This window comes from Haemorhous mexicanus, chromosome 5 (genome assembly GCF_027477595.1).
Source record: "Haemorhous mexicanus isolate bHaeMex1 chromosome 5, bHaeMex1.pri, whole genome shotgun sequence".
Lineage (NCBI taxonomy): Eukaryota > Metazoa > Chordata > Aves > Passeriformes > Fringillidae > Haemorhous > Haemorhous mexicanus.
In genome coordinates, this window is record NC_082345.1 from 22897555 (window position 1) to 23026466 (window position 128912).

The following is a 128912-nucleotide window of genomic DNA, read 5'->3' on the forward strand; positions in this document are numbered from 1 at the left end:
TTTGATCTCGGTCTGTAATGAGCCAAAGACCTTGGGTGGGGGTTGGGGGAAGGAAAGGAGGAGTGGAAAGACCGCTGGAACTTTAAATAAGAAAAACGTTTCTAATGCTCTAATAGAAGAGGGAAGTCGAAGTGTTGGGATTGCGTAGATCTAAGGCCCCCCTTTTTGGAGGAAAGCTTTTCTTATTCAAAACAGCATCACAATGGGCTTCACATTGAGCCTTGCCACATCCCCATCTGAGTAGCAGCCATTCATCAGGCTGGCTGGCCTATCAATGACATTTCTCCCATCAGGGCTTCTATAAAATGATGCTTTTTCCCATGAAACATCCGCAAACATTTTGACGGGTCTGGCTTTGCCCCGCTGGATTACGGAGTGTCCCTCTCTCCCGCTCTACACCCCCCCTCCCCAAGTATCTGCCTCTGTCCTCTCTCCCCACCCCCTCGCCGCCTCCCTGCTCCCTCTCCCCCGTGTATCTCTGAGATAGGGGCTCTGCACACCCCGGGACCTTGGGGCTCCCGTCCGTCCATGGGAAGAGCATGCATTGCGGGTTGCTGGAGGAACCCGATATGGACTCCACAGGTAAGTCCCCCCCGCAGGCAGCGGGCTCCTTTCGCCCGTCAGGGAAAACTTTTCAACTTGACCGTGGCGGCGGGGACAGCGCGGGTGGCAGCGGGAGGAGCCGCCCGCCGCACCGGCCTCGCAGGCAAATGAGCCCGGGCGTGTGCGGAGGAGCGGGGTGCGGGGCCGCGGAGGGGGAGATCTCGCTCCCGGGCTGGAGGAGCCCTATGGCTCCTGTTTATTTCAGTTCTACATGCAGATAAGATGGAGCAGAGGGTGGGGTTTTTTGTTTGTTTGTTTTTTGTTTGTTTGATTTGGTTTGGGGTTTTTTTTTCGCCCTTCATCATAGGCTGTCGGCCAGCAAACTAATTGCCTCTCCGCTTTTAGTTTTAGGCGCTCACTTAGGTTAGTGCAGCAACGAGGCGAGAAAACAGTTTGGGCAAGTAAACTGGGTTTACTAGGGAAGATGGTTGGTGGATTAGGGCAAACCCAGCACCGAGGTCATCCTGTCCCGCGGGCAAAGTCGGGGCTGGGCCGATTCGGAGGGAAGAAGTTTGGAGAAAGGCAGGACTGTGTCTCTTCTCCCGCACCTCCAAAAGATGCTCTGGCCGGTCCTGTAACCGGGCGGGAGAACGGCGGCCGAATTACGACCAGCGGGCGCCGCCAGCGGGGAGAAGCAGAAGCGAGGCCGCCCGCCCCGAGGGCCGCGGCCCGCGCTCCGCCGCCCGACGGCCGCCTCTGCCGTCCGGCCCGGCCCGGCGACGGCGGCAGGGGACGTCAGTCAGGCCCCAGGCCTAGGTCTTCCTGCTGTCAGCCGGCAGCCTCCCGAAACGACGGCCCCTGCTCTCCCGCTCCCTCGCGCCTCATTGCCCGCACCTCCGCGGTTTCCACCGCAGCCCCTGCGGTCTGAGCAGAGCGCAGCCCCCGGGCTTCCGCGTGCCGAGGAGGGCGGCCGCCCGCCACAGTCACCTCTGAAAATTTATTTTATTAGCACGGGAGAAAACTCCTCCCTCCCTGCCTTCCCGCCCAGGCGCTCCCCAGGCGGACAGCTTGCAGATTAGGTAGGGCTCAGCCCGGGGATGGCCCTCCCGCCGCCCGCTACCGATCTATCCCGTCCCGCAGCCGCTACTCCGGCTGTGACCGCCGTGCCTGGCGGCGAGGTGGCCGCGGAGCTGAGTTGCCCCAGCCCCGCAGAGGGATCGGGTCCCCTCCGCGCTTCCCCGGCGGCCTCGGCGGGCCGCGTTCCGCCGCTCCGTAGGGGCCCCGCCGCTCCGTCCCGGCTCCTCCGGTGTTGCCGGTGCTGTGCCGGTGAAACTGGTGCGGGTGGAGACGGGGCAAGGGTCGACAGGAAGATGCAGTCCCGCTTCGGAACCGCTTCTCTCTGTGCCGTCACAAACCTGCGAAGGTCTTTCTCATCCCTAGTTCCCAAGGCGGCGGATGGGCGCTTTGTAAAATTTAAATATTGATTAACTACAAGGAGGGAAAGAGAGAAGGGGAGGGGTGTTGCCCGACCCGGCTCGGCTGTTCCTGCAGCGGTCCGGCCGCGGGGCGCTCGATGCACCGGGTAGGCTTGGCCCCTCGCTGGCCACCGGCGACACCAGCCGGGTTTGGGCCACATCTGCTGCGGGGTCCCCGGGACATAACCCAGGCGAGCTGTTCCGGGGAGAAGGTGTTCGGCAGGGAAAGAATCGTTGAGTTCGGGTCAGAGTGTGTGCAGGAGCTAAGAGGGTGTTAGATAAAGTTCGCTTGCTGCCCGGCGGCGCTGCTAGGCGGGGTTAAGGAGACTGCAGGCAACATCTCGTTGTCGAGAGGAACGGGTGTTTAGGAAAAGAAAAAAAACGAAACCTAACAAAAAAAGCCCCGCATTTTCTGTCTCTCCTTTAAGAATAGTCCGTTCTCGGGCTTAGCCTCCCTACTATTCGTTTCCTAATTTCAGTAAGCTTGTAATAAGTGGCAGCATGATTGATTAAGATAGTATTAATCAGAAAACACTTTAGTCTTGCTAAGCAGATGGGAAGAAAAGTGGAGCTTTGCAGTTGTCTTATTCAGACACCTTAACCTCCCTTTCACAGGACTTAATCCAATTAGCTTTTCTCCTGAGTTTCAGTTGTTATGTAAAGATCCTTTTGCATTGTGGAGAAATATGGCTTCATTGAAAAAAATCAGTCATGTTTTAATTCATATTCAACAGATTTTCCCTAAACCACCGGGATTAAAAAAAAAAAAAAAAAAATCACCCGCGATTGTAATTTTAAGGTAGGGGAACAGTTTGGTTCCTTTACCTTCCCTTAACAGTGCCGTGTGCTTCCATCGAGTTAAGTTCCCGTTCCTCTAACCTGTAGAGTGACCCGTGGGGGCTGTCACCAAGGCCAAAGGGTTTTCTGGCCGGAGAGCCCCGAACCTCAGGTGTCCGGCAGGACAGCGGCAGCGCACCCGCAGCAGCGGCCGGCCCCGACGGCCCAGCCCGAGCGGCGGGACTTGGCCAGGAGCTGCCCTCGGGGCTCTCCCGCGGCCGCGGAGTGGGGCACCCACACAGTAGGGGCACGCGCCCTTCTCGCTGGGTCTGTTATATGTTTCATCGTATGTTTTTTCCGCCGCCTTTAACCCCATCAGGCGGCGCCTGTCTCCGGGTATAGTTTCTCAAGCTCGTAATTCCCCCGAACCGGGCCAGGAGCCGTCGAGCCGCCGCCGGATTTACCCGCTCCTTCGCTGTGGGGCACTAAGGGGTCATTCCATGGGGCTGTATCCGGCTTTTGGGGCTTGCCCTGCGCTCGGCCCTGCCCTCACCTCGCAGCCCCGTCGGCACCCGACAGCTCCGTGCCCGCAAGCTGCCTTGGGACAGCGGCACCGCGCCCCGTCTGACCCCGGAGGAGTCGGGGCTGGCAGGAGGGCGGTGGCGGGCTGGGTTCTCCTGGCCAGCACCCGGGGCTCCTCGAGGGGCGGCTGGGGGAAGCTTTGCGGGCGATCCAGAGCGCTTATAGCGGCTTTCCTCAGCCGCAGCCCCCCCTAGTGACATCGGCAAGGTGAGTGCGAGGCGCTGTCGGCGGGGCATAGCCCTCGCCCCGCTGCCCGGCTTCCGCGTCGCCCCGCAGGAGCTGTCCCGCGCAGGAGGATGCCGCCCGCTCGGGAGCAGCGTGCGGGAACGCGGAGCGCCGTGGATTTCCCGGGGGGCTGCCAAACTCCCTGCCCCGCGGCACCCCCGGGAAGGCCCCGCCGCGCCGCTCAGGGAGCAGGAGCCCAAGGAAGCAGAGGCGTGTTCTTGAAGCGCAGCTTTCCTGCACAGCTCAATACATAGCCCTCCTTATTTCTGTGTTGGAGCCAGGCAAAATCTCCTCTGGTTTTCAGGCGCTAGATGGATGAGATCCTTGGGACTTGAAGCTGAGACTTAGGAGCTGATCCAAAGCCCATTAAAATGAGCAGAAAGCCTTTCAGTGCTGTCAAGGACGTCGAGATAAGGCCCTTAAGGCAGTTTGAACCACGAAAACTGCTTCCACTGCCTGGGTTGAAAACTTTGTGGCAGTGGCCAGATTTCAGTCTGTCTTCTTAACAACATAGACAGGTGTTGAGGCAGTGGTGGGTGACCTTTGCTATGAGCTTGCCATTTAAAATGGATCTAGCATATTAAGCATTGTTTGAAGAGAATTAATGGCTTTCATATCCTGGTTCACTTAATGAAGTCACCAGTATTGATACTAAATACTTGAATGCTAGTTGTGAGTGGAGCTGTGACATTTCAGAATGTATGTATGATGCTAAAGTGTGTGATCCTAGGTCTTGATTTGCTTAATCCAAACAAATGGTTGATTTTGCTTCTGAAAACTGTTTGCTTTGGTTATTGCAACACAGTAAAGAGTAAACTTGCTATTTACTTTATTTCCTTTCCTTTTTTTCATACTTTTTTCATACTTTTTTTTTTTCCCAATAAGGAAAAAATCGTTCTTTATTATTTTAGAATTTGTGTTTATAAAGGCTCTAACCTGCTGAGCAGTTAGGATGATCCAATGATTCTTTCGAATCCTAAATTTGATACGATATGGAGATGCAGAAGAAACACCACTGGTCTTTTATATAGTTGAACCTGAGTATTTCTCCTGTGTGATTTTGTATCTTATAATATTTTGTAAATTAAAGAAATGGAGCACGGAAACAAAAAACAACAATAAAAAAGTGTTTTCTGTGAGCTGCAGAGTTTGTGTGGGCAATGTTTGCATGGCAGGGCCCAGTTCCTGGCATCTCCCTCTACCTTCAGCAGTGGCAGCAGAACGAGGATCTAAACCCAGGTCCTGTCAATGGATCAGGTCTTAATTTCTGAGGGGGTTTTAAAAACTTTGTAAAATCTGTTGGGATTTTTTAGAGGTTTTGAAATGTCATGAAAATTACCTTGACCTAAGAAGTTCATCTTTTAAGTTCGACTGAGAGAAAATAATGATTTTATTATTTCCTTGTCTGCTAATGAATTAATTCTAAAATTTTTAGAGAGAGGCAGTTGTGGTATTTTTCACTGCTCTGTAGTATTTACCTGCAGTAAAGTTCTTTGAAAAGATGGAAAGGAAAAAGAACTAAACCAAGGTTTTGCATAAGAGTAGCCATAGAACTGTAGGAAACTTTCATTTATTTAAGTTGCAGTTTACAGTTTACAGTCCTTACGATTTTATTTGAGTGTAATACTCATTACAAAAGAGGCTCTGGATTCTGACAGATAGAACTTTTGGGTGTGGACTGTAAAGAAAGCTGTAGCCTCAACTGGTCTATTTAAGGTGCACCTTTACTATAGTAAACATATATTGAGCAAAGACCTTCTCAAATGTAGAAAGGACCATTTTGTGCTAAGATGCTTGTGAAGCTGCTACAGATGTCCCGCAGAAAGTCATCAGAAGAGTATCCTGCTTCCATCAGGGTTGTTGGCTTGCTTGCCTTTAGAAAATAAGGCTGATTTTCAGCTGGCAATGCAGAGAGCATGCAGGCAAGGAAGAAGGTTAGTGTAGTAGTAAAATCTGCAGTGTCTCTGAATGTAAACACCTTTGCATTTTGCTAGCTTAATTTTCAGCTGGTTTGCAAGTTCAGACAGTCATAAAGAAGTGCATCCTCTGGAGTACTATTTCCAAACATAGGATTTCAGTATAGCAAACTAAAGATCAAACCATGGGATCACTGAAATCTGCTTGGTGATGAAATGTTAGTACCTCTTCAGATCAGGATTTTTGAAGAGGTGGCCTTATATACAGCTGGGGCTTGATTGTTCATAACAATGCCTTGAGAGCAGTGGTGGGCTGTCATGTACAAATTAATACAAATAATACAAATTAATTAATACAAATATAAGGTTGGGCCTTTGGGGATACTTGATGTGACTCTGGAGTTCAAATAATTAGCTCAAAATTTTGTGAGTGCTGAGGTTTGTGAATTTCCTGAGTTTTGCTCTTGTCTGTTTCCCTGCATCTGTGCTGGATTTTCTATTTGTTTCATTGTGTGTGAAAATGAATACCCGGTACGATCCCACCCTGCTGGAGCCCAGCATCCTGGCAGCTGAGGGGCTTTGGTTGCTGACATACTGATGAGGAAGATGGATAGCATAAAGGATATTCGATGGCGGAGCGATCCTGCAGATAACAAGTGTAGGCAGGAAAAGTCTGTGGTGATGATTAAGCCAGTGGAGGCCTTTGTGGGTTTTTTAGGATATCTGCACCACTGGCACGTTTGCTCGCCTCTTTAAGATCCTGTAGAATTGTATATATTTGCCAGGGACTTTCTGGGAACTTTTGAAGCTAATACAATTTGCTGTTAAAGATGGGTCCTGATCCTACAGCAGCTCTACAAGGGAAACACCTGTTGAAGTCCATGTGTGTGCCTGAGAGAGGGCAGATGCCAGGGTTAACATGTAATGATCCCTCCCCACAGCTGGGAATGTGTAATAACTTAATTGTAGCTATTTTACATGCATAACTAGCAGTACTGGCCTGTCTTCATTTACGTTTAGTTTTCTCTCAAGAGATTTGCAGCTAGAGTAGTTTATTAGCTATGAAATACTAGCTAGTGTTAGAAATGGTGCGTAAAATCAGCATCAGAGTCTTTTTTGCTTGCTGCAAGAGCTGTCTGCTTATAAACACATGTTGAATTAAATGCTTTTGACCATTCTTCCCTTTTTGATAAATTTGAAATCAGGAAAAAGTGGAGAGGGCTAACCAGAGCCTTGGTTCTCACTGCACGCAGTAAGAGAAAGCTCATTTGCAGTTTAATTTGCCGCAAGTCTGAAATGTGAAATGCGGGGCTCAGTGCTGTCTTGTTTCCTTCCTTTCAGCTACAGTTAAGCACTTTGTTTTCTTTTATTGGTAATTGAACTTAATTTCTCTGAGATCTAAGTTGTTACAGGAACCAAGGAGCTGATTAAAAGCTGTGAATGATGTGTTCACAATTAATTAGCAGCTTATGCTGACCATTTTTGTGCAGTATACCAAATATTATCATAAGAGCAAACAATATATTTCAGATAGCCAGAATATTCTCTGAATGACTGATTCCCTGAAACTTACAGCCCTGGGAATTAGAGGCATTCATTTCAGAGTAGTAGGCTGAGGACAAATGCTGGGGTTTCCTCTGTTCTCTAGACTGGCTGTAGTCACAGTCTGATGCTGCAATCATCACTCTGGCAGACTTTGGGCGTTCATGAACCCCATGGGAGAGACTGAAACAATTAAAACCACAAAATCCTCTTCTCTAGGGGCTTTCATTTCCTTGCTGAGATTGTATCTAGAAAAAAAGTGATATTTGCCTGGAAGAAAGGACTCCAAGTTTCAAGTGTTAGAAATTACCGCTTTTTTTTTTTTTTTTAAATTAAAGAATACTGTAAGTAGAAATACTTTAGAAATACTTCTTGTCATTCACCTTCTCTTTCCTCTCGTTTTAACTTCCACTCCATAGAATTATAACTGTCAGACTCCTGTTTCTTCAGCTGGTTTGGCTGCTTGGGGAAAGACTAACAGATGTTCATATTAAGGCAGGTAAAATTCATTAAATGAAAAATGTCTTATAAACAAATATAAGTTTGCAAATGAGATCTACAGGTCAACAAAGAAAAAGAAAAGACAGGAGTTAAGTTAATTTCTGTTCTTATGGAGGTCTGTATGTTGAAATCTAGCTTGTGCTATACTTGTAACGCAATAAAATACCAGAAATGCAGTGACAAAGGAAATTTAGATGTAGTGAAAAGAGCAAAAAGTAGAGGTACCACTAAATACAATGTTAGAACCACTAACACACCTTTTTTTTTTTTTTTTTTTTTTTTTTTTTTTTTTTTTTTTTTTTTTCCGTCCCTTCTAGAACCATTTTAACTGCTAAACTATTTCAGGAGTGTTTGAACTACCTCAGCTGCAGCTGAGGAAGGGAAATTTGGAGGGAGAGCCCAGTTAGTTAGTGGGGTCTCATGACTGGTCATCTGGTGCTGGGTGGAATCACCTGTGTTTCATAACTGGCTCTCCCATGGTGACACCCGATTCAAAAGACCCCACAGAACATCCTTTTTACTACTAAGGACACTTCAGCACCCTATGATAAAGGTGCAATCTGCTGCAAAAAACCAGCAGCTGTTTTAGAGGCCAAGCAGGAAAGGCTGTATGTTTTCCTAATACTCTAGGATCTTGCTGAAACAGACCATTTGTTGAATAAAATGAATGGATGGTTGTAGAAAGTAGACAAAACCTTAACCTTCAAAGGGGAAAAAATCTTCAACAACCTGACATGTGTGGTTCCCACACTCATCTGGCATTCAGTTTAAACACGAGCTTGTGGCAGAATGTCCTAATTAAGTAGATGACTGCTTAATACCATTAGCTTCTAGGTACTCCTACTCCTGGCTATTGCTATCTCTGATGCACAGAGGAAAGTAAAATCCTTTCTGCTCCTTTACTCCTTAAAAAGGGAAACAAAAATTCTTGGCTGATCCTTAAGGTGACAGTAGCCTGATAGACACCATAAAAAAAAATACAGAGCAGAGTATATGAAAGTGGAGTCCTGGTCCCCAGGTGTTGTGTGGCAGGGCACGACAGACCTGTGCTGCTCTGTGATGAGAGATGCCTGCTCCTGCAGTGGGTGTTCTGAGTCCACAGGTTTATGTAGTGGTGGAGGGACTCACCCACCCATCAGCACAGCCCTTCAGCTCCAGCTCTCTGTCTGCCAGACCAGGCTAAGTAGCAGGATAGAGATTTGCTGGCTAACAAGCTTGGCACCCCAGGGCCATCACGAAAGGTGGTGGCCCTGGGGTGCCAAGCTTGTTAGCCCCGTGCTGTGAGACAGACATCTCACTGGGGACAATGTGATCAAAGAACGGGAAAAGGAGTTCTCGGCAGAACAGGTCTGAAATGTGGACCTTGTGTAAGTAAAAGGCTGCTTCTTTTGGACCTCTTGGTGTTAAGAGTAGAATGAGCTATATTTTTGTTATCAAGGGAAATTTGGCCCTATGAGAGGCATAGTGCAAATGACATGTTTGCTAAACGGTGTTGTGTTTGCACACCAACCTCTGTCACAGCTTGGCCTCCTGGGTGTTCACTGTATGACACCAAAATGTCTTAACTCAGAGGAGGAGCACTGAAGAGATTTCCAACGTCCATGGCAGAACAAGGCACCTGCTAGGTGGGATTCAGTCCATGCCCTGTGCAGGCTGAAAGCAGAGACTATCCCTGCTCTGCTCCTCTGTAAACTGTGCCTGTGCTTCCTGTTTCCCAAGCAGTGGCAGTAGCACATCGTGCTGGTTGGACTGCCTGGCTAGTGCAGGTTTTCCCAAGCTGGGACTCACATTCCTATCTTAAATGTAGAGTCATGGGGACAATACTGGTGCAGGGGCCCCTCTAACGCAAATATTTTTTTTTAAATGAGTTGTGGTAGGGGCAGCAAATGGCCTCCATTGTAATGAGGTGGGGAGAAGTGGGGAGGACTGCGTTTACAGAGCAGTTTAATCACATGGATGGAGCAGTGTGTTCACCTCTCCTCCTTGCTGGGTCATTTCCACTTTGAGCTCTGCAAACAGACCATCTATTGAGCAGTTAGTATTCAGTGCTGAATATTCAATACTAGACTCTTGTTTTGGTGAGTCTTGGGCAAAAAAAAGAAGGAGGAAAGAAGACTTCTCTTTTTTCTCATGTTCCTTCCCTGAGTTTGCTTTGCATATTGTTCAGAGGAGACTGGAGTCTTCTCAGAAGAGCCAGGCTCCTAGTTTTACAAGCACTGGTCTACTTTCACAGTACTTTGTAAAGGAAGGGAAGACAGTTTGGAAGGGATTAAATTCATACAAGGTTTACAAATCTGTAAGTGTAGGTACATCAGGACTTAGCAAAGACTTTTTGTCAGCCATATTAAGACTGTAAAGCTAACAGCATGAAAATAGTTCTGAGGGGTACCAATCTTTGTGGGGGGATGTTATGATGATTTATTAATGTCCTCTCTGCTAGTTTTGGTAGGCAGATACTCTCTGTGTTCATTCTGAGAGCAGCAGCGTTCATTTGTTTCTGTCTGGTGTGTCATATTTACCCACCAAATGGTTGTGAATGATGTGATGGCAGCGTCCTTTGACAGTAATGAGAAACAGATAGATTTGGAGTAGATATCCATAATAGGAGGAAAAGGGGTCACCATTTGTAGCCACTTTCTCCTTTAGTTTGCACTCTTTTTCAGTCAAATGATTGTCTCTTTCCTACTGCTGTGATTATGTCCTAACACCTGAGTCATGTATTCTGTGCACACTTCGGTCTGTCTTCTCATGTTCTTTCAGTATGCTCAACTGGATGCTGTTTCTAATGAGAAATATTTACTGTAGCCTCATTCCTTTAGGACCTGACCTCTTTTCTCCTGATTAAAAAAAAAAAAAAAAAGAGAAAGTCTCTATAGTTACTTTCTTTTTTCCTAGCCTTTATTTCTGACCATGCCTTTTTCTTTCTCATTCATTCTTTTGTTTCCTTTCCCTTTTCTTCTCACCTCCTTTCCAACAACCAGCCTTGCCCCTCCTCTCTCTCTCCCCCAAGCCCCACAACTAGTGTTTTGTGTATCCCCCACCCATATCTCACATCTTTTCATTTTGTCATCTTTGTGGGGCTGTCTTACTGATGTACTACCATCTCTGTGCCAAATTGGCCTGTCTGCTGGATTCATCAGCTCCTGAGGCAGAGGGAAGCATTTCATGGGTACTTGATGCAAATTCAGTTTCTTGAGCCACAACTCTCCTGCTCAGCCAAATGATTCCAGCCCTGTGTAATAATGAAGCAGAGCTGAATTAAGGATTTGAGAACTCCATGTCTTCTCATGCACACTAGTGAGCTGAGAGACCATGGCAGCAGCTGGCAATGTCTAACCCAGAAGCTTGGGAGAAGAGACTGCTGCAGGGTGTAAGAGATGGGAGAGGTACCTAGAATTTAAGGCTCTATGAGCTCACTTGTGTGACTCACATTAATAGCATAAGAAGTTAATGGAATCTGGGGCAAAAAGGGGTGTCAGTTGACTCTGAGCTTTTGTTCTGGGGAAAAATAGGTCTGGCAATGATCAAGAGACGTGTGTGCATTTCCTTGGAAGGAAGCATTGCAGTTAAATTGAAGACACTGATAGGCTTTCCACTGAGTCATGCAGCAGACCTTGAAGGACCGAGGAGCCGTAAATCGTTCTGCTGGGGAAGCATGAGGGCGCATTTTGCTGCCTGCAGGGTTGGTGCTTGGAAGGCACGTGATGTGTGTGATGATCTTACTGATGAAAAGTTTGGCTGCATGTTGCACAACCATGTAAGTTAAAGTTCAGCACTGGGAGAGCTGAATTGGTCAGTTGCCGGCTCACTAAGGGAATGTGAGGAAATGTCACTGCACTGAGATCGGACCAAGTGAGGTTTGCTTTTCCCCTAAATGAGGAATGGCCTTGATGGAGCAAGAACCAAGCAGCCATTACTGGTCTGGTGAAACTTACTCTTCAAAATTGAACAATAGATAGCACCTGTGTGTGACTGGGAGCGGGACAGAGCTACTTCTAATTAACATGCATATTGAGTTGGAAATGCAATAGCATTATGCTATGTGATTCCAGAGAAGGGGGCAGATAGGAGACCCTTATTTGATCCAGGGTGGAGGCTGCCCTGAACACCAGAATCGCTATGCAGAAACATCTTGTATTATAGGGCTTCTGGAGATGTTTTATCTGCATTTGGGATGCACCTTCTTAACAAGGAATATTGTTGACAGAATACTTAAATGAAAGAATCACATTCAGATGAACTTCTGCACAGAAGAATAGCACATCTCATAAATTCCAGCTTTTCTGCCCAAGTATTCTGGAGGAATTAAAAAATTATTAACTGTGGTGCGTTTTGTTATTAGTTTAAGTATGGCATGTTGATTTTTAATATATTTTATCAAATAGTTTAGCAGAAAGTCAATACTGGGAGTGAAGATCTGGCTAAACAAAACAAAAGAGCTCTCTCACACTCAAGATAATTATTCTTTGCATGCTTATGATATCATGGTGAATCTTCACAATGCTTTTTCAGAATCATAAGTCAAAGGGAACAAAAACATTCCTGCCAACATCTACAAAGTGCACTGGATCAGTGTCCATTAACTCTGAAATAGATGCAATAGAATTGTATGCCAAGAAATGAGAACAAAAGGACTGCAACAAGAGTGCCTGACATTTTCCCCTGTTGGAAATGAAATAAAAAGTTAGATTAGCAGACAGAACACCGAGGTATCTGGCAGCTTGTCAGTGTAGCAGCTCTGCCATCTACACCAAGGCCATGTGTCACTGTCATCCCTGAGGAGCAGGTCTCTTGGAAGAACAGAAGATGGCTGTGCAGCACCAAGGAGGACACTGGCATGATTTCCTGTGGAGCTTGAAGATGTTTCTGACAGCTAGCACGCGCTGACTGAAGGGTGTGTGCCTTGCCAGCTGATGGCACTGAATGAGGCAGCAAGGAGCTGAACCAGGCTCTGTGTGGCAGGTCCCCCTTGATGGTTAGAGAAGAGCTGGTTTGTGGACTAGGAGTGTCTATGTGCTGAGGTGGTCACAGGGAACAGCAGCTGGATAGTGACCCTTGTATGGTCTCACAAACCTTTCATTTGGCAGTGGAGAAGAGGAACATTTTGATTACATCACCTGTGAAAACTTAAATCTTAGAAAATTACTGTGTGGTTGGCTGTCCCTAGTAACTTGTTCTGTTTGATTTTAGTAGATTTTGGTAAGTTCAATGCCCTCAATGGGAGCCAGTGGCTGCCAAGCCCTGTCATGTCACAGACACGCTTGTTCGTAACAATGTGCTGAGGCTAAGCAAGATCTTGTTTAGGTCTTGCTCTTTCGCAGTACATTGAGGCTTTCTAGATAAAGTGATTTTTGTTTGCTTACTTTCAAGCAGTGTGTTGCTTGAAATGCACTGCTGTAACCAACCTGCACAGCACTCCAGCAGCACTTCTCAGGTGGCAGATGTGCCTGTAACCAGTGGTGCTGTGCTGCAAGGTGTGAGAGAGATACAGAACATGAATCCTGCTTCTACTCAGGCCAGATGTTGTATACAGCAGGTACTAGAATAGGTGTTTAGTAGTTTTAGGGTCAGACTTCAGGTTTATCTCCTAATCGTTACTCCTGAGAGAAAGGGATCATCTCTTTTGCCTTTAAGGGACTGTTTTAAACTAGTGATTTGTCTTATAAGCTATGGCAAATTTCTCCAAGACATTGAAGTGTTACAAGGTGAAGTCTTCACTTGCATTTGTCCAAATATTACATGCACTGTCTCATTTTTCCTTACTTGCATTCAGATAGCATTTAGAAATTAGATTTGCAGCACAGTAATGGATGGCCAAAGCAGGCAGGCTGCTCAGACATTATGAATTTTACAGCTGTAGAGGTTTTTAGAAGTTCTCTGTCCACAGCAGTGATGCAACATGGAGAGCATGAACAGAGTTTTTGGGATGCTGGCATGTCTCAGGCCATGTTCAGCAAGATCAGCTCTGGAGAGAAAAGCTCAATAGTTCTTGCAAACCTCAGCACTTTCTCTGAAACAGACAGCAGAAGATGCTGTCAGGGCAGTGATGGTTTCCCTAATAAGAGAAGATATAGAATATCATCCCATCAACTCTCCTGTTGATACCATGAGCTATCAAAATGGAAATGGGAGGTTCCATGACCTTCAGTCATGAGCTTTTGAGTTACTGTGTTTACCCGCTAAATCTGCAGTTAGCAACCACTTTCTCTTGTGGTTACAGATCAGATGAGCAGCTAGACAGTGCTGCTGTCCTCTTTGATACTGAGACACTTGACAAAGAGATGCTGCACGAAGAGATGAGTAACCCTTCCCTCTGAGAACATCAAACAGCTAACTCAGAGGGGTGCTAAGACTCCATATGCATGAGAGAAGTTCCTCTTCTGTCACTGGAACTGGAAAATTGAGTCTGTCCTCACTGCTAAATATATCATTTTTCCAGCAGGTCCTCGTATACATGCACTAAAATCTTTTATATTTACTTTATTTACTTTTAGATATATTTTCTCACAGTTACTTACAACTTTTTTTTTTTTTTTTTTAAATTAAATTTGCCTCGAGAAACTGGGGCAAAAAATTAAAAGAGCAATCAGGGATAAAGATAAGGAGCTGGACTGTTGCAGCTGTGCCATCCAAGTTAGTATATAGCTCAAGCAGTGGTTTGGGTCCTAGCAAATCTTATATTCTTATTCCAGTGACAACTCTATTTCAGTGACAAGCGAACTCATGTGGAAGAAGAACTGGTCTGTGTTCAGCTCCCTAAGTAAATTGCCATGATTTTTGGTGACTTTAAAATTTCGAGTATGAGAGCCAATCTAGAGCTGAAAGCACAGAAGAGGGCTTTTCATGCAATTGCTATGTCTTTGGTGAAATAAATGGTTGTGTAAATTTTGTCATTATCAAAGCCTTGGTTGTCTCTCTAGGACATGGGGATTCTCATCTCATACACTTTCAAAAAACAAGTGATTCCCAATTATGCCAGTGCTGTGACCATACGTGGATCAGAGAATATGAGATAACTGTGGAAAACCAGTATATTGTATATACTGCTGTAGGGAATGAGGTGAGCAAAATGCAGCTCAGATTAGGTGGCCACAGAGCTTTGTTCTGCCCGTAAACCCTCCTGTGGGCATGTGTGTGTGCCTTCAGGGCACACACACATGCCCACAGGGCTGTAGCCAGCAGCTCTGAGTACGCTCAGTTCCAAGCTGTGTGGCACAGCCCCCCAGCACCTGTGGCCACAGTGGCTCACAAAGGCCAGAAGAGGCTGTGATTACAGATGGTGCTGATACTGCAGCTACTCCTGACCCTCCTGGCAGGACAGCGGGAGCAGAAGCCACTGTTGCTGTGATAAGACTCATCTCCTCTTCTCTGCAGAGAGGAGCCTGAGTGGCTCTTGCCCCGCTCTTGCTATGGCATGCCCATGTGGGAGTAACGAGTGCTGTGGGCTGCAAATATAGGTAGCTAATAACCATTTCACAAACAGGGAGTAATTTTCTCATTAAATGTATTGGCAGTACATAGGCTCCTCTGCTGCATCACCTCAACTCAGGCTCTGGAGGAGAAGACTTTCAAAGATGTGTTCAGAAGCAAGCTTTTACTTCTGAAAGAGATAACATGTCAAAATAATTTGTCAAAGATAAATTTCAAGAACATTTCTGCCTCTTATTTCTGATAGTTCATGCAAGCTCCTGCCCCTAAACACCTCTTGTGTGTTTCTGTCTCAGAGCTCTCAAGCCTGCCTCCCCAGCTCAATCTTTGAAACACCATACAAATGAAAATATGCTGTTTGTTGAAAAGAAGTGGCTCGGTAGGGATATGGTGAAGGTACACACCTTCTGCTCTGCTCGCTTTTGAAAACAATCAGTTTAAGCTTCTCTTGGTAAAAGTGTGGCACATGGAATGGAAGTGAAATAGTCTGGTGCTTGAGTCTCAGTGGATGTGTCAGCTGTAGAAAGATTTGTATCAAAAAGAGCAGAGGCAAAATTAGGGGCAGAAATAGTTCCATAGTTATTTTAAATTCATCTTTCAGTATTTAATTTTGAAGGATTTCTAATTTTTTTGTTGGTATAATAGTAACTTACTCTCTCAGAAAATTCACACTGGGAAAATTATTGTAATTTGAATAATGTTCTCCTTTCCCTCATGTAGGAATCCCACCTCAGATACGGTGTATTTGTATTTAGTGGTATGCAAAATGATATAACAAAAAATTTAAGGCTGAGGAACGCAGTTCTGTGTTCGCACAGTTCACTCTTGACCTGTGCAAAATTAAACAGTTGCTATGATATTTGAAGATGGATCCTCAAAATGCCATTAAAAACATTATTTTCTTTCTTTGCTAGTAAGATTGTGATAGTTTCCATACTGTGTCACAGTTATGAGCAAGTGACTATACTACATTCTACCACCAGCTATTCCTAATCTGGTTTGTTGGTTCTTCACTAGTGCTGATCCTTGTTTCAGTACAGTTGAGGGTACAGTGTGCTGGGACTCCTGATGGGAAGGAGTCCTAGAGGGGGAGAGGAAATTCCTTAAGGCTGGATGCACTAAAAACACAGTGAGTAAAAATACAGCCTGTATTAGGATGTAGTTTCTTTTGTTCTCACAAGCACTTCCCATTGGAAATTTGGGAGTTCTCATCTTGTGTTAATGACTCATCATTGTTGTCAGGTCTGATACGCACTTCTGCTTAGTTGCTGCCTGAACTCTCCATCATTCTGTGAGTATTCCTGCTGTGAAATCCTGCCTATGAAAACCAAGGTTCAAGTGCAATAATTAAGCTTTAATCACAAAAAAAATTCCATCCCACAAGACTCAATGCATATTTAGAACACTGGTGTGATGTGGTTGGTGCCAGCCTTGGGATGGAACCACAGCCTGGAGACACCAGAGGTTCCCCATGGGCCTTTTCTTGCTGGGACAGGCACGCCCATGTGTTATGAGGACAAGCACATTAAACATGTAGAGGGAACCCAGTGTGTTCCTTAGGCCTGGAACAAGATCTAATGTTATTAACTCTGAAAGTCCTTATAAAAGTCAAACCTAATTTTGACTTTTGATTTTGTTCGCCCTGCCTCTTTCTCCTTTTGTCTTATTTTGGGCAGGTGTTACTGTGCCTGGGATCTGTGGGCTGATGGGAATATTTAAATTTTCTCAAAACTGTAATTGTGTTTTCTTCTAATACCTGAAGACACTGTTATTAATACTGGGAGTTAAAAGCCTTGTAAAAATGTTTTTCTTTATACAAACAGTAGACAAATAGCTACTTTAAATGAAATTAGATATTATAATGTTTATTTATTTATACTTGCATAATTTGGTCTATGAGATAATACAGCTTTTAAATAGTTACCTGGTTTTGACACATTTTGTCATCTGCCAAATAATTTGACAAATTTGCCATAAACTCCCTGACATTTTTGCTCAAAATAGTTAGTTTTCTTCATTCTTTGCTGCCAGACAGGTCGTGTATCTTTTCAGGCCTGAAGAATTTCTGTCAGCTATTTAAATGCAAAGCCACAAAGAGAAAGCCAGACTTAGGCTGCAGCAGGCTGAACTGGGGTGATTCAGGACCAAAGGAGCTGCAGCACATAATTAAACTGTAACTGCACTGTGCTCCAGGCTTTATACATGGCAGTATAAACTGGCTGCTTTTCCCGTCAAAAAGGGGAATGTGCGCAGCTATCACAGACACTGCGTGAGCAAGGATTGTGAAAATGGTTATGGAGTAACACTTAAAAAGTTGGGGTTTTTTCCTACTACTTAGGCAGGGAATTTGACTAAAGATGGCTGCTGACAGTTCCCTGCTGCTGAGGGAAGAGGATGCATCCCAGCTTCCCAGCTCTCAGTGCCGGCAGGAAAAGAAAGGGCAGAGCTGGGCATTGGTCTCCCCTTGGCGCTAATGGCAGCCGCTTTTGCTTTTACTCCCTGCAGCTGGGCTCGGAGCCAAGGGAATTATATACAGCCATGGCTGTGTGCTGAAAGGAGGAGGAGGAGGTAGGGTAATCTTTCCCAAGGCTTCTTGCACCTGTCTCTGATGTTGCCCCCAGCAGCAAGTTTCTCTTCACCTGTGAGACAGCTCACAGTACTAAAATGGGATTGGGAAGATGCTGTGAGCTCATTTTTAGGGCAGCAAAAGAAATCTGGCAGAAAGCAGCCATATCCTTGTGTTGGCCCTCAGACAAGGAGGTGATACATCCCCACCCTATGCAGCTGAGCAGCACAAGCAGGAAAAGCCTCCAAGTTGGAGTCACTGCCGGCTTGTGGGTTTGTAACTGAGCAGAGGCTGATTTCACAGCACAGGCCTTGCTGGCAGGTTTTATGTCGTGGTGTCAGCAGCCTTCCAGTGATTTTTAAACAAGGCTGTGTTGAATTTGATGGGAGAAGAAATATCCTTTAAAAATCTATTGCCAACAAGTGGGTTTTTTAATGGTTTTCAGAGAAGTACCTTAAGGGAGCAGCCTTTGAGACTTCTTAGGAACAAATGTGATGGTGAATGAGGAAGATGCACACAGGGACGTGCTTATATTGGTGAAGGCAGCACTGCAGCATGTTCCTACTATGAATAAGGGGGGGGGGGGGGATGTGCAAATAGCCTGGAGCTGCCACAACAATGCCTGAAAACCACAAGCACACAAAGCAACAGTACCTGGAATCCCATGGCAGGGCCTGGAAATCAGCTCTGAAGGGTTCTCAGCACACCCTTTCTGAGGTTCTGCACAGGTGCCATTGCCCTTTTGTTTACATGGCAGTGGTGGGGATGTGTACAGAGGAATATGCACCGGTTTATACAACTGCCTGGGTTTAAAAAGCATTTTTTCATGCAGGATGTATTTGGCCATGACCATTTATTTGTTTAGTGTCATCTAGTGCTGAAATTAGGTCATACCAACTTTTATCTTCTATAAACCAGATGGGCAGCTTTCCCAAGATGCTGGGTTCCTGCTTTCCCTTCAGGCCTGCTGTTGTGATGGGCTTTTGCTGGCTGGCAGACTACTGCCTGTGCTGTGCAGGTAGCTTGGTGGCTGGTGGGGGGGTTATGGAAAGGAATCTGGAGCCGTTTCCATGTCTTTGAAGGTGTTTCTGGCTCTAGCAATTTGCTGACAGCGAGGCCTGTTTCCCCTGGTTTCCTGTGCATCTCTTCACTCAGTAGGGTTGTTTTCTGTCATAACTTGCAGGCTTGCCTTGCAGACTTCCATCTATCCCTTCTTTTTCTTGCTTTGACCACCACTCTGAGCATAAACTCGTTTCTGCCCACGTTCACACCCTTGAAAAATAATCTTACGAGGGAGGTAAATTTATTGTAGCAATACCTAGGGATTTAGACAAACTCAAGATCTCATAGCTCATACTTTGTCTAAGGAAACACATAAGAAGGTGTAACTTTTGCCCTGAAGATCTGTAACAGTATATTCTGCTGAGCCTGGTGCATCCTCTAGAGTCATCAGTGGACATAAGTTATAGCTTCCAGGAAGAAGAGTGGATTCAAATCAATGTAATGCTGTAGGCAACTCAGCTGACTGGTATTGAAAAACAGGGAGGAACAAGAGTGGTTTCATTTGCACTGTGGGATGACAAAGGTTTGAGCATTGCAGTGGCTGCTAACTTGCTACATTGAACTTGTACCAGTGAGGAAAAGATCTCAGTGCCTGGGACTCTACCAATGTGAATGAGGTTGTAGGACTGGGCTTCACAGAGCACCATTTGATCCTTGATTTAACCAAAATTCACATGAATGATTGATTTTATACCCAGTAAGATTTCTTCCTAAACCAGCAGGAATACTTGAGGATATAAGCCTTTGCTAGACTAATACTTGAAAACTAGTGTGATTTCCGTGTTTCATTTGATTTTTATTTTTTAACGTATCATGTGATGGGGGACAGAATATCCCGAGGACCTTTGTTTTGTACAAAGAAGTGTTTCAGCCTCTGTAGCTTAAAAGCAAAAAACCCACCAAAAACAAAAACAAAAAAACACCCAAAAAATTAAGCTAGAAAGCAACAGCTAAGTTTAAAAGCAAGATTGATTTTCTTGCTAAATATCCTCAGACCAAGCATATTTTAATACAAATGTTCAAGATCATCATCTGTTGAATGCTGACATTTTATTTAGATTTATCTGTTGCAAGTTTATATTTTATGCAAAGACAAACAAAAACAAAAGAGTGGGGGTTTTTTGTTGTGTTTTTTTTTTTTTTTCAGAGAGTTGGATTGAACGATGTCTCAATGAAAGTGAAAACAAACGTTATTCCAGTCATACCTCTCTGGGGAATGTTTCTAATGATGAAAGTAAGTAACTTGTCATTCATTTAAAGTGAATGTGAACATATCTGAGTGCTCATTTCCTGTTATATAAGTTGCTACAGCTCTATTAAATTTTTATTACTGTTTATTTTAAGGAGTCAACTCACTTGACATACTCAATAGTTTTATTAATTTTTTTTTCTGTGATATTTACATTTTTTGAAAGGAAATAGTACTGTTTATTGGTTAAAACAATATGAAGAATCTGTGTGTCACTGAATAGAGGTTGAAATGTGCTGTTAGGACCAGCTTAGAAGAAAGACCACCTGTTTGCTTTTGACCACCATGTGGTCAAAATAGGAGGAAAAAATGTGCTGTTTTCCAAGACTACTATATCAAAACATAAATTAAAAAAATCTTTCCGTTAATAATTAAACAATTGTGAGATTAAAATCACTTACTAAAACATGATATTGTTTTCTTTTTAGACAGAGAGGGAGAAAATTTATCAATTTATCTGATTTTAAATCAACTAGTTTTTTTTCTTTTCTAGTGATAGTAATTTTAGATCTTGATTTTTAACAATAGCAGGTAATCAAAATGATTTCAAAGTAATTTAGAACAACCAATTTTTTTTGTTTTTAAAATTGCAAGACAATTTCTAGCCTACCATTTAGTTTTCCCTGTTTATGTAATTTCTATTCTGCTTAATTTGCCTAAAGCAAAATATTCTTCATGCTACTTTTCATCTCCAGAATTCATATATTCACATTATAAGATATTAATGCAGATGGAATTCTTAATCCAGTAACTATTAATTTACATTTCATAAATATGTGTTTTAAAAGTGTATTTTAAATAACTTCATTGCTGCAGTTCCCTTTTACTTTTTTTTTTTTTTTTTTTTTTTAATTTTAAGAGAATTATTTATTTTGACAATATGGTAAAACTACATGCCCTGTAGCACAATATTGTAATGGATCATGAAACTTGCTGTATTGTGCCTTACTCTCATTTGTCTGGGGATATCTTTTGAGGGAATATTTCTGAAGGAGAAGGAAGATGTTAGTAGAAGAAAGGTATTTATTCATGACTTGCAAGCTAAGAACTGTGCACAAGAATCTTTAAAAATTGACAATGAAACTGGGAGAGGTTTGGGGTTTTCTGTTTTTAAAAATTAAGGAATAGAAATTAATTTATCTTTAAAAATTATAGTGGACTATAGTGAAAATAAAAACAGCAGCTTGTAATTTTGAATCTTATGAGAACCTGTGAGATACTCCAAGTTCATTTCACTCTGATGCTACTGAGAAAGTGATGGAAGGAATCTGTAATGAATGAGATGTGTCTTCAGACTCTTTGTAGGGTCAGAATTCAGGACTGTTAAATGTGCTTAAATTATGAGCATGAGAAACTTCCACATAGCTGGGGCTAGTAAAATGAGGACCTGTGATTAACAAGAGCAGGTGTTTCAGACAGTGGCATTGAGAAGATGGCATGGTGGCTCGTTCTGTTTTCTGGTTCTGGAAATAAGGGGCAAGCAATGATGATGAAAGGCAGTGAATTTAGAACTGGTAAAACAAATACATAAATTAATTTGTTCCTCTATTTGTGTGCAGAAGACATTGTCACAGCATATAATGGAAACCCAAATGAGAGGCAGAGTTGATTTTTATCTAGCTTCCTTCTTAATAGCCAGTTCTTCCAGATGCTTCCTTTGCACTGATTACCAGCATATCTGCAGTGCAGATAAGAGAATTAATCCACCTGAAAAGTCATCCTTGTTTTGAGGGGGAGGTGAGGGAGGGGAGAAGGTGAAGAGGAAGAAGTAGGAAAGCAATATAAGCCACAGCAATAATCTGTGAAATCCAGAACAAACTAGAAGTTTCACTGTAGAAATCATTGTCCTATGTGCTCCTTTTTAGCCATCGAGGTCTTTCTAACATTTTTCTAACACCACCCAAAAACCAACCAGAAATTTCCAAATCGTCATGTCATTCTTTGTCCAGCCTCTGTCATATATTTCACAAACAAAAGCAGGAGGCAAAATGTTTTGAGAAAACCCACATAACCCTATTTGAATTCTTCAGAATGGTGGCCGAATTGCTGTTGTCAGTGTGGGTCCAGTTTTCATCTGCAACCAAAAGAAAGTTTAAACCACCTTTCTCTTGACCAGTTTTTTGTCTCTACATACATGACATACATGAGGCAGCTGTTGGCTGAACTACCAAGGAAAATGTGGGTTCGGTTTTCAGTTGGGGTGGGTTTTGTTTTTTTTTTTTTTTTTTTTTTTTGGCCTTGGCTTCTCTGAAGATTGAGAACTTGTGCTGTGAACCATTAATATTCTTCCTGGGCATAATGCTTGCTCTTGTGACTCTTTTTTTCCTGGATAATTTTAGAGTTCATAGGGGTTTAGAACAGGAGTAATAGTTTTGCTGGTCTCCTTTTCTACAGCTGAAGTATGCTACAGAACCATACTTCAAGCCACAGGGATTCTTTGCAATCTTCCATTCTTATCCAGATACCCCCAGGCCTCCTGAACCTGCATTACACTGGGAAAGGAAGTGATGACTCATAGCCATGGATTCACATAATCTCTGTGCTTCTTGGAGTGCTTCTTACCCTTTTGGAATGTTTTATGACGTCTTCCAAACCACAGTTTTTACATTCTAATGTAAAAATTATCACTACATTTTATTTCACTTTCCAGCTTTTAAAACATTTTTCCTGCTGCCACTTCCATATTCCATATTAGTCAAAAATTTACAGGAAAAGGGAACAGTACAATCTTGTAGCCAATAACTGAAAAAAACCAACTCAATAACATTTTCTGTGTACTGTGCATTAAACCAGATTATCCAAATTGAAATAGAGATCTGGAAGAACACAAATAAAGGCTTACAAAAGTTTCAACTTGAGTTCTGTGGGGAAGGAATTATGATGTTTCTTGATGAAGTGGGAGGGTTGCTTGTCCAAATTGTCTTGCTAATTTGGAAATGTGAATGTGTAAACTTCCTATGAGATAAAAGAAAATATTCAGACTACTTTTTGTGCTTCAAAAGTGGTGTTCAAAACCCATATTCATACTGGCTGTAATGACTTACCCAGCAGCTTTGTTTTTTGTTTGAAGTAAACCTCTTATTCTTCTATTAAAAAAAAAAAAAGTTTAAAAAAGAGCTACTTGCTTTCACTAAAATTTTCCTTGGAGAAAATTCCTTCTTTTTCAATTATACCTACTCAGTGAAAACTATGCTCCCATATTTCTCAGCGGTTTTTAAAATCTCCCACTTTTCTAAGAGCATGGAATACATGCTAATGAGCCTGAATCTCATTTATGGCTACATGTAAATAGGAGACAAAATAGCTTACTACTCTAATTTATTTTTGGCTAAGGCCAAATCACTTCTGAGAACAGTCAGAATCTGGCCTGCAGGCGGTACAGAGGAAGAGGATATTCCTCTGAACAATGTGCAACTACCTGAACTAAGGGAAGGATTTTATCTATATAAAGATAGTAACAGCATGTTAGTTTCTTTCTTGGTTTTGAGACACATGCAGGCAGCTCTGGAAAGTACAGGGCTTTCCAATTACTTCCACAGTGGAAAGAAGAACTTAGCTCCATTTTAGTTACGATAAACAGACTAACACCAACACATTACAAAAAAGCTGTGTCTTCGCTTCAGGTTGTTCCACTCCCTGTGTTTAATGCAGCAGGCTCAAAGCTGCTGAGCACAGCTTCTGTTGTCTCCATGTCTTGCAGTAAGAAGAAAGAAATCCCTTGAGCTGTGCCTAGAATCAGACAGCAAAAGTTAAGAGGAACCCACTGAGAGCTTTGGGAAAGCCATAAAGATACAAACACGCACAAGATAAAACCAGGACTCTACTTGAGTGGCTTTGAAACAGAATTTTGGAAGTAAGATGGAGCAGTTAGCAAAAGAACTTCCATGGAGTTTGGGACAAAGGGATCCTCTGGTATCTCTGTGAGCCAACAAATACTGTTTTTCTAAAACATCATTGATTCCTAGTTTTCTTATGTTTGAAGGCCCCTTCTATGCTGAGACTTTTACTTGCAGTTGTCTAAGCTGTTATCTGCATTCAGTTTGGGATGAGTACCAGGTTTTCCACCTTATCAAGTACCTTGAAGACACTTTTCCTTGGGATGCTGGTAGTCCTCCTATTGGCAGTGGCATGAGTACACTACATGGGTTTCTCCCTGGGGTGCTTTGTGTGAATCCCTGCAACTGTGAATTGAACAAGATTTTTCCTTGTGACTTCAAGACCTTTTGGATTTGTCACAGAAGAATTGTGATGTCTCTTCTTTGACTGTACCTTGAAGCAGGACTTCTTTTCAGTGACTTTATTTCCTTTTCTACAAAATAGGTTAGATTTTAAAAGTATTGCATTTTAAAAGGTATGCTTTTATTTTAATCTACAGTGTTGTTTTGATGTGAATTGATAAAATGACAGGCCAAAAAGTAAGAAATGCTGTTTTCCCTTCCCTCTTTCATGCTAGACAAAGTGATCTGGTGTCAGACCTGAGTCAAAAGTTATACGTTCTCTGCTTGATATGGACACCATTAGGTGCCCTGCTGACAGCTAAAATATAAAGTATAAAGCTATTTATTATTTTCTGCTAGTCCATTATCTGATGAGATTATATTGTTAAACTACACAAGGTAGAATTAAGAGCTTTTATATGTAATACTGAAAGTTTGTATTTCTAGGTCCCATCTATTCCTGTACCATCTGCAACCCTTTCCATCTTTTTAATAGAGAAGTGAAAGTTTGGCTGGCAGCTGGTTCATTGACAGAAAAAAAAAAAAAGTTGCACTATTTTCTTGTACAGAGAATTAACTATGGGGTGACAGGCACTAACTCTGTGAAAAATTTAGCTTTGTTGAAAATCCAATTGTTCAATGGAAATTAATGCTTAAAGAAATTTTCTGAGTTACAGTTGAAATCCATCTTTTTCTTCTTGGTTTTAAGGGGCAGTTGTGGGGGGATGCTGAGGGGTCTTTAAGAAGGATCCCCAGGAGGCAGACATAGGTGAGGAAGGAGACATAAATTGAAGTTTATGACCTAATTGTTATTCTGTGTCGTTAAAAGAAATCCTTAGGGAGGATTTGAGTGGGAGGAGCTGAGTATAGCTGGCTTGAAGCATGTCTGAGGGCAGGTTAGGTAAAGCACCTGCTCGCAGCAGGTCACTCTTAGTGCAAGTGAAAAACAGCTGGGGGGGGTGGGGCATGGAAAGGGTGTAAAGATATTGTGTAACTTAGGTATTGACTTGAAGTTTGATGTCTGCCACGTATCCAGAGGGGAATTCAGCTCCCTTAGCACAGGGGGAAGCCATCCCATGACAGGTCCTTGGGCGTGCGGGGCGGCAGCCACGGCCCCTCGGCATCCAGGCCCCGTGTGCCCGCGTTTGCTGCACGCCGACCGCCTGGTTAGGAAAAACAAACGAAACCCGCAACATAAAAAGTGATTTGAGATGTGTATGTTGGTCCTGTGCACTGAATAAAAGCGGACCCTGAAAGGCAGGGAGGGAGTGTGCGGCCCAATAATTAGGGGCTCATTGTCATACAGATGCGGGGGGGGCTGCGGAATGGGATCTGCTGGCGCTCAGGGGAGCGGCTGCGGGATAAAGGATATTCGGCTGGCACAGCTTCCCCTGGGTAAGGCAAGAAATCCTGGGGGACGAGGGCTGCATGCAGAGCCTTCCAAGCCGGGATGTTACTTGTTCCCCGCGCAACTCAAAAGGCCTCCCAAGAGGGTCCAATGTGCAGAGGAGATAGCCCTGCTCCCGTAAGATCCCGCATCCTAAAGGCTCGCTTAAATTACTTCTAAAAGTTAATTTTATGAAGAAATGCGACTTGCAGCATGGTGTACAGGTTTACCCTATTGTTTAGGTATCAAAGCCATCTATGCTGAATGCTTTCATCGGGGACAAAGCTGTTAAAATCTCAAAATGTGTTTGATACAACACTGTTTCCCAAATAATAACATTCTGGAGCTGTTGATTGTGCTCCACTCAGCTTTCACCCAGGAACGTTTTATATGTTTAATAAAACATGATTTAGTCAGTATTATTCTATACATATATCTAAATTGTTTTAAAAGAACAAATGCCTCCTAGGAAGAATCCAATATTTGAAGTTTTATTTTAATTACCTTTTTCTTTATTCATCTTTTATCTGAATTTTTGGAAAGTCGGCAAACCAGAGTTTCCTTGGAAACAGTTAATGGGGAAAATTGTCAGAGAAATCACCTGAAAAGGAATAAAGTATATTACAGAATATACACTTATTCTCTTTCAGAATTAGTCCCTGTAAATGTATAAACATCTAATAATTATCTTATGCAGGGTCAAACAATGGGTGTACCCCATTAGTTTAAATGCCTTATCTAATACAAAACTTATCTAAGGCAACAGTGAGTGAAACTGTTTGCATGTTCTCACATGCTGGTAGAGATCTAAGAGTTGCTTTTTTTCCATATAAATTTATCCTTTTCAATGTCAATATTCCTAGGCACCACTCTGCTCCTGCTATCAGTGATATTTGCAGTGTTTACTGCCTTAACCAGTATCTACAGATGGTAGTTTAGGGAACATCATTATTTACATTTCTGAATTTTAGAGAATTTGAGAAAGCTTTGGCACTTGAGCACATTTTAATTATTTTAAAATTTATTTTAATTGCTTAAAAAAATTCTTTCCATTCAAAAATTATTCCTTTTAAAAAAACATTTCATGAATTCCTGATAAATTCCTGATTAAATCACACAGGTTTTTTTTGTTTGTTTCTTAACAGATGAGGAAAAAGAAAATAATAGAGCATCAAAACCGCATTCAACTCCAGCTACACTGCAATGGTAAGATGCCTTTTAAAATGATCAAGAAAATCTATTAGTGCTTTTTCTAATGCATTTTCCAGATGACGGACTAGAGCTCTTGGCCATCTTAGAGTTCTATAGATCCTTTCACTGTAAGTGTTTCATGTGCCCGTTTTTAACCTGTACAGCATTTCTCAACAAATGTCTTACAGGATTTGTTTGGACAGAGGAAACTTCTGATACAGTTTAGAAAATCTACTTAATGTATTTATTTGTCACCCTACCAGCTGATTATTTGTGGTTTGTCATCGTTGCTACATCTATTGTAAAAAGAAAGTACAGTACTGAGTAGTAGTCCTGAGATTTTTTTTCAAGACACATTTGTTTCACTGTCTGATGAAGCCCACCCTTACCAGCTGTTTTACTGACATGAGATCTCTGTAATTAAACGTAGAAGACAACAAAAGGAAAGAGTTTGAGGTTTGATTAATTTGTCAAAATCTCCTTGCAAAGTTAGTGAGGAGAAAAAAGGGTAATCAGGAAGAGAGAGATGATAGTTTGAGAGTTAGTCTACAGTGCTATAAAAATAAATAAATGCTGTTCCCTGTGATTTGCAGCAGTATTTTAGTCTGCATGTTCTGTGATGTGTACCTCTAATTCTGACATCCCTTGCTATAGGGCTTTCTCTTAGACTTTTGCTGACTTTTGCCTTGATTTAGATATTTAATTCTTGTTTAGATTTCTTAATATTGTAAGTCATCAAGTATCTTTCGAGAGGTTCCATATATCTGGCAAAGCAGAGCTCTCTTACAGAGAAGCCTCTGAGCATGCTTATCTGAAAGCCCATGGTCTTTAGCTTGTTTTAAGCCTTTTTAGAGAAAGGCCTTTACTTTATCCATAAGTACCTGAAGTACTTCTTGTACTTTCTGGATGAAAAGATAAGATTATTGGTAAAAAAAATGTGCATTTTTTAAAGCAAAATGTTAGCAAACTTCTTTCTCTGCTTCTGTCAGTCTCTTGGGAGATTTCACTGAAAAAACCAGAAAAGAATAATTCATTCAGTGTATTTTACTCCGTTTTTTCTGCCTGCGAAATTACATGACTGTGAAACATGCAAAAATGATTTCCATTATTTCTTAAATAATTTAGATTATTTGCTTTTTAAAGTTGATTGGTGAGGATTTTTAGACTAAAAAATCTCAAGACTTGTGGGTTGATTTTGAATAGGTTGCTGCCAGTATTCAGAAATTTATAGACACTTTCAATGCAAATAATGAGGTGAGCAAATATAAATAAAGGCATTTAGTTTGGAGCTATTGTTTCTTTGTACCTATTTGTATCACAAAAGTCCTGTTTTTCAGCAGTTCAAGAAAAGTGAAGGACTTTTCTTTAACAGACACTCAAGAAAGGTAACTACAGACAGAGAGAAAATTATTAATATAATAATGAAATGTCATAGTGGTAATTTATTATTTTTCATTATTCACTCTCACAGCTTCAACACAGTTCAAACAGGATAATAAAGAACTATCTAGCTAAAATAAAATAGTAATCAGGTCTTACCAGTCCCAGATTCAGAGCAGTGTTTATTTTGCAGTGAGGTCAGTTAAGAGCCTTTTCCACAGGAGCAAATAATGTCGTAGCCAAGAAGTTGGCATTAATTAGAACATCCAGTGATACTGTTCCCAACAGAAAACATGCAAATACTGTAAACAGTCTTTTGCCAAATGCTTTCAAACTTTGTCAGTCATAAAGGTTAGTAAATCCCTAAACTCCTGGGATATTGAGCCCTGCTGGAATGTAATGTGCACACTAATGCTCATTCAGCTGTGTTTGCAGTAGAATTCTAGAATTTTGGTTCTGAAAAGGCTGCTTGCATCTTCTTCCCTTCTCTCTTGCTAGTGTACTGGCTTACTACCTGTCTGTTCAACATGTTTCTTACATGTTGAAGTAGGTCACATATTCTCCCCTTTGAGTCTTCTGGAGTATCTGCAATTTCTTCCATTCATCTTCAATCCAAAATTCCATGAGTTAACAGAAAGCAAAGAAGTTTCATGTTTAAAATCTTCAGCTGCTGTCAAACTGAATTATACAATTGGCTGAATTTATTAACAGGCACGTAGGTTAAAAGTTTCCCAGCTTATGAGCCATACCTACAGAACAGTTTTCTGGTAGTTTCCATATGCTTTTCAACATATGTACTGCAGCTTTGAATTGGTATTTCCTGGAGAAATTGATATACTAAATAAAATGAGAAGCTCAAAAGTTAGGGTCAAACTGCTAAAGAAGCAAGCTTATTTTGGGTGAAGATGTGCAGTTTCCACTGTTCTAGGAAGTCAGACACATTAGCACTGCTTTATTTGTACTGCAGTAGAACCCAGCACCCAGTTTACCCAGGTTGGTAAACTGTTGTGATCAGCACTGTAGAATTGCTGCACAGAGCGCTTCCTGGAGGTGTAGCTTTACATGCTGGACAATTTTGCTTGCTCAGGTGTGGTAGTTAAACCTCAGCCAACAAGTAAGTAACACACAGCTGCTCATTCACTCCTTCCCTGCTCTCACTGGGATGGGGAGGAGAAAAGGTAAAGGTAAAACCCATAGGCTGAGGTAAGAATAGATGAATAATTAAAGTAAAATATAACAACAACAATAATAATAATAGTGTTAATGAAAATGAAAAAGAATAATCAAATCCAAGAAAAAACATTATGTGCAATGCAGTTGCTCACCCCCCACTGACCAAGGCCCAGCTTGTCCTTGAGCAGTGATCAGCACCTCACAGCCAGCTACCCCCAAATTATTTACTGGGTGTGACGTTCTGTGGTATGGAACATTCCTTTGGCCTCTTCAGGTTAGCTGGTCTTGTTGTGGGCACCCCCAGCTTCTTATGCTGCTCTTCTCTGGCTCAGTGTGGGAGACTGGAGAGTTCTTGACTTGGGGTAAGCACAATTTAACAACACCTGAATGTGTTACCGACATTATTCTCATACTAAACCCGAATCACAGCACAGTACCAGCCACTCGGAAAAGAAATAACCCTTTCCCAGCCAAAAGCAGAATATCAGCCCTCACAACAAGTATTTGCACACTCAGGGAAGACTAAAAAATGTATCTGTGTATTCCTTGGGCAAGCATGTGTCCTGTTTTCTAATGAACTCTCGGCTGGATCAAGAGGTGGAATTGGTGGGGTAAATTATTGTTTTCAGGATTCAGTGCCAAACTGCCCTTGTTCTGGCAAATGGAAACCTCACAATTGTCTGCAGCATCTGGTGTCTGCCAAGCAAAACTGGTCGTTTTTACTGTTAGATGCTACTACCAGTTGGAGCTAGTGAAGGCAATGGAGTGTCAAAAAACAGAAAGTGAGGAAATGTCAGGTGGAAAAAAAAAAGAGGAAGAAAGGAGTAGAGAAAGCACAGCAAAGACATAAGCAAAATAAGTGCATTTACTCACTGGTTCATATTGCCATCAGCTTTATTAGTTATTCCTTGTCTGGAATAGTGCTGTAAAGAGCAAATTGTATCAATCCCATGGGGAGATATCCTTAATGTCTGTGCCTCTCCAAAGGTGAAATATGTTGAACATTTTAAATGTGGAGGATGAAGAATAGCTGAAGAAGCCAAGAATCATGTCTGGATGGCTGTCAGCCTGGCTAAATGGTCTTTTCCTGGAAACAGGAATGATGCTTTTGTTTTGTTTCATTGATGACACAAAACGAAGAGAAAGGCCTGGTAAATATAGCATTACTGCCAAATACATCATAATTGAGGAAACTGCCAAATACATCATAATTTGGGAAACTACACAAGCTTGACTTGAACTGTTAAGGCATGAATATAGCAATACTTAGTATTCTGTGCTTATTCCGTGTTCTTTATCATATGTATATCATTATCATCTGTAAAGCTATAGCTTGGCTCTAAAATGTTCATGTTTATTTCAGTGGTGAACTGGTTGCCCAAGGTCTAAGTGTGAAACTTTATTTTACTTCATTTTGGTGTGTGTGTGTGTTTACTTCCCCAAACCCAGAATTATTCAAAGTACAGACAACCTAACCCCCCCAGTTTCCTGGCTTACGGTGTAGGTACTCTGAATAATAACAGTATTTTGAAGCTAAAGTCAACAAAACTATTCTATTTGCTGCAACATTTATAAAAATAATTTTAAAAGAGCAAGGTAAAGCATAGCGATGGAATAGATTCTCCCCAGATTCTCACTTCCTTATATGTTGTTATACTCCATAAAAATTAATCTGTTCTAGAATCTATGTGATTAACAGTGATTAACATCACAGTTGTTCTGTGGTCTTGAAATATAAAAATAAATCTGTAACAACACTACAGATGTGACTCTGACATAGAATAATCTCATTTAATCTAGAACTATGTAAGTGTATTTTGGAGGGAAGCAGTAATAGGGACAGATAAAATTGTCATTCCTGTGCAAGGATTAGGGGCTTTACTCCTATACTGTAGTGGCACAAAAGGTCTCATTGTGAGCTACTGGATTTCACATTGCTTTATTACAGCACTAAATAAAATGTTTATATATATATATATATGTAAGTATATTTTATAACTGGTAATGGTTTGTTAGGTAGGAGATTGCATTCATTATTTTTCTGCAATACTGTAGAATGAAGCTGGATTCAAAATATGATAAAGTTGTTAAATAAAAGGCAGGAAAATAAAAGAAGTGGAGCAAGATGGGGTTTTGATCATTAAAAAAAAAAGATCAGGTATAATGGGGCATTTCATTGTTCAGTGTCAGACTAATGACTCTCTGTGAAAGAGAGGAGAAAAAGAGAAAAATTCATCAGATATGAAGAGAAATAATTAACTGCTTTTCTTTCTCTCCTGTCTTGGTCATGGAAGCTGACATTCCAATTAGCAGCTATAGTATACAAACGAACTCTCCAGGTTTTGAAAGGAGGTTTTGTTAGACCACTATGAAACTGAGGAAAGATGCCATGATGATATTTCTGTAGAAACCAGGGAAGAATAGATGTTGCCCATACAAACTGATTCCATTCATCTAGCCGGATATCTTATTAAAATAGTTTGCAGTCACAAATGATCATGATAACTAAAATGGAAGGTAGGTAGGTCCTGAAAAAGGCAGTGAAGGAGAGAAACAAGATATTTGGAAGGTGTTCTGCAGCTAACAAATGGCAGGGGATTATTTAATGTAAAACTGGATTTTTTTTTTGAGAATACGTATTTATTTTTTAATACAATTAAGAGGAAGTTGCACCTAACCTTTTCCCTTACCCAGCAAGGCAGACAAGCACAGTTGTGACTGTAGATGCCTATGACTGATGCCATCAATGACAAGATTAATTATGGTTTAATGTTAAGTGTGTATGTAAATATCTCTTGAAGATTTTTTTGGGTCAGCCATCAAAAAAATGGCATTTCAAAGGAATGTTTCTTTGAATCTATAGATCTGTACTGAGACCAGTTTGAAGCTTTAAAGATGAAACATATGCCCGCTCATATATTTGACATATAATCTAAAATTTTGTGGTTATATTTTCATGTATGAAAAAATAAGGATAGTTTCTAAAAGGTAGAAAAGAATGTTAATTCACTGGGGTTTTTCCAGCATTGTATCCAGATTGTGGTTTCTTTTTGTTTTTTCACTTTGCCCGTAAACAATACCAAGAAAATATTACACAATAAGATCTTGTGGACACTCTTGAGTAGCAGCAAATTATTTGCTTTAGCTATACCTGCTTCCTCAAGGTAAGCAATTTTGCAGCTGGACAAGAGTGAGAAGAGTGTCATGAAACAAAGGTGATGTGTTCTGTAAAGGAGAGAATGCTTCCCCTCAGTGAGTATTTATTGTTTCATAGTTGTACATATATTTATTTACTGAAGGATGCTTTTAGGGTATAACAGATTGCTGGGAACTCCCAGCCTATGGTTTTGATAACAAGTGTGAACCAAATGAAGCAACTATGTATTATGGGAATGAATTGGAAAGAGTACTTAGGATCAAAGCCAACAAAATTCAATAGACAAGAGGAAGTCAGAATGTTTGGTCTTAAAAGTTGAAGCTCTGTATATTATTTACCATACAGGACATCCTATGTACTTGCAGTTCTCTCTGTTTGATATTTTGCATTTTAAGGCTGGAAGAGAACTATGAGATTGCAGAAGGTGTTTGCATTCCTCGAAGTGCTCTCTACATGCATTACTTGGACTTCTGTGAGAAAAACGACACCCAACCTGTTAATGCTGCCAGCTTTGGGAAGGTAAGTCTAAACTGCTGTATGACACCTTAAAATCTCACCTGGTTCAGGTGAATTTGTACTACTGAAAATAACTAAATCTTTTACTGTTAGAGACAGAGGTGTATGAATGAAATCTCTTTGTGTATTCAAGTTCTTGGACAAAGGCTAAGTTTGTAAGTATTTTGATGGTTGGAGTAACTTCTAACCATGGCTAGGCTCCAGAGTACATCAGTCCTCAGCCTAGCTGATGGTGATATGGTACAAAAAATTGGCAGTTAAAATTGAATTGGAATTTGAATACAAGCCAGTGTAAATGCATCTGCATTATGACTTGCACTGCTTAAACAAATGTATAATTTTTAAAAGCAGAAGGGTAAAATTGAATTCTGGAGCATGTCTGTGCTGTTCTTGTAAGCATAATATGGAGATACTTGAATTAATGATCTCAAATGATGTGGCAAATTCACGTGGTAGAGTACAATGCCTCCAGATGTGAAAGTCCAGAAAACATCTCACTGCTTTTTGTGTGCACTGCAGGTACAGGCTGCCAAGCTATCCAAGTTATCTTCTCACTGTGATTCCTTGTGCTTCCCTTTCCAATCCTGCTCTAGTAAGAGCCACTCTGGTTAACTTCAGATTCACAGTGGAGATGCCCTCCTAGCACAGACATAGCTGTGCATCATCTGGGTGTGAGGAGTTAAGCTCTACACTGGTAGCAGATGTTAATAGCTTTCTAGAAGGTTACATAAAGTTTGTATTTTGGATTTGCTGGTCAGATATTTTCCTCTCAGTGAAAAATAGGATAATATTTAAAACTGAAATTCTACCATAGATTGTGCCACAGGCCTTTAAAACCTGTATACTGTGAAAAAAAAATGAAGTGTAGAGTTTACCACTGGTTTTGAAATGCTTGCAAGCATGAATCTGAAGTCCATTGTCCTGTAAGCTGTTCTCTTTTAGCGTTTGCAACATTTGTTCTATAGAATTTCTGGGTATTCAAATAAAGAAAAATGTTTCTAGGGTAAGTGCCTGTGTAAAGAGTGGGTGAAGGATGTATTTAATGAGGTGACATTTTCTATAGTGCATCTTTAGGTCAGACAGTTTGGAAAGGAAAAAAAAGTGTACCATGTTGTAACATTACCATGTTTGTTGTGTCTTGAAGACCTGCATAAGTCAGTAGATTCTGTGTCAGGTTTCTGTTCAAATACTTTGCAGAACTGTGAATGAAGTTGTTTGTTGTACACATTATTGCTACCAAGTGATAAGTATAGTGGCAATATGTAATTTAGGAACAGTGAAAATAAGAAAGATTTCATGCAGGCTCGCACATTTGGAACATGGCTTAAGTTTACACAATGCTACTTCTGCTGCTGCTAAAAACTTCTGTAAATTGTAAGGTGTAAATATTCCAGAATTTTTCCATCAGAACATAAATGTATCACGATTTTCACCATTTATCAGTATGTGGCAGTTCTGTTACCCTGTTTAATACTTCATCCCCCTTCTCTCCTGCCTCTCATACATAGACCTGTTAATTGGCAGGAGTCTCTTGACCTAGCAGGACATGTACTGTGGTTTCCATCCAAAAATCACGCTATTCCAATGAGTTTTTCATGTGCTGTGGTCCAAGTGTTTTCCTCTCTGTTGCAAAAGACTTCTGTACTACTGGTACATCCAGGAACTTCAGACAACAGAGGGGAAATATTGAAGTGAAACCAGCTTCTCCATCTGCAGAACCTGAGCAGACCCCACTGATTCTTTCCAGCCTGTTCCTGCTAACAAAATGTACTGCATAGGTATAAAGATCTGCAAGGCACATCTGCCTTCTCTCATTAGCTTGCAGTGAGCTTCTCCTTTGGAGCATGTACATATATGAAGTTTTAGCTGACATTGGTTATCTCGTGACTTAAATACCATATTGGCAAGGTGAGTTGCATAAATGCCTGGGAAGCAGTTGAAGCAGTGCAGTGAAATAGGTGCTATTTAAGGCATTCTGCACTTAGCTGCTGCAACAGAGACCCTGGACATGTTTGTCCTCATTGGGAAACATCAAGAGCCCTGCAGCTGTCATTTCCTCCAGAGAAAGGAGCTAGTTGTTCCGTGAAATTGTAGACAGTTCGCCTTTCAGTAGATCACATTGAATTTATAATTCATCTCCAAACTTTAGCTCTGCAAGCAATGTAAAATATTAAGGCTTTTTCTTTAATAAACTGGTAGTTTTTAGAAAGAGACATAGAGTTAAGCACATTAAAAGAAACTGTAATAAGTAACAGTGTTTTCTGTTAAACCTCTAGACATGGGCTGGACCTCAGACATTTGGTAATGTTGTGCTAATGAAACCAAAATTGGTCTGGGGAGTAGAGAGATTAACAGAGAGACAGTAATACAGACTGTTTTCTGAGGAAACCAAGCAAATAGCAATTAAAGGAACAAGAAGAACAAAGAATACAAATACTGTATAAATAATTACCTTTAAAAAAACAACCTGTACTCTTAAGCCACATAAGAATATAAAAAATCAGGAATACTCTACTGTGTCTATTTATGGGATATTAATATCATATTTCTCATATGAAAAAGGGAGCTGTAACTTTGTAAGTCAAGATTTTAGTGTTTTACTCACTCATTTAACATGCAAAAATTACAGGCAGTTTTTTCTATACCAGCGTTTGCCAATCTGCTCTGCTACCTAGTCTGTCATTACAGTACTTTTTATTGTGTGCTAACAACAGGACCTAGTATTCTCTTATATACCTTGACAAAATAGTAATTAGGGAGGGCCCTGTAATTTGGTAGTTACAGCTCAGCATCAAGTGCAGAGTCCAGTGTTAAACCCCTGCTCTTACTGCTTAGACAGCCAAGCACATTATATTTTGATTTCATGCAAAAGTGAGGCAGAAAAAATAAAAATGTTCCATGGAATCAGTGAGGAGACAGGGCGGTACAGTGAGGCAGGGCAGGTGTGTCACTGAGTTATTAACAATTAAATGTTGCTTATAAGAACAAGCTCTCTCACAGTGAACGTGTTCAGGCTATGAATTAGTCTGCAGGCAGAAGGAGTGGAAGCCCTGTAGCCGAGGTCACTTAAAAACGATGGCAGCTTTGTGCCCCTCAGCCCTGTGCTGCCAGTGCCTTGGTCTCTGCTCCGGGACCTTGGGGCTCTGGAGAGCAGTTCAAGGTGTTTCCAGCTGAAAGTTTTGCCCCTGCCTGCTGCAGGGGAAGTTGTGTAGATGTATGTTTGGTTTTGGTTTTATCTGAGCAACGTGTTAATATAAAAATGCTGGTGATTGTTAACACACTATGTGCAAAGAATTATTACTGGGTTTAATTGTAAAAACTAAATCATTCTTAATAAGGGCCTTCACTGAATCAAAAAAAGCAGGAATGTTTTGAGCATTTCCAAAGCCCTCAGCAGCTATTGTGTAGGGGTGGGTGCCATAGGGCTTCTCCTGGCTCTACCATTCCTCCCAGCTGTTAGCTGCATTGGCAATTCTTTGAGCTTCTCTTTCACTTTTATTTCCAACACTGATTTTTGCTCTTGTTTCTTTTGTGACCCTGTATGTACACTGTATTTTAGTCAGGACCCTCGAAGATGTAATATTCCTCAACTGCAGCGATCTGTCCCATCCTCCGTGTCCTCAGTTCATTGCTTTAAATTTACTGGGCAGTGCTAATTCCCCTGCCGTGCCCTGCCACGTCTCTCCCCCAGAAGACTGAGAGACTTGTGGTGAAATCGCTTTGCATCCTCATGAAGCTGACATATTCCCAATTCCCATGTGCCCCCTGGAGGAGGATAAATACTTTCCTCTTCAGGTTTCATTTTTTTTTTTTCTTTTTTCTTTTCTTTTGTGGCTTTCCTGCCGTGTCTTTTGACAAGCAGTAACAAACAAATATTTGAAAAGGAAAACTAAGGTTGATGACACTTCTCAGGGTGATTTTCCCCCATCTGAGGTCCCTTAACATAATTTTGGCATCTTAAAGAGGTTTAACATGGATGCATGCTCTCACAAATTTTGTTGCTCCAACTGGCTTTGCTGTAAGTGAAAATTACATTCCAGTGAATGCATTTCACTAGATAACAGGCAAAGTCCACAACAGACTTGTAATATTGGTTAGGAAAGAATCTTTTTTTCCCAATAGTTTACTTTGCTCCAGGGGGGTACAAGCTGTACCAGCCAGACTCCTTTTACATCATGGTGCACTCACTGTCTCTATGCCCAGAAGTTTTGCTTTCAGGACTGTTCCTCCAAGCATTACTAGGATAAATAAAATTTACTGTTTCTTGCTGTTATACTGTGTGATTTTAAAGTTTGAAAAGGGCAGAAAATACCTTTATTGAGTCCTCTTTGGTAATGACATTGTGATGTGATTGCATTCTGATTTGTCTTTTCATTGAAATGCACATATCAGAAAATTGCCTGCTGTTGTTCATAAGGAGATACTTCTTCTGAAAATGTGTTTTTTATTTCTTTACTTTCAATTTGCTCTTAAGTAACCTCAATAGTAGCTGGTGTAGCAAAGTTGAATTTACTTTTAGTGCTCTCTTCTGATGGATTAAAACAGCACTTGCTTTGTTATGAACAATTTCTACAACACCGAATACAAAAATAGAACTGGGGGAAAAAATCAATTCAAATGTGAGGATGTAGTTTCTCTTATTGCACTGAATAAGTCTGTCAGTGCTACCTGAGCAGTCCCCGGTTTCCCTTCATCCCTTTTGAACAGCTAGGATTCCTGACTGAAGAGGAGTTATCACCAGTACGAGTTTTCTTCCCAACTCTGAATCTTCTAGGCCAAGATCCTCTGATGAGATCATAATAACACAAGGCCTGCAGAAGCAAGCAGTCATGCTGGTGTGGTGAATGGTGATCCTGCAGTACAGGAATCATTCTGGAAAGGTCTTTGCTCCCTTGGCTCTACTTAGCTGATTCTTGCACTGTTGCAGGTTGCTGACTACTGCCTTTTTCTTCTTGAGCTTGGAGAGTAAGAAAACCAGTGAGGACACCTCAGTTTCTCTGGAGTGACTTTTCCTTTCTCAATGCTCTAAAGCAATGGGATTTTTAGTGTCTTTGCCACTTCAAGCATCTGGCTTTCAGTTGGCCCTTAAGCATGGAGTGGCCCCAGGGTTGCTTTACCTCGTGCCTTGTCAACACGTCCCAATGGCTGTGCTTACAGCTCAGGGTCTGCCAGAGTACAGGGATCCTGGCACTCAGCCTTTTCCCACTGATAGGCTGGGTGATGGCAGGCAGTGTGCTGGCACTAGTACAGAGCAGGGTGAGTTGTGCAGGGTTTTAGATCTGCTTGGCTTCAGTGAGTCAGCACCGAAAGTGGCTGCAGCTCAGCTAAGGATCTGAGGCAGAGCACTCAGTGTTTGCAGCTTTGTTGCATGCAGTAATCTGTTTGATCATGCCTTGGGCTGAATTCTATCTGGCCAGAAGAACTGCTGAAGGAGGATATTGTTTTACATAGATGAATTTTAGAAGCGGTCTTGCAAGCTTCATTGCATTGTCCAGTTCAGTTTGAGTTCCTCTCAGAATCTAATCTCCATAAGACAAGCAGAATTGGGCACGGACATCAGAGAAAAGGCCAGCAGGTTTTTCTGCCTTGCTTTGCAGTATCAGTTGAGCCATATCAGTGCTAGAAACAAGTTCTTATCCTAGAGCTAGACCATGCCCTATTCCAAAACTTAGGAAAGTAAGTGGAGAGAAATGGGAAGGTTATTGAGTCTTAACAGACAACAGATATGCGGCCAAGAATATTGAGCCTGTACGCTGCAGCCTTCCCTCCTGGCCATGCAGGTAAACAAGCAAAGGGGTATTGACACAGTCATGCCTGTTCTCCTTTTGTTTACACAGTTTGGTGGATTTGAGAGACAGAAATGGTGTTTTGGGCTACTTTTTGATTATGCTCTTTCCTAACAATGGATGTTTCTAGGTGCAAATTTTCTTGACCATTTCCTCAAGACAATATGATGCTGATTCAGCCCCAAGCCATTTTGAGCCAAAAGGAACCTCTTAACATGGGTGTTAATAATAACACCTGTCTCAGAGGAGGATTTTGAAAAGCACTAAAGCTGATGGGGAAACCCTGGAAAGACCCAGTCGGAACAGTACTGGGTCAAAGACAAATGAACCAAAGACCCTTTCACTTAAAAGATTGAGGACATCAATATTGCTTGTGTTTCATAGCAGTGAGAATAAGGAAAGCGTAGCTCTGTGAGAATTTAGCTATAGCTAGTTATCACTGACTTCTTTGCTGATGCCATGGCAAAGAATATTAAGACTGAAACACCACTATAGAAGTTGGTAAATAAACACACATCTTCTGTGCCTCACTTCACAAAAGAAAAGCATGCTGTCCAGATATGGGACCTGAAACCTGAATTGAGAGAAGCAGAACCAGGCCCTGTTAGGAAGAGTTGTTGTGGGAGGAAAGAGAATTTATTCCACGTTATGTAGAATCTCTCTAGAATCTCACAGTGCAAGGGAGTGCAGAGCCTGGAATCCACTTCTCATTCTGGCAGTGTGCAATTGCTGGGTTGCAAGTTAATTTGATCTTATTTCTCTACTTTGTAAAGTTCTAGAAGCAAGGCTAGAATTATGTCAAATAGAAAAGAACATGAATAATGAAGAATAACATTCCTCTAGATCAGGTGCATCATGCCTTTTGAAAAGCAGAAATTTAAAACATTCTAGCAAAAAAGACTTTTAAAAGCCATCCTCTATCTGTTGCCCCAAAGTAAAATTTAATATTTTGACAATGGAGGGAGGAAAAGAATTATTTTAGAAGTTTCCAGACATCTCTGGTTTCTTCCATCCTTGCTTGTATGAAAACAGACACATAAGATGCTTTATAAGATTTCTTTTCCCTGATTTGTTTTGACATATCATAGATGATTTTAGATGCAATAATTTGGAAACATGGAGTTCACAGTTTGGTAGTGAATGCAATGAGGAGTGATGAGTGACAGCGTAGTGGTGAAAGCAGAATGTCCATGCCCATGGCAGAGTGTTTGGAATAAGAAGATCTTTAAGGTCCCTCTCAACTCAAGACATTCTGCGATTCTGTAATTCCTCATTTAAATGCTGAGAGCCTGGATCTGCTTGTGTTGTAATGTTACAGTACTGGAGATGTGGGCAGAGAGGCAATGGCAGAAATGACAGCTGGCAGTAATGAGGTTGAAGGAATGCACCCTTGCAGCCATTTGTGGGTAACAGAACAGCTCCTGCCATTAGCAGTGGCTAAAGTGAATAGATTATGCAGTCTTTAATACAGACCCTTACAGAGGAACTTTTCTGGTTGTTGCTCATAAAGTTTTCTGTGTTTTACATGGATGCTCAAGAAACCCATTTAATTTTATTGCCTTAAGAATAACCAAAAATACAAGTAACTAGATGTTTAATTCAAGTTTATTCAGACACCTCTGCTAGGTTTAAAAAGCTGAAGTGGGATAAAAATTCCATTACCTTCCCATGTGATTGACTTGCACAGACATTCCAAAAACCATTTGTCAGTATTGTCTGAAGCAATGTTCAACCAATGCTGACCTGGATATACTAGTCCTCTGAAAAAAGTCTAAACTATATATATGTCATTTTATAATGTAATGACTTTACCTTATGTATGCAGTAAGCACTCTCCAGAAGATAAAGTGATGCCTTGTGAAGGCTGACCTAGAACAGAGACTAGACGGAACAAAAGAATAAAGTAGGTATTTATTAAGAGGCCTCAAATAGATCCACCTTGGGCAGCACAACCCAAAATGGCCACAAAATGGATGAAAGGTTGCAGGTTCTCACACTTTTATAAGTTTTGGTCCATTAGCACATTGGAGCTAATTTTCCAATTACAGCTTTAGCACATGAAGTCCCATCCTTCTTGTTTTCTCTCTTCGGTCCACCATTGTTTATTCTCTTGGGCCAGAGATCTGGATAGGTTGTCCTTGGATCCCCAGAGAAGAAATTGTTTTGTCTACCTATTCTGTGGAGAGAGCTTACTATCCCCTAATATGAAGCCTAGACTTACACACTAAAGCAGAATAGAATCTGTAAAGTATAAAAGTTAAATCGTGAGACATCACAGCAGTTCTTCATGTTATTGTTTTTAATCAAGAAAGGCATAGAAGATCTTTGGTAGGCAGAAGACAAGATCATGTCTTAAGCAGAGTACTGAGAAAAGAGAGGGAGAACACATTGAAGTTCAGTAACTGAGAAAGAAATTGAAGGAACCTTTTTTTCTGAGGCTAACATAGTAGGGACAGAAGCTATTTCCATGTGACATTCCTGGTCTACATATGTTTCAAAACCAAAAATCAAGAAGCCTAAAATAATGCCCGAAAGTCAAAATTGCCATGTGACTTAGGTGAAATTTAACTTGGAAAATGTAAAACCTGTAAGTTTTTACTCAGCAGTTTTTACAGGGCAGCTGGAATTATGGTCACTTTGGAGAAGTGTGAGATGAAATTTTAGCTCCACTGAAGGACAGTGGTAAAAGATCCGTTCACTCCAAAATTCCCTTGGATACCACCCATGAGATCTTCTTACCACTGTTTCTCTTGAGAAGCCAGAACTGCTGTGAGAACAGGGACTTTCTGTTCAGAAAGTAGCTCAGACTGCGTGGTCTGGTCTTGATTCATTTGCTTGTGCAAACCTCACTGCTGTGATGAGAGGAAAATGATCCAACTTGGTTTGCAGATCCAAACCGAAATTTTCATGTCTGGCTATTAGAACCCACTTCTCTCCCCACACAACTGTAAAGTTAACACATTTTGTCTATAGATCTTTAAAAGTTGATAGACATTAAACCAGCAATGACATATCTGTGCAGTGATTTTTCAGGTTGACAATTATATAAGTTTTTTAAAAACCATATATTTGGTTCTCTGCTTTTTCCACTGATTTCAGCACACAGTGAACTCCACTTTGTCCTGCCTGATCTGATTTCTTCTCCCCTTTGAGGGTAATCTTTCTGCCTTTACCAGTATCATTGCAGAGAGATTTGCATAAGCATAGCTGAATATAAACATTTATATGAACAGAGAGTTCTTTTAGTACCTGACTTGTTTTATTTCAAACATTAATAACCACACATATGTGTGCAAGCACCTAGGTGTAAGTATACCATTTTATATTTCACGTATGCATCATTAGATAAAATAGTCCTGGCTCTTTCTCCAAAGCTTTGCTTGATTATTCTCTTCTTTCTGTTTTGTTTTGTTTTGTAAATTACTGGGAAATAGTGTTTTAAGTGATGCATACTTTTAAGATACATTCTGAAAGGTGTAGTTATTTCAAATGTGCTGGATTTAAACAAGAAACAAAGAAAAGAAAGTGATCATCTGATCAACTGCTTCATTATTATTCTGTTTTCCTGATCACCTCTGCCCTGGTATATAGAAATTGGCTGATTTATTTAAATCCCAGTAGCTCCCACAGCATATGGTTCATAAAGTAGCATTTACAGTTTGCATTGTAACACTTCACTGCTGCTAGAAAGACTTGAAAGTAATATGGTTTGATGCTGTTCCAAGAGGAAAAATAGAGTAAAACTATCACTAATATTAAATCAACTGCTGTAAGAGCCATTTTTGGAGAGAGATGGTATTTTCTGAATGAAAACAGACACAAAAAAACTCCTCCCCCAAAAACCAATCAAAAAACTAACACAACCAATCTTTAAAAAATCCCTTAGCCCAAAAAAACCATCCTCAGAAAGCAGTTCTTCAACACTGCCTTTTTTCCCACAGTCTTGTGGAGCCCCCAACCCTGTCTGCAGAAAATGAAAGAGAGAGGGGTGGGATTAATGTGTAATTAAACAGAATTTGGAAGGCTGAGATGTTGCGGAATGTTAGATCAGTAGCTGGAACAGCATGTGGTGTTCTTTAGGCAGGCTTCATTGAGTCCATACAAAAAGAGAAAGAAGGGCTGCTTGCCTGTCTGCTCATTTATCAAACAGCTAGGCTGAACTTTCACAGCTCCACAAAAGTGTTTTACTGTTTGCTGAAGTTTTGCTCCAGAAATTAAAGCTGAACAACCTAACGACTGTGAGTCTTTGCTGCATTTTTGACACCAGCCACCTTGTGCAAACCTCTTGAAAACAACACAGGTCAATTTTTACCTGATACTAAGGGAAGATGTACCTTTGCTAAAACCCCACAAAAAGTACTGAAGAAATGGTCAAATATGTGACATTGTAATGTCTTTATTTATATAGCACCTTTTGATCTGAATGCATGTTCCAAAGCTTTCAGTCATCAATCAGGATTAAATATTTATCATGGGGGCAAAATGGGTACTGGAGAAAAAAAATCTATATTATTTAATCAATTTTAATTGACTTTAGTCCTAGTTGAACAGTTATATTCTATCTTGCAGGCTTGTTTTCCTTTAATATTGGTTGGTGTTACCCCCCCAAAGAGAAAGCATTTAGTGATTTATGTAACAAAACCACAATTAAAATGGATTACAAATTTTAAAAGGAAGGAGCTCCTTTGCAAGTAAATCTTCAAGGCTTACTGCAGTTTTTGTTGCATGACTGTTCTGGCAGAAAACTTTTCCTCCTACTGCAGACCCCAGTGAGAATCTGGTTCAATCCAGGGTGGTGCTGAGCATCTCCTTTCCAGCAACAACAGCAAAGCTTTTTCATCAGGATTAGCCTGGTTGATGGAGGCTCTGGTGACTTAAGGCACAATCTCCATTCATTGATTTATTTCCTTAAATGCAACTGGCCCTGAAGAAGTTTTGGTTGCAGTAGCAACGTTATTTAATGTCTGTGGACACACTAGAGTGCTGTTTCTGAGATCCACTTGTTTTCCATAGAGGATAAATTGATTATGAGGTATCTTTACAAATGCCATAATGAGTTTTCCTTGGTAGATGTGATGCCCCTGTCAAGCACCAAAACCTTTTAGAGAATCATAATTTAGAACAAGAAGTGTTTAGTGGCTGGTTTGTGAAGGTCTGTAGAGAACTTTGTTGACCCTGCAGAGTGACATAAGGCCAATTCTAATTACAATGCTCCTTAGTTAAGAGGCAGAACTGATCTCTAGATTTTAAAGGAAATATGCTCTATTTCAGTAACGTCTGAAAGTATTTAAATTATTGGTAGTTAATGAAATTATAGTGAAGTTTAAAATATTTTCCCTCTTTTCAGAAATGGAATAAACAAGAGCTTTATTTCTTATTTCTCCTAACACATATTTTGTAGACATCACAGTACAGTTTTTCTGCTTTTTTGTCTTAAAAGTTCAAATTAATTTAAGCATTGGTAAGTGTGTATTTCCATTTGTCTTAATATCAGCTCTATCTATTTGCAGATAATAAGACAACAGTTTCCACAACTAACAACAAGAAGACTTGGAACCAGAGGCCAATCAAAGTAAGCAGTGTATGGTATTATTATCATCTCTCACAGGGCCCCATCTGGCTCTGGCTTTACTGAATGGGGAATGAGAACAGACAATAATTTGTGCAGTTGGCAGTTTAAAAGCTACTTGGAGGTTCTCTTGTAGTCTTTACATTATCTTACAGGTTCAGCAGTGATCCTGCAAAGGTGGTCTATGGGAACCTTTACTGATTTGATTAGCAATATTTTTCATACTGTTTTTCATCTCAACTCACTTTACACAATGTAAAGGACATTCACACTCAGGAGTAATGGAGCTACTATTGGAGGCTGGGAAATAACAACTGGTTAGCACCGTGTTTCAGGCTAGAGAACAAGTGTCAGAATGCTCTTTAAAATTTAGGAAGAACATGCGTTGACCTAAACTGAGACTTCCCACAAACCTGTGTTTAACCACCATTTTTCCCATGTAATGAAATCCAACATACCTTCGGGTGATTAAAGAATTAACTTATTGCCTTGCCCAAAAGATGATGTTTTCTGAAAACAGTTCATCCTAATTCCAGATTGATAAACTGATTCAGAATTTAAAATGTGCTTTCTGGGATATTTGACTTTTTCCAATTGTTGATAAGTTGTGATTCTACCAATTCATGTAGAGGATACAAAAATGTTTTTACACTTTTTTTCTGCTTGTGGACTCCAAGAAATTTTTCCAGAGGAACTTTGAATCTTTTTTAGCAAGCATAAGGCCTCTCACATAATAAAATTTACTTTTCTTCATTAGCTTTCACAGAATCCTACAGAGTAGCAAAAGTGCAGTGTCTATAGATCACAAGTGAAAAACTATGGAAATGAAAATGGGAGATGGTGTATTTGAAAAATTTTGTGGGTAAAGCTTCTCTTTCAAAATAAAGCCTGTAAAACACTATATGGCTAAATGCTGAGAATTAAATATGCTATTAGGACAGAGCCTACATACTGAAGCTAGAATGACTTGCTCTTTAAAGAAAAAAAGAAACTAAGATGCTAAAAGAAATGCCATTAAAGACAATTTTACTGTGCTCTTCTACAAAGTGGTCCATGCAAAGCAGTATTTCTTTGATGGGACAAAATGTTCTTCCCCCCAAATTGATATTTCCTTAGTTTTTAAGCAGCTAATTGAAAATGGATTTTGGGAATGGTCCCAAATGGAAATTCAGAGTTGCCATAACACCACTCATGAAAGCCACCAGGAATTTCTCAGGTGGAAATTCTGAGCTAGCCCAACAGCATACTAGGAAAGCATGATAGGACCATTATAAGAGAGTTAGGATTTTGTACTGAATGTAAGTTCTGTGGAGACAGAGTGAAAGTGTGTACAAGATGCTTTGTGGGCACATTCATATGAGTACCCCCTATTGGCCATCAAATCATCCTGGCATCAGCTACAACTTTTGTTACTTGTCCTTCCATTTAATGAAAGGAGTGAGCACTGCTCTATTTCCAAACCAGAGCTCCCCCCACTCTAGGAGTCTCTCAGAGGGCAAGACACTCTTCATCTGCTGACTAGGGATGTCTTGCACCTCCAAAAGCTGTCTCTTTACTCTCACTGAGACTTAATATTTCTTGTACAATTTCCCTGTAACCTGCCCACCTGTCAGAGCAGCTTTCAGGTCACATACTCCTTTCACGCGACTTGTGCAATGGTCCTGCTCCCTATCTAGCAAATAGGGGTTTCTGTCATACACACAGAGACTACCTGTATGCTTTAAGATAAATACTCTCCTTGGTTGACCCAGCACAGCTGTAACTGAGCTCTGGTTTTGTTTTCAGAAACATCTGACTGCATTCCAGTTAAGTGTTATGTAAAGAAATTACTTTAAGCATTAACACTTCAGTCCCTTTATCACCAACTGTGCTGACCAATTGTTGCCAGTATTATTTTCATTCCACCTCCCTGCTACTGCCAAAGGGAATTCAGTCATAGAAGTGGTTAAGATTATCTCACTTCACACTGTTCCGCCTTCAGTCTTTTTATAGCACAGCTGCCTTGTAACATTACTAAGTTCAGAGCTGCAGTGGTGCTGTACTCATGCTCATCAGCTGAGAGCTTTCTGTTTTGCAGCTGGTTTATTGATGTGACCATGCAGCTGTTCTCTGTCACACTGAGCTTAGAAACAGTTCCACCACAGGTGAGATGTGAGAAGGCAGCTCAACATAAAAGGCGATTTCTTTCTGTATTGTAGTCTGAAACTCTTCAATTTGGTACACAAGGTATGAGTGGAAGCCACATGGTGTGAAGGGAATTTTTCTTCTTTTTTTAAAGGAATGATGTATATAAGAGATCAATGAGGGTAAAAAGTATTTCACTTTAACAAAAACGATTTTGTTGTCTGCATATTATTCTTCTACATATCAAACATTCAAGCCCTGTTTATTGAACTAAGTTGAGGGGGTTTTTTACTGATAGGAATACAAAAAATAATCAGTAAATAATCTGTGTCAACTACTCCAGTGAATTTTTGCACTTCAGGATAGTAAAATTAATGAAAAAAGAAGCTATGTAGAAAAATTTTTGAGTTAATTTTGCTGCTGCTGTCTAAGTGATTTGGAAGCTACATGGAAACCTCTTTCCTGCAGTTTACTACCAAATGAAATATACCAGGAATCAAACACTGCACAGTGAAATTCTACTACATTTTCCAGGCTTGTTTTTTTTTTTTTTTCCTTTCACTGATTTTAGACAAAACTTCATACAAGACTGACCCATGTTTAAAGTTTAAATTATGTTTAAATGAATTTAAGTTTAACTTATACAAGCCTTTCAGTCCCACTTGTTCTGACTTTTTCCCTCTTCCAGCCCTTCCCTGAGCAATTTGTGCTGCTGGCTCCCCACAGCGTTTCCTTTTGGGTTCCCCTACCCCAGATGCAGCACACAGGCCATGTGTGAATTTTATGGCCCTTATGTGCAGTGCTCACCTGGCAGCTGCCAAGTACTAAATTGGGCACTTAAACCAAGAGCTGGAGGTGTTACCCTTTAAGCTAAAAAGAAAATTTAAAAAAGCGCCAAACTTCTACAGCTGGTGTTGTAACCCCTTGCCCTTGGTTACCTGTAACAGGTTAGGAACATTCTGGAGCTGGTTTCTTGTATGGAATGCATGTTTTGATCTAAGCTCTGATGGGAAAATTTGGAGCCAGTACTGTTGCTTTCTCAGGTATTGAAGCTAGAAAATTCCATTCATGCCATGTCAGTGGAATGTTTTAAGAAATGTCACTTGGATTCTTCAATGTTGAGTTCAAGATAGCTTTTGTTTTTAATGGAAAGTAGGGAATGTCATCAGTAGGTATGGCCAGAAACCATGTACTAGAAATTTCCTGCATCACCCCAGGCCTCCTCTCAGCCCATGTCAGCTGGTAGAAGAGTTTGGGCTTTCAGCTCTTTACCACTATTTTCTGCTTGGGATTATGACATGCACAGATCTGTGGAAAAGGAAAAGTCACCAGTTAGTTTAAACTACCATCACTTACGTGCTACTCTTTAATTAATTTAATTGATGACCTTTGTAGAACTGCCTCAAGTGAATTTGTGTCTGTTTGAATGAACAGATTTGGTGTCAGCACTCTGAAATAGTAACTGACTGAAGAGTCAAAGAAGCATCCAGAGATGGAAATTTCTTGTGCCATCATAGTGGGATCCAGAAGACAGAGTCTCATGATGATCTGATAGGCTGTAAGGAGAGAAGTGGAGGATCACTGAAAAATCTGTGTAGGATTTGGCTGAAGCAAAAGTATACTAGCAATGCAATCTTGTGGTGCATTTTGTAATCACTACTAATTTAGTTGATGGGTTGGGTGCCTGCAGCTGAGAAACTGAAATAAAAGTTAGGAACTTACAGAAGGACTAAGATAAAATCCCTGCTGCTTTGATGCAAGAGTTTTGCTTGATAACCAGTGCTTCCACCAGCACCTATAATAAAGCTGAGGGGTAGTACAAACTTTTCCCACCAATCTGTTTCCATTGCACAGCCACACTGTAATTCCCAGAGTGGCCTCACAGAGAGAGTTAATGCTGTGTCCTATCTCTCGCTGATCAAAGCCCATTGCTGATTCTAGGGTGTGCAGCAAATAATTGGAACTGTACATTTCCTGTCATTCATTGCTTTCCAGCACAAGCCTTTCCCCGCCTCTTTTTTTTTTTTGAAAATTCAGGTGTTTTCAATTTTTGAAACATTTCTGATCAACTCATTTGCAACAAAGACTTGTGCATTTCAAGGACCAAACCAGCCCTCAACAGCCTGAGACTCAGGGAGCTGACATAACAACAGAAGGGATAGTTCAGAGGGTCTGTACCTCTGCTTATTGCTGAACTAAAGGAGCAGCTGCACAGCAGAGCTCTGCCAACAAGTAGCTTTAGGATACTTTTTTTTTTTTACCAAGGTGAAAAAATGGAAGTACATAATTTTCCTGCCCTACAAGTGAGTCACCTTACTTTTGCCATAAAGAATGAAAATTGGAAGCTCAATATATTACCACCGTGTTCTGTGGCTGAATCAATGCTTGTTAATAATGTATAAACTGTTGCTCAGTCTTTTTTGCTCTAGAAATCATTTGCATGATCAGTTTCCCTTGCCTCCATATATTTTTCTTTAATTTTCAAACAATCTGCTTTATAAAATACACATCTCTATGTATCAGGTACCATTATTATGGGATTGCAGTGAAAGAAAACTCCCAGTATTATGACGTGATGTATTCTAAAAAAGGAGCAGCCTGGGTCAACGAAACGGGAAAAAAAGAAGTAACCAAACAGACAGTGGCGTATTCACCACGATCCAAACTGGGAACATTGCTGCCAGAGTTTCCAAATGTCAAAGATTTAAATCTGCCAGCTAGTCTGCCAGAGGAGAAGGTAACACTTTGGAAATCTTTTCTCAGCTTGTCTTGGTTTCTTTTTTCCCCCTGCACTGGATGAAAGCTTTGTTTAATATATAAAGACTTAAAACAGGAGTAAGTTTAATAATGTCTTGACTTGATTTATGGGGGGCTGAATTACTTCATCTAATAGGAAGAAATATCTTCCCTTAAAAAGGGGAGCTGACACTATCAGCTGTACAATATTTGTAACGCCTGTGCAAGTTTTTTTTAAAGTTACATTACAGACAGCAGGGCAACTTTTAAAATTATGTGATGTTTGCGGGCAACTTTTAAAATATGTTGCAGCCCTCTAATCTGTGAACACACTTGATAGCAAACTGACAAACAGTTCTAATGCTTCTTGAGTAGAGAAAGACTTACCGAATTTTTTCTTCTAGAGTAGAAATTCAGAGAATCCTATCTGCACATATGAAAAAAGTGCTCTGGCTCCTCTTGGCTGAGCTTGCTAGGTTTTTGGTTCTATTCACATGTGTAGTATCAATGTGAAGTGGACAAAAGAATAGGGTTTTTTAGTTCTTTATGTCCTAATTAGGACCACATTCTTGTCTTTGATCTCACTGAGGCTTTTTGCTCCTCTTACATTTGAAGAATCCTATTGACAGAAAAATCCATTAATTCAAAGAGAGAATTTACTTTTGAGAAAAACCTCATCTTGCAGCTAATCTAAATACAATTTAACTAATTATTTTTGCACATCAAGTTGCACATCGATAAGGAAAAACCTTGCTTTTTCTGTGCTCTGTGTTCTGGTATTTTAAAAGAGGATTTCTTAAAGCAGAATGAACTTTTGTGTGTCTCCATTCTTTTTCAGGTTTCTACCTTTATTATGATGTATAGGACTCACTGTCAGAGGATACTGGACACTGTAATAAGAGCAAACTTTGATGAGGTATGGTTAGAAACTGCAGTTGCAGTTTTCTGATCCATTAGGTATCAATGGATTTTAGACCTCATTTTTTATGTTATATTACAGACTTAGGGGTTTGTGATGCTCAGTGCTTTTCAGGATCAAGGAACAATAGCTGTACTTGACTATCTAATATGTGACTGATAGCACTAAATCTCACTTATAATGCTGGGTGAGTTGGAGGAACAAAAGCAATGAGAATGTTTTTGCCCTCTGTTCTCCAGCAGGATTAAGGTAGCAATATCCCCTTACAAGATGTTGGACAATCCAGTTCTTACAACTTGAGAAGTGTGTCCACCAAAACTTTTCAAAGCTTTTTGTTGGGACTGAGCTGTCTGAAGGAGTTCCTCTGTGTGCTCAGCAGAGCCAGGGCAGGTGTCACAGCACCAACAGTGGGCTCTGCTGGTCTGTTAACAGCAATGCAGAGTGGTGGGGGGATTACAGCCTCCCTGATATCCCGGAGAGCCATAGCAGAAGTCTCCAGTTGCTCTGTTGTACTGCAGTGCAGCTAGGAACACACACACACACACTGCTCAGCAGTGAATACCATCTCTTAGAGATGGATAAGGCTTGTACCTGTTCATATCTTACTGAATCTGAGGGGTTGCTGGCAGTGGATGCAGACAGCTCTATAATTAGAGCTGAAAAATAAAATGTTTCTGGAGTGCAAGCAGGTTTATATTACATGGGAAGATGGCTTCTTATCTAGCATAACAAATCTGGCTATGGAGATACTGAGGACCTGATTAAAATATGATATTCAGATCCTGGAGAAAAACAAATCAAAGGAAATGGGTCTTTTGACTCTCTCTTCTGAACAATAGGAGAAAATTCCTTGCTTTTCTTCTTTAATTCTCACATTCTTCTGGTTTAAATCTAGTTTTGCACTACTGTACTGAGTCTAGAATTTTCCATGTGAGAAAAATACTTGACTCATTCAGGACATTTAGGTGGGCGAGTCTCAGAATAGTTTCTTAAGAGCAAGATGCTGTATTTTATTAGTTATATCAGGATCTAGGGTAGGGAAGGGGCTGAGCAGCAGCAATATATAAATGGCAAATACTCTCAGCTGCACATGGTATGGTTGCTTACTTCACTACAGAGTGTGTGCAGAAAGTTATAATTCGTGAGTGCTGGTGTTCTGACCCCTGTGGAACTGATCATATCATTCTCTGAATAACACCTTTATATCCTACATTCAAATTTTCAGAGGTATATTTTGCTGTGTCTGAAATCTCTCCCCTTTTTTTGTTTTCTTTGCCTTTCACCACTTTTTCTCCACTTTCCTTCATAGTGGAGGAAAGATAAAATCCAAAAGTGTAGTGTTTCTTTCCAAAGCAAAGACAGAATATGGTATATTGACCCTTGTAAGCCATTTGCTACCTTTCCCTCCCTCCCTCCCTCCCTCCCTCCCTCCCTCCTTCCCTCCCTCCCACCCTCCCTCCCGTCCTAGATTGCATTCCTTTGTACACAGGGACATAGTGCAAAGAGAGAGAAAAAGGCTTGACATGTGGAAGCCAAAGAGCTAAACTCATCAGCCACTGATGGAAGATAAAAATCCAGTGATTCCCATGGGTGTCTCTACTTCAGTGACACAAAGACTCCCTGTCACCAACCTCGAGTGTCTCCTCACCCTTTGGCTGATTATCCCATTTTGTGCTGCATTACAGTATGAGCCTGTGTAGTAAAAGAACATGCCTTGCCTATGTTGCACCCCATTAGCCCACCTCTAAAACAAAAGCTGTATAAGCATGATAATTTAAAGGGAATGATATTTGTGGCCTTTGATTATTTTAATTTTAACATTCCTGCTTCTTCTCGTGATTGCAGGTTCAAAGTTTTCTTCTGCACTTTTGGCAAGGGATGCCTCCTCATATGCTGCCCGTACTGGGTTCTTCAACCGTAGTGAATATAGTGGGAGTTTGTGACTCAATTCTGTACAAGGCAATTTCTGGAGTTTTGATGCCAACTGTACTACAAGCCTTACCTGACAGGTAACTGACCCCTTCTAGCTCAGCTGTCTTTGTTAATATTCCTTTTCTTCAAGAATGATACCAGTTCTCAGAGAGCGGCTCGCTGCCACTCGTTTTCTGACTTTAAATCACAGTGTCATTTGAAAGGAGTTGAAGAGCTTACATGTTCCCGAAAAGATGCTCAGATTTTAACAAGACTTGTATTATGAAAGACTTGGAGGGTTGGGGGGGTTTATGTGATGAAGGATACCACATTCTTCTTGGTTTCTTAATGTTCAGTTAAACCCAAACTAAATTCACTATTCCAATCCATGTAGTAGATTTCAGCTGGTCTCTTCCTACCTGGAGTTCGTGTGAGTCCAAGAATTCTTGTTCATAGAGGTAAAGTAGGACAGAGGTCAATAATCCACAGCAAAAAGTGTAATCACTGAGTGCAGTCAACATGTTTTCCCCTCTGGTTTTACTTGTGTGCTCCTCAGGAAGCCATCTTTTTCTAAATAGTCTTGTGCACCTTCAATATTATTTGACTGATGGAGTAATTTGTTAAGAATATTGCTCTAGGAGTTTTTTATTGGTACTGTGTGTTTAGCCCTTAATATTTTAAAGTTTCTCTTATCAAGGAAAATGTTTTCACAATGTTGTTCTGCTCTCCTATGTGCATTTCATGACTGCTAAAGTGAAAGTATTTTACACAAGACATCTGCTAAAAGCATAGGCTGTTCTTGATAAGACATATACATTTTTACAGTCTTTGCCCCTCACCCCTCCCCAGTCTATTGGAAGGATTAAACAGAACAGCAGTCCTTTTCTCAAGCTGCTTAGTTCTTTCATAGCAAATAAGGAGAGACTTGAGTTGAATATAAACTTTTGTAATGCATATAAAGGGCCAGATTGTGGCTATTAAGCCATAGCCTGCACTGGAGGGGGTGAAGAAGGGTCTCATTGCAATGGAAGCTCCTGAAGGAAATCTTGCTGACTCAGCCAGAATCCCCTGAGATACTTCCAGGGAACAAATTCTGGCTATCCAGAAAAGGCATTTTTAGTGAGCCCAGCAGTTGTCCTCCATCCCCTGTTCTCTATGGGTGTTTCTGTGGAGCAGAGCAGGCTGATGGCCATGTTTATTTTACCACTTTGTTGTCCATGCAGTGTGCTAGGAGTACAAACAGAAAAAGCTTCTTTGTTGAAAGGGAGAAGTTCCTTGTATCTTTTCTCTCTCATTTGTGCATTTCTAGCATTGCTACAGGCAGTGCAGCTTTGCCTGTCAGAGCCAACTCTTAGAATCCTCTGCACAACACTCTGCAAGTGTTCCTAGGAACTGTCTTTTTTTACTGAAGATTCCTATGAGAAGGGCAGAATGAGCTGCCTACCAAGTTTAATAGGAAATGATGGAACCATCAGGAAACAGTAGCAAGAAAGAAGAGAGAAATTTCACTTGTGTGGGAAAGTTCCAGTTCGGTGCACGGCTAAGCAGGCAGGTCCTGCTCTACCTCCAGTTCCCCCACCTGTGTGTGCTTGGCCTGAAAATTCCTCCCCACCACCATCATCGCTCACTAACTGGCTCTGGCCTGCAGCAGAATTGGTTGTTGCTCCACTTGAATATCCCCTTGTACATCTATATAAATGTGGGCATAACTGAGCTGAAATCCGAGCTTTGATTTATTGTCTTCTTTAAACAGCTGTGAATTCATATTTGTAGAGAGTGGGAATGATTTTATTTAAAATAAAAATACTGTTTGTATCAAATTGCCGAACAGAGATGGGAGGTTTTGACCATGGTGATAAATTTTGCCTTTCTTGCAAAAGTTGTCAGAAGTTTCAGAAATTTTTCTTCATGCCTACAAACCAAAATATGTTAGCAACTCTGCATAATAATGAGTTGTAAATAAATGACTCATGGTCTTCACACGTTCACAGCTTTTATAGTGCAATGCATAGAGTAAACACGGTGTGATGTTGTGACTTCTTTTTTCAGTTTGACACAGGTGATTCGAAAGTTTGCGAAGCAACTGGATGAGTGGCTGAAAGTAGCTCTCCATGATTTACCGGAAAACCTACGAAATACTAAATTTGAGTGTATGTATTGCCCAATATCTCTCCTGTTAAACTGGGAAGGATAATGTTTATTGATCACAAATTAATTGGAAGTGAGACTAGTGTTCTTTTAGGAATTAAAACCTGTCATCATTATAAATTTTGCATTCACTAAGAATTTCCACTTATTAATGAGAACCAATCTCATTTAGTGAAATGAGGCACCACTCAAAATGAGAATTTATTTTCCTTTCTTGTGGATTCTGATAAGAAATTAATTTTGTTGATAGTAAGCAAACATTAAGGATGATATTAGGCAAAGAAAATTATTAAACAAACCCTTAGGCTAGCAGAATTTGAATACAGCTTGAGGCCCTTGCTCAAAAAAGTGCCAGAGTTAGAAATGAAGGAGATCAAATTACCCTGTCACCGCAGGAAAGGGCACTAGTCCTTTTCAAATGTGCTTTGTAGATGCCTGCAGTGCACATCACCTATTGATAAAGCCTGCTTTATTTCACAGCTCTCAATTCTTCGCCTTTCATGAGCACTAAATTCCACACCACAAAGTTAAAGGGGAAAAAAAAAAACTAATTTAGGAGAAGGATTAACTATTTTGATCAGCGTGGAAAATTAGGTGTATATGTTACTGAGAACAGTCAGGATGGAAGTTGGAACAACTAATTTCAGGGTGTTTTGAACTGTTTACTAATTTGTTTTAAAAATTAAATCGTCTGAACTGAAAATATGCTTTACCACATCTTTTTTCCATTCAAAAATATCAAGAATCTTCAACAGCAAAATCTTTGCCAATCTTACAGGCAAACAGAAAGAGATGGACAGTACACTCTCTAGTTGTTCTCAATCTGTATTATTTAACTGCCTTTATACACAGTATGGAGGGAAAGCTTACTCTGTGACGACATCTAACTTCTCTTTGGATAGATCTGCAAATATGGTCCTTTTGATATAAGGAAAATACTGTGTGCTCCCTGCCTTTTACATGGGCCTTTGTTGATTCTGCAGCTTCTTCCTCCTCATCAGAATTTGTGATAGGGTACACTGCCAGTGGAGGTACTGACAGGAGGAACTGCAAGCTTTGGTCATTTTTGCAGTTTCCAAGGCACTGATCTCAGACAAAGAAATGCACAATACAACATTTTAAAAGAATGTTCATTTTCCAAGAATAGGAAATATTTTAATACAAGGTCCCTATCACTTGCAAACAAAGAGCTAAACTGGGAACAGAGGACTGGCAAGTTCCTCCTGGACCATTTTAGCCCATAACGTATTAGTATGTAATGCAAATTGTTTTGAGAAACTTTGATCAAATTCTACCTGAAACTGGATCAGAGTTTAGCCCCTACTAGTCCAGTCAAAAGACTCCTCCAAAACTTAATTGCATGAAGATTTAGCAACCTTTTCTCATTTCCACCCATAATGTAGCCATTGTTATTTTATGTGCACTTATTCTTGCACCAACATTTTTCTTTCTGTTAAATAGTTCTTTCTGTTCTCTAGCTCCTTTGTGTAGCAAGAGAAAATTCGCTATGCTGAACAAGCAAAGCTTTTCCATTGTCCTCTGTTTCTCTTGTCGTGTCATTATTCACAACATCTATAAATAATTGCTTGTAATATGCCTCTGTAAAATTGATTGAGCATCCAGATTTAAGGGTTTAGGTCAAGGTTTAAAATACGTTAAAGCTGGGCTAGCTGAGTGCATTTCATGTAGCCACAATTTTGTATAGGAAACTGGATATATATTTTTTGTTGTTGTTCTTGTTTAATACTTTCTGAAATAATTATCCTTATTTAGCACAGTATGTAAATATGTATCTCATCTTTCCTGCAGTGTCCAGAAGATTCTCACAAATACTACGGCGACAGACATCACTAAATCATCTCTGCCAAGTAAGTATTTCAGTTTCTCAGGTTTGATGAATGCCCTTTTTACAGACTTTTCAAATAATTTTATGAATTGACAGGTTGGACTTTATTCAGAGGAGGAGATCACATTAGCAGTTTGTCTCCAATATTTGTTGCGGCTACCTCTACAAAATCAAAAGTAATCACTGAAGAAAGCTTTTCTAGACAACTGGCAACCCCTGATCATTCAATTCAGCAGGGTACTTTCATGAAACAAAATTATTATTTGATTTGAAGAGATGGTTCATTTCCAAGAAATAAATGAGAGACATTCCATTGATTTCAGAGCTGCTTGTATTAGGCCAGTTGCAAAGCAAGAAAAATTTCTACATGCCCAACAATACATTCCAAGTCTAATTGTATGTTACAAATTAAATGCAAATTAGTAAAAGGGAAAACAGCTGAATTGGGTTTTAAATAGACTTGTTCTTGTAACCACAGCAAGTGAATATAGAAGCTGCTCCAAAGTGTTTGGTTTTCCCCAGTTTACATCAGAATTACCTGTAAAAAGTCACGAAGCCAAATTCTGTGTAGTATAAAAAGGGAGAGAATGCGTTGAATTCATTAATGTTTCATGCATTTATTGGCAGGAATAGGTTATTTTCCCTGTCACCTAAAAGCTCCACTTTTGGAAGGTATATCCAAAACCCCAGGTTAACCCTGTGAGGGGTGAATCCCACAGAAAGAAGCTCTAGGGAAATAGAAAAGACTCCTGCAAGGAATTTTTTTTGTAGGTTTTTTCTGCCATTATTTTAGTGGTGGAGACAGAGATACTTGAGCTACCTATCCCCAAATACCATAGATCATCACTGCACCCTGGAGGTCCATATCCATTCAGAGGAAATGAAGATAAAGAAACCACAATCTTCTGCCTCAAACCTGGGATCAAACCTCTTAGGTGAAGAACTCTTCAAGTGCATCACTCCCTTGGGGAAGCTGATAACCTTGGTGTGTGTTGTCATCTCTGCTTCACTTACAGAGATCTGTGTATATGACCATGGCCTTGTGTCAGTTCCTTTACTCTGTCCATCCTCCTCATTACCAGCAGCAGATCCCTGTCACAATCAGCCAAGACACAGACCTGATGAGGATGCCTTATAACCTTTTCATGTGCCTGAGGGAAGAATGAGAATCTTCACAGATTGGGAGAGGGGAGGGTGCAAACCTGAGTGGGGTTTTTTTGGTATTGGTTTGATTTTTTTTTCTTCTGAAGCTTGAAATGATAACCAGCAGAGCTGTTAGACATTAAGGGGTCTAGCAATGGCAGCATCAGATTAGTGTTGCTCATTATGGTTTGTGGTGGATGCAGTCAAAATACTTGCAGTTGATTAAAGCAGGCAAAATGACTGAAGAGTTCTCTTGTTAGAGGGCCCTGTAATATCCATAAGACATCAATTTGGTGGGTGGGGGTCCATGAGGAGAATGAACTTAGTGAGCCCAGCTAAGGAAGCATAAAAGGGGATAAAGCCTATTTTTTAACCTAATAAAGCATGAACTAATGAATAGATTGAATTGGATTACAGGCATCAAGAACAGTGATCCACAGTGCAGACATCACATTTCAAATGCTGGAGGACTGGAGGAATGTGGATCTGAATAGCATTACCAAACAAACCCTCTATACTATGGAGGATTCACGGGAGGAACACAGAAAGCTCATCATACAATGTAAGAGCAGAATCTTCAAATAAAGCCAGGTGAACTTGGCTTCCTGCTGTGAACAACGCTCAGAGAAAGTAGTGCTGGTTTTTCAGCCATTGGTTTGCTTGGAGGCTTAAGATAAATATAAAGACATTTACCAAAATGTAAGGCAAAGCCCTGTCAAGGTCTTATGTTTTGGGGCAAAGATCTGGGCACCATTCTGTGATGCATTCCTTTCTAGTTCCCAGAACAAACAGTGGCACAAAACTAGCACCCAAATTCAGGAGGTTTTTTTTTTTTTTCATGAACCTGAGCAAACTAAATCTATGAGTTAACCATTGATTGTGTAAAAGTCCAATCTTTCCTGCTATAAAATTGCAGGAGAATTGTCTTTTGAATGGCTTTGACACTTAAGTGGCTGTGTATTTGAGTCCCTTGTAAACTTGTTTATAAAAAGCTCCTTTTTACACAGTGTTTTCATAATCAAGAGCATTTGGTGGGTTAAGCTTTTGCCCTGAACTGTTATGACTAAATAGAAGTCCCATATCAGACAAGCTCATTGGATAATTTAGTTTCTGTCTAGTATAGTGAAGGGTATGGACTTGAAAGTGACTTTGGAGATATTGGCAAATTGGTTTTACAATTAAAGAGCTTTTGCAAATACAAAATATTCCTTCCATCATGCAGCAAGTGTTGCATAGTTATAAGATCAGGCGTAACCCAAAGCACACTGAGTTTTGTAGTTTGGAGGCAACAGATATCTTTAACATCCTTCACATAACCTCACTTCCTGTGAACCTGCCTGTTGTATTGCCATCTCTCTCCTGAAGAGGACCAGTCATCTTTTACCCAGAATCTGCCTGAACAGGGCACAACCCAGGCAACCACTTGTGGGAGCCCAGCAAGGGTAGGTCTGCTAGTGAGGTAACTCTTTCAGGAAGTGGCTAGGAAGACAAGGTGTAACACCTTCACATGTACCCTGGACCCTACAAGGCTGACTGTGACAGTCATCCTACTGCGTTAACACTTGAATTCTTCTCCTTTGTTCAGTGATGGGCCTTGCATTCTCTGTTAGCTCTGTTTTCCAGGGAGAGGTTCTTGGTATTCTTTCCTCTCTTCTTCACTCTTGATTCATTTCATGGCCCTCTTCCCTTTTGAGGAGATAAGAATTCAACATGGCAGCAAAGAAGGTCGTATACAGTGAGACTGAAGTCCAGAAGCTGAGCAAATCCTTCTGTCATCTGTTACGTTTTCAAGATCTATCCAGCATCATACCACTGGCAAAAGAAAAAAGAATTTTCAAAGTTATACTCCTTAGTAGCAGCAACATTTTGCTTGCCATTCAGAACATCCCTAATGTTTAAGGAATCTTCTTGCGTATGTGCTATTAGCGTAATAAAACCAAACAGAATTTTCCTGAATGCTGTTGTATTTGTGCAAGTTTTTCTGTATTTTAGACCTTTATAGTCCAATAAAAAGTTATTCAGAAATGGTAAGCTAATAGCTCATAAGATGGGATGCCAATGAGGTGTTGAGAGATGTATAGAGAATATTCCAGGACTTAGATTTCCCCCCCCATGTTTGATGTTTATTCTGCTTGACCAAAGATTTTTTCACTATGCCTAGTATGACTTATATGGCATCAATTTAAGGCCTATTTTCATACTCTTGTTACTAAGAATCAAGGAGGTACAATTTCAGCTACTATAAGTAGAGAAAAAACTCCCAGGTTTATAAGCCTATGAACAAACTGATAAAGAAACAGAAAAAAATCACTGGGTATAAAAGAACCTCTTTCCTATTCTGCTGGACTACCTACCTCTGACATGATTTCTGCTTTATTCCCTCATTCTCAGATCCTGTTGAGGTATTTTTAGCAATCACTAAAGGCTAAACGTCTAATTTTCTCAAATAGGTTGTTGTACACAGTTGCATTGCTCCAGCAGCAAAGCAGGCAACTGATTTGTTTTTCTGCTCTTGCTCCCCTCTTTGCACAGCATATGAATTACTTCATCTGTTGTATCAGGCAGTTTTTGTCCAGCCAAATACTCAGGTAAGGAGACAACATTTAGATTTCTCTGTGATCCTGTTCTGAATAAAGGGAGGTTGCCCATTCAATAAAAGAATGAAAGAAGATGAGGGTGGCACAAACATCATTTCCCTTCTTCCTCTACTAATGTTTCTGGTAACTCAGCCTTTCCAAGTCTCAGTTAAACAAAGTTGTAGTCAGGTGTTTAGCAAATGCATTCCTGCTCATCCTCCTGATCCAACAGAATCAGAGAGGTGTTCTTTGCATTATTTTTGTATAGCCTCTCTGGCTCATTTCCTTAGCTATCATCTCTACGCTTTGCCTCCTGCACCCCCTTAACTATCTTTCCTATGGAGAGAAATTCCTTCCTCCTGTTATTTATAATTAGTTGTAAATGGAATTGCTTAGCGCATTGAAATCATCCTGTAACACAGTAGATAGGAAGTATCTTTCATCTTGACCTAGTGGGCCTTTTATCTTAGCTGAGTTGAAGAATTAGTTTGTTAAGGTGTCAAAGCCCATGATTCTTTGTCTTCCAGCCATTGGTTCTTATATGTAAATGAGGCTTGAAGTTTTAAGGACTGCTATTGAATGACTTTTTAACTTTTTGTATTGAAATATTAATATGTGTACTTGGAAAAGATCAAAGAGTACACAGGTTGCCTTTTGCAACTCTTCTTCATAATAAGTAGAGTATTTCTCCACTGATAGCAGTTTGTTTTGAAGAAGTTTATGGACATTCTGTGTGTGTGTGTCTGAGATTGCAAATAGATGATTTGCAGCAGTTAAATCATTTTTGCAACTACAGCATTATGGAGATGAGCGCCCTATCAACAATATTCATTCACTTGGTGCCGAGAAGATTCTTTATGCATTTGTAAATCAATTTCATGCATGATATTTTTTCATCACTGGGGCCAAGGCCTAGTTTCTCATTCGTCATAGAGAACACCGTAAACATTTCACTTCTGGGAACGCTAGACAACTTAAAACAACTAATTTAAAAATAGGTTCTGATTGACTTGCATTAAAAAAAACTTTCAATGACCTCATCACTTTCAGTAGATACAAAATAAGAGACCCAGCAAACTTTTTGGGTCAGCACCAGGAAAGATGCATTTATTTCAGTTAAGCAATCTATTATTAAAAAAAACACAGAAAACTTGCGATTCTTTTGGTAGCCTTTTGTGATTTGTTTTTCTTTTGTTTGAAACAGAATTCAAGTTCTAAGGTGGGCTCTTTTTTTTGTTTCGTTTTGTGTGCCAGTGTATCAGGAGTTTGATCACCTTTTGGAGGAGCAGTCCCCCATTGAGTCGTACATTGAGTGGCTGGATTCCATGGTGGACAGATGTGTTGTAAAGGTTGGTAAGGAGGAGTGAGTCACTGATGTGCATTATGATCTCTATTCAGGTAATACATTTTTAGAAAAAGCAAAAATAATAACAACAACAACAAAAAAAGAGTTGGTAATGAGCAGGACTAAAGCAGTAGTGGGTGAGATCTCACCGGTTTTCATGGAGAATAGCTCACATTCAGGATTTTGCTTTATTCTGCTCTTGTTTATTTTATTCCAAAAGAGTGTATTCAAAAATGAACAGGGTTGAGGTTTCCAATCAAATCAATATTTCCAGGGATATGGAGAGTTGAATTCAGAGTCAGAGTCATCCTAGTGGTACAGTGCAAAGAAAAACATAATCTGGCCTTTTAAGATTTTAATGAAAAGGATATTTAAGCTAGCTAATTCATCTATATACAGTCAAATGTGAAAGTCTACATTGCCATCCAGTCAAGGACACATTTATGTTCCTTTTGAGCTGATATGGAATACCAAAGAATTGTATTTTATTTTCAGTAAAGTACATGGAGAAACCTGCTAACAAAGCTTTAAAATGTATTTTCAAAAACGATCCGGCATCACCATAATTTTACATAGAGTATGAAAATGTGTAACCAACTATTTTACCTTTTGTTACTTCTTTGCATTAGGATGTTCTGTTAGAATTTCAACTCTTCATTCCAGTTGTTAGGGCTCTGAAGTAAATCCAAAACAAACCAAAATATGCTGCCTCTGCCTCTCCCTCTGCTGCAAAATAGCCATATAGGAAACAAATAATTGTCCAGATTACTTGAAATACTTTGATTGTTTTGGGAAACTTCTCTTCTAGTCAGTGGAATGCAATTTGAAATTCAGGCTAGAGCTGTTAATTTTAATAAAAAACTTGGCATGAATTGTAATAAATTAATTTTAGTAGCTGAATGGTGAATCTTTTAAGTCACATATGGCTATAATAAATACATTTTTGAAGAGTTAATGCCTAAAGTGTGCTTTCTGGAAAATATTTTTCTTAGTAAAATGACTAAGTGAATTCACAAAAATAAAAACAAGAAGGAACCAAAAACTTTACATTCAATAATAAATCTCATTTGAAATAGCAATATAAATTTGCAGTGCAAATCAAAAATTGATTATAAATTGCTTCCTTGACTAGGAAGCGAGAAGGAACATGTTAGTAATTAGGTTAAGATGAAGATCTGAGCAATTTTTTTGCAGTCCTTTTATCATGTATAAAGGAGATCCAGTCTTGAACAATACTTTATTGTTTCCTCTTTCTGAAGGTTGTCCATGGTTATAAGGTGGTTTTCTGTTTAAGGCCATTTTGAGTTTGGCTTTTCTAATTTGTAGTGTATATTTTAATGTGAAGATAGTGGTAAGTAGTTTTTCAGTGTAAAAAGAGAAGGTGGATATATGCATCATTCATCTGTTCTGCTGATAGAAATAAAAGTTTCTCCATGTCAGGCACATCTCTCTTCTTGCAGGTAGCTGTCAAGAGAAAAGGCTCTTTGAGGAAAGTAGCTCAGCAGTTTCTCCTGATGTGGTCCTGTTTTGGCACTCGAGTGATCCGGGACATGACTTTGCACAGTGCACCCAGCTTTGGTACTTGGATTTTGTTGCAATAATTGCATGCCACAGTCAAAAAAATCTCTATGCCAGCTTGTAATGTACATTTTAAGTGAAAACATAATCAGTTTTCACATGTCCAGTGCTCAACTGAAAAATAGATTGGGGCTATTGACATTTGGAAATAACACTTAGATGATTGTCTGCAAGCCGCAGCCAGGGGAGATGAAAATGTTGCTACTTCTCCTGTTTGCTGTTAGGAGCTGCAGGGATTCATCACATGGCAGCTGGGGGAGTCCATTACAGGAGCATTCCCTAATGCACTTCAGTGCAAAGTGAGCCTGCTTAGCCAAACCACTCTGGCCACGTGTTGAGCCAAGAGAGGTGACTTTGTGCTGAAGTGGATGAAAAGCTTTCCAGTGAAACACTTTGCCAGCTCTCCTCTTAAAGGACATAGCATTTGAAACTGGTCTTTGCAATGTGAGTGTGCTTCTATAACCTGGAGAGGGTGTCTTCCATTTCTTAAGAAGTCAGGTAGGATGAAAAAATAGATTTTTACTTTTTAAATGAAAAATCATGTTGCTTTTCCACCCTGTTTGAAAGGGGGCTTTGTCCTCGGATACAAAATGTTCAGATTAAAATCAGTCAGAAGCAAGAATGACTTGACTGGTGTGCCATGAGTGTGAACATTTAGTCACTTGGGACCAGACTTTGCATGAGGGATGCTTTTTACAAATGCACATTTGTCTGAATATGTTTCTAGAAAGATCAATAAAGAATGGTTTTATATGGGTATTGCATTGAACAACAGCTGCAAGGTTTTCTGCTGGCTGAGCTTTGGTGTCCTTTATGCTTTTAGAACCATCTAGTAGTATAAATTGGGGTACTGTCAGTGAGATATAATATGATATTTTTAATACATTTTATATATTTATAATGCATGTAATATTTATTTTTATAATATGTTTATATATTATAAAATATATAAAAACTATTTTCATTTCCACTGTAAAAGAGTTTTCCAAACAGGTGTTAATGACATCAGGATAGTGAGTGTCCCCAAGGTGATTATAATTTTCAGCAAAAACCACAAACACGTTCAGGTGCATTGCCAGTGGAGGCAGGAGGAGCCCTGAAGTTTTGAACGTCAAAACCATATCCTTATCCTATCAGGCAGCAGCCTGGGTTATCCCTACACAAGTGCCATAAATTTTATTTAGCTATGGACACAAATTTATAATAATCTACATTAATGATGCTATTCTTTCACTGCAAAGCCATTTGACATATTGTTTGTGAATTAGAGTTGAGCAAGTTCTAAAAGAATAACCCCTGAATGTAAAAAGCTCAGAGCTAGATGGCAGAAACTTTCCTGCACCTAATTTATACAGTTCTTTCTAGATTTTCTGAATTATTTATCTATTAAGTGAGTTCTGTGGAGAGAAACAAAGACTGATTTACCGTTCTAAGTATTCACACATAATATAACTTTGCTCTTAACTTAGATAAAAAGTTTTGCATTTTTACTGCATTGGGAACTGTTTCGGTGGACTGATTTGTAATTAGTTTTTCTACCTTAAACAAATGTAGACTCAGATGCTCATAGTGTAATTTTTTTAAAAGTGAAATAATGTGTTAGATGATTGCATCTTTATTATGTACAGGACAGTATATTGTTACCTTTGAAACAGATGATTCCAAAATCTGATTGAAGGAAATGGCACTGGAGTGACTGGCACAAAGATTTGATTTGCAAAGCTTTTAAGCATGGTGACATGGGCAGGTTGAAACAATCTCTGGCAGAAAAGAAAAGCTGCTCTCTCTCTCTTGCTTCCTCTCTCTTTTTTCTCTTTCTGCCTGCCTCCCTCTTTTCTGTATATGCATATCAAAGGCACAGTTGGTGGCAATGTATGGGTAATACACCCAGTATATAAAGTAACTAATTAGTAATAGAAATTCCGTTATTTTCTCCAGATCTGGAAATCTCGCTGTTGTTTTACTATTTACACATAATTGCTGTATCTCTTAATAGATGCTGATACTTACTGTGCCTTAGCTGGGCATTGCCATGATTTCTGTTAACCTCTGAAAATTGGAGCCAAGTGCTATTTATTGCTGTACCTACAGTCTCTTGAATGACTTCTTACCTTTTCCTAAAGAAATTATTGTTTTGCTGCTTACAACTGGATCCGTTTCTGTACTTAAATATAGACTTGAAAGAACCCAACAGTTTCATGTGAGAAACAGTAGCTTGCAAACACAGAATAAATAATGGTACATTGTGCTGAATAGCCATTCACTGTGAGGCTGAAATGCATGCCCTCATATCAGCTTCACTCTACAGCTTACATTTCATTCTACTTACTCAAAAATATAAAAATATTGCATTCGTTGCACTCAGTACGAAAACCTTGTTTGTCTGGTGTCTTTCATGCAAATCTGAGCTCAAAAACTCATTGCAGAGCTTAAAAATACAGAGTGGGAGAAATAATAGGGGAGGAAGAGAGAAATTCAAAAGAGTGACAAGGGCACTGGAGTGTTTTTAAATGCTGCATTCACTATTGCCAACCCCAAGTCTTCAAAATAAAGCATTAGACCCCCCAAAAACAAAGACATTTTTTAAAATACCATATCTTGGGTTCTTGTTGTTTGCTTGCTAGCACTACAGTGTTTAGAGTTTGCACTTCCAAATATTTTTATGAAAATACAAACAACTTTCCTTTTTTTTTAAATAAAGGGTGAGTAAGGTGTTTGATGGAAAATAATAAACACCCTGAGCTTTATACCACTACTTGAAGTTTGCCAGGATTTTAGCCTGTTTTTCTTACCTTGAAGTTACTTCTCAGTAGTAACTGCACTAGAGTCAATAGAAACTTCCCACTGAAAAACTGTAAAGTCAAGAGAAGAGTGAGCATTTTGTGGAGATTCTTGAAAATCTGGGTTTCAACTGGGGAAATCCTAGGTCAGTAACAAGGTGCTCAGCCATGTCTGCTGTCTTTATTGCATTGCTAAATTGAATAGAACTTCATACAGCAAGATTTTCAGCCCACAGGATTTTTAAAAACAGGTTCTCTGCAGTACTTAAGTGAAGATCCCCACTTTTTACCCTTGAAAGTCTGGCAAAACCTGTTACCATTTTGATCTGCTTAATCACATGAAACAAATAACTGGATGCTTCAGGTTCACCAGCAGCCAGAGATTTCCTCCCCATGGCAAAGGTGTTGCAGTCAGGTGTATCCTGTTTCTGTGCTGCCTTTCCCAAAAGCACAGGGGCACATGCTCATGTCCCAGTGTGTGTGCCCAGCTCATATCAGTGACAACAAAACCATGCAGGCATGGAGGGAGGGAATGAAACACAAAGACCATCAGGGTCACAAAGAAAAAGAATGTGCTCAGAGCTACTCTGAAAGCTGAACTGCCTGCTAGAATTGAATAAGGGTATTGGTCTTTCAAAACACTTCTGCCCTACAACAGCATGTTTGAATACAGTAGTTGGAGTAGGGGTAGTTGTGCTTCATTGTGATAAAAGCTAATATCTCAAGATAAACCTAACTTTTTTCCCCATGAAAGTATTTCTCCTCAAATGCAATAATGGAATTTCCAAAGGAATACCTCCACATGAGGTATTTTGGGTTTGTTTTTTGTTTGTTTTTTTTTTTTGTCTGGCAGCAGTTGATCTTTGTTTCTATCTCAGATGATGACTTTTCTCTGATTTAAGCTAGCTGCTGGATGAGCTATTATTTTAACCTCATTGTACTTTATGTATTAGAGTTACTTAGTGATGTAAATGAACATGTGTTAAATACTCCAGGCAAGTCTAAATGAACAAAAGAGCTTTAAAAAACCAAACACATTGTATGATAAAGTCCTGCCTGGAACTACTACAGGTACATAATGTCATGGAGTCTGTTGCATAAATTGAACAAACTCCACCTTGATACTTGTCAGTGTCCCCCTGCAGATGGGTGTTAGTCCTTTCAGGTGGGCACAGCACAATGTCTTAGCTCTGATGTTGCGCTTCTCTTACTTTGCCCCCCAAAATATGTCTGCAGTCTCTTCTTACACATCTTTTTCTTTTTTTTTTTTTCCTTGTGATTTGTGATCTAGGGCAAACATTTCTTCACCATCTCTGATACGTATGCTTTATAAATTATGGGAAGCAACTCACTTTCCTTCTGTGCAGGTAGTTCCAAAATTCATACCAGGCAGCTAGCTTGAGATTCTTCTGACAGAAAATGATACGTCCTTTAAACAGTCGGAAACAATTCTACTGTAGTGCAGTTGGCAAAAAAAATCAGTGCTAATGTAGGAGAAGAAGAATCCTTCAAGTGACAGCTCTCAGCTAGGTAGTCTTCTTGCACCCTAAACCACACCTGGTTGTAGAAGCCAGTATAAATCTAGGAATGAACAGTTTGCTACTCCCTCGTTTTACTTTGACCTCTCTTACCTTGAGTAAGAGAGATATTTCAGTACATGCAGGCAGCCTTATTCAGGGCTGTTTGTGTTGAGTACTGTAATAATTGGTTTAATGAGTGTATTGAGACAGTCAATGGCTTTTTTTTATTTGTTCACTTTATTACCAGGGTCTTTTCACCTTATTCACTTGATGTTTGATGACTACGTATTGTACCTGCTAGAATCACTCCATTGTCAGGAGAAAGCTAATGAGCTAATGAGAGCAATGAAGGGAGAAGGAAGCACAGGTGAGTCTGTTCTTTTATTCATTATTTGTTGTTTTATTCCACTGTTTGTTCTACTTTTTATGTTAAGACATATCTTTATCCTTATCTAACCTGCTGAGGCTTATCCAGGAGCAAAGCACTTCTATCATGATGTGTAATAAATTATTTGGAAGGCATCCCTGGTTAATTCTGAAAGAGAACTGCCTGCCTCACAGTGTCACTCTGCATGTCTGAAACCCCATTCCTAAGCACTTGCTTGGTGTTTCAGTAAGAAATTTTTGTACTGAACCTTTTATCTTAGTTAATCTTTCTAAGCCACCATTTAATTTCAATGGACTCGGTGTTAATACATTCACTGACATCAGTGAATTTGTACCAGTCTAAATAAGAGGAAGAGATAGCAGGAGTGAGAAAAGACAAATGTCAAAGCTGTTGTTCTGGTACACTTACGTTCTAAGTGCCTGTATAGGAGGAGATTCTGAGTCCTGCTCCACTCTACAATGCCTTGCCAGAACAGAAGCAAGCAGGGATTGCTTTTAGTTTTTTCTGCTCTGGGCAACCCCTTGTATGAGAGGTCCTCTGTGATCTTCCTTACTTCCATCTCCGATTAATTTTGGCACATTAAGCATCTCTGTCATCTTTGAAAGTTTCATTCTCCATTTTAGCTGTGGCTTAATTTATCACCCTGTAGATTTATGGGAAGAAAAACATTTCAGTAATTAGGGTACTATCTTTTGAATGGTGCAAGACTTGAATTTAATTCATTGCCCTGCCATAACCTCTTGGGGTTTTGACAAACAAGTTGTTTATTCTTGCATATTTTCCACATACTTATAGCAGTTTAACCTGTCCAGAATATCCTCCTTTTTTAGTCCACAAAGAAAGAAGATCACGGCCCAAAGCCACAGGAATGCTCTGGAGACTCCTGTTTCTTTCCAACATCTCTAGAAAGTGTAGGAATGCCTAACTCAGACCAGACTCCTAATTTTAGATACGTAATAGTACATTATAGAAGTGTAACACTTAAGCTGTCCATGCACCAGTTTCCTGCCTATGCAACAGGAAAAATTGCTCTTTCCTTTAAGAGGTCTTCTGGAGGTACAATGAAGGTTGTAATGGTGAATATTATAGAAGTACTTCTTTCAAAGATTTGTTCCTGCTCTGTATTTCTTGAAATACACACTGCAGTACCTAACAGCTTGCATTGTTTTTTAAGTTTCTCAGTGTTCCTTGACTCTACCTTTAGCTATGTTTGATGGGTTTTCTCTCATTCTGCAGCAGAAATACGAGAAGAAATTATTCTCAGTGAACCAGCTGCTCCAACTCCCTCACCAGCGCCATTCTCCCCAGCTAAATCTGCCACCTCTGTGGAAGGGCCCTCTGCCCCATCACCAATCAATAACCAGTCCCCAGAGTATGGCAGCATAACAGCTACTACAGGTAGGTTGGCTTCTGGCAGATAAATCTGCTTGAGGGTGGCTTTTGTGCTTGGTCTCCTAAAACTGAGCTGCAGAATATGGTGTATTGGCTTGCAAGATATGAGAAGCCTTCCGAAGACAGAAATCTGTTCTCACTGTACCCACATGTGATGTGCAGTCTACCAGGAAAAAGATCTAATGTTTGGATGTTTTATATGCCTGAAGGAAGCAGGCCAAATATTTCAAGTTTAGTGAGGTTTGCAAAATCCAAAATCACTAGTGGTTCAGAAATTCCTGGCTGGTAAAGTAACAGATGGGTATCTTTACACATATTTAACATCCAAATGTGTTTAAATAGCTGTGCATGTTTCTCTTGGAATCTTTAACACATTGCTGACAACTTTCATCAATTGATGTTAGAGATTAGGAATTACATGTATGAAGCCTATTTTCAGTGTTATACTTTATTACGGCAGCTGATAAGGTGGTTGTATTCTGGTGGGCCCACAAATGAAAAAAATCTGCGCTTAAGGGACAGCTTAAACTTGTAGGTAGGATTGACAGAAAACAGTAAGAATAAAACCAGCTCCTTATCTGAGCTGCATAAATGGCCAACATCCTCTGTGCTCTAGAGCAAAACTCATTACCTTTTGGATGTGGGTAGGATAGTCTGTCTGTATGATCAAAATACAGTGTTCTCTTAATTAATGGAAAAAAGCCAAAAATGTGAGTGACTTTCAGAAGGCATTTCAGGCAGTGAAATTCCAGCTTTGCTGCTCGTCATTGAATAGGATGTATAATCAGAATGTGGAAACTATCACTTTTGTGATGTACTAGAAAAGTTACAAAATCTTCTTGAAAGAATGTCATAAAGTGATGATTTACCACATTAGAGAATTTGGCAGTTGCTAAAGAACTAATAAATCTTTCTGAAAAAATGTTTTTCATGTTTTCAAAGGCGCCACAGGGAAGCACAATGCATTTTGTGCTGGAACGAGATTTTAAAATATTTGTCCCTGCTTCACAACTTAAGATTTTCCACTGTTGGAGGCAATACAATAGTTAGGAGGGAAACAGGAAGTATTTATCCCTCAGGATAAATAGACAAGAGACAGATGATTCATAGACAGGGTAGGTGACCACACGGCTTCAGTCCAGGTGACAGTGGAGGTGATGAGGTTGACTCTTGCTGAAACATTCATGTTGTGTGGTACTTGACCTGTAGGCATTGTGGGATAGCTGTGATGCCAGAACCAGAACTTAGTATGATGCAGGGCTGTATGCAGGAAGAAAGGACCGGAAAGAAGGGTGTGTGTTCTCCAGGGCCACTGACTGGATGGAGGTCTGAGGGACTTGTGTTTGGGCTGCAGATACCGTAACTCCATGTGACTGTCATATAACAGTTAACCAAAAGCCATTTGCCCTTGTTCTGTCACTACAGGGCCTGGTAAGAAGTCCCTTTCCATCTTTCCCTTCAGGTATTGAAAGACCACAGTTGTTCCCATACTAGAACTTTTTAGGCAAGAAAGCTGTTTCTGATCATTTTCATTCTTTTTTTCTCTGCTTTTCATTTTTAGGTTGTTTTAAAGGCTTTCATTTGGTTGAATTGCATTTTACTCCTATGGTCTGGTGCAGTCTCACTTTTGAGAGAGTGAAAATCATTTTTTACTTGCACAAGCCAAAATTGTCAATGCAAGTAATGCTCTGGTTAACATTAAAGATGAATATGTGGCTATTTGTTTTTTCTTAATAAGTAATACCTCTATTTCCCATGTTCATCGTATAGATGGACTTGTTTTTGTTTGCTTTTTAGTTTGTAAACTGTGGAATGCAGTGTTTATTCACATAAAGCAACACAAAATAACAACTGTGTCTCAACTAAAGGAGATTGCTACACTTTAAAATAGGAGTGCTGAGATGTATTACATACACTCAAACTACTTTACATACAGATCTGTGGCATTATGTAGAATATTTTGGGACAGGAATGTCTGTTCTGGAAATACCACACTATTTATTTTCTTATGTGTCTTTTATGAGGTAAATGTAAAATTCTACAAATGCTTTGCAGATCTTGAGAACGAGTTCCATTGGTCACCACTAGCTCTCAGTTCCCCTCTTTAGGGCATCATTAAATCTTTCTTGCTTGTGACATTAGCAATAAAAGTTAACTATTAAACTTGTGTTTTAACCTTTTTGCCTTCAGTCAGTGGTCAGTACAAAACCAGCAAATTAAACTGTTGCAATGACATGATACTGAGCAAAAGAAAGGTAAATCCTATGTATCACTCTGTGGCATCCTTCATGGCACCAGTAACATCTTATTTAAAACTTTTTGTTAGGTTACTAGACAGTTAAAAGGCTAATTAGCCTTCATCCTTTCTAAACTACAAAGGCCAGATTAATGATTGTTGAAACCGCAACAATATTGTAGTAAAAGTGATAGCTATATGGCTGACTATGCTGTTCTCTCTTAAAGCTCTGATTACTCATTTGCCAATGCAATTGTTTTTAGACAACCCAAAATGAACTCTAAATTGTTAGTTCCTCATATCTTAGTAAACTATGAAGTTTGTTGTTCAGTTTTAAGAAATCTATGCATGAAATAAGTCATCAGGTCAGCAATGGTCATTAAAAGTCACTGATCTTCCAAGTCTGGGCTTATTAAAATTCTGGGAATACTGGCACAGATCTAGCCCCTCTCATATTTGTGTGTATGAGTAGAACAAATTTTTGGTTCTTTTCCTAAAGCTTCAGCTCCTGGACTCATTTGAGTATTTAAAAACATCAGCTCTTGCTCAACAATTAGAATTCAATTCTCATAGCTGCAGAGAGCAAAACTCTAAGGTTTCAATTTCAAAAGGCAATTCTTCCCTTCAAATGGAAGGGCTTGTGTTTTTTTAAAGCTTTATAGGTGATGTGATCTGTTTGTTGTGTGGGAACAGAATGGGGTTCTGACTCTGGATTTCTAACTGCTTGAAGTTGGCAGTACTGCTGACTGTCAGGCATAATGCACAGTGCTGGGAGTGTCTCACTGTGTCTTGGTGGTCGTTTGCTCCAGCCTAAAGCAGATATAAAATGCAGCATTGTGAAGCATCTTCTGGGTTTTCTCTGCACTGGTGTACGTGATGGCATCAATGACAACAGGGCTGCTGTAGGACTAATAGCAGTTCCATTTATATTTGGCTCCCCTACAGATCAGATGGCCTGTTGGTTAGTATCCTCAAAATAACTTTTTTTTTTTAAGAGAAAATAAAAAAGAGTGATAATAAATGAGTTTTCCTATTTTAATCAAACCCTGCATGTTCAGAACACAAAGCAGAGCAAATCGTTGCTCAATCGCTATTGTTTCTGCTTATTTCAAAAAAGCAGTTCAGTTGGGTTCAGTCATATCTAAAAGAGACTTCATTTCTTGGAGTTCAATTCTGCAACCAGCTGAGGATTGGTCATAAAGGACCGAGACCTGGGCAGATATTAGAAAGCTAACTATGGAAACCTTTCACACTTAACTCATTCCTCCTTTTCCACCCATCGCAACATTGGCAGTATCCTGGTTGACCTCATATGTACTTACACACAGTCTGCAAATCTTCCTTCCTTCCTGACTGTATTCATAGTAAGGTGCCTGAAAATAATAGCATCCCTTCCACAAAGGCAAAGAGAGGTGAGGCAACTGTAGGTTCACCAAAACATTCTGAGAAAAATATTTGCACTGCTTTCTGTCATTCTGTAAATCCAGAGTAAAACCCAAGATACTTTTGTTTCTAATCCATAACCTGCAAAAGAAAGGGAGTATTCCCTCAAGCAGCTGTGTGAGGTACTATCCTGTAGTAGCTCAAACAATTTTTGGTTAGGAGAATTAAACAAAGATATTCACAGCTCTCCCAGTGCAAGACCTACTTTCTACATTTGTTTCTGTGACATCTGGACAAGCACAAATCTTGTTACTCTCCAACCATTTATTTTAAAGTTGAACTGAGGTGGCTGACAGTTAGATTTGAATACCAGGAGTGGCATCTCTCATCCAAGGAATTTGACTTCCGACAGGTCACACATGAAACAACTTGCTGTCCTGGACTCACTCATTTTCATTAGACTATGATAAGATCCCCACTATTTTTCAAAAAAAAGAAAAGGAGATTGTCACAATGTCTGAGACCAGTAAAATCACTATATTTGATAAAATACAAAGGGTCTTTTGGTTCTGTTATTACTGCTTCCTATTAGAAGTAGGAAGGTCATGAGATTTTTGGATCATTGGCCAGTTTTTTTTGTTGGAAAAAAATAAAATCAGGTGAAAGTAAAACTTTTGTTTTATAGTGAAGTGAAAAAGTAGGATAAAAACCCCCAAACAATAATGTTACCTAAAAATAAACATTTGGGGTTTTTTACCCTCTTTGTTGTCCTTTCCTTTCTCTTTGTTTTTGCCTTTTGCATTTAGGCCTGTTTTGAAAGATAAAACTGGGAAAATATGTTGACCTTTTGAAATTGAAATGCTTCATTAAGATATTCTGTAGACAAGTTGTTGATATTTTCAAAACTCTTTTGTTTTCAAATGAAGCTCTTTGGTAACTGCATAAGTACATCTGGTCCCTTGCACCTAAACTGTATTTTTTAGTAAAGGCAGGCTTCCTTAAATATTTTCCCAACTAAAGGAGCCATGAATGTTTATTTGTCCATGGCAACAGGAGCTAGCTTTTCTTCTTCTTCGGGTCTTGGGGATCTCAGTGGTCCTCTGCACTGGGAGGAGATGAAGACAGAAAATTCAAGAGTCAGTGGCAGAAAATGCAGGCATGTGACAACAGACTTATCACAAATACTCTTGGCCATAACACATCCAAGGTTTTGTATTGTAAGAGCACCAAATCACATCCTGCAAAAGTATTTCAAGTTGGACTTACCTTGCAAAGCTCAGAATGCCTTCACTCAGTCGCAGAATTAAGCATTTCCCACAAAAAAAAATTGCCTGATTTTGTCAAATAAAATCACACACACCTGAAGAAAATTATGCAAATTTGAAATAGGCTTTTCATTTCCTAAAGCCATGGAGTAGACACAGACCTGGGAGTACAATCACTTCTCCCTCTGAATTAAGCCCTTTCATGCTGCAGGAAGTCCTAGAATCCATACTGAAAAAAACTGAGTCACCTCCTGCAATTCCTTTTAGCTGAAGAAAAAGAGTCAAGAATGCCTAGGGACCCCCAAACTAGTGTTCTTATTGGGTTAAATTCAGTGTTCTGGTCCTCATTTGCAGGGTAATCTCAGCCAGTATGGTCATGACCTCCAGCAAGAGCTATGTTATACTGGAACAATGGATCTGTCAGCCTCCTGAGTGAAAGGGGTGTGTGCAAAGGACAAAGGTTTCTCAGCAGCTGGCTCATGAAACTGGAGTTCCTGCCTGGAAAGGATCAGGATGATTAAAAAACTCAGCACCTTCTAAGCAGAAAAGAAAACCCACTTCTTTGCTTTGCTCTTCCCACAAACGCTCTACATGACAAAAACAAATTAAGTCCAGCCTCTGCTGGCAATAAAAGAAAGAAACATTATTTGCAGGAAGGAAATGACTAGGCTATTTCTAGCTGTTTCTATCCAAGTCTGTCTACTTGTCCTAATCTGGGATCTTTGTAGTGTTGCCACTACAAGGGCTGGTACCTTGTTGGGTGAAACAGGTACAAACTGCAAAAGGATTCAAGATATTTATTTGCATAACACTAATTTTTTTCTAACCCTTCATTGTTCTGATTGTACTTCCTGCCTCAGTCCAGGCCTCAGAGCTGAGCAGGCCAGTAGCCCTCTCCATATGAGAGAGACCCCAGGGTTTGGTACATCGTGCCTGAGAAATCTTAGCATTGGTGTTCTTCCATTTCTAAGTCCTATTCCGGGGTTTTGGTTTTTTTCTGCAAAATTATTTCAACACCACACTGGAAGTCCACAGTGTGAGCCATTCCAGATGCATTTCATTCTTCTGGATCCTTGCATGCTCCAAATGATGTATATGTGTTGATATTTATGCCTCAGATACGACTGGTCTATTCACTTCGGTCAATGCACTTTCCATGGTCATTGCCTGTTTGGTTGTTTTCCTATAACCGTCTCAAGGCATGGCACCTCTGTGGATGACAGCCCATGTTTACTGTGTTCCTCTGGCTCCTCTCTGTCTGCAGGGGCTATGCAATCCTACACATGGTCACTCACCTACACTGTGACAACAGCTGCTGGGTCACCTGCTGAGAATTCCCAACAGCTGCCCTGCATGAGGAGCCCACACGTACCTTCATCATCCGTCACCCACCGGATACCTGTTTATCCCCACAGAGAAGAACATGGGTAAGGCACTTCCCAGTGCCTCTGGTTTTCTGATGTGTTTTTGGTGGGATTTGGATGAAATTCTGCTTAAGTGGGTTTTTTTAAGTACAGTGAAAGCTGTTTCTTGATGTAGCTGGTATCATAATTCTTTGGCTGTTGTTGCTATTCTATAATTATATTATGTCTTAGTTTTATAATCTCATTTAATTCTATTCAAAACTGCAGTAGGCTTGGAGGATATTTTCTAAAAGAGAAGGCTTAGGTAGATTTCTACTCTGATTCCTGTTTTCCTGTGCCATGTTTGAAAAAACTAGATGTGCCTAGAGAACAGCCCCACTCTACCATGTGTCAGGAGAGGTGATTCTTCTCTTTTGCTCAGCACTGCTGAGACCACATCTGGATCCAGTTCTGTGCTCCCCAGTATCAGACAGATGCAGGCATACTGGACTAAGTCCAGAAAAGGGCCACTTCAGTGATGATGGTGGGACTGGACCATCTGTCATACAAAGAGAGACTGAGAGAGCTGAGGTTATTTAGCATCAGGCAGAGAGGGCTTAGGGAGGGTCTTATCAGTGTGTATAAATACCTGCTGGGGGGATGTAAAGGAGAGAGAGACAGGTGCCTTTCAGCAGTATTTAATGACAGGACAAGCACAAATAGAAGTACGAGAAATTCTGTTAAAACATAAAACAAAAAAGTTGTTTTAATGTAAGTGTGATCAAACACTGGGGCAGGCTGCCCAGAAAAGCTATGGAGTTTCCATCCTTGCTGATGTACAGACTCCAGCTGGACATGATTCTGGGCAGACTACTCTCATGGACCCTGCTTTGAGCAGGGAGCTTAGACTAGACAGACTTCAAAGGTCCCTTCTAACCTCAGTGATTCAATGACTACTGTTGTGATTCAATGACTACTGTTAACCTGCAGATGAAAAAATGTCCACAGTTTGATCATACAGACACATTATCACTATAATATTCTAATATTCTCCATCACCAAAATTTGCTCAAGGCTCTCCATTAAAACAATTACAGGTATAAATTTATGTAACATTATTTCTTCTGGAAAAACTTCAGACAGTTGCTAAAGCTCTCAGTGCTGTTTTCATCTAGCAGCATTTCTTCTGTGCCATCCTCATTTGATTCAGTGCATAACTCACAGATATCCATAACTAAAACACAAGTCATAAACTGATTGATGGAGAGGGAATAGACAATATAGCAAGATCAGCAAATGCCCAGGTGGTGCTATGATGCAAGAGGTTCAAATGGTTTTACTGTGTTCCTCAGTCTTGTTGCAAACTCATTAACTTTGCAGAAGTGTTTTCCCAGTGTGAAAGACTCTAAACTGTTTGGAAGGGTGTCAGTAGATTAATTTGAACCTTACTTCTTATTCCATCTTGGATGTGATTAGGTTTAGATATCTGTTTGAGTGTCACTACTAAGCTCTTAAGGGAAAACCTGGATAAGGAGAAAGGGAATATCTTTCTTATCCACAAATATGACTGTTAGGTGGAGGCAGAAATAGAGCAGCACAGAGATTCGAGAGCTACGAGTATTCAAGACTTAGAACAGACCACAGTAAGGCAGTGTCTATGTCATATGTATCTGTGTATATATGTGAGAATTTGTTGCTTCTGCAGGTATCTCTTGCCTCTGGTGTTGGATTATGGTGATTTGAGGAAACATTTTAATCTAGGTGAATCAGCTTTTCTGAAAGACAACAAAGATTAGATGTTCACATGTTCACAAAACTGGAGAGATTGCAGAAAGTGTTCATGCATCTTCTGCTAGTGAATGGTTCAAACAACAGTGGCTAACACTGACTTATTAGCTAAGGAAACTGCTCCCTCCTTTGCCTCTGGATGTCTCTAGGCAGGAGTCTGGGATTCAACAAAGAAAGTAGACAGGTTCTCCAACCTCACATCCCACTCCCTTATTGAGTTGGCTGTGCTAAAGCTGAAGATTGTAGGCTTCAGATCCAAACTAATACACTTCTCTCCCTCCCAAAAAGGAACATCTGACTAAAATACAAGGAGGTGGCTGAACTCATTGTAGTTCTTCAAGTCAGGGCTTACCATACTTCCTCAGCCTGGATAGCAATTTACTGGGAACATGGCATTAGATAACGATAAAAGGGAAAGACACTTTCTCCTCAGAAAGTGCAGAGCTGAGTCTGCAGTTTAAAATTAGCTGCAGAAACATGCTGAGTCTCTCTAGTTGATGTTGTGCTGGACACACACTTTCACTAGTGGCATCTGCTTCCCATCTGAGCTGGAAAATATAATTTCAAAAAAGATTTTAAATATCATCCTCCTATTGAAAAAAATAAAAAGGTATGTTTCATGAAAGTTGTGGAATGATTAGTGGGAATAAATTATTGTGCATACTAAAAGTGGTTTTTGATGTATTTTAGATACACAGGAAGTTACAACTATGGTAGCTATAGCAACCAGCATCCTCATCCAATGCAGAGTCAGTATCCATCCTTACCACATGATACAGCTATTTCTGGACCACTTCACTACTCAGCTTATCACAGAAGCTCTTCACAGGTAATCTCCATTTATTACTTGATGATAGTTGTTATAACATTTAAAATAATTCAGTTTTTAAATTTATCAACATATTAGCTGCCTGAATCAATAAGCTGTCTAGTTGTCGATGGCTCCTCTTTTTTTGATTTTCTAATATTACCTAGGTATCTTTTAATTTCAGTGGAGATCAGAAGTAGCTTTAGATTGTCAGTATAAAGTATTAACTCTAAAATCCAGTAGTCTGGATCTGTTTCTGTTTTAAGGAGTAGCTAAAGCAAAAACAAATATAACTATTTGTATGATTCTTAGGAGTCGGGAGCAGGAAGAAATCCCTAAGAAGATACAAAAGTGTTTTCATTTTGCTGAAGATGCAGAGGCCATAGTGAATTCTTGTGGGGTTTCTGCTTTTGAGGCTGCCCATTTTTAGGGATTTGCCAAAACAGTGAGTTCTGCATATAGTTTGAATAACTTCAGGACACCACCGCAGAGGTTGTTTAATCTATATCCTATGGTCTCCTACTAAAATGCTTAGAAATTATACCAAAAACTCTTCCACCTCCCAAAGCTGAGCCAGTAGGAGCTAGCACAGATGAGGTGTGAAGATCAGATCTGGCAAGAGTTCCAAAGTAGTGCCACTGTTGGAGGGCTTTACTACCTCATGCAGTTGGTGCTTCCTCAGTGAAGGCAGCTGCTCTCTGCTGGAAGATTGGCAAAGGGCAGACACAGGCAGAAGGTGATGGCATTGGGGTATTCCACTTCCACTCACATAGCACCACTTACCCTCTACCCAAAATTTTTAAAAGTGTATGAGAAACTGCCATGTTTAACTGTCATCACGGGACTGCAACAGTTTCATACCTGATGCAAATGAATTTGGTAGCGCTTTGAAACTGAGCACACAAAAGCTGCATCTTATTCTGGTCTTCGGAATCAATCTGCCACATGACCTTAGAGGAGTTATTTCTCTTTTTTATGCTTCATTTTCCCTAGCTTTGATATAAGAAACATGGTATTGATCTCCTTAAAGCTTTTTGAGACCTGTACAAACCCAAGATGCTCATTTGGAGCGGCTCAACAATGGCTTATGGAAAGGACATGCTACAACTTCTCACCCATTTGTGTAGCACCTGGTCTGTCAGACTACATGAGGTGTCTGGCTTTGTCTGAGGGTTTTTGCAGCTGCTCTATCTTCAGCAGGAAAGTGAATGAACATTGAAGTGCAGTGTCCTGGGACAGGTTTGTTTTCCTCTATTTGTCAATATAGGTCTTACCCTGTTATCTCAAGAAACAAGTAAAGCAAATCAAGATCAACACATTTTTAGTTTACTCATATCCTGGTTAACATGTAGTATGCAAGCAGTAGCAAACATTGAACTCAGGCAAATATCTTTCATAACATAGTCGGCTGTCTCTACAAGTGCAGATGTCAGATCATTTTTTCTTCTCTTCCTAGTCTTTGAACTGTCCTGAACACATATGAAGAACAGCTATGCTTTAATGATCACACTTTAAAGGAAAATTATTTCAATTTCTATGTGGTATGTTCTTTCTCATTCTGCTAATAAATTGAGATGGAATTACACAGCAGGACACAGCCAAAAAAACCATATCAATGTGCTTGTTCTGTATTGAGAGGAGTTACAATCTGGAACCTTATTTTTGAAAAATTATTTCAAAGTACTTTACATTTGATTAAAATTTGCTGACAGTGTTTCTAAAGCTAAGTTAGCATCTGTAAAATGCCTGCTCTGATAATAAGTCCTGTAGTAACTACTTTTAACAAAAAAAAGTTCACAAGATGTCTCTAATAAGATGTTAGGGAACTGCTCTTTTTCTAGTGGTCTTTGTGAGGGGAACATGTTGAAAGGAGTTGCAGTAGGACTTGTGATGTTGCAAAATAAAAATACAGGAAGTCAAATTTACAATGAATACATCAGCAGCTGCCACTATACTTGAAACCAAAGGGGCTGCAATGTGCAGAGCTGTGGGAGTATAATCAGCTGGGAAGAGGAAGCTTTGACCATAACTTTCAAAAGAGCTCTTTGTTATAATCTACATTCTGGCCAGATATAGAACTCTGGCTCAACTTTAGCAACCAATCAGCCATGCTCTTCAGGACAGTGTCTAGGGATTAACTCCTATGGGGAAAAAAAAAAAAGATCTGTGTGTGTGTGGTAAATTCTCTACAAACATGGATTCAGGGAGAGCCCTTGTCCCAGACAAGGATCCAAAGCAGGTGGCATGTAGTTGTGGTGGGGTTTAAGCTGCTATTTTGGTCTTGAAGAACATCATATCCAACCTCTTTCTATGGAAGAGAGTAACACACTCCAGGTTTTATCAGCTACTTTGAGAACTTTGATTTTGTCATTGGAATCTTTAGAGTGAGGCTGTGCTGGGGAAGAAGTCACAAAGATGTAGATATTTTACTATTTACTACTTTAATATTTATTATTAACTATTACTTTACAGATCTCAAAAAGTGCAAGTGGGGTTCTGGCAGTATCAACTGACTAATTTTCACTGATGTCTAAGACTCTTTTTGATGACAGGAACAGTCTGTTCAAACCTTGGTCTTAATCCCAGTTTTTTCTTCTTCCCTCACCATCTGTGAGTAATTCTCAGAACAGTTCTTTACTTGTCATTCCAGGCCTGATTGCTCATTTCTTGACTTACTGGCCAGGAGCCTGGCAGACAAATGAAAAATGATCTACAGATTGACCTGTTACTACCTAATTCTCTAAGCCCTAGTGCAGGATTGCATACAATATTCTGATGCTACTCCACCATCATATAGAAGGGGATTATTTAGTGTGTGTGTGTGTGTGTGTGTGTTTGTGTGTGTGTGCACATAAACACATCTATGCAGAGACTTTATTTCATCAGTTCTTTATTTCTTCTGCTTCTGTGGTTTAGGTACCAGGTGCCAGGGTTGAAGATACACAGCAACTCTTGTCTAAAGCCTTTGAGAGGTCTCATCAACCTATGTTGAGTTTAGAGAGTTACAACACCTTCACAAAGTCACGGTGTAGGCTTGACTGACTTCTGAGCACAGCTTTTATCTGCAACATTCACCCTGGCTGGACAGGTCTAAATCGTCTTTCAGGCTATCCAAAGTATTTCAATTCACATAGTTCTACCTTTTACTTAGATACAAACTAATTCATGCTGCAGTAACCTTTCTTTGTAAATTTCAATGCTAACACTCTTAGTAGGAAGAATAAACCTACTAACAATTAGAATAATCTGCAGCAGTATACATCTTAACATATCTGGTAACATATAAAGATGTACATCTTTAACTGTAAGTATCTTAATGTGTAGCTGTAGTGAATCATACTGTACGTTCAGTTATCCAGGTCTTATCTCTAGCAACAACAGAAACAGGTGTGTGGAGGAAAAGTCTTAGAAGTAGGGTAAATAGAAAGTAGTCCTTTCACCAGCATAGCTATGATGCCTTTGGCAAGAGCTAACCTAAGGATATCCTCAGTAGGAAGCAGCAGTTGGAATGATGTTTTCGTAGCAAACCACTCTCCATCATCCTGTCTTTGAGCTTTTTGGTACATATGGACTTTGTCAGGCATTGTGTGAAACACTCATTCTCTTGTTATTGCATTGGGTGCCCTGGGGTTTTTTGGGTGATGAGGAATAGTGAATATTCATTCCCTGTTTATCTACTCTGACCATTCAAGACATAGATCTGCATCATTCCTTCCTCACCTCCTCCCTGTCATCTCTTGCAGAATTTAGAGTTATCATTAGTAGTTTCTGTTGTGACAGCTGCTCTGTGCACAGGAGTTATCCAAGGACTACAGGGCAGGTGTCAGTCTGTGGCTGACCTGTTCTCTCAGTTGTGCTGAGCAGGGAACCTGACGGAGCTGGAGCTCCCCTCCAGCCTTTCTGTGCAAACCTGACTCTCAGAGTAGGTAGGAGGGACTCAGCCAAGAAGCTGCCACATTAGCCACCTAGATCTGAGAATCCCTCCTTGATGCCACACTAAACACAGCCTCATTTTACCTTTTCTCCTTTACCACTTCCAAAATGGAACAACCATCTCCAAACAGTTGATCTCAGGTGACAGAGAGCCGTTGAAGCAGCATAGCAACATTCCTTCTTTTGTACCATGCTGCTTCTATCTTAAAGACAAGAATGAATCTATTTATTTATTTATTGTTTGTTTGTTTATTTTTGCTGCCTTTAAGCTGCATTTATGAAGATCATCGTTTACTTCCATGGCATGGGCAGAACAAATTGCTCTGGAAAATGCTGCAGCAGTACAGTCTGCTGTTCAGCAGTTCAGCAGTAGATCAGGTCTGCACCTGTCAGAGGCCCAGAGCACAGTGTTTGGGCCATAGTTAAAGGAACTTTAAGCAGTGTCATTACTCTTACTCTCCTGAACTGCTCTGGGGAGTGCAGTGGTCTCATATAACTTCCCAGGGTGCAGCATGCAGCACTACTCAGTTTTTCTATAAAATACTGCATGCCACAATTCCACTAAATCATGTCTTCATATACCTCTGCAGCAGGATTTTCTAGAAGCAGTACTGGAAAACAGTAGTAACTTTTTTGTGACAATGGGGGAGCCAAAGAAATCCTCTCTCAGACAAAGCCCATGCTTCAGTGTCCATTCATGTTGTTCTGGCTCATCTACTTTGGAAAAAAAAAAAAAAAAGGGGAAAAGTTCTTAATCTTCCAGCATATACACATTATAAACTCATTACTATAGCAGCGCAGTAAGAATAGCACCCTCCCCAATGATCACTCTGTCATCAAACAGCTGGTAATGACAGAAAGACAGAATTACTGCCCAAATACCACCCATGCAGCAAGAGTCATTGTTCCCCAACTGTATGGCTTCATAAGGGCCTTGAGACTGTTAGCATGTAATTGAAGTAATTATGTATTGAATGCAACAGGAAACAGATGTCTTCTTTTGAGATAATTACAAATAGCATTTTCCTAAGGCTCCAAATGCCACTCCTAAAAGTACCAAAATCCCTTAGATGGACTTCAAAGTTTCACTCGGCTTAATTAACAGATTCAATAAGGTTCAATTTGTGAAAAAAAAGGGTAAATTTAGGGTGATAAAGATGCCTTTAATCAGTAGTTTCAATTATGTCATTTTATAAGATTTAAGCATATTTTTATGAAGTTAATTTATAGCCAGCTCTCCACAATTCAGTAGTTTCTGGTATGTGTTACTTGCAAGTCCTAAAGTACTGGCTAACAAGCAACATTAATTTACAGCATCCAGCAAAGTGGGAGCTAATACAATGTAAAGTTAGAGCCACATTCATAAGGAAAATATTTTGCTGTTTGTACATGAAGCTTTTCACTTCCATTTATAATTGGTTGGTGAGTTGAAAATAAGAATAAAGCAATTACTCTCCATCCTTTCACTGTAGAACCTCGGCCTTCACTTCATGGGAAGACATATTTAATGTTGTATTTTCTAAAATAATACTAAAATAAATTGAATTAATTTTACTTTTGTGGGCAAGGCCTTAACAATAATCTGCTCAAAGTGTCACAGGCTTAAAGGGCTTCTTGTCTAGGTCTAATGGCAGCAGTAGTAACAAGTGTGAGTCAACCCAGAAAATGGTAATTTCCTGTCAAGAGTCCTCCAACAAATGTCACTTTTATATCTGGCAAAGATTACTAGGCCCCAGTGTTTTGAGTTCAGCTTAAGCACTCTTCATTAAACCGGATGTAGAGTGTGAAAGGTGATACAGGCAGCATGGGCAGGCATCCGCCCAGATGGCTCTGCTTTGGACATTCCAACAAGGCTGAATAGATGCTTCATTGGGTGAGTTAATAGTCAGGCAGGGGCCAACAAGTACTTTAAAAATATTGTCTTTCAATAGTCTCTTCACTGTAGGGAAAAAGAAGCCACTGAGTCATTTGCGATTAGCTGACCTACTATTACAAAACTTTCCATCTTGCATTCAGTCATAACAGAATTTATTGTAAAATGCTGGGTATTTAGAGTCCATGTTATTTTCAAGCAATTATTCTTTTTACATTCATGGCACATTCATAAACACAGCTGCATCGGGTGCACTCGATGAAAAGGAAAAGCAGCACACTGTATCCTGTCCCCTCATGCAGAGCCATTCCCCTGCCTTCTCAGTAAGCCTAAGCATGGCCTCTGGGCTGCACATTGGAGGAAGAAGATCTTTCTTTTTTGGTGCATCCTGAAGTTAATTCTGGGAGCAAAGATTTCATTCGTTCACTGGCACAAGTTTTGTGGTTCCAAACGACCAAAAAGACATCATGTGGTTTCCCCACATATTGCTGTGTACAACAAGGGGACCCACCGCAATATTCCCAGAGTTCATTTTCTTCTTCTTGATGGTAGGTGAACGTTTTTGCAGTCTACACATTTTCAAATAGCAAATTATCCTGGCTGAAGACAGTTTTCTTTTGGCGTTTGTAAGGAATATGAAAGCACATAATTCCCCTGTTAGAAGTCACAACCTTTGTTTCAAAACCTCAAAGGAAAATTGCACTGAGTCAGGATGGCAAAGGCTTCTGTTATGGTTAACAACAGAATAGCTCAATTATCTCACTGTGAAGAAGACAAGAGAGAATCACTGGTGTATTATGGCAGAAGTCTAGGGTAACCCTGTTGTAAGTACACTTTTTAGTACAAGAATCTACAGTGATTTCATGTATGGATCAATGGGTAATAAAGGCAAAGACCACCATAACTGGTATCAAGTAAAACACTGCTGAAGACAAGGAAGAAAGATTTTACCTTGGGCCACATATTGCTTCAAAGCTTGAGTTTCATTGTTGTTGGTCATTGGAAATTCTCATCTTCAATGAAAGCTTTTGGAAAGCCAACAAGTCTGAAGACTTGGTTCTCCTTCAAAGGAATATAAGGCGTTTTCCACTCAGTATGTAAGCTCTGCTGAACTTTCCGACTGAAAAAACTTTCTCCGGGGTGAAGATGGAAATTTAAATGGTGTTGTAGAGACTTATTGTCAGTGTTGCCAGGACAGCTTATTCTGGCAGCTGGATTAGCAGAACAGTGTTGAAATGTCAGTGTTCCAGGGTGGTGCTGCAGTTTAACACCCCGTTTCAGCAGCTGTGACAGCACAGGTAGATCCAGCCTGTGTGGTGATGGGAAGAAGTACAGGCTAGTTAACACCTTTGATGTCTTCCCTCTCATCTGCCTACTGTGTCCCCAGGACATGCAGGGATATGCTAAATTGCTAACTACAGTATGTTGGTCAAAAAGTCTTTTTCTCCTCTCTAGTTAGGAGAGGCCAGGGTGTGGCTCTGAGCTGCCTGAGGCTTATGAACTGTTCAAATATGTTTGTCAAGGCTGGCCTGCCTTCCTGGCTGTGGTCTGAAGGGAGACAGCACAAACTCCTCATGGAGACACTGCTGCAATTGCCTTGGGCTTACGTAACAGTTGCTTAGGCAACTGATTAACCCTGGGCCCATCCACGGTGGGTAATGTAATGAGACCTTTGGGAATCTCTGCTACCTCCCCTCCTAGGAACATCTACTCCAGCTGTTCTCTCCATAAGCCTCCAAAATATGAGGAAGGGGTTTTGCAGCTGTAGAAAGCTTTGGCATGCAGCTTGCAAGGCTTGTAAGCATGAGAAGTGATGCCCCTGCTTTGGCATGCAGCTTGTAAGATTTGTAAGCATCAGAAGTGATAGTCCTGCTTTGGTGACCGCTTTCCAGTTAAACAAATACCACAGTGTCAAACAACCGAAGATATAGAAATGTTAAATGTGATCTTTTTTTCCAGAAAAGGTATAAAGATGTAAAATGTAGAAGCTCTGAAGATATATGGCTGGCCAAGAGTAACAGGGATCCTTACCATCTCTGTGATGCCTGTGGATAACAGGGGGACAAAACAGGGAGAGCTGTTCCTCAGGCACAGCACACAAATGATCTGCTCCTGCGGGACAGGCAATAAGATAAATACATGCTAAGCAAGCCCTCATAAGCACAATTTACTTTCTATTGCTGGGCATTCTGTAGCTATAGTGGGCAAAAGCTGTTCTGTTTTCCTTCCTATCTTGTCCTTCCTTAGTGGAATCCATTTGTCAAACTTTGATTTCTAGTTTCCAAGTGTCGCTGTGAACAGCTGGGGACTAGAAGGATTCTCCTCCTGCCTGCCTCCTTCCATAAGTTCTCCAATTAGCTGCTGGTTCTGGGGCCAGACCACACTGTTTTCATGAAGAAACTGTCAGGATGTCATGTGAACACTTTAAAGGGAAGTCACCTTCCCAGAAATAAAGATTCTTTTGCTCCTCTCCCTCAAAACTCACTTGAGTGTGGAAGACTTAGGACATTTTATTTTCTGATTTTTAGTAAATATCAAGTTTTTGAGTAAAAGTGGGAGAAAAAAAGATAGAATAATTCAATCCATTTTTCTCCTCCCAGATACACTCAGCACTTCGATAAATTAATTAAGTATTTAAAATCAGTGACTGTTTTGCAAGACTTTCCCTAAAACTTCAGTTTACAGCAGACAATGGTTATCTGATATTTCACCTTCAGTATGGTACCTTGCTGTTGGATAGCTGCTAATTCATATGATTTTGGCTTTTCTAAACACAGAATCGTGACACCACCAGCCCTTATTTTAAAATGAAGTATATGGCAGATGATTCTTCAATTTCTTTTTTTTTTTTTTTTTTTTTTTTTTTTTTTTTTTTTTTTTTTTTTTTTTCCAATTCTAGTACCCCTTCAATGGCCCAACATCAAGAATGGAGCCGTGTTTGATGAGTAGTACTCCCAGGCTGCATCCCACGCCAGTGACTCCACGCTGGCCAGAGGTCCCAGCTGCCAACTCCTGCTACACAAGCTCCTCCATGCACTCCACAAGATACAGCAATTCCAGTGACATGTATGCGCCCTTGACAACACGCAGGAATTCTGAATACGAGCACATGCAACACTTTCCTGGCTTTGCATACATCAATGGGGAAGCCACTACAGGTTGGGCTAAATGAAGATAACTGGTATCAGCTGAGCCCACACACTTAAAAGAGTTACAAAAGCTTCATGCCATGTGGGACTTTTGGTGGACGTTCTTCAAGGGAGGTGAAAATGAAAAAGATCCCGGGCAGATAAATGTAGTTCCTAACATGGGCAGATTTCAGACCAGTATGACAGAACATTCCTGTAGCCGAAAAATACTTTTGTGCTGTTCTAGACCACTTTTTGGGCCAATCGGTGCCTTTTTTAATTCTGGGACAACCCTGTGTGCTCTAAGTTTGAGTGAGCCAGTTTTACCCCCTCTCTTATTGACAAATGTCAATGAGTCTTACAAAAAAAAAAAAGTACTGAAACAGGACCTATTTATAATTTGAATTAAAGACAGGAAATTTGCCCTCATCAAAACGCCGTCATCTGTTTTTCTTTTAAACTCTTAATGCTTTCCTTAAAAACCATTCTGCCAAGTCATCACTTACTCATATCAATTCCTCTGTCTGGTTCCTTAAAAGGACATGTGTTGCAGTAGGTTTCAGTTTACACCTAACTTTGTATATTGATGCACCTTTCTACTGATCTAGTAAGTTTGATCTTTACAAAAGAGAAGACATGTAGCATTGAATTATACACTGCCTTAAGTTGACGGTTGTTCTTATTATGTATGTATTTGTATTGAGTTTGCACAATCTGGAAAAATCTAACTTCTCTGGTCAGTAATGACAAGGTAAGAAGGGACTCGGGGACTGGGAAGATTTTGGATTCAGAGCCACGTATGTTAAATATGATGATATGAAGCAATTATATAAAGAAAATGACAATGCAAACATGATTATTTGCTTAATTATCTATTGTCAGGTATGAAACTGTTCTCTCAATTCCTTCACGTGGTGATAATTCTCTATACATCTACAAAAGCAAAATTCAAAGCTGTGCCTTTGAAGTTATTCTGTACTGTGTATGTGTGGAAAAATGTATTGTATTTTGGGGAGAATTTTTCTTAGACATTTTCCTTCAGATTTGTAGCTATTTGTGAGTTTTTGTTAGTTTTTATTAACATAGCTTTTTCTTCTGTATTATAAAATGCACCAAGCAATTATGGTGGACCTATTACCCTATGGGTAAGAAATAAATAAATGGAAATATGACAACAGGCATTTTAGTAGTTGTTTTGTAAATAAAATCTTTGATAGCACCCAGTGTGACAATAACCATGTTTATGTTTAAAATGGACATAAGTGTTATTTGTACAGTTGTGCAAAATATATGAGGGATTTTCACACCCAAATAAAGTTCTTGAAAGTAAATAGATGCCAGTTAAATTTACTTAAATACAAAAATTTCTACGAGCTGCAAACCTTCAAAAAATGTCAGACATCATCATGCTTTTATCCAAGGAAGGACTGGACAACAGGTACAATTCTTGGCAAATGGGTGATGCACCTCCACTTGCCTGATGGACTGGTGATCATGACCTGCCAAGGTCCCTCCAAAGACCAGATGCCTTGGTGAGATATCTGTGGGTAGAACTGACCAGTAACTCAAGGCTGGATCTTTGGAAGGATCAGGATGGTGGTGAGCACCACTCAAGAGAAGCCTGAAGCACTTCTGCTCTTTTTTATAGTAAATTTTTAAACCAAAAGAAGCCTAATCCCTATTGACTGAAAAAAGAGGACAAAATGAGACTATTTTAGCATACAAATATTCCATATCCTTCAACACCTTTGGGGACAACTCTGTTACCCTGATTTCAAGAGCTCAGGCAGACTGTTCAGGAAGGAGGAGGGATATTGGACACACTGTGAGACCCAGAAATAATAAAACGTTTCTGAATGGAAAACTGCAATGTCCTGGGCATCTTGGGAGAGGAAATTCTGACCAACAGCAGCACCACAAAGCTGCTCATAAAAAAGAGCCAAGAACATTATCAGTCAAACAGGGCTTGGAAAGTCTTTTACAAAAAAGCCTCCACAGTCTTTCTTTTTTTTCTTTTTTTAAAAATTAATTTAGAAACTTATGTTGATGCCTCAGGAGTGCGCACTTCCAAACTACCATTGAACTTTTTCCTGATGAGGGCTTTGAAATTTAAAGCAGACATTCATGGGGGGCAGTGTATTGAATGGTGGAACAGAGGCCACCTCCTACATGAGAAGAGCTGCAAAGTAAAGCGGAACTCATCCTGAGCCACTGCAACTCAAACCCCACCAGAGCAGCACAAATCACGGCAGCTTTCCTGTCGCAGGCTGTGCACCAGGCTGCAGAGTGCAGCAGCTTGGGAGAGCACCATTACCTCTAGGTAGAATGTCTGGTAAGGGGCAAGAATGTCTTAAATCAGCCCAGTATAAACTGCCAAGCCTCCTGAGTCAGAGTCTGCAGGTTGTTATTTAATTATTTCCCTTGACCATGGAAACTAAAAGTTGAATTTTCTTGCCTAGCCATGCATTTATGTGCATATGAAGTAAATATGTGACTATGCAAATGTTGCTGATGAAACTTTTATACCACATTCTGAAATATTCAGTCTCAATTGCAGTTTCTCTTCTGTTATTTTTTCCTATTTTCTTCTCTCTCCTATCTTTCCTTTCTTTTTTCTATTTTTTCTTTTCTTTTTCCCTTTTTTTTTGTTTAATTTCTTGCTTACATTCTCTTTTTCCTAACAACAAATACACATTTTTATAAAGATGTGATCTTTTTCATAGGCTTAACATATAATAAATCATAGATATATAATATATACAGTAGACTAGAAACAATACATTACAGCATAACTGAAATAACACATTTAATATTTTTAAAAAGATCTACACACAAACACACACACACACACGCAAATGTATATATGTATGTATGCCTAAAAAAATCCACTACAATTCTTCAAGATTTTTCATTACCAGGTAGAAAAAAGACTCAGTGGGGGAAGAGCAGTGAGAACTCCATTCAGTAGCATGGATTCTGTTTTTGTCAGGCTACCTCTTGCTGCTAAGGTCACTACCCTTTGACAAAAATGGCCCCTGACCTCCCCAGCCCCACAATTCTGTTGTGACTGACCCTGAAACCCATGACATTCAGGGGCAGACATTGCTTTGGAAGGTTTAGATAAAGCTGACTAACATGGGAAGGACTCATGTTATGCATCCATCTGAAAAGGTCTGGCAATTCTTTGGTAGAGGATGCAATTTATTCTGTCCTTCTCTTTTATTGAAATCCTAATCCTTCATATGCTACATAAAGTGGAAACTAAAACATGCTGATGATGAATAACAATGTGCCTTTAAAGGGCAGTGACAGTTTCCTAATCTTTATTTTTCAGGTTTTGTAATTTAAAAAAAAAAAAAAAAAGGCTATGTACAAGTAAAATGAGTGTTTTGCTGTGCTGTGAAGTAAATCTAAGCAGGCTTATACTTTTTTATAGAGTTGTAAATCTAACAAGCAAAAGACTCTTTTCATTGGGTTTCTCTCCAAAGCTCCATTAGTTTACAGATGGATCCGACTCAGAATAAATGGCTGCACGCCGGATGACTGGATTATGTTACTCCTTGCAGTCCACTGACTGTGCTGCTCTGGATTTATATCTCAGTTCTTGTGGCAAGAAACCCCTAAGGAGGAAATTCAGGTTCTCGTTTGGGTCTGCATCTTAAACACTCCAGACAAGCACTGTCACTTCTGACCACCTTTGGGTCCTGTTCATCTGCAGGTGCAACCTCCCTGGCGTTCTCTGCTATGGAACCAGTCATTTGTGAGATTAAAAGTTTCTCTTTCTCACAGATTCCTGAATTGAAGGAATAAAGATTTTGAAGAGACACCGGTCACAGCTCCGTATGAACATGTTTTGGGGGGCGGGTTTTGTTAACTTCAATATATCATTTTCTGCTATCTAGACAGTGAATTTCAATTACAGGGCACCTTCAGTATGGAAATATTGTGCATGCGCTCGGAGTGGTTTAAACACACCGGTCTTGCAAAACCTTTATAGAGACACGGATCACCTTTGCCTGGATCTGCCGATGCACCTTCCCTTCCTGCCACCTCCTGAACGAAACGCAAAATTTTTGTGTACCACCATTGCTCTGGTGGGTTAGACTTGAGACTGGTTTTGCCGCCAGACGCTGTGGCGAAGTCCCGCTTCAGGGGAACACTCGCAGACTTCGCCCGCGATGGGAGCCCAAAAGCTTACGCGTAAAAGCTTAAGAAAAAGCGGCCAGCCCTGGTTGTGGCAGCCCTTCGCCTTGTGACTGACGAGGTGTGCACAGGGCAGGTCGCAGAGAGCACACAATACGCCAAGCCTAAGGAAGAAGGAGGGAAGCGCTGGGCAGTGCCGTGTGCCGCCGACCGTCCCGAAAGCGCGCTACTGCCGCTCTTCCCAGCGGGAGTCCCCGGCGCTGTGGGCACGGACTGCAGCACCCATCGTGCCCCGCGGCAACCAAGCCCGGCACACCCCGCCGGCCGCAGCGCCGTTGGGCATGCTGGGAGATAGAGTCCTCTCTCCGCAATAGCCGGCAGACGGGATGGCAGCCAATAGGAGGGCTCGGGAGTGCGCGCCGCCGGCCCCTCCAGCCAATGGCGCGCGGACGCTGCCTGCCAGTCCGGGAGGCTTCCGCGGGGAGCGTCGGGCGCGTCAGGGGGCGCGGGTTACGGCGCGCGGGCGGGGTGCGGCCGCTGCCGGCGGCGCCGGGGGAGACGGGACGGGACGGGACGGGACGGGACGGTTGGGCATGGAGCGGGGCGCCGAGCCGGGCCCGGAGCTGGGCGCAGTGCTGGAGGCCGTGGAGGGGCGCGGCGGCAGCGCCGAGGCGGTGGAGAGCGTCCTGGCGTGGTACAACGAGGAGGTAACGGGTCCCATCCCCCTCCCCTCTGCGCCTATCTCCCGGCGCTGTCGCCGCCCCGCCCGCCATCGGCAGCGCCGCCAGCAGCGTCCTGGACCCCCCCCCCCCCGGGCTGGGCTCTGCAGCGGGTCCCCATCGCTCACCGCTCTACCGCCATGCCCCCTGCCCCTCACGGCCCCTGCCCGGCGCAGCCTCCCGCCCCTCCCGTGCGCTCCCCGCCTGCAGGCCGTGCAGGGCACCGCAGCACTGCCGGGACGGAGAGCCGGGGCAGTGGCTGGAGGAAAGCAGACTTCCAAGGGAACACAAAACCCTGTGCCAGGCTCGGGCCCCGGCACATTCGGTCTTGCGTTCTGCGCGCCCCATTGGGTAGTGTGGGTTATCGGTGATCGGCTGTAAAAGGAGTTGTTCGGTAGCGTTCATTTGCGTCACAAGTCTTTTAACCTACGTATACCGCTAGGCAGGGGCCGGACAGAAGAACACTGAGGTCTCTTGGTACCTGCCCACCTGCCTGAGGTGCTGCCCTTTGTGGGCAGCCCTCTATCACCGGGAATGGAGAGGGCTTTCCATCGCCTGGATAGCGACCGTGTCAGTGTGCAGGGGCAGGGTGTGTGTGTGAAATGGGCTGACAGACCCCGCTTCATTTTTCCATGTTTCTGGCCAAGCAAAGCGAAAAGGGAAGACAGCTTAAAGCAGGTTGAGCTTTTAATGCTGGCGGGTATGAAGTAGTAGTAAGGGTCTACTGCTTTTGTAGTCTGATGTGGGTATGTTCAGCCAAGAGGTAAAGATGTTTCCTGCGGATGTAGGGACGTGAAAATCAGAGTGAAAATACATGTTGGGTTAATATTTTTATTCCCACACCCCCACCCCCCCCAGGGGCATTTTTACACTTAGATTGTAGTAGAGCAGCACCGTCCATTCTGAAAGATTATGTCTCAACCCATCAGGTGTCTGCTCTTTGTATAGGTGCTTGTGTGACTGGAACACAAGTCTCTAAAGCTGGTACTGACTCAGAGTTTGGCTTTGGCTGTAATTTAAATGCAGTCATGTTGAACTAATTATTCACTGAAATTTAGGAATCTGTTACAGGAACAAACATTCAGATCTTTAGTTTAAGTTTCATTAAATTACTTTGTGATTAGGGGAGAAGCCAAATGAATGTGGATGTAATGTGGGTATTCAGCCTCTAAGAGGTGTCTTGAAATTTGCTATCTCAAGTGCAACAGGTTTTATACCTAACAATGGCAATAACTGATTTCTTCACTCAAACTTGGGCTTATAGAAGAATCTTGAGTCTTGACATAGGCTGCCTTTGTGCGGGTGAGATTCAAAGGTAGAAACTGATGCAGCTGCAAGGCACTCTGTCTGAAGGATTGGTAGATCAGGAGTCCATGGACACATCTGTTTTAACTTGCTGACCTCTGAGGTACAGAGGAAGGATTCTGATTGAAGGAGCCTTTTGTCTCTGTCCTTACTCTTCAAAATGACCCCGTGTTAAATGTTCTGTCAAAAAGCATGCACAAGCATAATTTCTTAATTTTGCTGTACTGGATTTTATGTCTTCTCAGCAGCTTTCCCAGATGAATTATTTAGGCCTGAGTTGAATCCTCAAGGACAGAGGGAGAGCTTGTGCACCTTGTGTTCTGACATTTCAAATATTTGCATGAAGTCTTGGAGTTAAGTATGTAGCTAAATACTTTTTTGGAGTGGGTGAGAAGCTTTAATGGTGTCTCAGTATCACATTGCTCTTACTGCATTTCTTGTTCAAACTTTTTAATCATCTTTCCTCCACCTCTTTTTTGTACACTTTGTTACTGACACTTTGTCTATGAGCCGGCAAAGACTGGGCAGAGTACTCCAGGTTCCAGAGGTTTAGGTTTCCTTAGTTTTTTTCCAAATACCGAATTAAATATGCTTTAATCGAAAAGAAAGGATGGATCAAGTGTAGTTCCAAAGTGCAAGTGCCTATAGAATAACCATAATGAGAGAAATTAATAGGTCTGTTGGTGCTTCTCTGTGCTGTCTTGTTTGCAGCGATTATTCCAAATCTCTGTTGCTTTACTGCTTAGGCTTGTTCTCACTACATTGGTTTTTTTGTAAACTTGCTAGAATGTTCATGTGCAAACATGAAGGTTGCATTCTCTTGGTTAATTGCTCATCATTCAATGCTCACCTGTTTTTGATTGGCGTGTCGCTGAACTTCTGTGGTCTAGTTGGGAGCCCTGTAAGAGAGAGGAAGAGGATTATTTGCCTGTTATTGAGAGAGGAGGGGAATGATTTTCCTAACATCCTCAAGGATGTTAGGAAATCATTAAATGATCATCATTAGATGATCATCATCTTAAATCCTTAGATGATGATCATCTAATTGATGTTGGTAACCTCTGGTGGTTGGGTAGATGTCCAAGGCCTTTATGTGAAATTGTGAGCTTGGGTCATGAAAGGTAAGAAGGCCCAAGAATGTGCTATGGAAAGTCACTTTTGTTTTCCAGTCACTTGCATGATGTAGCAAGTTGCATGTTAGATGTAGAAATTGGTATTTTTATTTTTTTGGAAGCTATTAATCATGCTTGATAATTTAGATTGGAAGTTTTAAAATGTTAAGAGAACTGTCTGGTATTAATACTGTTTTCTTTGTCTGATGAGTAATATTTCACTAAAAGCGTTCTTCAGGGTGCTAACAGGCCTGACTTCAGGGTGGAACTAGGCCCGACTGCTATTTGAAGTGTTTAATAAAAAAATAAGGACTTGTAGTTAGACCATGTCTATCTTTTGTTTAACTGTACCAGAGAAACAAATACCTTGTTTAAGGTGTTTTGGAAGCTGCCAGAGTGCAAAAACTCGTAGCTTTTGTAGCAAGGCTTATTTGATTTGTAGTACTTGTCTTCTGGGCAAGATGATGCCATGGTGGTTCTGGTTTGGAACAGTCAGAGCAGTCAAAAGCTTGTAACCTAGATCTCCTTGGGGAAGAATCTGGGTAATGAGGTATGTGTAAAACAAAAGGCAATATCTCTCATTTTTTACCCTGTTAAGTGCCATGTGTGAGGTGGTTGACTCGCATCCCACAGCTAAAAGCTTTCTCTGCACCAGTAGTAATTGTGAAACTCTTTGCTGGAGTAACTTACTGAAGCTTTTGCTGTTGCGGAGGATGGGAAGAGGAGGGCATGGTTGTAGCCTCATTATCTTGAAGCTGGGTTTAACCAGACCCCTGGAGTTTTGAACAGTTTTGCAGGTATTACATCCTCAGCAGCTGCTGTGCATGTAACAAACGCAAACTCTTGTCTTTGCTTACAGAATCGGGCCACTTTCAGGTTTGACCCTGCAGATGAAGACAAAAGAAAGGTGAGTAAAATAGGCTGTTGAGCTGCATACCTCAATGTAGAAGTTAAAAGAGTAAAGACAGTCTCTCAACTTAGCTGCCATTGTAAAAGGGTGCAAACAGTGAGTATAAAGTTATATTTTAATTGTTGCTTCTTCAGTCCAAGAAACATGACAACTACACATTCCCTTTTTTCTCTGAAAGAGAAATGCCCCTAGCAAAGCCCCCAGTGTTGAATGAAAGTAGTTACAGAAAAGCCTAGAAATGATTTTGCTGGGTACGGATTTGAAATGAGGTGGAGGAATAAATGTAAAGATACTCTTCTATATATACTGAGGTAAAATTTTGCCATAGGTTTTCCAGTTTTCTCTCTTCTCAGCAGGTAACAATATGACAGATGTATTTCTTGTCTATGTGAGATGCTTAAAGAACACTAGGGATTAAGATGAAGGGATAAGTAGAGAAGAAAGCTATTAAGCTGTAAGGAAGACAGGGTTGCAGAAGCCTGTTATTCCAAAGGTGCAGTAATCAGTGAGATGTGGTACATGCATGTCAGGTGTCAAAGCTGGGAAATGTGAATTGAGCTGTCCAGGTGTGATAGGGCTTAGCACATCCCTTGGGATCCATTCACAGCCTTGCATTTAAAGCTTGGACATGGAATTTTTTATTTTTTCCTGTTGTTATTTTTAGGGTGTTAGATGTAATAACAAGGCCCTTCCTTTCTGTTGTGTAATTAGCTTTGGGGCTGATTTGCATATTTATTCAGAAAACGTTCATTAGTGAGCAAGGCTGTATCATTGTGCTATTTCTGGAATAAACTCAAAGCTTGAAATCAGAATTGCAAGGTTCCTACAAGGATAGCTTGTCTGAAATTGGGCACACATTTTTTCATTCCATGATCTTATGCTAAATCTAAATATTTTAAGGTGTTATTTTTTTTCTGGTAGAAATGGATGGGATGATAAGACTGTCAGTCTTTTGCATTTGCAAACCCATCAGTTGTTTGTACTGCAATCTTCAGTTGCAATTCCTTATTACACAGAGGACTCTAAGACCTCTTAGCTTTGCTTTATCTGTGGCTTTACTGGAAGCTGACACTCAGTGATGTGGTGATGGACTGTGTGTGTCCCTTCTGATCTGAAGAAGAACTCTGCTGGGATCTGGACTTGGTGCTTACCTCTGTTCCCTCACCATCCCTCCCATCCCTTTTTACACTGTGCTTGAGCGAATCTCTGCTCTGAAAAATTGATTGCCAGCTGCAGAACACAGGAAAGGACACGAGAGCAGAGGCCAAATTGGCAAAAGCCAAATAAAGACAATGAGTTTGGAGAGATGAATGTAAGTTACACAGTATAAGGATTTTTATTTTTTTAAGCAACCCATACACACCAGTGACATGCTGAAAATACAAAAGATAAGAAAGGCCAAAACTTTGGCTTGACTTGGTTAATTGGACTGAGTAAATTGTTCTACAGTGATATATGACTATCAAAGCATGCTTTTAGGCTATAACCTAACTAAATCAGCAGTGAGTTTGTGATACTGAATTCCAGGTTGTGTTCTCTAGAAGACAGGAAGAGAGGTAATGCTATCAAGTTTGTCTGTCTGAACGTAGCCACAGGACTGTAATACATCACAGGGTGATAAAACCACAAGATTGTAATGTGAGCTGTCCTTGTATTTCTCCTGGTTGTTTAATGATGTATGTGTCTGCCTTGGCATATCTGTCATGAGTGTTCTGGATATAAATCAGATGGCAATCCATGTTGTACTGTAAGGTCCACTCAGATACCAGGCACATCAAGTCAGTGTCAATCCTTCTTAACTTGTTATATACTAATAAAAAATATGAATTTATGGAAGCCTGTTTTCAGTTTCTGTGTGTAAACAATATAGAAATTGTCAACCAGAAGTAAATGTGTTCTGAAATAGCAACTGAAATAAAGGCAGTGGTGTTGTTTTTGAAGAGTTTAATGAGCGCTTAGAAATCTACAATATTTGTCTCAAGCAGTCAAGAAGTTTTTGACAGTTCTGCTGGGAAAAGCTGAGTCTCCAGAACTGCGACACTTCGCAGCACCATGCCATGGTTGAGGCAAACTGTTGGTCTGTTCTGGAGTCCACTTCAGAAAAGTGGTGTCTATTAACTTGACCAGTCACCTTGGAAAGAGTTGTCAGGTATAGTGTCTTGCTCTCTCTGGCAGAGCAGGTGCTTCAGCTCAAGCTCCCATGTTAATAAAAAAAGGAAAGGGTTTTTTTTGACCACTTAATCCGTATTTAATAGCTTCGCTCTCCATTATTTATACTTTGTTGGGGCCAAATACTGCTTCTGAAGTAGCAACACATTTGTGCTGTTTACAGACTTCAGATAGTAAGAAAATTACAGTACTGTTTGTGCCCTGGAAATGTCTCTCAGCACTGATTGCCTGGTTGTTCATAGCATTCCACAGCTGGAAGTTCCCACAGCACCATTTGCTGTGATATAACAGATGAAGTAAATCTGTCCAAGATGGCAAGTAGGGCTTTTTAATTTGGATGAAGGCACTGAGTTTGCAAGAGGAAGGGGAAAAAAGGGAAACAGTAGCCCAATGTAAGAATATGACTTAAAAGCCATATTCTTACCTGACATGACTGAACTATTTCCTCTTTAGCTCCATACCTTTCTGTCTGCTTCACCTCTTGTAGTACTTGCAGCATCTGGTTTCTGCTGTATTAGGTCCAGCATACTGTGTTGGTTCTCTTAATAGAAATCTTCAGAATTTGAGACCAGTGTTCTTGCGTTATTGTCTAGGTTTGATTTGAACATGATAGATCTGAAATTCAGTGGGAAGAAAATCACCCAAAACAGTCTTTTCCCCTTGCATCGCTGAGTGTTTCCAAGGTGTTGAAATAGCTGGTGGTAAATCATATCAAATGTATGCGGGGCTTTCTCTACCAGCTAAATTCATCATGAAGGGAGATTCTCAAAGTCTGTGTACAGTACCATATTTTAACTCTGGAAGAAGTGAAGTATGTTGATGGAGCAAGATGCTGTCACACTCTAAATCTTAGAGAACCTCATTCTTAAGTTAGTGCTCTTGATGCTGTGATGCTTCAGGGAGGTCTGAAGGTTCCTGCAGCCACCAAGGCACAGTTTTTCTCCTCCCAGTAAACATTGGGTAAGCTTTTAAAGTCTATTAGTGAGTGTCCTCTAACAATATAATGCTCAGGTTCTCCTGTGGGCACACTGTGTGGTATCTTAGTCATTGCTGTTACTGTTCTGACTTCTCCAAGACCCCTTTAAGGGAATACCAGTCTGTAAGAGGAAAAAAGTACTAAGTATATCGCATTAATACTGAGCATTTGTTCTAATTCCCTCTGGTCCTGCCCATTCCCATCCAGCATTTTTCAGCTTTTACTGAAACCTCTTAAGGTTCCTGAAACCCATCTCTCCTTTTAACATCCTTCTTTCACTATGGGATTACAGAAGATAAAAGGGTTCTCCCTCTCCCTGTCCAGTGAGGTGAGCAGGGGCTGCTGTGAGTGCAGCTACACAGGATTTAACCTTTCTGTGACTCTGAAGCAAGTGTTCAATCCACCAGTTCTGACAACAGGGATTGCTCAGTGTGTTCCTCACCTCACTTGCAGAACTGTTCTGCTCTCACGTGTTCGAACCTTCAGCTTGGAGCTGTGCCATGTCAGAGCTGGCAGGCTTCTGCCAAACAGCTAACTTCCTGCTGTCAGTGCGGGCTCAACAATGAAGTGCTCAAAATAAAGCAGGCTGAATCCTCAAGGAATGCAAGTATACACCTTCCCACCCACATCTGTCCACACAGACTAGGCAAACATTTGGCACAGTCTTCTCAGGGGAGGTTATCTAATTGTCCTGTTATTCAGCACAGTTGATGATACTTGTTTGTATAAATGTTGTTTTGACTTCCAGCGAAATGAAAGTTGTAACTAACATTTCAAATATTCTTGGGCTTGCTTTCTCACTGCCAGGATGCTTAGCTCTGAAACCTAATAGACATTTAAACACAGAAACTGAAGAGTTATGCTCTCCTTTCCATCTCCTCCCCTAACCCCAGCCTAATCAACCTGTGAACAAAGATAGTGGAAGATAATGGAAGTATTCGGCCCAAAGTCACACAGCAGGTCTGTGGCTAAGCAAGGGAGAAAACAGCGATCTCTTGTGTCTCAGGAGAGGTCTTTTTCTACTGGACTGTGTTGCTTCTTAGCATCAAAGCTTTACGCTGTCAAGATAAAGGACCAAAATAGATTAATAGTTTATTTGTCAAAACAAGATGACAAATGGGTTTTTCTGGCCTTCCTGTTTTGATACAAGATTTAATACTATAGCCTAGACAAAAGGAAGGGTTTGCATTTTTCTGTGTTAATACTAGCACAGACGCTGAGAAATCTTGAATTTCAGCGAAATTAATGGATTTTACAATAAAAAAACCATTAAAACTAGAAACTGCCTAGAGTCTGTGAAAAAGTATATGAAAAACATTGCTTGCTGTAACATGATTGATGCGAGTCAAATGTTATCTCGATGTTGACAGGGTAGAACACCAAAGAAAGAAATGTTAAAATCTTGCAGTGACCTAAAGGGCAGCAAACAAAGGCCCTGAAACTGGAACAATCATCATATGTGTTGTGAAAGGGGGAGGTACCTTCCTGTCTGAATTTTCACTTGCTTTCATTTCCAACCACATAAATGAAATCTGTCCCCCTTAGTTTATGCCATGCTAATGGCCTACAGGGTGAGAAAGAGCACCACCTAAAGAAAATGAAAAGCATAATAATGTTGTTGTGGTCACATCTCTTCCTGTTTCTCTTCTCTCTGTGCATCATTTCCCTTGTGCCATCAAGGCCAAAACAGAAAATGTGCTATATGGCATTTGGTTTTAATTGTCTCCAAGGCAATTTCCTAATGGGGTGAATCTTTCCATGGATAGCTCTGCAATTATAATCAGATACTCTAGCTTTTCTTGAGCTGCTGATGGCTCTTGGGATCGGCCAACAGTGGTTCACTGTCACAGATACCCTAAGTGATTGCTGCTTCCTCTAAAATCACTGTTGATGTCTCACTGGGTCTTAACTCCAGAGAACTTTGTCAGCAGTTAAGTTGTAATCAGGTTGCTAAGTCTCTAAAAAAAAAAAAAGTTATATTTAATATCTATCTTTAGTACAACTCTTCAGAGTTAAGACTCTTCTGGTGCTGCATTTCACTATGATTTGAAGCCAAGAGATGATTTTATATTTTTAAATTAAATTGCATGTCATTTACTGTATGGAGGGAAGGTTAGACTTCCACCTCTCACAGCAAGTTAACCAGGAGGTTGATGCCCTTTGGCAGCCCTCCTGCAGTGCTTTTGACATTTTCCAGTGACACTTTCATAACAGCAGGTGGATGAAACCTAAAGTCAGAATTTGACAGATAAGTGTTCAGAATTTGGACAAATTGTTACAGACCACCTTGTAGCAGCTGTTACCAACAAGGAAGACAATAACTGCTAAGTCTAGTTGAAAAGTGCTTAAATACAGAATAAACTAGCATTTTTCTGAAGTTCTGTGAACTGTCTGTTCAGTCTATTTAGACTTCAGCTAGGCCTTTGACACTGTCTCCCACAGCATACTCCTGAAAAAACTGGCAGCCCATGGCTTGGACAGGAGCACTCTTTGCTGGGTTTAGAACTGGCTGGATGGCTGGGCCCAGAGGGTGATGGTGAATGGTGCTGCATCCAGCTGGCAGCCAGTCACTGGTTGTGTCCCTCAAGGGTCTGTGCTGGGGCCAGTTCTATTTGATATTTTTATAGATAACATGGATGAGGGCATCGAGTCTCTCATTAGCAAATTTACAGATGACATTAAGCTGGGGGCTTGTTTTGATCTATTGGAAGGAAGGAGGGCTCTGCAAAGAGACTTAGATCGATTGGATGGATGGGCAGAGTCCAACAGGATGAAGTTTAATAAGTCTAAGTGCTGGGGTCTACATTTTGGCCACAAAAATTCCCTACAATGTTAAAAACTGGGAGCAGTGTTGCTGGACAGTGCTCAGATGGAAAGGGACCTGGGGGTACTCGTCGACAGCCAGTTTAATATGAGCCAGCAGTGTGCCTTGGTGGCCAAAAGGGCAACGGCATCCTGGCCTGCATTAGGAATCGTGTGGCCAGCAGGAGTAGAGAGGTCATCCTTCCCCTGTACTTGGCACAGGTGAGACCGCATCTTGAGTACTGTGTCCAGTTCTGGGCCCTCAGTTTAGGAAGGAGGTTGAGACGCTTGAGCACGTCCAGAGGAGGCAACAAGGCTGGTGAGGGGCTTGGAACACATGCCCTATGAGGAATGTTTGAAGGAATTGAGGTTGTTTAGCCTGGAGAAGAGGAGGCTTAGAGGTGACCTTGTTGCTCTCTACAACTTCCTGAAGGGAGACTGTTCCACCAGACAGCAATTGGCAGAACAAGAAAGAGGACACAGTCTCAAGCTACGTCAGGGAAGGTATAGGTTGTATATTAGAAAAAGTTTCTCACCGAAAGAATAATAAAGTACTGGAATGCTCTTCCCAGGGAGGTGGTAGAATCACCATCCCTGGATGTGTTTAAAGAAAGACTGGACATGGCACTTGGTGCTATCATCTAGTTGAGGTGTTAGGGCATAGGTTGGATTTGATGATCTTAGAGGTCTCTTCCAGCCTCATTATTCTGTGATTATGTGATTCCTCAAAACCAAACAGACTCCACACTTCAGCTTGCTAAGCAGAGGTAATTGTATGGAAAACTCTCAGCAATGGAAAGTGAACTCTTGTAAGAAGTTGAGCTGTTTTGACTGTGGATCTAGACCAGTCATTTTTTGTTTTGGGCATTTTTAAAAACACTTCAAAGCTGCCACCTTCAGAAACATTTAGTGTAGGTCTAGCATACCACACTTAAATCAGGGACTTGTGCAGATCTGTGTGAGCAGCACTAGGTTAATGGTAAAGAACTCTGTACTTAAATGTCTTTTTCCAGCCACAGTAAGTACCTATATGCCTGTACAGGTGGTCACATGCGGGGTTTTTAGTGCTGTCGTGTCTCTAATAAAAGATTCTGATAAAAGGTTTCTCATGTTGCATGTGTGATAAGAGGTGCAGCTCATTCCTTGTTTTCAGGCTCTTACTGGATTGTCTAGTCAGGGCTGTGGAAACACAGTCAAGATCTTGGTTGTCTGGGTGGTGCTTTTGGATGGTCTTAACCCTAGGACAAGCATCCTCGAAGTCATATTGTGAGTTCCTACTGTTTGACTTCGTTTACACATTTTCGTTGTTAGAAGAAAACAAGTTTAAGTCTTCGGTTGTTTGCTCCCATATTCTTCTGGAGTGTCTATTCTAGGTATGCTTTAGATTTAATGTTTGTTCTTGATTTTGTTCATTATTTTATTTTGACTTTAGGTATAAGTCATCACAGTATTAATACTGGCTTACATGTCCCAAGTGGAACCTTTGTTTTGAACTTTTGTGTCTGGGTCATGGGCTTCTGTGCTCCTCACCTTCTCATTGTGGTGTTGATAGTGAAATTCCAGAGACCATTCACCAAGAACCATTTTATACTTTACTAGTATTCCTATGCTTTTTGTAATGATTTTTTGACAGAGACTGCCTGAGATCACTATATGAATTTTGGATCCTAAGCAGACTTCTGCACTAGGGCTCTTCCACTCAGTGGCTGCTCTGGCTTCTTCAGTAATTTATTCATGTTGATGGTCAAGACACCAAGCTGGGGAGTAGAGGAGCATAGAGAAACTGTGTCCTAGGAGGTACAGTGCAGTTTCTGTTGTATTGGGAATTTCTTTGTTACTATACTTCTGATGCTAGTACCCATGAGTAGTAGTGTTGAGCGTAAGGCATAAAAACCCACTGGAGTCCTCTCACATCAAGAAATCTTTTCTGGCCTCTCTTTTCTCCCCTTTGATTGATTGATTGTCCATTTCTGTCTTATAAAAGGTAATGCTTCTGTAATTCAGATGTTACAGTTCTGACCTGCAGATTATTGGAGTGTTGTATTTTCCCATGCTGCATTTATGTGATGATTTACCTCTGCAGTCCTGTTGGTATAAGGAATCTGTGAACTATTTTGACATCATGAACAATTTGTGTTGATAAAGCAGCAGCTTTGCTGGTTTGGTAGAACTGCTACAGTCTGCCTTCAAGGAAAACTGCATTATGTTTCTGTGTCAAAGGTGTTATTTCTGAGAGTCGTACTTAAAATGGGAGAAGTCTGTCAATTAGGTTGAAGAGGCCACATAAATTACAGCTGCTACCAAACATGGAGTACTAATCCTTGTGTGTTAAGTGGCAGTTATTTTGGTTTCTTTTTCTCCCAGCCTTCTGACAACAACCTTGACTTAAAATTCTCCAGGTGCTGTAGGTGTGACTGTTGTACTTGGACATATTTTTGCTTTCACTTCTCTCTAGCTTTGTTATTCTTCTGGAGTTTTTAGTCCTGATACTGTAACTGGCAGTGGTGGGTAACAGCTGCCATTTTGGCTTAATGCTTCTGCAGATGTTGATGTATTTGGATTGTGTCCATGAGGAAAGCTGCTTTTGGTACTCTCTGGAGGCCTTTGGTAACAGTACATATTTTGAAGTGCTAATATGGAATACCTAGTTTCTCAAGTCAGATAAAACCTCAGAAGTTATATGGAAGCTTAGCAAAGAGTTTCTTATTGCCACCAATATTTTGACACTAAAACTGTTCCCCTTTCCTTTGTTGTGTTTGCCTAGAAACTGTGCGAAGGAATTCTAAACATCCTTGAAAAAGACACAAAAACTTCATGTCAAGTTGCATGCCTGGAGGCCCTCCGGATTCTCTCCCGGGACAAGAAGGTTTTAGTGCCTGTAACCACAAAGAGGAACATGCAGATCCTTATGAAGCTAGCAAAGCTGGACACTGTGGAAGATCCACTGGAGAGAGTTTCTGAATTTCCTGTGATAGTAGAAGCCTTAAAATGCCTCTGTAACATAATTTTTAATAGTTCAGTTGCACAGAAGCTCAGTTTGGAGCTGAATCTTGCAGCAATGCTCTGCAATCTTCTGCAGAAATGTAAGGACCGGCAGCTTGTTGATGACATTAAATGCTTTGATTTGCGTCTCCTCTTCCTCTTGTCGCTTCTGCACACAGATATTAGAGCACAGTTGCGTCAGGAGCTACAAGGGGTGCAGGTTTTGACTCAGGCTTTGGAGAGTTCCCTGAGTGTAAGATGGACAGAAGAGTATAAGGCTGCAGAAGATCGTGACAGGCTTCCTCTTTCTTTGCAAGAGACAGATTGTGCCATTGAGGCACTAAAGGCTCTATTTAATGTAACACTTGACAGTTGGAATGTCCACAGCAAGGTAAGGCTTTGCTGAAGTGCTTTTTTCAGTTGATTTTGTTTAGCCTGCAAGAACCAGCAGGTAGATACGCAGGAGGCAGTTGTTGTTCCTGCTACAACGTGGGCAGAAAATCTTATCCATACATTTTCTGTGTATTGGGAGATCTGCTTGGCTTGCCTAATGCAAGTTTAAACTGTATGTTTTCGGATAAAAAAATGCAAAAAATACTATTTCATAAAAGTCTTAGATTTCCAAAAGAAAATAAGTGTTGTTCACTACTAATTAGCTGGCTAGGAAAAACTTCTAAGTGTACCAGATGGCTGCATCTTTGGAGCCTATGGCAATAGGGCAATAGATAGAGCTGAGAGAACTTTCTAGGTTTTCTCTGTTGCATGATAAGTACATCGATTCTCATTTTTAACAAATAATTCTGATGAACGAGTGCTACTGTTGTTAATATCTTTGTCCCATCCTCCCAACACCAGCTTTGGACTTCAACATTATCTTTTTAGATGAGATCAAGTACAAGAACAAAATACACTCTCATTGTTATGTCTATAAGGTTTATCTTGGTTTGTTTTTGTTATTATGTCATATCTTTTTTTTTCCTCAGATAAATATGCTTCCTATATGTTGCATCCTTAAACTTATAAACAGAAATTACAAGGGTAATTTTTCTGAATAACCTGAGTCTGTGCTAAAGCAGGAGAATTATATAGGGAATCTTTCGTTTTAGTACACATCATAGTCTCTAGAACAGTGTTATTTACTTTCCATTGGACATGGTAAATATGCAGCATATAAAGCTGATCAAAATTCTGCATTAGTTAAAACTTGCAAATAATTACTCTTTTTAGTGCATTGGACTAAACAGCAAATCAGATATTAATTATAACTTTAAGGAATGTAAAACTTGAGCAAAGTTGGAAGTTTGTATTCTTTGCTTTAATGTCTCAAGAATATGCTGAATGAGAAATCCTGAAATTTAAGATAACCTTATGGAGGGGTCAGAGAAGCCAATATTTGAGTTTCAAGGAAATATAAAGAAAGTGAGGTTTCTTTCTTCTGTTTATATTCCTGACTTAGACCCTTATTAAAAATATCTTTAACTTTGTCAAAGTTTCTTCTATAGACAAGTCATTGTTCTGGAGGAAAAAAAGCATGTAACAGAGTTACATGGAAAGTTTGAAAAAGAAACTGTATTACATGTTCACCTCTTGAGAGATAAACTCCTGATATCTGGAAGTTGATTTACTTTTAAATAATAGAATCTGGAGAGATATAAAGCCCAGTTCACTGTCTTTTCCTCCTTAATATCCCGAGCATGCATGTAGCCCCCCCCCCCCCCCCCCTTTTTTTTTTTTTTTTTGAGATTTTAAGACATCCCAGGGCAGGAGAATCTTATGTGCATTTTGAGATAAAGCTTAGATAATAACTCTTTACTAGAAATTCCTGAAGCAGAGTACTTTTAAATTAAAGAACTTTTTAGTGGCTTTTAGCTGTTAGCCAGATATGTTATGTGACATTCTGCTTAGTGAATATTCCAGCAGTAATTTTAATGGTCTGGTAGAAGAGTGAAAGACATGTTAATGAAGTGGGCTGAAGACACAGAATTTGAAGAAATTCCAAACAGCAGAACACATGGAAAATAAAAGGAGAGCAGAGAGGTTGGGAATGTGGGTGAAAGCTAAACAAGATCTATCCTGATGTGGAGAGAACCATTTGAAACACCAGTATTTAATGACTGGAGATGGTTTCAAAGTAGCAAATGCAGACAAGAGCTGCAGATGGTACAGTTGGCAGATTTTGATGCTGATCCTTCAAAAGATACATTGGGTGCTTTGTGCCAGGTCAAACATTCTAGAAGGTAGGACAGATGCCAAGAAGAGCTGTTGAAAAGGGTGAGGACAATGAAACAGAATTAAATGGTTGCAGTTACTGGTGTACTATTGTGTGGCTGCTGTCTGGTGGGAGATTGGGAGGGGGGGATTGCTTGGAGAGAGGAAAAGGTAAGGCAAGTAAGGTTGCTGAGAAGTTATTAATGGAATGGAGGAAAGGTATCAAGGGAATTAGAAAAAAATAGACAGACTAGGTGGAGGGAGTGAAACTTGGCAGCAAAAGGCCTGAATGAGGAGAAGACAAATTAAGTGAAGAACATGCATAATCTAAATGGATGAAGAGGTGACCTAGTGTAAATACAGGAAGTAAGAGTGGTGTGTTAGGAATAGTGGTATGGAATTGAGCAAACACTTGTAACTGGGTTTTCTACTAATGAAGGCTGATTTAACTGGAAAAACCTCCCCAGTGAGTTTTACAAGGCCTGACTTTTTCAAAGTCAGCTTATAAGAGTTATGTAGCATTAAGCATTCAGTGAAACTAAGGTACAGTCCTTTTTTTGATAGGGATGGATGTTATGATCTAATAGATATTTTCCATCTTTAACTTTTATTATTCTAGTGACCTGAAAGCCTTACTTGCAATCTTCAAAATGAAAAAATATCTTCATAATTTATATTTATATAGAATGAATCTCATCAATTTCGTTATATGGCTGCCATCCTTCGACACTGCTTATTAACCACGGGCCCTACTGAAGAAAAAACTGAAGAGTTGCACAGGTTGGTAGAATTACAGAACCAATATATGTTAAAAGGTTTTTGTTTGGTTGGTTTTTCTAAATAGAAATTACTTTGCCTAAAATCTAAAGTAGAAATCTGAGAAACAATGAAAACTTAATTTATTTTGAGTTAATATTGTTAATCTTTTTTTTGATGAAAGCTGTTTTCCTCAGACATTGTTTTAGCATATCCAGTTTTCCAGAGAGAAGGTGGCTGGCAAGATTGTTATTTTCTGTCACTGATAATGAAGCTCACCTCTTTTAAATTTTGGTTTTATGTTCACGTGTGTGCATCTGAGGATGAAAATACGTATGGAAGTTGTAAGTGAAGTTCAAACTGAAGTGGAATGCAACTTCTGTTGTTTTGCCCAGAAACTAATGAAAACACTACATTTTGAGATTTCTATATATAAGTTTTCCAATTCTGATGAATTGGGGTGGAAGTAACAAGTTGATATTTTATCCTAATAGTTCTAGGCTGCTTTATTGGAAGTACCAATAATTTTCCTTGGTAATAATATTTTTTTTTTCAAAGATGAGTGAATCACACAGTTTTAGGTGTGTGGTTTGGTTTTCTTTTTCCTCAGTCCTGCACCCAACTGTTATGTATTGGCAGCCAATAAATCAATCAAAACTCAGATTATTTGTGGTGAGGTAGTGGGTCTTTGTTTAGTGTTACTGTTCTTTCTCTGTGACACCCTTATTTTTACCGAGTAGGTCAGCTGTTCACTGGGCCTGACAGTACAGTAGCTTCCCTCAGCACTGAAATGTTGCCATTTTCTTCTTCAGAGATGTCTGCATATCTTACTGTAGGATCTTTAGAAGGTCTGCTGGGCCAGTCTCTAGGAAGAAGGATACAGCTTTTTATACACAGCATTCTTGAGTGTTAAATGACCTTGATTAAAATCTTGGAAAGCTCTTAGAGATCAACAGTCTCAGGAGGTGACTACTAAACTCCTACATCAGAGCCCTTCTCAGTTGGTGCAGACTAGTTTAGAATAATTTAGGATACTGCTACAGTACTTGCCATGACTGAAGTTAGTGCTGTGTCCTAAAGGGCAGTTAGTGTTTTCTCTTTGCTGCTGCTTATGGTGGGTGCTTTGTGCTCTCAGCCTCCTTTAAGGGAGGGACTGGCAGGAATAAAATCTCTACTGCAGGGAGAATTTAAAAATTTTGGATAAAATCAACAGTTATGAGAGAGCTACAGGAACTATTACACAGTTGATGCTCTTCCCAAGATCTGTTCCCTTGTCCAGAAATCTGACTAGTCTGATCACCCTGTTAAATATATTGCCCTGTGAAATTAAATTGTCTTGTGCTATTGAAAAAGGATGCAAGTTATGCAGATCCTTTTGGTTTTAGCTTTTGCACACACTTGCAGCTGAGATCCAGAAAAGGGCTTTACATAAAGAAGTAGACAGCTGTGAAGTTGATGTAGTGTTGGTGTGGTTTCTGTCCTTGCGTTTTTCACTGTCAAGGAGATTTTTTTGTTGCAGTGCTGCCCACATGGGCCTTATGGAGACACAAAGTCAAAGCAAAGGTTCTCCATAATTCTGAGAGGGGGAAGCTGGAAAGAAATGAGGACACACATCATTGCCTTGTATCAAGGCAGCTGTTCCCCCTTCTCCAGCAGAGACTCAGTGTAGCACTGCATTAGTCTTTCTGCTATGCTGAGAAAACAACTTTGTCCCTCAGTTACCAAACTGTAGCTGATTAAGTTAGCTGAAGAGTAAAGAATGCAAGTATAGCATCTTTGCTTGTGGATTTGATCTTGATTTATGTGCTGCAAGAGCACCATGCAGGATTTGACTGTGATTCAAATAGTTCAGCCATTTTGCTGAACCTGAGTTGTGTCTTTGAATACTGCAAGGATGAAGTAAAAGCTGAATAATTGAATACACTTTTCCACCAAGACTGTTCATCACAAGGCAGCTCTGGAATAGAAAAGCTATACTCAGAAGTAATGCCCCTGCAAATCCTCAAATGGATTGGGGCCTGCATCCAAGGGCCTGACTTCAGTCTGCTGATTGATTTGAACAAGCAAAACTCAATTCCTGATAGGAGCTACACTAAGAAATGAGTAAACTGCTGTTAGCACTGTGTAGCTAAAAGAGAGAGGCCGGTGTCATCATTTGGGCCATTCAGCATGCTGGACTCAGACCGTGCAATCTTTACTGCTAGAGATGAGGTGTGAGTCAGACAGCAGAGCACAACTTCCAGCTCTGCTTTCCTCCTGGAGCGTATCACTAAGGCAGTTATGGAAACTGTGTTAAAAATAAAATTAAATACAAACAGTTGTGAATGCAGAATAAACTGTATGAGGCAGCGGGGAGATATAAATATATTTCTCAGGATTGCTGATTACTTGCACTTCCCTAAGTTTGTAAATCTGCAGAACCTAAGATGCTTCAGTGAAAGGTTTGGGCAGCCTGTTATAGCACATAGTTTGAATGCCTGTGCTCTGAATGTGTAAGTTGAGGATTTATTTTAGGTGAACAGTGAATGTTGGACACATGCCCTGAGCCACGATGTACTGATTGTCAGTGTGACTATTTCTAATAAAAAAGCAGAAGTTAGCCATAAAATATCTTAACTACTTTAGTACCCAGCATTGTTGTTGTGGTTCTGTTGTGGCATTGCTTAATGTTTGAATATGAACAACTTAAAGTACCACATGTTAGAGTGAGTGCCATTTTTCCCCACTAACAAGGTTTTTATCAAGGCATTCACTGTCTCTAAATAGGCCTTTGCTTCTGAATTTGCATATCAGGAGGGGGCTGGGAGCATGAGTGGGTGGATGTCATGTCCCAGTGATTAATGATCTGTAGGAAGCCAAAAAGGGGAGAGTAATATACGCAGTATTTCTACCCCCTGGAGTAGGAATGCAAACACTATTGTGCATATCTGTGCATAGTCACTGACTTCCTGGTAGCTGGAGAATTTCATACACTCCTCTGCCACAAATAAAACTGTCAGTGGAGTGACAAAGATCAGAAAGCCGGGCTTCATTTATTGAAAAGAATAGCTCAGGCACAGTGATCCAGAAAATTAATTTTGTAGGTGTTAGGGAATTTGGTTGTTTAATAAAAAACTGGTAAAAAGAGAACTTTTGATGAAAGGCCTGAAGCCATCAAATATTTGTTGAATTTCTTCTGTTTTGTTTCTGACTATTTCTGAATTATGGGAGAGGAATAACTTCTGTGATATAAAAGACATATCTTGAGCAGGATTTAGAAACAAAACAAAGAGAACAGGCATTCCCAAAAGTAATAGTGGTCTGAATTTCAATTACTAAAAGAGCAAAAAGGAGATAGCACAGTGTGGACCAGCCACCCAGTCTGATCAAACCAGAACCAGCACATTTGTTAGAAATCCTGTTACAGTCAGATGGCCATGGTTTGCTTTCTCTTTTGCTAATTCTTTGTTAGAATTGTATTAATAACTTAGAAACAGAGGGCAGCTTCTAAGTAGATATTATTAAAAGTCCTAAATGAATTTGTTTGAAAAGGTTTCTCCATTCTTGGAGCACTTCACCACTCCTTGAAACATGAGTGCTCATTGGTTCATTCATAGCTTTGAGGTCTGCATGGGTAAACCTGAATAGTTTCGTGCTATTTCTAAATACATCAGTTTTTAAGTTTAGTTGGACATCAGCAAGTAAATAATGATGGAATTCTAATTTTTGCAGCGTCTGCGTAATTTCTCCCAGTGTTCAGGAACAGTACAAGCCCAAGTCTGTACAATGAGAACAGGGTAGATAGCAAACTCAAGGCATGTGTACCCTGCAAGAGACCCTTGCAAAGTAAGTCCCACCTTACTCTGTTGAAGAGGAGGGAGGGACCCTGTGGCCTAATTGAAATAATTTAACGGCTCTTTGGAAGCTCTCCTCTTTGTGTCCTAGAATGAGAACACTCATTCTGTTACTGAAGGATAGTGCTTGATAAATAAACTTGAGTCTTTTTTTAATGTATTAAAAGCCTTCTGCAAGCTAAATAAAAACAAAAATATTTCAGGGGACCTAAGAAAAGGCCACTTTGCCCCCCTATTACAACAGGAGGAAATGTCCATATTGTATTTTGTCACACTAATGTTGGTAATGTGGATGTATGGTAAAATGTTTTAAGTTTCAAGGAGGAAAAAAACTCTTGACTACTGAAAATCAATGTGAGAGTTCCCCCTGCTGTCCTGCAAGATCAGCTGCTGTAGCTTGCTGCTGGAAGCTGTGCCTTATCCATGGGATGAGACACTGTGGGGGCTGGAGTAATCCTGCACTGCTGCTTTTGGAACTTTTTGTCTTTCTTTTTCTTTCTTTGTTCCAAGAGCCAGAACTCAGGCGATAATGGAGGCCACCTTCTTTAAAACCCACAGAGGAGAAAATAAAGCACTGTTTGAGTTGTAGGGCATCTTTTTGATTGCAATTGTACAAGCAGTTTATGGTGAGTTGTACTCTGTTTTTAATTCTTTCTTCCAAATGAATAATAAATTTTTAAAATCTGTTTCAGCAATGCAGTCAACCTCTTAAGCAATGTTCCTGTTTCTTGCTTGGATGTTCTTATTAATCCATCGTCCCAAGAGGAAACAGATATAAAATACAATGGTATGAATATGGGAGCTATTCAAATTTTACTGGATTTCATGGAGAAGAGAATAGACAAGGTATGGACTGCAGGGATTTTTCTCAAAAGGGGCCTCTTTCACTAAGGAAAAAGTGCACATATATCAAGTTTTGTATAAACCTTTCAGCCAGTACTTAGCACAAATAGGGATGTCCTTCTAAACTGTGAAACACTTCCAAATTCCTGTGAATATCTGAAGCTATTTGCTGTGTGTCTGAGGATGAACATTTGGCTCTTTGTGTAAAATTCATATTTTGGCTCTCATATACAACTTTATTGAAGCATTCATAGAATTTGAAAATGAAAGTTTGCTCTTAAAATGTTTTATTTGTATTTGGCCTTATTTTAGGGAAGCAGCTACAGAGAAGGTCTGACTCCAGTTCTTAGTTTATTAACTGAATGCTGCCGAACTCACAGGAATATCAGGAAGTTTATCAAAGCTCAGGTAAGTAAAATCCATTGAAATTTGCGGATGAAGCTGGTGATGAACTTTGAGGTTTGTACATCAGTGCAGGACAATGCTGTAGAAATAATTTTTCAGTCATGTAAATCACTAGATACTATGGCCTGAGTTCCATGATACATTTTGTAGAGCTGTTAAATAATAACATCAGGGGTATTGTAAAGCTGTGTCAATGTGAGTCACCATGGATCAGATGAGATGGGTAAAAAACTCAGTAAGGTCTATTCCCTTACAGTGAGCAAATAAGAAACATTTCAGTGCAGTTAATTAGACTTTGCAGAGCTGTGTGGTGGCAAGTGAGAATACAGGTGTTTTGATGGGTTCTGCTTGAGGTTTAGTTTTACTTCAGCAGGAAGGAGTTGTTTGGATTAAGACTTGTGTATCAGTGTATATCAGCTATCCTGTCAAACTAAAAGTGTCCCTGGATGGAGGCACACTTCATCACTTTGTCTCTTATAAGAGCTCTTTATTACAGTATGGACTGTGGCTTTTAACAGGGAAGATTTCTGTGCCATGGTTAAAGACCTGAAGGATCTGTGTAGCTTGGTGGTTGAGTGTGGTGTTTTCTATTTGTTTTGCTGCTTTTCCTGAGGTCAAGTGGAAAGAAGTTAAAAGATAAGCACAAGAAAGAAATTGCTTCTCTGGTTTCTGCTGTTCTTCTCCTAAGCTGCAGTGACTTTTGAGTTGCATCCTAGATGCTGCTCCCAGATCAAAGCTGTGCCTGAATTCGTAAATAGAATTTAAAACTAAGAAGAGCATATATTTTCTGCCTCTTTCATTGATACCAGAAAAGTGTTCTTGAGGAATTTAAGAAACTTGTTATTTGTTTTTGTTCACAGCAGTTAGTTTTTAGGATACTTTGCTGATCTGTTAACTTCCAAAAAAAAAAAAAGTTGCAGAGCCAAGCGTACAGAAGCTAGAAAATGAAGTTGTCTGCATGTTTTTACAACATCTGGGCATCTCAATGTCAGGATATAATTGCATGCTGACTCCTGCCACAGGACCACTGCCTCAAATAGTGCAGAGAATGGATGGATGTTGCTAACAGCATGACTGCATGTTTGATATTTTGAATTACCCTCATTGTTAAGTTCTGGCCTTGGGCTTTATTTATTGTGTGCTGTTCAAATTGTGATCTGAAGACAGGATGATTGATTTCCTCATGGACTGTCCTATGGCACTCATCACTGTATTAGTATTAGAGTACTTTAAAACATTAATTCATTCTTACAACACACTGGGAAATGGCAGTCATGGTACTATCCCCATTGGGGGAAGTAAGCAGGGACAAAGTAAAATGTTTTTGCCAATTGTTTGAATACTTGGTTTGAAAAAGAGAGGGTCTGTTTAATCCAAAGCAGTCGATACTGTAGCATTAATGTAAGGATCAGTTCCTAGTGAGTCCAATTTCAGTAATTGTGCTGTAATTTTGCACAGGACATGATACTTTACATTAGACACCTAGAAAACAAAGGACTTGCAATTTCTTATTATAGTGACACACTTGTTTTATTCCTTAATAAAATATTGAAGATCCATAATTCTTATTAGAGTCTTCAGATCGTTAAATATTTCATATTATGGCCCAGATTTGTTTGCAGATCATATATCCTTTGAGTGTGAAAAAATGTACATAGATTTTGAGTCTGAAGGCATTCACACAAGGAGGCACAAGATAGTTAGCACCATTCATGCACTACCTGCCTTTCTTGAGGGTTGAAGTTAACAATATTAATGACCTCTAATGAGAAAATAGTGTATTTGAGGAAATGTTAAATAGTGATTTCTCCAAAATATTTCTGAAATTTAGCTTGAGCTTTTAAAAGTGTTTTGTGGTTGAAGTATGTTTCCTCTCTATGTAGAGCCCATTTTTGAAATTCAGTAGTAGAACTTGCAATGTACTTATTTTCCTGCTTTTTCATTAAGCACGTCATTGTTCTGTATAAACTACAGAGCATTTTAAGAGTGTAAGCTTCCTTAAACTGGTATTTCTAATACTTTTACAAGATACATAAGGAAAACAGAAGGAACAGAGAACATGAGGTTATGGTTGCCTGTTGACCAACTCTCCTGGGACACCCATTTGTGCTCATATACTCCTAATAATTGCATTTTTAAAGTCTGCATTTGAGACAGTATTTTTCTGCCCAAAATGACAGACGAGAAAACTTAAATATAATAAGAAGCAGGAGTCACTCTTCATGCATGTGGGCATAGTTGTCTGATTTTATTGCCTTTTTTTTTTTTTGAAGGACAGAGTATTTTTTTGTTCTGTTGACTAGAATTGTTTTTGCAAATATTGGTTTTGCAAGATATTTCCATGCATTTTATGATGTTCTTCCCTTTCTTGTGTGCTGCCAGGTACTGCCCCCATTAAGAGATGTCTCAAACCGTCCTGAAGTTGGCACAACAGTGAGGAACAAACTCGTGCGCCTTATGACACATGTTGACCTTGGAGTAAAGCAAATTGCAGCTGAATTTCTTTTTGTTCTATGTAAAGAGAGAGGTAAAAATTACTTTTACTTCTCCCTTTTGTATAAGGTCTTGCTGTAATTGGTATATTTGCCTCTTGCTGTAACTCCTAATTTGTGTAGTATTCTGGTGGGGTTTGTTTTGTAGCTGAGTACAGCTGAATAATTTTCTGTATCCTCTTTGCAGTTGATAGCTTGTTGAAATACACAGGCTATGGTAACGCAGCAGGATTGCTGGCAGCCAGGGGCCTGCTTGCAGGAGGAAGAGGAGATCATTGGTACTCAGATGATGAGGATACAGACACGGAAGAATACAAATCTGCAAAGCCAAAGTATGGTATTGTTTTCAATTTCACATATCCTGTTGCATTTTGGATTCTTTTGACGTGATTTTGGGGGTTTTTTGCCTTTTTCAGAGAGGCCAGTTTTGGAATGATACGTGCTTATATTAACTCCTGTCTTCTGCTGATTTCATGGTCTAATTATTCAGAAAACAGCCTCTAATAGTGACCATCATGTAGTCAGATATGGTTGCAGGGGAGAAAAAAAAAGTTACTACAAGAATCATTTAACATCTGAATAACTACTTAAAATTCAAGTGTGAAAAGAGATTTTTATGGAACTGATAGGAAAAAAATTTAGTAGCAAACTTAGCAGGGATGGGTTTTGTATCAGATTTTTGAGGAACTCACATGAAGTTTGCCAAGCTGCTAACTATAGTTTGTGGGGTATATCTCTGTAATGGAGAAAGTAATGGTGTCAGATATGGCTAAAGATTTTAGCCAGAACTTTGTTAAAAAGGAGAAAAACAATAGGTTTAGTTTTGGTTTTGGCTGAGTTTTAGATTGCCTGGTACTAAAATTTTCCTGAAAAACCAAGTAGGTCAAATAGGTAAATATGGGAGGAGCAAAATAACTTGTATAGAAGTCATGCAACAGGAATCCAATATATTTGTTTGAAGAATTCAGTGACCATGTAGAAGCTTAGTTTATTTTTATTAGTTGTAATTGATTGGGTGCTATAGGTTTTAGTTTGTCGTGTTACGTCTAGTATTCGGTGCCATTTTAAATATATTCTGAAATTGTTGATCGTGGACATCTGAAGTGTTAGCATTATTCTTCTGTTTTACTCTGCTTTCCTTGAATTACACAGACATGATTAGGTGCATGGTGGGTGCTTGTGGTTTATTGAAAGATCCCTATTAAGGTACATGAACAAAGGACAGGATTAAATGTATGAGATTTAGGAGTTACGTTGCCTCTATGCAAAGAAATTAGCTCTAAGCCAGGAGGTTTCTTTTTATTTCTGCACTTCAGGATTTTTTTTCTTGCTGTTTCCTCTCTGCTCTTCTTTCAAAACCCTGACATTCACTTATATGCATATAAGTAAAGCTGTAACATCCATTTAGTTAAAAGCTAGCACTTATATGAAAAATTTAAGATAACTGTCAGTTGATTTATGCATCTGATTTTCTGTATTGCTGTTAAATATCTGTGATTAAAATGTTTGAAAGGATAATGTGCCTTGATAGTTTTCTTTAAAACTACTTCTCTACTTTTGTTACCATTTCTGTATCACTGTTCATTTGTACTAACAGTGAAAATAAAGCTGGCTTTGTAAATGCTCAAAGTAACTTAATCTGGTTTGAGCAAAAAGTCATCATCATAGAAGGGCAACACTTAACTAATTTAATGGAAAATTAACTGGAACCTGTCTATATTTTTAAAATTAAGCCTGTACAGAGTTAGTTTCAGACATGTATCTGTCATCCAGTTCCCTATTTATGTCATTAGTACTAATGATGTTGTCATTGTTACCATCATCATTCTCCTGGTTTTAAACTGTTCCTCTCGGAATTCCAACAACAAGAACTACCAGCCTGTGCCTTTTTGAGCACTGACAAGACATTAATACAGTGAATCCACACAAAGATTCAGTCACGATTTATGAGAAAATACAGTATAAATATGAACTTTGTCTATTTATAACAAAATCTTTTGTGTGCAGTTCAGACAGTTTTAGTCTTGATGGTTTCTGTGATTTCTCCCTGTTTCCTGCTATTAAGAAGATAGAAAATGTACCTATTTCTGCAGAAATGTAAATTGTGTTGTTTTTTCACCTCCAGCATTAACCTTATCACTGGTCACTTAGAAGAACCAATGCCCAATCCAATGGATGAAATGACAGAAGAACAAAAAGAATATGAAGCTATGAAGCTTGTCAACATGTTTGATAAACTTTCCAGGTATTGTATTATAGCTGCTTTTGAGAGGCAGCTTGTATCCTGGCTCTTTACTAAGGTCTAGTGCTTCAAAATAGTGCTGGAGTCAACTTCTTTGTAGAATTAGGACCACTTAAAATGCAGAAAAAATGTTTAGCACTTCAAAGGAAAGAGTGATATGTTGCAGGACTTCAGAGGAAACCTCTTTTGGAGAGGACTGGACAGAACTGGGAAGATCTGGTGGTCAGGGGACCTGCCTCCTGAATAGATAGGCTGATTGTAATGAAGAGAATTTCTTCTTTTAAAGTATGGGAAGCATACTTTAAAAGAATCTAGGAATCTAGGCCCAAGACAAGCATGGTTATTTTCCCCAAATTAATGAGCAGCATCTCATTGTAACTACTTATGCCTGCTGCTTGTATGAAGAGCGAATACAGTGTGAAAATAGTTGTTGTCAGAAACAATAAGTTGTATAATGGAGCAATTAAAAGGGGAATTACAGTTAAGACTTTCTGTGGATTGATTAGGTTAAGTGTGGACTGGATTACAAATCAGCCTTTGTAATTTGTTTTATGTGACAAAGGTAATGCCACCAAAGAAATGGGTACTTAGTGTGACACAATGGTGTTACAGTATTGATACAGAGAGTTGATCTTCAGTTCATAATTTTCTATGCTCAAAGAACATAGACCTGTGCTGTTATCTCTAGCTTTTTTTCTCTTTGGCTCAACATGCCTAGAATTTACTGGGGCTTTTTTCCCCATACTTCAAGCCATATTGGATGTATTTTTTTTAATTCATAAGTAAAGTTACATTCTTGAGAAACACTTATGTGATACTAATTTGCCATGAACTGAGCTGTAGGAGGTGAATAAGGGCATCCATTCTTCAAATGTGGAAAAAACTCATCAGCTAGAAATGTGCTTGTTTTGTGAGAGTCTATAGATGGTCAGTTAACAAGATCTATTGAGAGAAATTCAGCAAAACAAGTTTTTACATCTCTTTTAAGGATTAGGGGTATAGCAAAAGATACAGGAGAATCTGGATTTTACATTAGCTGTCAAAAACTGAATTACAGGCAGGATTGAAAGCAGGGAGGGAACTTAGAACAACTGATCCGAGACTGTCAGTGAAGTAATTGGGTATTTTTTCTCATTATTTGTAGGGAACGCAACTGTACCATGTCATAGTCTTCTTAGGAAAGAGAAGAAAATGCAATGCACATGTAATCTTAATTGAATCATTGCTATCTTAAGCTAGAGAATTAAGATGCTGAGCATTAAGAGTACTACAATAAAATGACTAAATGGTCTAAAACATTCTTTGAAAGTAAGATTGAGGCTGCAGACAAGCTGAGACTGAAGGCAGTTGCTGTCACTGCAGCAGTTACACAAAACTGTATTACTGTGGTACAAGAGCCCTTTCAGTTTGGAGGGTTGGAGGCACCTGCTGCAGTGCCTGCCACAGGCTGACAATGACTGAGCAGCTGCTGTGCTATTGTCCCTATGTCACCACTTATCCTCTTGGCCCAGCAGCATTGCTGTCCCCTTGAGCCTTCTGTGCCCCTTACATCCACCTGTAATTTCTTTTACAGCACTTACGCTTCTTCAGGGCTGGCATTCTGTGGTAGGGTTTTTGTTTTCTTGTTTTGTATTGTGGTTATTGTGAGACAGTGTTGTTGATGTGACCCCTTTAGGTGCTGTAATAACATCAATAAAATCATTTCACTGTTCTTCCCACACTTTTTGTTTTACTAAAAATAGGGGAGGAGGAAATGCTGGCAGGAAGGAAAAAGAAAATAAGACTTGGAATGGGGAAGTTGTGGGATGTTTTTCATGAATATAATTGAGTGCACTTGTGGGCCCTGCAGATGTTAAACAACATGGGAAGTTGCCAGTCTTGCGTACCAGAAGGAGTTAGTACTATGCTGATAGTAGTGGGAGTCCTTCCATGGTTTTGGAATAGGACACTTGTGCTGCCTCCAGCTTGAGGAGTGCTGGGAGTTTTCAGACTTAAATCTACATGGAATGCACTTCTTACCCTTGGTTTGCACCCTGCAGATGCAAAGCAGAGGTTGCTTGGTTGGAGTTTTTGGTTGATTCTGGGGTTTAAGGCATGGAGCTCATGGCAGGTTTCCTGCTTCTGCTTTTCTCTCATCATCATAGGAGGGGAAATGTGCCATGAACAAGTTCAGTTTGATGCAGTGCTTTGCAGAGGGGAGGAAGGTGGAACAGGAACAAACAACTTCTTCTCCTCTTGAGCAAGTTTATATAATTTGTTGTAACCTGAACAGGAGCTTAGAGTAAACTTGTGTGATGTACAAAACAGGTTTACTGGTTCACTGGTATTGTCCCAGCAGTGGAAGCTAAGCTTTAAAGAGCTGCCACATTTTTATTGAAGTAAAGTATGAAAAATAAAAAAAGTTGAAGGACTGACAAACTTGTCAACTTCCTTCCCTGACTGATGAAAATAATTAGGCCAGTTTGTCACTGGGGCACTTCAGATTTGACTTTGACTGGCTGAGTATGAGAACTCAGAAAACAAATTTTCTGGGCAGTACTACTTCATTGGGAAATTATAGCCTTCATTAATGGCTGCTGAATGTTTGCACTGTACCCTTTCTAAAGATTTATTGAGGCTATAAGTACAAAGAGACATCTTTTTCCTAGTTCTGTAATATGCCAGTGGATTTTTACTTTTCAGGTTTATTTTTATTTTCAGCATTGGCACTGAAAAATAGAAACTTTCTGAGATCATGTAAAACTGATTGACTCTTTTGGTCATTTCAGGTCATATTTCCCAAGCTTTTCGACTCTTTTAGGTTTTTGGTGTTTGGGCCTGTTCATGAGGTAATCGACCATCAACAAGGCTAAATTAAAATTAATCACCCAGTTTTGATTTCTCAAAATACCTGTAGGAAAGCTGAATATTGTTATGAACCCATTTCCCCATGCCAATATTTTAACATAGAGTCAGATTCTGCAAAGGCTTTTATAGAAATGAGTATTTTGATCAAATTTGACTGAGTGAGATTACTTTTTTAAAATCATCAAATATATACAAATTATAAGTATAAATGAACATGAGAAATCTCGATTACTGCATTTCTTGGGTGATCCTGGGTGCCCGAACTTGGCCCTGATGTAACTTGTGGGTTTTGTCTGCAGTAGTGTCTTGTTGTTTCTTTGAGAACTGTTTGATGACTGTAAATCAGTGTCCTCTGCACATCATGCACATCTTTGAGCTTTGAAGAAGTCCCCAGATCCTCAAGGATTTAACTCAGCCTTCCATTTTTTTTTTTTGCAGAACATCTTGTTAGCCACCTGAAGTCAGTGTTGTGTGATATTCTGTCCATATAATAGATTATTGGAGATACTCCGTGTTAATTAAAATGTCTGGAAAAAATGCTAACATTTTTTCTATTATAAATGGTAGGTAGAATTGTATATTAATTGACTAATTTAGAATGTCAGGATGCTTTTTCCAAGCCAACCTTGTATTAATAGCAAGAATCCTTTTGCTGATAAAACATCTCCAATTACCACAGCTTGGGTTTTGTTGTATGTTGAACAGAAGTCAACAAAACGAGTAAGAGAACCTGTCTAAATAAGGCACCGTACTCATTAAAAACACAAAATTAATCATAGGATCAATGAAGAAGGCAATGCTACATCGAGTTTGTTTTTTTCTTCCCCTTTTTAATCATAGAACAAAATAGTGTTCCCTGAAAGGATCGGAACTATTATGTGGCACTCAATTATAAGGAGGTGAATAGGTCCCCAAGATGCTGTTTTATCAAAGGGGCAGGCTGGTGTTTACATGATGGCTGTTTGATTACAGACACCATCATTAAATCTGTGTGGCGGTGCTGCCCTGCAGCACAGATGGCGGGCAGGAGAGAGTCACCCTTCAAAGCAAGGCAATGATTTTTGAGTCGTTATCAAGCTAAATGGCAAGCAGGAAGGCTGAACTTGTATGGATATATTTGAAGGGACTCTTGGGAGATCTGCAAGTGGAAGAAGAGAATGCATTTTACCAACTGTTTAATTATGGTGTGTTCCTAAGTACACTTGACTAGAATGCTTTATTTGCATTAGAAAAATGAGTGTTACAAGATGCGTTTGAGTATGTGGAAGGTCACCTCAGGATGTTCAAACATGTATAAATACACACATTGTGTGCTTGTATGGAACTTCATAGATATGGAAGAATTCCCACTGCCATCTACTGGGCTGAGGCCAGCAGTGTTCTGCCCTGTGGATATGCTACAAACATCCAGTTTCTGAACAGTGACCTGTTTTCTGAGGCTCTGCCTCTCACTTCCTGGCACTTCCTTTCCCGCCTTGTCTCTCTCTCCCTGTGGACAGTGAGCACATCCTCAGGTAGCCCAGGGTGTCAAAGCACAATTGAGGTCTAGATTGTGGTTAGAAAGAAAATAGGCTGATCCTTGTTTCCCCTCCTTCTTCCTTTGGTGGCTTGGCATATTTCTGTCTTCACACATTACAATTTTACTGTGTAGCACTTATGGAAGTGCTGAGGAAGGATGAGTGGAATTCAGCCTCCTAATGCAGAGAACAACAAACCCCTACCAGCCCTCTCCCATCCTGCTCAGGGACTCACAAAGCAGGAAGCTCATGTAGGAACAGAAAGTTACTTGATAAGCATCCTTGTTACTCCATGCAATGTGAGCTCAGCCTGGCTCCCATGGTTAAAGCTTAAAGCTACAGCAGGATGTGAAAGTGAGGCTGGAAAAGAGAAGCCTCAGAGAAAGAGCTTTGCCTTTATAATTGACAGATGATGAGATAGGACTTCTTGACCATATTTAGAGTCCTAAGAATTGTTGGGAAGAGAGGGAGGTCCCCACATAAAAGGACCATGGGACCTTGTTTTCATGTGTTTCTCTTTCCTTTTTCATTAAGAAATTCTTTATCCTTTATCTGATTGTCACATCTGCACAAACAGCTGCATTTATCTTGCTGGTCTCTTTTTGAGATGTGATTTAACTGCATCTTGACTGTACAGTGTCTGGCGTATGCATGCCATGTGTCTCAGATGTTGCCTTTCTTGCTGTTCCTGTGGGTGCATCAAGGTTGGATTGATTGCCAGCTGTGTTCAAGGAACTGTTGTCCCTTTTTTCAACCAAGGTAGTAGTACAGACCAGGCAGAGAGCTGATGAGATGGCTTTTCTTCCCCACCAAGTGATGCAGTTTTATTGTCCGTGGCTTGGGAGGGTGGTAGATGTGTGTTAAATTGACAGTTTTACTGGGCTGCCTTTCAACTAAGGGGTACATTAACATCAAACCTCTGCTCTTTTATTTAAGGTGACTCCTGAATATTTAGAGGTATTTTCCCTTTTTTTTTCAGCATAAAATCAAAATGCTATCTTTGCCCTTACAGCTTTTGCCATAATCTACATATAAATGCGGTGATAAAAAGTAAGGATTAAATAAATCTTTGCTAATACTTTTTGATTGGCTTAATCAATAATTAATCATCTCTTAGATGAGGCTGTAGCTTTTGGAGTAGATATAATTGGATTAACCACTGAGCAGCCTTTGGAGCTTTGAAGAGATTCAAATGGCTGTAAATCCTGTAATTAAACTGCCACAAACAAAAGCAATAGTATTAGAATCAATCAGCTATTTTTAAATGAATCAGCAAGTCCTTAACACACTCCTAGTCGTGGTGTAGGCAGAGTCTGTTCTCTTAACTGATTTATTTCCTTCAACAAGATTAATATGTATAAAATCATTGTTTTAATCGCTTGGGCATATATTAGCCAGAATGGCAGCTGAAATTTTAGGAAGAACTGGCTGTTAGAGAACTCTCAGAAGAAAAGCTAGTTTGTGTATCCAAAACAGTGAACCTGCTCCTTGTCTTAAGCCTATTAGGCACTGACTTTTCATGGTGTCTTTAATTGGCTAAGTAGGTTTGGCCTACATGAATGAAGTCTTTATCTGTCCTGCTCTTCCCCTCCCACCTGTTTGGGAAGGGTTTTGTGCCTTTTTCTTCAAAACAGAGGGCTTTAGCAGGAATAACTTCCTTTTAGAGGCCCATTATGTACCAAAGCATATACTGTATGTGCCTGTATTATACACATGTGAATTGATATGTGTGTGCACACTAATATGGATTCTTTCTTTCAATCCCTCACAGAGATGAGCTCATAAAGCCAATGGGAGTGCGGCCGGATGGGACAATGGCTCCTTTGGAGGAAGCAGTCAGCCAGTACCATACCAGCAAGCAAGAGAGCTCAGATTCAGACTAAGGCATCGCCTGCTTTATTCTCAATTCTCCTCTAATCCACACTTCTCCTTAGAGCCACATCTTTTTATCCTCACATTAGCCAGCATCACTTTACTGTTCTATTATTGGCATATTTAAATGATGGGTCCTGTGGTGTAATGTCTGAATTTTTATTATGTCTGTTTAGAGAACAAATCAATTAATTAGTTTATGATCTTTATTAATTTAAAATTAAATGTGTTTCAAAAGGATAAAAAGTGAAAGCCTGCAGTGTAAAATAAAGTCCACTTTCATTTTCCAGAATCCTGTTTTCTGAACTCTGTAGGTTTTCCCATTCTTGATAACCTTTTGTATTGTCTTGCCAGTCTTCCTCTTTATGTAATTGTATTAATGAAGTGTGTTTACTTAATGGCATTAGGAGCAGAGGGTGTTTAGACTTAGAAGTCTGATTGACCTTGTGAGGCTGCTTTAGCTGGCATTGAGCAGTGATTTCAAAGGTTCCGTTTTTGAAGTGCCCTGGGGTTTCTTACTGCTACAAACTTCTCCAGTTAAGCTGCTGCATAAGATTTTAACAATGTGTCAGTGACAGACTGCTTCTGAAACTGCCTTTAAATTGGGAAACAAGATGATGGATTTTTTATGTCTTCCCTCCCTCCCTGGTTAAGACCACACGAATATATCTCCTCCTCCCCTCTTTGGTTGAGTGAAAACATCCCTATTGAAAATGGTGTTCAAGAATTCACTTAAGTGATGCCGTGAATGGGAGGGGACTGGAGTGCATGTGCCAGTGTTTCACTGAATTGGGGCCTACTTTTGGAGATTAACTGCTATGCCTCATTTGAAGGGAAGTCAAACTAATCAACAAAGAAATATTTCCTCTTAGAGAGAACTTGGGAAGCAATGGAATAGAGAATGGTTGGGTGGAAAGGAGAAGAAAGCGTCACTTTCAATTCTGTACTCTTTAAAAACAAAGATTAAAGTTTTAGGCGTGCTGCACTGCTGTTGTTGCCTCTTTGCCTGCTTGGTTTCTTCCTGTGTTTCTCCCAGCATTAATTACATAAAGAATAACCCATGCCCTAGTTTTGAATTCAGTATTTTGTGCAGCTTCAACGTGCCATTCACTGGGAATGTTTCAGAGGTTGGTGTTGGTTCTCCAGTTTGTCTTTGTTTCCTATGACTTGACACTGGTTCTCTGAACTGAGGAAGTTGGTGTTCAAAGACTCTGTAAAGGGGGATTTGGTATGAAATTGTGCTGTGGTTACTTATGTGAGGAGCTTCTACAGATGATCTTAGTCTTCCAAAAGAACTGAAAAGAAAAAATAATGCACTGCTGTCCTCTCAGTGGTTTATTTTGTGTTTCCAAAGGACACTGCCCAGCCACAGCAATGTTTTTCTTGGTACATATGTTATGTCATACCTCTTCTTTATGATTCCAAAAGTGGAAGGGACCAACTGTCCAAGAGCAAGAAATGTGCTTGGCTGCATCTAAGCTGGGTCTCAAAAATGTAATTCTGGGTTTAGCATCATGCACTGACTACTCTGAGCCCAGCACAGATAAGTATTGTGTGCCCTACAGGTGCAAAGAATTTGTGATCCCTCTCTGAGGAGCAAAACTCCCCTGGCCCTGTTAATAAGGAACTGTCTTGTGTCAGCTGGGGCTGGGGAGGAAATTATTTCAGTCATGGGCTTCTTGCTGTTGAGCACTAAGTACAGAGCATGAAAAAGAGCAAAATCTCAATTGCTGCTTTACAAGCTGTAGAATATGCTCCTACAATTAGCTGGCTAAAGTGATTAATAAAACAATAACGGCTTCAGGGACCTTGTTACAAGCAGTATAGCATGAGGCTCTTGTGCTCTGCCTCCTGTCATTTGCCACAGGGCAACAACATTTGCAATATATAGTTCTGTTTAGTTTATCTTGGAAAACAAGTGCTTGTAGAAGGTTCTACAGACATGGATGCTGCTTCAATTAAAAAGAAAAAAGTGAAGACCAAGCATGGGCCTGAATCCTCCAGCTCAAGAGTGGCTGTCATAGCTGGGTTTCTTGCAGTGCAGGTAAATGTAGATAAATGAACAAATTGCACTAGTGCAAGAGCAGCTCTTGTTCCAAGGGGATAGTTTGTAAAAAGCCTGCTGCTTTGGCTTTGGCTTATCTTTGCAATGTAACATAGGTCCAACCTAAGCTGCACTGGCTGGAGATCTGGAAATATGTTAGGATCAAGGTCCTTGAAATCAGCAATGCCTCTGCTTCCTTTTGTGTTTGCTGGTGTTTTCAGAGTAATGGAGCACATGGTAGGATTTCTCTTGGATGGGAGTCTGGAAAAAATTGAGGTTAAAAAAAGGAACTACCTGGAATTTTTTATGTACTGTGAAATACTGCTCCTTAATTTATTTTCAAAGTTGAACCTCCAAAACTGGAGGCTTGGGCAGTTGAGTCTTGCTTAAACTGGCAACCTGGGCAGTGTTGGGAAGTATCTCTAAGTGAAATGTCTCATTTTACTCCCTTCTGAATAAAATGTCAGTAGGTTTTCTAGTGGTGACCATAAAGGTGTTACCCAGTGGGTTTTGAGGACATGTACCTTTCACTTGCAAAGTCTTCCCCAGTCAGTCCCAAACCCAAAATCTTGTTTGTCAGTCTTTATTTTGGCATCAATAGTCCAAAGCAACACAGTTCTCATTAAAGCTCATCAATTATTTGGAAGCTTTGCTTCTCTTTGTTTCCCATTAGAGTTATGAAACAAAAGATTATGGGAAATTGCTGAAATTTGTCAGAATACTTTGTCCTTTTGTAAAATAATACATATTTGTTTAGATGTTTGTGAAAACTTCCTGGCAGGTATCCCCGAAGGCTAATTGAAATTTCATGTGCCCCAAAAGTGGTTTTCAGGAAAAAGGGTCTTTTAACAAGCTGTTGATGTTTTGAGTGTCCAACAGTGCTGTATTGTGTGTGATTTTTCAGCCTATATTTTGAGTTTTTCCAAGTACCTGAAAATCTGCAAAGGTTATAAAAAAACAGCAACCAAACCAAAACAAAACCAACCAGAAAAACCCCAGGCAATAGCATATTTTTGCTCACAGTTCTTCAAATGGTAAATTTTCCCTACCTGGGTGAAAAATCAGTTGACAAAGGTGGCTTTAAGGAAGAGAACATTACAATGAAGCTGTAGCATTAGTGGGTTGCTAAGCACCCTAGTCAAAAAGAGGAAAGTAAACCCCAAAGTACACAAGATCCCAAATCTACTGAAGGAGCACTCCACAACATTGTACTTCAACTTAGTACCACAAAACAGCTAATAAAATCCTGTGCTTTATAAGGCTGGCTGTAAAAAGTCTCTTCCACTGTTCAAACAGTTGAGAGCCAGACTTTGCTGGTCTTTGAGCAGCAAGTTAAACAGCTGCCAAGGTCAGATCCTTTTCTCATCAAGCGTGGAAAAGCACTGATTCAGTAGTAGTGCAAAGATGTGGCTCACTTTTACACAGAAAAAAAAAAAAAAAGCGCTATTTAATCCTACAAATGAAAATTCTTCTTGCATTAACATCTTATTTACTTGCATGGATCTGGCCCTTATGGAAAGTGTCAGGGACCATTTGTTCTCCATGCAAAAGCTCTCGCTCATCCTGAAGTTGTTTATCTCCAAAATACATGTCATTCTGGTGATGCAATATTTAGACTGGGAATTTTGGGGCAAAACAATGTCCTTTTGGCTTTTCCGTGTATCCTCCAGCTGTGCCTGGAAAGCAGCTCCCTCAGCACTGGAGGAAGTGCCTGGGAGGGAGAGCTGGAAGTCCTTCCCCAGTGGTGCCAGCCTGGGGTGAGCCGGGCCTGGGAGCCCATCCTGCCTTCCCCTACTGCCGGAGGGAAGCAGGGCAGGCATGAGGCTGCTGGGAGGCCCAGGTGGGTATGATGTGAGGGAAAAGGTGGTGACTGTAGTAAAGCTGAGTGGTTTTCAGGGCTTCTCCTCTCACCACAGCAATGCAGGTGAGTCCTGTTACTCCCCTGCTTTTCCCTGTTGCTGTGGAAGGCAGTGCCGCCCAAGGTTATGGCCCTCGGTTCAGGCCGCAGTGGCGCTGCGGGTGTTGCAGTCATTCCTTCACTGGGCGGTGCCGGTGCTGCTGTACCTTGCGGTCCTCCCTGAGAGCAAGCCCCTCTTCCTGGCTCTGTGTGAGTGAGGAGGAGGAGGAGGGGGTCCCGCAGGGATGAATGGACCAAACTAATTTCTTGGGAAGGAGGTAGGAGCAGCCCTGTCTTCTCTGTGCAGCATTGGAGCCACTTTCAGTTCCACCATGAGACAGCTCTGAGGGCCAGGCGGGCCTGCAGCTGCTGCCACACAGTGGTCTCTGGCCAGACTCGAGGACAGCGGATGCAGTCTGTCAGGTAGGGAAAAAAACCCAAACCCCAAATCTGACCATTGCCACAAGCAGTCCTACAGCAGCACCGCGCTGACAGCACAAGGGCAGGCTCAGCTCTGTCCTGGCTGGGAATGACAGGTCCAACCGGATCAGGTAAGATCCTCGAGCATCCTGGCTTTCTCCAGAGCAGGCGAGAGCACTGAGCTGTTGATGTGCCTGGGAATCGATCCCTCCAACAGCATGCCAATCTCTGTGGGGTACCTAGGCAGGCTTTTAGAGTTTGGTGGGGAAGGAATTATTCAGACCACCCATCGTAGCTGGCTAAATTGCCCGGGTAGTCTCTTCTAACTCCTTTTCCAGTCACGGATGAGAGGGAGGACAATTCAGAGTAAGGCTCATTTGGGTGCACTGAATGACCCTCTGCAGGAGCTTTGCTTTCCCTCCCTCGACCACAGAGGGAGACTGGGGCGACCAGCTGGTTACATTTAACTGCTAAATTGGTTGCCAAAAGATGGGTGGTGAGAATTCCTTCCAGTTTCCCCTTTGCCCTGGACCACACTCTTCCCACAGCAGTATGCTCGCTTGCTCTCTCCTGCAAATTTGGAGATTGCACAGTGCAGTGGGATACGGGCCTCCAGGGGCCACCACAAGACAAAGGCTGTATCACATCTCTTGGCAGGTACTGTATAAGGCTGTGTGCAGGATTTCATGGGCTTCCTGCTTAAACAGGTTCTTTAAAGCAGCTTTGCTTTTGGGAGCCTGTTTCAAAAACTTGCCTCGGTATAAGCCAAGTTTTACATATGTTCTGAAATTTGAAAACCAAAGTGACACCTCTAGCAAAAATTGTAACTGGAGAGGGAAAGATAACAGAAAAGACTTCTAAGTTCCCTCCAGATTTTTTAACAAATGAAGAGGAAGGTGAAACCATTCAAAATAAACCCTGTTGAGTTTGCCTCTTCCTCTTTGCCTGGTAAACCCATTACAAATTGAAAGAAAAGCAGGCAAGATTGTCAGGCTTCAGGACATCCTGTAGTTCTCTTTTACATTTTAGAGCTTGCAACAGTTGCTGACTGTGGGTGTTAGTCCTTGTCCAATCAAGAAGCCCAATTCTTCATTCTGGAAACTTAAAATACAAGTTTCGGCCAACAAGAATTCAAACCCGAACCTAAACTAACAGGATTCTCAGGCTTCATGATTATTTTATGCTCAAGAAGGGAAACTTGCCTGGTAAATCACAGTGCTGTGGCACATCACACTTCCAAAGGCATTAGAAAAAACCAGTAGTTTATTAGTGATTTTTTTTCTTTTTTGAGAAGAGACTAGTGACTGTATGGATTCCCTCCTGTTTTCTCAGTCCCCAAATGTTCATAACACCCTGTTGGGGAGGAATAATTCCCATCCAAGTTGTAAAACACACTTATAAGTAGATGGAAAAAGCATGAACAGTGCTGTAAAGAAGACAAAACCGCCAGGAACAAGATCTTGTTTTGCATGCTTCTCACTGTTGTGTTTTTGCCCTAATTAGCATATTTTAAATACAAGCCTTTTAAAAAAAAATTCTGCTATATGCCTGGACTGTTCTCAAGCTTTGAACTTTTCTGTCCTTTCTATTGATTATGGCCAAGTGACCCATATTTTAAAAGCATTTACAATAAAATTATAGCACTTTCTTTTGTGCTGCCAGCTTTCCCAGTGAAAAGCTAAAATGTTTTAAAATTGTCACTTTTTGACAGAGGTAATGGCTGTAATATATTTAGTCTCTTCCCCCTTGTTGTGCTTAAAATGGCTATGCTAATAAAGGGCACAGCTGTCGATACTTTATGGCCTGCTGGGGGGAAGAGGGGGAACGAAGGCAAAAAACAGATTGACTGTGTGTCAACAAATGCAGCTGGGAAAGAAAAAAAGAAGCCCCTTGAAGGCCCCTGAAACTTAAAGTCCAAGATAAATGATGTCCCTATGCTTTAAAAAAAAAAAAAAAAAAAAAAAATGGAGGTTGGAATTCATTAAAGGGGAACTGAAAAGGAAACTGCTTAAA

General features: G+C 40.3%; 2 protein-coding genes across 3 annotated transcripts; both read left to right on the forward strand.

The window, feature by feature from the left end:
- The first annotated feature begins 558 nt into the window (after positions 1-558).
- RFX4 (regulatory factor X4) lies at positions 559-86946 on the forward strand. Its single transcript, XM_059847865.1, has 18 exons — positions 559-582; positions 19765-19851; positions 26616-26676; positions 32767-32890; positions 44184-44245; positions 48890-49103; positions 49941-50018; positions 51867-52030; positions 53982-54082; positions 55890-55948; positions 57487-57631; positions 60900-60994; positions 62451-62568; positions 67116-67235; positions 68493-68654; positions 74797-74959; positions 77354-77492; positions 86177-86946. The coding sequence occupies exons 1-18, from the start codon at positions 570-572 to the stop codon at positions 86447-86449; spliced, it is 2178 nt and encodes a 725-aa protein (XP_059703848.1). The 5' UTR covers positions 559-569; the 3' UTR covers positions 86450-86946.
- Positions 86947-91096: 4150 nt separating this feature from the next.
- Positions 91097-123523, forward strand: RIC8B (RIC8 guanine nucleotide exchange factor B). 2 transcript variants are annotated; one of them, XR_009486497.1, is made up of 11 exons: positions 91097-91255; positions 94544-94591; positions 103306-103914; positions 106417-106511; positions 111013-111166; positions 111476-111571; positions 113951-114095; positions 114248-114392; positions 116186-116305; positions 119588-119712; positions 122438-123523. XR_009486497.1 is itself a non-coding variant. In XM_059846263.1 (10 exons), exons 1-10 carry the CDS (start codon positions 91142-91144, stop codon positions 122547-122549), a joined length of 1638 nt encoding a protein of 545 aa, XP_059702246.1. In that variant the 5' UTR covers positions 91097-91141; the 3' UTR covers positions 122550-123523. The 2 variants fall into 2 exon arrangements, 1 of the variants encoding a protein (XP_059702246.1); XM_059846263.1 differs by lacking the exon at positions 119588-119712.
- Positions 123524-128912: the final 5389 nt, after the last annotated feature.

Coding starts and splice junctions, on each gene's coding strand:
- RFX4 (XM_059847865.1), top strand. Junction 44,246..48,889: donor GGAACCAGAGGCCAATCAAA/GTAAGCAGTGTA, acceptor TCTATGTATCAG/GTACCATTATTATGGGATTG. Junction 52,031..53,981: donor CTACAAGCCTTACCTGACAG/GTAACTGACCCC, acceptor TTCTTTTTTCAG/TTTGACACAGGTGATTCGAA.
- RIC8B (XM_059846263.1), top strand. CDS start 91,142: ATGGAGCGGGGCGCCGAGCCGGGCCCGGAGCTGGGCGCAGTGCTGGAG. Junction 94,592..103,305: donor CAGATGAAGACAAAAGAAAG/GTGAGTAAAATA, acceptor GTGTTTGCCTAG/AAACTGTGCGAAGGAATTCT. Junction 116,306..122,437: donor ATGTTTGATAAACTTTCCAG/GTATTGTATTAT, acceptor AATCCCTCACAG/AGATGAGCTCATAAAGCCAA.